General features: G+C 42.5%; 1 protein-coding gene across 8 annotated transcripts; it reads right to left on the bottom strand.

The window, feature by feature from the left end:
- Positions 1-8,589: 8,589 nt before the first annotated feature.
- mef2ca (myocyte enhancer factor 2ca) lies at positions 8,590-77,615 on the bottom strand. Of its 8 annotated transcripts, none has more exons than XM_036528326.1 (12): positions 77,408-77,615; positions 68,905-69,024; positions 45,588-45,776; positions 33,984-34,187; positions 23,259-23,402; positions 20,835-21,021; positions 19,686-19,733; positions 12,777-12,949; positions 12,381-12,404; positions 11,608-11,737; positions 11,166-11,301; positions 8,590-9,827 (listed from the first exon to the last, which is right to left on the bottom strand). In XM_036528326.1, the coding sequence occupies exons 3-12, from the start codon at positions 45,639-45,641 to the stop codon at positions 9,494-9,496; spliced, it is 1,434 nt and encodes a 477-aa protein (XP_036384219.1). In that variant the 5' UTR covers positions 45,642-45,776; positions 68,905-69,024; positions 77,408-77,615; the 3' UTR covers positions 8,590-9,493. The 8 variants fall into 8 exon arrangements, with proteins under 8 accessions (XP_036384219.1, XP_036384224.1, XP_036384221.1 ...); XM_036528331.1 differs by having other exon boundaries at positions 8,590-9,731; XM_036528328.1 differs by lacking the exons at positions 68,905-69,024; positions 77,408-77,615 and adding an exon at positions 67,092-67,479.
- Positions 77,616-105,905: the final 28,290 nt, after the last annotated feature.

Genomic DNA, 105,905 nt, shown 5'->3' with positions numbered 1-105,905 from the left:
AAGACCACAGAGACAAATGTCATTACTAAATTCCTAAAAGATTGCAGTTCAGTAGAACTTTAAATTATGGAACACATCCAATATTTAGAGTTTTTTTTTTTTTTTTTTTTTTTAGAAATCGTTTTGTGGATTCATAATGGAAAATGTTCAAGGGTAGCTACGGATCCTATTTTCTCTGTTCCCACGTTTCACTCTGTTGCTGCGAGTTATAGTTTTGTTCATTTCATGTCTGCAGCATATCTTGTTAATAGATTGGAATATGATTAAAAGCATCGTTTTCCCTTAATGTTGTTATTGAAACGCGACTAAGGTCTCCAACAGCAGCTGTTATCATACTGCACAACTTCCGGCCGACCTCCTCCGATTTTCCAGACCGAGGGGCCTCAGGTAACAATCAAGCGCGTCATTAGTAGCCCACATCCCAATACAAGAACGTCTCATTCTCATCTGTTATACTGCATGGCGAGGGTTCAACACACAACATGCTAAATATAACGAAATGAACATCAACAATGGATTTTTTGACTTGGTAGCGAGTTGTATTCTCAGTGTCATCGCGTGGTGGTATTCACAGATTTATGTAGTAAGATATACACCTAAATACGCATTTCCTACTTTTCCCACTTTTACATTTTCACCTTGGAGCGTTCTTAACGTTAAAATCAGATCAGCTGAAATATTTTGTCGATAAAATATTTTTGAAGCGAGGGTATACAATCACGAAAAAGTATGACAAAATAACGTGAATGGAGTTTATCTTCATGTATTTTTCATTCCAAATTGTGATGATCGTGTTGGACATGTTGGACAGGGAGTTCGAGTTAAAAGTTCGAATCTGTAGTGGTGTAGTGGTGCTGTTGCACCCTTAAGCAAAGCAACACACACACACACATCATCATCATCATCATCATCATCGACATATCGAAAATACAGTTAATCAACGTTTATTGAGAAATACACTAACATTTGGATTTGGGTTTTAACCAGTTTATTTGCTTCATTGATTTTGCAGTTTTAGAAATCAAGACAGCAATTTAATTCATAACTCATGTGAGTGATTACTCATGTAAATGTTGAATCTGCATTTAAGTAACACGTCGAGAAGATAGGAGGAGAATGTTTAATGAATTAATTGCGCAGATGCTGTGAAACGCCTTTAGTTTAGGGGAGTCCAAGAAACGACAGTTTTATGAAATGTAAAAATATTTAGACACTTCTTGTAGATGGCATAGTGAGCACCATTTGACAAGGATGCATGCTGGCATTGTAAGATTTCTCATTTTTGAAAATTCCGTCTCCCACCTGTATGAACAGGAACTAAAAACGCAGTCACACACCCTGCTTCAAACCAATCGCATCGCTCTGGCACTGCGTAGCCTACTTTGTGCAGACGCTTTTTAGGCAAAGTATACATTTTCTGTTCTTATACACTCTTCGTTCATTTCACAGACCTCAGAAATCGTACTAATAGGCAAGCACGTGAAAAGTGTGATATTTGCTTCAATTAGATTAGATTAGATTAACCTAGCAATTGAGGACAACAGCAGTGAATGGATTTGATTTCTAATGGAATCACTGTGAGTTTAAAAAAAAAAAGTCCAGAACCAACAGCAATATTAAAAATAAGAAACAGTCCATCTAGATTTAAATAATATGTAGGCCTAATACAAAATCGGATATATTTACACACAAACATTGAATTAAGCTGTAGAAAAAAGTGTTTGTTTACAATGTAGCTCTACTACATATACTATGAACGCGTTCCTTGCGGTTTGCTTTTTAATCGCAACCAGTCGCGGGTATTCAAAGTTCCAGGGAGCAATGAGGGTATGCAAAGGAGATTTCTGCATATTTAGGTAGGGGCGTGTTTATCCGCAGTCCCACCTCACTCTGAAATAAAGACCATCTTTACCAGAGCTAATTTCTCTCACATTCATCCAATTACAATTTTGCCCGTCTTAGAATTCCACAAAGAACAGTACTAATATGTGAGACGGTCCTCCAGCACAAAATGTGGAACTTTGTTGTAATAGAATGAATGAATGAATGAATGAATGAATGAATGAATGTATTATTATTATTATTATTATTGTAGTAGTTGTTGTTGTTGTTGTTTAAGCAATGACAAAAATGCAAAGTTGTTTTTTATTTTAAATTTTTATGAATAATGTTTGATGTGCACTGCTCACTAAATATGAATAAAAAGCAAAAATCATATGTTTTCCATTGGCTGGGAAGAGTGTTGTTGCATTGTGGCTCTGTATTTTCATTAACATTTCATTTCAGTTACAGGAGGAGTTCGAATTTAATTTGCAGGTCCAGTGCTATTTTGTTTAGATTTAATGATGAATGAATACAAATGTAAGTGATGTACTGTACGACCTCTAGTGGTACAATAATGAAATAGCGTCAAAATAACTTCTTTTCATCTTGCCCGTTACTTTGAGTTGTATATTTTAAGAAAACACAGTTTTCTTAAACACAAAACGAATATGTAGAACACATTTTAAAGTACATTTGATTTTAATTTTACTTAATTTTATTTATTTCAAAAATTACTATATATCGAAAATAATTCCTGTTCTTATCAATAAACAATTCCGAGAAAATCTATTTGTCTGCGAAAGCTGCCTTTATGAAAACCCAAAACAGTTCCCAATAGTTGTTCAATGTTTAGATTGTCCTAGAACATGTTTGTGTTAAAATGATCCGAGTTTTCTAGTTAACTTTCTTCATTCAGCAAATAAAATAAATGCAGTAAATACCATATAAATGCAAATCAATGCAATCTGTATAGTAAATAAATGTAACTTGAGATTCACATGTTCTGCTTTTTTTTTAATCTCAGCGCTATCATCGATTTAGGCAATATTTAACGCAAGAAAAACAAAGGATATCTGTACTTTATTGGTCATGAGAGATTTAGTAAAAAAAAAAAAAAATACATTCATTCGTAGTCTTCCGTTGCAAGACATCTGAAGTAGCACTTTCAATCATCATGTCGAAATCAGTTAGCTGTTATTTTCCCTACTTTTTGTCTTGTATATCTACATATTTTCATTAAATGGTAAAATGAACGAATGGATTTATTTGACCAAAACGGTCAAAATTTAATTCAGAGTCGATTCAAGTGCTACGTTTTCTTACAATATGCACAAATAATACTTCTTTGGAACGCCACAGAATTTTAAAGAGACTTAAGAAACATAAATAGACGGTATCGTGCTTATTTTGTCATTATTGTTAGTATTCATGCCTCAAGTTTAGCATTTAATATCGGTTGCCGCTGTAGTTGTTGGCAACAGTCAGAGTGCTTGAAAATGCACAGCCAGGTTTAGATCTGAAATTTGGCCCGCGCTAACACGCATTTACATTTATTTCACAATATTCTTATTTTCCAGTTATGTTCATCCATCCTCCATTCATGGACAACAAACAGTACACACACACACACACACACGCACACGCACACACACACACACACACACACACACACACACACACACACACGTTTTATGTGTTCGGAGAGGGAAACAGAAAACAAGAAAACCAGAGCAAAATCAACGCTTGTGTGCATGTACTATTCAAAGTTAATCATAGAAGCTGGCGTATTGAAACGCGTGATTTTATGAATTTATTTCTCTTTTTATTTGTCGTAATTATCAAATATTTGTTTTCATTTCATGGCATTTAGAACTAATGTTTATGGCATTTAAAATAATACTCAGGCTTCAACTCACCTGCCAAGTTGATGATGAAGGGAAAATATAAAAAATATCAACAACCTAAAAATCATGTGTTTTCATTAAAATAAGATCAAGAAAATGCAACACACTTCAAGTATCATTGTAGGCAAAACTATTTTTATAGACCACTGTCACTATTGGGTGCTGCCAGTCCGGAGCTCTTGTGAGCAATTACAGGAGACTGCTGACCAACGCCTCCTGCTGGTCTATTACATTGCTTTACCAAAGAAATATGGAAACCTGAAGTGCATCCCAGACGATTGGGCATGTGTGCAGGAATTGATGCTCGTCAAGTCACAGGACGTTGCAGATCCAGTCATAGTAGGCTCACGGTAAAACAATCGATGTAAGTAACTGAACTAGTCACACAGCAGAAATGTGATTTCATTACTTTGAGTAGGACAAAACCCGCTATTGTATATACCCTTTTCCACACAGGACGTAGCCACAGTCGTATGAACAGGTCTGCAAACATCAAACTAAGTGACAAATGACAATTCACACAAAGTGAGGTAACATCTTGAACGGACAGCACAAGCAAATACATGCAGGACAACGTGGTAATGGGCAGAGCTACAACAGAGGCAACCATACATGGCAACCTGAAAAACACTTATAGAAGACGTATAAGTGAAAGAAAAGAAATTATTCCTTACTGCTCACCTTCTCTTAGTAGTCAATGTATTCTGCCAAAACCAGGGTGCAGATTCTGGTCTTGGACAATGGGAGCCAGAAGAGTTCTCTCCTCTTTGCCTCTTGCCTGCCATGAAATACTCAGTTCATACTTACATCTCTTGCACTGTATTTCAGTTTTGTAAAACACTTTATGTTGTTGCTGTTAAATCTGATGTTCCCGCTTGTGGGAAAAAGTTATTTTGATTAGCTTTAATAGAATCATGCTGGGCATCGGAGGATCCATCATCATTCAGCTCAGCTGGTCGAGACATAAACACAGTCCAATGAAAAGGACTTTCATAACTTGTCTTTGGTCAAGTATCGTAATGTGTTTTTCAACAGATCCTACATAAAATAAAACTTCCGCTCCCACGACCTCTCAGTGTGAACTTCTGAAGACCTCAGTATCAAGCACAGAGTTGTATTTATGTGACATAAAGTAGTAGGTCTGTCAGTATATCACTAACTCAGAAGTGCAGGCCATAAAACCTTGCTGTCAGATGTAACTATTGCTGTTATCATCATTATCACTAAATCCATGCAAGCACACATTTTAATATAATGTGATCAATCCTCTCACTGCAGTGCCACACTAACAATGCCGAGACCTTAATTGCCATCTTTGAATATTACAGTAAATACTTTTAATCTAAAATTGCAATTATTTTTATTTTAGGTAGGTGCTAATGTATGGAGGTGTGCAGCATTTTTGAGTTTTGGGCAGAATATGAAACCTCAACAACAATGTGTTATCAGCATTAATACAAAGAAGAGAAAAAACCCAACTGCAAGACGTGAATGAGTGGGACATGACTGGCTTGGGGTTTGGGAATGGTGTCACAGCTCTATGTACTTACAAGGCTTTTGAGATATTATACATAATGAAAAGCAATGGAATGGAACTGCAGATGAGTGCAGTGAAGGAAGTAGAAGCAAGCCTACAACAGCTCACAGAGTTTGAAACTAATTGACCGTTGGAACACTGGTTTGGAGAGCTGCTTTCAGTACTTTCGCTGTAACAAGAGGGAGGCTGTCCAAACATTTTATTTCTTAGCCTTTGTAAAAGAACCAACACAGGGTAAACAATTACAGGTGTTAGTTTATTTGTAAATGATTCATAATGCCCAGAGTAATGCATTTTAATGGTCTGATGCTAAAGGAGATGATGTTACATCAGCCAATGGTGGAGTAATGATACATGGGTCTATTCAATCTAACTGCAACATGCTTTGTTCAAGACATGTAGTTTCAATTTTAAGCAGGTGTGTCTTTAATTTCCATCCAACATTACTGCTCTAACTCTCATTTCTTCAAATATTCTATTATAAATACTTTTTTTTCAGTTTGTACTGAAATGCAAAGACAGCAGTGGAACAAATGAGTTTAGGTGAAGAGTGCGGAGTAAATAAACCACACACAGACCTCAGTAACTAAGAAAGCCAGTAAATTTACTGAATTGTCTGCAAAATACAAATACCTTTTTTTCCAGCAGGAGAAACTTTATTTTATTTCTACGCTTTTATCCACTACAGACAGCTGAATGAAGTCCCTTGAGGTACAGAGATGTGGTATAATTTAATAACATCTTGTCTTCAAGTGGCGACAAAGTCCAGCTTATGTCGCTGTGAGCCTCTTTTTTTAGTTTAAAAGCATGTACGTTAGGCATTCCCCCTTTTTAGGTGTAATACAAGCTACATATGTTACTACTGTTTTCATGTGTATTTTTCTGTAACTTATTTATGAATGGTCACAACTATTTCCAGAATAAAACCCAAAATAAAAAGGGAAAAAACAGCTGGAGCAATACTAGAATTGAATGTGGAATATATGATCCACAGAACAACTAATACAACGTTGTTACAATATTCCTCATAAACACCTCGCCAGCATCCAGCGTTGCTCACAGAACTGAATTAATAATGAACATCTGAGGTACAATGCGGGTCAATTTGAGGTACGAGTAGATTGCAGATAGCAGAACGGGCAAATCCAATTGCAAAAAAAGTATAACAGAAACACTGCTAAACAAATCGGCAAAAAATGGATCGCTCCATGTCTTTGGTTAGAAATATATGAACAGAAGCCATTATCTGAACCTTCTGAAGAAGCCTACAGGTTAAAACAGTACTCTGATAAGTATTTCTCCTGATCTGAATTGCTCAGGGGAGCTGTCGCAGAAAAGCAGTTGAGACAATGCTCTCCTGCTTTGTTACAGAGAAACCAGCACTACCAATTACACGTTCAGGCAAACCAGTCTTCAGAATGGTTAGTTCAGTGGCTTGTCAATCAAAAATACTGACAGCTCTTTTGCCATCATTGGTATCAATGGTGTTCTTGGAAGTATTTAAGTGAATACCTCCAAAGATGACGCTAAGTCAAAACCGCTAAAATTCAGCACATAGTTTTATTTGGTAATAGAATGGTAAATGTTTCAAATGCAGCTAACATAAATACGTACATTGAAGAACTGCAGTGGGTACAAACTGAGTCAAACATGTCTGAGAACAATTTTCAAAATTTTCTTCAAAGTGATGCATTTTTAAATGCCATTATGCATCTATGTAACAAATGTTTAATATTGTTGAATTATTATACTTGAAATGGTAAGGGGAGGGAAAGCAACATACATGTGAAATTGTATACATTTTCAAAACTACTGCTTTTCTGGCGACCAGTAAAGACCACAGAACTGACGTTCAAAATCACATGGAAAAGCCACTGGCTTTGGTTTCTTGTTAAAGGCTGGTGTTGCCTAAACTCTGTGCATTCATGATTGTGTTTTCACTGAAATAAAAAAAAAGGAAAAGCAGAAAACATTTAGGGCTCCGCCCCTGATACTTGACCACATGTACATGTTAATTACATGGTAACCTCATAATAACTGCACACATTAATGACCATAACACTTGGGTAACAGCAGATCCAGAGTACAGACAGAGAGAGATGCCTAGCTTCATACAAAAAAGTGACTTGATAAAATCCAAAGTTGTGCTTCTCTTTAACCAGCTTTTGGGTTTTCTACAATTTCGTTTAGCTTTGCAGTTATTTCAAGTCACATTGAACTGGGGAAAGAGGAACCCTGTCTAGCTGGCATTTCAACAGCACAGATGCAACACTTCCCTTTTTAACACCTTTGACACAGTCCAAATTCTCACAGAAATAAACACTCAAGGTTACAAATGCTACAAAACAGCTCATGGCATTTTTTGAGGCCAAACCACATAACATATTCTTCTTAACTCCAATACTGGTTCCAAATTTTGGGAGTTGTATTTGACAGAACACATATTTGTCACCAAGAGTAGAGGTGTGGCTAAAGGTTTGGACACTAAATATACAATATCTTGCCAAAATATTTAAAATAGGACAAACCCCTGCCACTGCGTTTCACCCCAAGTATTTGGTAGAGGGTGCAGCACTTTGGTTTCAAAGAAGTGTAGCTTTATTTTTTTTTTCTCCACCAAACACGTGCACAAACATGTGTTCAAGCTTCACGTTTCTAGATGAAGTGTTGTCTTTCTGTGCATTTCGAGTTCACCAAAACTGAGAACAGCCAGCCAGTTCCCATGATATGTCATCATTTGTAAAAGAGGTCTTTTCATTATGCAGATAACCCGTGAATAAGTGTACAGGCGAATTGATGTAGCTGGTTATCAAGGTTAAACTAAACATACCCCTGAATAATTCTGTTAGCCATCAAACAGAACAGCACAGACAATATGTGCTACTGCACATACATAACCCCACTAGTAAGATAAAACAATGTTTGCTATGACCATAATTATTATCATATATATTTATATATTAGAAAGCTATACACAAGCATGTTAAATTTCACAGACTTTTTTAAAAGTTTCTTAATAATATTATATATAATAAGAAATACACTTTAAAAACAAAAACCTCTACAAAGAGAAAACAGTTATTTGTTCAGCAAAGCATGGGTTTCAGTCTCTGTTTTCATGGCTTAGGGTAGTGCTTTCTATACAAAAACCCATGTATTTTATATTTCTCTAGGCTTTTTATATAATAGCAAAGCTATCAAAAACACATTCTGGCTTATATAAACTACAAAAAGCCACAAATGCTTTGCATTTTTATTCCTTTTTACGAAAATATACGCAAAATGTATCACACATTATTTTTTTTTTTTATTCTGATTATGTAATGCAAGACCCAGATTCCTTGTAATTATATAACATGGCTCTTAAACAAAAGTATGGTCCACTTTTACTGAATTCCTTTTGATCATGACAATAATTAGCTCCATACTTCAATTGAGACATTGTATTTGTCATGGGTTCAGCTTATGGGTCTTCAGGTATACCTGTATAATCCTTCAAAAGTTGCATAACAGCGTTATTCTCTCTTTTTTGTAAATAAACCTGCAAAGTCTGGAAACTTTGAAAACGCTCCCTGCCCCTTTATTTACATAAATACGTTGAACCTGCAACATGACATTATCTAATGTAACATACATTTTGCAAGAGCACACTGCAGAGAAAAGATGGCAGCAAAAAAACAAAAAAACAAAACCCAAGCTGTACACGGGTATTAGTTGTACGTCTCAAAGGCTTGACTGCTAACACGGCAATTGTATGCTTCCATTCATTCATTGAATTATGCCATATCACTGAAATTGAGAGTAGTTTTACAAAACAGAGTACCTGACTTTTTTATTTCTTTATATAAATACACGCTGCCGTGTATAAGTTTTTCTCTTTTTTTCGCCACACAAGTAATAAGCATCACCTCTCACGCCACCCCTTGGGGCCCTCACATTTTCCTGGCCCCGCCCCTTCCAACCCCAGCAAGTCCCCCTAACAACTTTTATATAACACTTTAATATGAACAGCACACACACTCTGCAAAAAAAGTGAATAAAACAAAACGTAAATTTCGAAAAACGAGGACCCCTCCTGGATCGAGCGCGCAGGCGGGGAACGGGCGGGCAGGCGGGCGAGCGAGCGAGAGAGCAGCAGGGGAGGGGGAGGGGGCGGGGGACGGGGGACGGGGGACAGGACGGCGCGTGCGTTGAGCCCGCGCTCCCGATAGAAAGAGTGCCTGAGTTATCATGTGGCCCAGCCCTCGGTCAGGCGCACGCGCTTGACGGACGGGCTCCCCCGCTCCTCGGGGGAGGGCCTCATCAGTCCCAGGGGCGAGTGGAACTCGTTCCTGTGCTCCTCGCGGTCGCTGCCCTCGTACGAGCTGCTGCAGCTGCTGAGGCTGTCGACGGGCGAGCGGCCCGAGTCCTGGCGCGACGGGGCCTGCTGGTGTGGGTACCCCGCGGGCGTGACCCCGGGGTGATCTCTAGGAGGAGAAACAGGTTCTGACTTGATGTGCAGGCTTTGAGCAGAAGGCAGGGAGAGATTTGAACTCTGACATAAGTGAGTGCTAGTGCAATTTCTGTAGGAGGAAAGGAAACGTGGTTACAGAATGAGGAAGCGCGCACACGCGCACAGATACACAAATGCCCTTGGCCACCCACCCATCACTCAAAAGAGCCCATTCCCTCACACACGCTTATAAACAGAACAGTGACTTTCTGGATTTCTGCACTGACAAAGAGCGGCCAAAAACTATACATTCTTCAACGTGCAGGGAGCCAATCCCATATGATGCATGTTTCCAAAAGTTTCAGTAAGTGTGGTAGGTCTTTTGTGGTCTCCTCACTGCCCTAAAGACTGGTGCACATTTGTCTGAATCAGCGATTAAGGAGATGATTCCGATATTAAACACATAATAATCATTTAAAAACGTTACCCTTGCCATGGTGGTTTGCAGCACATATGGTATAGATGTGTGCCAGCAGATACCATTAAAAGAGGAACTTCCAATCCAGCAAGCATTTGATAAAATGAGCATTTACCACTGAATGCAGGCTGAGAAAGTTCTCCAAATCATGGTGGTAACCTTGGTTTTAGGTCCTTGACAGCAGTTTAATGCAAAAACTCTTTTTGACATGAACCATATGCACTGGCTTTAAGGAACGTAAGACTTCTGAGCAATGGCCGCAGCGTATGACTGGAGGCTTCATTAATATTTTGGTACACTTTCGGCCGCCTAATCCAACACAGATGATGGTGTGCGCTGCACCCGTGGTTCCAAATTACGACGGCTGCCTCCTTAATTATGACCCTCTCTCCATAAACCAGCCTGTCACTCTGTGCCTTTGTCTGTCTTTGGCAACAAGGAGGGCTTTGAGAGGCGGAGCCTTGATGTGGAGGACAAAATATGCTCTTAAGCCCTCAAGATGCATTTCCCCCTCGGCGTCCATACAATAACTCCATTTAGCTCGCCAGATGAGGAAAATAAAGGAGCAACGCACACCATCCACACAGCTAGGACTGAAAGTGACCACAGAATGTGTCTGAGAGATAATAACTTGCACACAGACTATGGTCATATGAGAGCATGGTGTTCCAGGGACATCCCTAACAATGCCCTCTTTCTCATTTCTCTGAATTAGTATACTATAAGATCAGCCACATGAGATTCTAGGGTTGTTACCACATAATCATCTCTATTATGCTTAAAATGCATTCCTAGCCTGACACATGGATTTGCACAGCTGTTAGCCACTCGTGGCTGTGTAGTACACAGGCTGCACCTCTGAACGAGTCACGTTTTTTTTGTTTAGCGTTACTGGCACTGAAGCTAATGGTGCTTCCTGGCACTTGCTTTGTAATGGGGCGGTAAAGCCCATGAAAGGCCTGTGAGGAGCGGGCGGGCCCGGGTACTCACCCTAAGTGCCCCAGGGCAGAGTGCTGCATGTTCTGCAGGTGTTGCTGCTGCCAGCCAGTCATGGAGCCCAGGTGGAGGCTGCTGGAGCTGTTGAAGTTCGACAGAGACGACAGGTCGGAGCTGCTGAGTGAATATTCTGCCAGGAGAAAGAGAGAGAGAGAGAGACAGAGAGAGAGAGAGAGAGAGAGAGAGGGAGAGAGGAAACAAGAGTTACAAGGAGGAAGAGAGAGGGGACGTCATTCATCTCACCGCATCCCACCTTCATAACTTCTCATCCACAGGTCAATGCATACTGCACTTTGTCTCCTTTTCAATTACACAGGAAAATACATTCAGGTAGATAGATAGATACATAGATAGATATAAAGACTTTGCACCTTACATCAATTGACAGTGTGGTTTAATGAAAGCTTGTGTCGTTAGTAAGAATTTCTGTACCTACCAGTACCATATGTGGTGGAAATGGCAGATGGGTACCCTCCCATTCCTTGCCCTGGTAGAGTTGGCGTTGCTACAGAAACCACTGGGGTGGCCAATGATTGGGCAGACTGTGAATTATTTATTCTCTGGTTCTGAAAATACATGAACACAGAAAGCAGGCTATTTTTTACCAAAGTGTAGAAGAAATGAACATGATGCAAATATCTTTAAATGAATCAGCTAACCCGCATCTCTTTTGAGCCCTGCCAACCCTATCGTTTACAACCTTCTGAACACTTGTTGTCGCTATAGTAACCCCATATATCCTCATCGCCTAGGCAACAGGACTAGCAACATGTAAAAGGCTTGCTTTACTGGGGCTGGAGACTGGAAATACGATGAAATATAAATGTCTTCCTTTCATTTTTCAGCCTTTATTTTGATTAAAATCCATTGTTGAATAGAGTCTGCTGCTACTATGAATCAAGACAGGATGATAAATTAGCGGTAATGGACAGATGAGAGCCAATGTGCTTACTCAGATATGCCACTAGGTGTCATCCTCACCCCTGGTAAAGTCCTCAGTCCTTGAAATATGAACCGTGTGAGGCATATCAAGGCACATGAGGCTACAATTGTTCCTTGTTATAAAGTACATCCCATACTGATTCAATCCCTCTCTCTCGAGTCCCTGATTTCTTCTACTTAAATAAAATACATTTTTTAACTGTTGGTATGTTGATGGGGCCTAACGATTGTTCTCATATCTCATTAGTCAGCAACAATCCCACTTACCAATAGCAGGTCAACATCCTCAGACTGGCAGCATTAGGGGCGGGGGTGTGGGGGGGTGCAATAAATTCAAATTAGTGTGGGTGCTGGGTGAGCAGGAACAGGTATGTCTCAAAATAATGGACAATTCAGTGAAGGATTCTCTGAATAAGAAGACTAACATTGCACTTCATTATTTGTTGTACATAAACCACCTCTGGGCGGTGGTCGATGTACTGTGACCTTACAACAGGCAAGCAAAAGGGGGGTGACTTCAATCAAAGTCCAGACAAAAAGGGAAACGCAAGAATACCAGACATGAAACGGGGGGGGGAGTAACGGAAAAAGGCCGAGCGTCCTTGGCCGGGGCGGTTGGCCTGGGAAGAACAAAGACAGGAAGCGGGCAGAGGCGTGACTCACGATGGAGGGCATGGCGTTCTTGGAGCCGGGCGGGATGAGCACGCGCAGGTCCGGCTTGCGGTTATTCATGCCCAGGTTCATGGGCGGGGGGGACTTGGCCTGCAGGTTCTTGTTCATGCTCCCCGGAGAGACCAGCATACCGGGGGAGTTGCGGTGGTTTCCGTAGCCGTTTCCTGAAGGAACAGGGGGGGGGGGGGGAAGACGCCGGAGTCACTGCGGCTGTTTTCGACACCGACACCAGGGCCCACCACCAAAACCCACCATTTCTGAGAGTGAGGTATTCTTTTTGACGTGGGCTGACTCAAATTTCTAAATCTGTGAATGTAATAAAAATCAATTTTTGAGGCTCCGCACACCTTACGCTTTATTCTATGAAGCGTGCCTAATATTTTCAGAGAGAAAACGAGGCCTTACATATGTTTCACAGTTGGACCTCTTATCAGATTGTTTGAACTGATTGTTCTTAAATGTCTTCATGTATACCAAAAAAAAAAACAGAATAAGTACAAACTATAGAAAGGGATATGAAAGGAGTTCATGCAAAGATTACAGACAATGTCTTGTCTTACTGTTAACATTAACAGCAAAAATACCTCAGCTGTAGGCAGGATAAGGGAACCTTCTAAGTGTTTTGGTGCCTCAAGGTTACTGAATTACTGTGTATGACTGTAACTATTAATGTGTTCATGAACAAAAGAGCAAACAATCAATAATAGAGGCCTCATGTTGTCATTTCAGCTTTTATTCCACATGCCTGTTTACTTGGCCAAAGAGGAAGCAGACCATGAGCTGTACATGTGCTCTGACAGAGGCCTGGCCTGGGCCTGTACCTTGCCTATCAGCTATGTTTAGAGAAGCCTAAGAAAAGAGTCCAAATTGTTCCTCCTGTGGTTTGTGATAAATGAATAGGAGTTTTTTGATTATGGGGACAGAGACACAATGCCGTTCGGACTGCGTGGTGTGCCAGCAAATCGAGTTCTGCTGCGCCTCGTGTATTTTGTATTATCATGTACTGTTTTGCTATGCTTGCAACTCACGGCTCACAACATGCTGTCAAACAAGTTATTCCTTTTATAGACCACAATAAACAAACGTCCATATTTATCACGGGCGTGTTTCACGAAGAGGGTAGAGGCCGAGTCAATTGCCGCCTGACGGCAGAATTACTGCTGAAATGTCTCAAAGTGATTTGAGAACAGTGTAGCATATCATACTCTTTTCAGGAAGATTGTCAGTGTCACTCCTCTGGCATCCGAGCGCTCTGTGGCGTCGACGTGAAATTACGGGATTCCAAACCGCAACGGGTCGAGCCCATCAATGGTAAATACATGTGTGTGGTTCGATGCAACAAAGAGCTCATGTTTAAGCAAAACACAAAATGCACATCCCTTAGGCTCTCCACCCATATTTACCTCAGTTAAAGACAGAGGTGCACCAGCCTTGAGAGAAGCTCACAACTCAATGCTCTCACCCAGCCAAAGTCTTCCTATTTTTTTTTTTTTTTGTTAAGGGTAGAACGCAAAGTGCCATAATGTCCTCACCACTTGAAAGAGGGGCAAGAATTATATGTTAGACATGAATGAATTTCCTAATCATACACTAGTGGAAAATGAGTCACAGATGTCTCCTCCGCCAGTTTCACTGGGGACCTTTGTTTCACTGGTCGGAGCGATCTGGCCTGCAACTCTTGATTTGTACAGCCAGAGGGAGCTGAAATGATCGTTAACAGCAAATAAATGAAGGTCTTGCGATCGTGGCGACATGTATATATGTACAGGATTGGTAGGATAAAGATCTTGGTGTTGCTTGCTTATTGGTCGCTTCAGCATTGTTTCTGCGGCAATGCCAGCAAAGAGAAAGAGAGAGAGAGAGAGAGAGCTCATGAGCTGTTCCAAATAGCTCCTCTGAAGAGCTATTCTAATCTAGCGAACAGAAGTTACAGTGAACATCAATAATCCCAATAAAAGGGATGACAATTTACTGCCTTTCAAGAACAAGAAACGCATCTCCTGAGTGTTAAACAAAGGCCGTTCTCTGGTAATTTCAAGGTGCATTTTAGAATGCGTTTTAGTATACATGAGCATCACGCAGAGAAGTGCCTCAAGTGTGGTCCGAGGCTTGTGGGCTCAAATTCATTCATAAGTACTCTTGTCATACCCTTGAGAAAAGTGCTTTACCTTAAGCTTGCATATATATAAAGACTTACATAAATGGGCAACATAACATTTACAGTATGCAATGTGATATGACACACGTGAAAAATTGTATAGAAGAGATAAATACACATATTTACAATCTACGTGTTTGTGGACTAAAGAATTACTTCAAAATAGATATTGTAGATACAGAGGACAATAGAGCTGCGTTCATGTGCTCCTGCTTGTCTCCAGCCCTATAACTTGCTATATATAACTAATGGCACTTGATGAAAGGTACACATGGTACAGCACATTGTGGGTAAACTGCAGGACTGGAGTCAAATTTAGCAGCATCAGTTACGGCCACACTCTGCATAGCAACACCATCAGCTTGACATTTTGAACGCCTTCTAACAGTCTGACAGCTTTAGAGTCACCCCCCTCCCCCCGGCCCTCCGGTTTGGTTTGGACCCACAGACGTCTAGACTCCCGCTCTGCCACTCAATCACCCAATCAATCTAAATATTCCATCTCCTTCTGTCAGCCCGGATCACCGGCTCTTTTGTCTTTCCAGAGTCAAACAGCACGTAACCATGGAAACCATTCAGCGGCCCACACTTCTTAATTAAAGAGAGCGGGCTCGATTGTTTCTCGCGGCTGCCCTCCATCGCAGGCCCAACACATGGCAGGTGTGCTTGCACACCGGCCGGATGAGCCGGGTTCGAAATGTTAACAACGAACCCTTGCCTTTTTCGGCTGACATCACCAACGTGAAAATCTCTTGTTTTTTTTTTTCTACCACTCTCTCTGCTGTGTCGCCTTCACTTTCATGAAGCTGAAATTATAGGTTGGAGACCCTGCGCTGGCTGCGCGGGGCGGGGGTAAGTCTCAGATGTTGGGCAGGCCAGCTGAATTAGCCGCGCTGACCACTCTCTGCCCATCGATCTCCCGTGTCACCTAGAGAATTCCACTCGAAATACATATTCCGTGTCCTCGCTTTTAAACGAGCGTTACCATGGTCACGCGAGGTCTCTGCGCACCTTCCACTTCTCTACACTCCAAAGCACTCTGTGCAGCAGCGCAGCAGACGCAAGTGACACATAGTGGCCGGGCCTCAAGCTGACAAGTGCCACCGGCAAGATTAAAGGGACAGACAATAAAGCAACTGGTCAGGCCGCTCTCCACCGAGCCACCATGGACCTGGGCAGCTCAAAGTACCCTCTGAAGCTTGCAACACAACCAGTATTGTCCCTCTGTCCCGACGCTAACTAGAAGAGAGTTGTTTGTGATGCATTTCTCATATATATCCATCGATCAACTCACAAGAACGATGAACTCTGGGGCTCAGAAAGAATACTGTCCGCAATTAGAGAAATAAAGAAAAATGGCCCCAAGATATTGGTCTTTGCTCTGCATAATGCTTTTGTGCATTTGGGAAACAAAGTGAAATACCCAATGTTTGTATCACTGACACATTTTCACAATCGTGAAATTTATTTCTCTCTAGCATTGCTTTCCTAAGATCCTTACACGCACACAGTGTCAGTGTGAAAAATTACCTTAGAAAAAAACCCTTTTTTTCTCAGGGTAAGAAATGTTGCATTTCTGGCTGCTATTGGACAAAGCAGCTTGAGAAATTATAGTGTCCGTCACTCACTGGCTCACCAGCTCAGTGACTGGCAGCCAATGAACAGTGCCCTTGCTGTTCATATGTCTTACATCTCTCTTCTGAAACACAGAGCATGTAAACAGCACATGATTTACCCAGGGCATGGCAGCAGCTCAGTATACCTAATGAAGCTCTGCAACAGACATGTTAGTAGTTAGAAAGCTACAGAAATATACAAGTGGTGGTGGGTTGCCAGCTGTGACTGGAGCTCTATTCCCACTCCTGTTGACTCTTTAATAGTTCTAGTCTCTGAGCCCTTGTAGGCACACAAGGCATTTAGCCCACAAGTCAACAAATGTCACAACAGGTGGTACAGCACTGCGTAGAGTGCTGACAGGGTTGCAGGGGGCCAACAGCTTGGATTCATCTGACAAGGCGGTATGGGCACAAAATGGCCACCACCCCTTGCTCTTTTCCACCACTGGGGGAGGGCAGGTCCTTGACCAGGGATCCCTGGGCTTTTGTAGTCTTGGACACAGCTGCCTAGCACTGGAGTGGGAGAGATGGAGGAGGTTCTCTTTGGTGCTCGCGAGAGGGTTCCTCCATGGCCCTGCCACAACCGCGGTCATAAATCAAAGACGCTGGCCGCTAAGCCTCCACCCAGTCAGCCATGTTCTTCGTGAGGGTGTGAGAGAGAATGATTTAGGGCAGATGGCTGCCGTCACAGGAAAGAACCTCCCGGTAAAATTAACTGGTACCACACATGACCTGTGATGCAGGACACACGTGGTACCTTTAGAAGGCTGAAGAATGTGCATTTTATACTGCAGGTCATGCCAGGAAAGTGTGAAAGTGTGCTTGTGTAACACACATGCCCACCCAAAGCCATCCCCATACCTCCCAGTTTGAGTGGATCCCCAAGAACTACGGCCAAAATGAACACACCAGATTTAACACTTGCTAAACCCAGTGGAGTGAAGAGTCTGCCCCACTGTCGCCATGCATTGGGCTAGCTGTAGACAGCTCTTCAAACTGTATGTCAAAATAAATTAAACCAAGAAAGGGGGTCGATCGCTGACACATTCTTGGCTGAGTGCCATTTGTCCTCAGGGAGTCAAAAATGAGTATGATCGCTGGCGCAATACAGGCCAACGTGTTGTGACAGTTTTTGTTTGACACACAGGGGGAGCAGGCACTGGTTCTACCCAGGGGTGGTCTGACCTGGGGTCTCAGGTACTATCTCTATGTGAGCCCAGTCTACGCTCAACCAGAACAGGTCCACTAGAAGCACAAATCTCAAGAAGTAGAACACATAACCAAATCTGTCTGAAAGCTGGCCTTCAGCTATACTGTATCTTATTTATGCAGATTCAATGTCAGTGTAGTTCAATACCAAATGTAGGTGCCTTCTTTTACTGCTCATTAAGAAAATACTCAGAAAACAGCAACTTTACAGGTGTCGCACTGTTTTAAAAAAAAGAGGTTGCTTGGAACTGGGTGACTTCCTTGAACTGACCTTCAGCACTTACTCACATGAGTCTGCCATTCCGGGGACTCACGATCCCATTCAGTGCTTAATGCAATGACATGTCGTGCAACAATTAGGCAACCGCTGCCTGACTGCTTGGCATGAGCTTCACTGCTGAATGAGAGCTTTGAATTGCTGCAACTAAAATAAACAGGCGCTGAATCATCGGGTCGTGCGCACTACCTGAGCCGTAAAAAATCTGTGGCATACCCATAAGGCTCATCAAATGTCTAACTTTAGAGAGTGGGTGAACACGAGTGATTCATGCAAAAATGAAAATCCATGCAGCCAAAATCAGGTTCTGTCTTCGTTGAGCTAAATCTATGCTGATCAGATATCTTTCAGAACATCACAAGTCAACCACACAGTCGATTCTTTAAAAGTTGAAAGTGAAAAAAATGCATTACCATTATCAGTATTATATATTAATATTGAAGATTAAATTTCATTTTAGCATACTATCATAGCCTTCTACTGTATGCAGTTTTGTTTTATATTGTACTTTTGTAAAATTGTATGTGAAAGGCAAACGTAACAAAAGGATTACAAAAATCGCACACACTCTTTTCCTCATTGTCAAAAGGTGGGAGGCAGAATAATTCTATTATTTATTTTTTTGTGTCCATACTTGTATGTACTTCTTTGCCCTCAAAGCTGATCAGAGAGGACCAAATGTAAGTGATATAGTGATCATGCAGAGGGAATCAAATGACTTGTTTAAACACCTAGACATTGTCTAATAAAGTGAATACTCTTTCAGCCTTATTTTGGGTGCTCATTAGTAGTGGGTTGAATGGGGTATAACAAGGCCTTTTCCACATCTTTTTTTTCTGTGGTGGAGAATAACACAGTGGGCTTCTGTTACTTGCTGGGGTGACAGCGGACACATCTGCTCTGAGCTCCGAAGCATGTCGCCGGCAGCACGCACAGCACAAAAACGCCGTTTCAGCCTGCGGGCAGCGACACTGGCCACCACCCGCAGTGCCACGCTCCACACCAGGCCTGCCCATTAACCCTTTCAGACATCTGGAGCGTCTCCGTCAGTTATGAACAGGCCAGAAAACAAACTGGAAAGTCCTTTCTGAGAGGCTGTTATAACATTTTAACACCTTTTAATTTGCAACAAATTGAATGTGCTCTCATCCCAACTTGACAGTTTACTTATGAGGATAATGTGTAGATAAACCTCTCCACTGAAGAGAGACAAACATCTACTGCCATTATATTACATGAAAGTAATGATTGTCGTTAATGAACAGTAGTCTACATTGTCCATTTTTCTGTCATTTTATAACAACAATAAAACAAAAGTGCAGTTTACAACTCAATGACGATCTAGTCTGCTTAATTCCAATTCCACTTCATATTAAAGGAAAAATACTGCAAGACTACCTTGAGCAGTCTCTGTCCAAAAAATTAGAAACATAACCTCTTTCAGACTTGTAATGTGATTTTGTTTTGACTGACCAAACGTGAAGCCGTTCACCGCGGGACCCTAAAGCCGCATTCTGAGCAAACATCCGGAGGGGAAGTCTGTCCGTTGAGTAAAGATATGTCTCTTAATCCATTTTAATGAAGCGGGAAAGCCAGTGTACTGAGACAACAAATGTATAGAAAGTGTATGTCATTCTTACCAGCACTGGTGCCTGCACTGTTGGTGAGGTCTGAACCCATAAGGCCACCTACGATTAAATGAGAAAAAAAAGTGGGAAACACTTAAGGGGAAGACTTATCGCTACTCATTTCAGCTTCCTCTTCCTCCCACAATTCCCTGCGTTATGACAGGTCAAACTAAGTTATTTCAGTTATTAACAACCCCCCCCCCCAGACTCCGATGACAGTCCTGTGGGAGACAGTGGAAAAAAAAAAGATCTTTCAGGTCAACCCATTTCCACCGGCTACGCGTTCTAGAAATGGCTTCACCGAGCCCGCGACGGTGTCCAAGAAAAATGGCATATTTTTAACGTCGGGAGTCTGTGTGGTTTGGGCATCTCTAGCACAGCCAAAAATCATATTTAGTTATGCTGCTGTAATATGAAGCAAATTGTATGAGGAAGCCAAGGATAATCACAGGGCTCAGCGTGTGGGCAGCCAGCAGCTGACCAGAGGACAAAATAGAGCTTTTTAGACAATAATAACAAACCGACTGAAGGATTAAACTGCCCACAGATATGTCACCATAAACGCTCTTCCTCTATATATATAGAGTGAAATGTCTGGGGGTAATGTGTTATGCTAAATCTCGAGCTGCCCCAACTTCCTTTCAGTAAAATATTAGGCCGCAAAACTGGAAGTTTGAAAGAGCAAAAAAAAAAAATCTTTCTCCTCTGTCGAATGATTGGAGACAGCTTCTAATAGAAGAGGCCAAACTCCCCAGGAGAGAGAGAGGGCTCTCTGGCTGGTTCTGGAATCGCTCTTTGGGAAGATGACTTCAGACACTGTATTGGGTAGATGACGTTTAACCGACTGGTTCCAAACTGGGAAACCTTGACCGGGCGCGGAAGAAGGAAGAAAAATGAAAAATGAAAACGTTGGGCAGACTCCTTTTGCGTTTTCATAAAAAGTACAGTTGCAAATACAGGAAAAAATAGTTCTGTACTGAGTACAGAAAAAAATGTGCTTGTTGAAATGCGTGGATGAAAATGTATGAAAAATATGTTTCAGATCTGAACAAACATTAAATGCTTTTCACCAATGAACATCATTACGTCTGCAATTCTAGATGGATTATAATAGTCTGAAGGTTTTTGGGTTGCTGTGATCGACCTGACCTGACCCCGTACCTGAGTTTCCTGCACTGGGTGGGCGATGCGTGACTCCGGGAGACATGCTGTTCCTTTGGAGGGAGGGGTGTGCCAATGGCAGGAGGTTGTGGTTGCCCAGGGAACCGCCTGGGTGGCTGTAGATCAGGCTGTTGGGGTTGCTTGCAGGGATGGAAACTGGCATGTCGTAGTTAGAGGGGGGGATAGCCTGAAGGGCAGAGAGGAAACAGAGACAGAAACAGCAGAGATCAGACACCAGGCTGGCCCAGGTAGCCCCACATGGGGAGCACGGATGATTATGACATCTCAGACAGTAAAAACATAACGGAGCTGTTTCTTGATAAATTAAAAACTATATATATATATATATGTATATATACCTTACATATACATATATATTTGTATAAATTTTGTATAAATTGTATTTATTATAAGCGATTTGATGATATCTACTTTTTCACTTCACCTGAGGTGAATTAGCACATAAAAAGTGTTTAAGGGGGTTGGGCCACAGTGGCTACTCTCTCAATGGAGCATAGCGTCCTTGTTCTCGGAACATTTCGGGCAGTGTCCAGACACAGTGGTCCGGGGCGCTTTGTGTTCCCCTCTCGTGTCTCAGGTGGCAGACGCACCACCGATAATCATTAAACAGGCCTGGACAAGCGCACCCCGACAAGGCCACCTTGCTGTGTATGAGATTAGGGCAGCCTCCGCCTTGCTCTCCCTCACACTCACAGCCTCACTCCTGTATCTGCAGCATCACGCATCGTGCTTGACCCAGTTCGATGCGAAGCACACTCTGAAATGGCGCGGCCCCTGCTGTGGTCATAGCTTTCTAATTCTGACAAAGACGTGCCCTCGATAAGCAGGCACGGCGTGCTACTTAATAATCAAGCACGGCGCATTCAGAAACTTTTCAGAATAGACTCTTGTTCTTCCAACCGACACAAAGCCCAGTTTTTTTTCCCCTTATGCGTAAAAGCTGTACATCCTTGTTTCTGGAGGGGGGGGGAGGGGCGGAGCAGCCGAAAATCAGTTACTGAAAGGCAGGTGAGGTCTCCAGAGAGAGCCGTCTCAGTCATGGCGTCCCAGGCCACGGGGCTCTCACGGCGTCGCTTTAATGTTTATTGCCCGCTCGTGTACTGACATAACCTAATAACACAGTGGAAATCATCCCCGCTTGATGTTATCTTTGGGAAGTGCATATAGCCTTCTAATTGCTGCCATGTGTCCTCTGGCCATATAAATACCCATCTATAGGAAGGTCCATTGGAAATTGGATCTGACCCCTGCCTTTTTTTTTTTCTTTACAAGGCCAGGCCCGGCTCTTTCCTTTAGCTGGGTAAATATTATTCTTAAGAGGATCAGCAGCAAAGGCCCCTGTGCTAGCAGCTTAGCGTTCCCTCCTCTCTTCTCATTCTTTCCCCCTCGTTTTTCGGTCACAACCCACAGCGCTCTTTAATTACCGCCTGGCGAGCGCTTCCCTTCTATAACCTCCCCCTCCCTGCCCCGCCACCAGCCGGCTCTGTGGCCGAGTGGGAGGAGAGGACGGGCAGGCGGGAGACAGCCACGCCCGTCCTCTCAGGCGCGCCCCACCCCCCCTCCGGGGGAGGCCGTCGATTTGTGCGCCGTCCCTCCCGGTTTGGGACGGATCGTCTCCATAGCCGGAAGCTACAGGCCACGACTCATTCCCTGTCGCCACACTGATCACTCTCTGAACTGCAAGCAGTGGCAACGGGAGTCTCCATGGCTACCTCCTGAACCTCTCCCTTTCAACACCACAACCCTCATCTACTTTTCATTTGTTATGATTTCTCACTTTGTAGTTTCGTAGCATTTTTGGTCTCAGTACTTAAATTTTAAATGTTACTCTCCACAGTAATCATACAGATGATGCCTTTGATTAGGTTCAAATCAAATTTAATGTGCATTAAATCAATTACCTTCACAGATGTGTGGTGAAATGTAAAAGAAGTGGTCATCATTTACACATTGTACTTACCTTTTAATTTAAACGAAAAACAGAAAAATGCTGAGCAGACTGCCCGTTATATCTGATCGACATGGATTTCAAATGCTAACGCGACGCCTCGTTCAGTGCTTCATGAAAAAGCACAACACTTGCACATCCAGGTGAACACAGAACCACATGGCACCTTCTCATTTGTATTCTGTATTGTCATTTGTATTGTGTTCTGCACTGAAATTTTCTGTGGGCTCTAATGGATGAGGCATAGACAATGACCACTGTAACATCAAGGTGCCTTAGGAGTCTTGACCACAGTGCCAAACACTGTTAATTTGTATGTATTTCTCCCACGGCCTTCGCTTCCTCCTCTTGCTCATCTCTTGGCAGGTTCCGCTGGAAGTACGGGAGGACAGAGACGAGACGGAAAGGAAGAGGAACAGGAAGAGGAAGAGGACCAAGGCCAAGGGAGTACTTACACATAGTCTCTGTCTGTTGATCATGAGGTCGATGTCCTCGTTGATCTTTCGGTACTTGTCCTCGGACTCGGGGCTGTGGCAGACGGAGTCATCGGCGTCGATGTCTGGACTGTCGCAGCCATTTAAGCCCTTCTTCCTCAAAGTCTGCGAAGAAAGAAGACGCAAGGCCACTGAATAAAACTGCATACGTCAGGGGAGTGAATGAAGGGACAGCTTCACTCATTACAGAGACGAGACACGGACAGCAATCAATGCACTGAAGTCTCAGTGGAATGGAATCCCTCAGTCAAAATGGAATCCCTCAGTGTATCTAAACAAAAAATATATATGCTGCACCAGAAAACAGCACACGCATTGTCTCAAAGTGGAGCAGTAAATAATGAACAATCCCCTCAGAACTAAATGAAAGGATGGTTAACGGGCTTAGAGCATGACAGAAAAGGTGCAGGAATAAACACGAATGTAAGGCAAAATGACTCATGCTTTTGAGCACGTACTGAAAGCGTGACCCATCAATCCCCCCCCCCCCAAGTCCCTGAATTGTGCACAGTGCCAAGCTTCACGGGGGCAATTTCCTCTTTGGCCACCTGATGGCCACATTCTAGCAGAAATCTCAGGCCCTCCTGACAGCACTATATCAGGATGCTCTTTTGAACGGAGACAGGCCTGCGGCGTCCTCCCTTTTCGATCAATTTAACATTATTATCATTTTTTTTTAAGAGCATGCTCGTGTTCGGTGCTCACGTTCAGAGTTCGAGACGAACAACTCATTTCCGCAGGACCGCAAAGAGCGGAGAGAAGGTACCCCGGGAGCCGTACTGATTTGTCTCATTCTGTAAGATGGATGAAAGGAAGCGCAGCGTATAGTTAGACGTGTCATCAAAGCCCTCTCCTCCAGACTGACTGGCTGCAGCAAAGAGAGGTTTAATGTAAGGGGGTAATATTATCGGGCCGCCGTTGCGCGGAGCAGCCAGCTCTTCACAGGGCCCGCGCGGCTTTCATGTGCGAGGCCGCGTCAGATGGCGGTAATTAAATCTACTTTGGAGCAGCCTTTATTTGATGTGAGGGGAACGAGGAGCTTCAGACAGGTTAGCGGCGCTTCGCCTTGAGCCCCTCGTTTGTGAGACGAGCGCGTCATAATTACAACATATGGGAGTGAGAAGTGCGTTCACCTGCTTTTCTTTTTTTCTTTTCTTTTGGCAACTTGACAGCTTGCAGTTCTGTCAGGCTGAACTAGTCAAGTGCCAAAGGGACCAATATTTTCCCAACTCCCTTTTTCCTTACCCCTTTTTTTCCTTCTACGTTTACTTCTTAATTAGTCATAAATTAGAAACAAAATGAATGAGCTGAATATTAGTGCATGTACCTTTGACCTCTACCTCTGACCTTTGATTTAGAAGGCACCTCCACATAAACCAACTACATAGCCTGTACCTACTGTAATATATAAACAGGCAGCGTCGTTTGCAATGTCTACAATGAAAACCACAAATGTAGCCATGATGTATGATTATTCTTTTCTGAAGTTTAAATTACTTCACTGACCCACAGTGGGGGGGGGGGGGGGGGGGGGGTGGCAAGTAGCCAGTCCTGTAATCGACAGATGATGTGCAGCAAAACACGGCGCTGCTTCTCTGAAACGGGTTTCAGCGCAGCGTGAGGTTCTGAAACAGAGACCGTCCCTGGCAGGGAGCTGAGAGCCGCCCTCCTGGGGGAGACGGATGGGGGGGGGTTGGGGGGTCTTTGTCGGGGCGCGGCCGAGTGGAAAGTGCGAGCGTCGAGTGACAGCGGAGTCACGCGGCTTGGCTCGGCGTTCCGGCGCGGCTCAGCAGTTCGCATGGCCAGTCTGCAGCAATGCCACTCATTCGAGACATCCGCACCTGTCACTGGAGGGGGGCCCGCACCTGTCGCCTGGCCCTGGTGGGAGCAGGCGGTGGGCTGTGGGGGTCAGGGCGCAGCCAATCTCTGTCCCCGGCGAAGGGGCATGGCCATAGAAGGCTCTCTCTCTCCCACTGGTGTCCCCCCATGGCCCTAAGATCCCGCCTCACGCCATCTGTGACAGCCCCCACCCCCAACACCCTCCCCCCCCCCCCCTCCCCCCCCCCCCCCCAGGCTCGAAATGGCATTCGGCCACCTCACCCCCCGAGGACGCTTCTGCCACCATCCAACATCGTCGGTCAGAGACGCGTGACATCAGTGTGGAACACCAAACATGCCATTGGGCGACACAGCTGAACTCCAAAACCGCTCTCCAGTTCCAAAACGGCGGTGGATATTAACTGAAGGAAGTACACTCGTTAAGCTGAAAACGTTAATATGCTTATCCGAAATGCAAATTCTGCCTTTCAAGAAAAAAGGTGCAAACATTTTACATTGCCCGAAGACCTCTGAAATATATCTTGTAATACAGAATAAGGACGCTAATGTCTGAGACTGCTGGCTTAAAGGGTTACTCTTCAAGGTGAACCCTCCCTGATTGTTGCCGAAGAGAAATCAGTCTGATATGATGGAAAACAGGGAGGTTCTTGGAAGTGGGAGAGAGCAAAGAGGGGAAAAAAAACTCAAAGAGCCAAGTGGCTCCTCCCTCCTCACAACCCCTCCCCCCACTCCAGCACCCTCCACACCCCCACCCCCACCCGTTCAGAGGCGCGCTCCTAATTAAACTACTTCTTCATCACTCTCCCTCTTGGTTTGCCCTGTCAGCGCACTTCTCCGTGCCAGGCCGAATGTAGACACAGTGTCCTACATACCCCCATCATCAGTAACCTTCAGCCGGAGATTTGCGGCAGGGCGCGTGTGACGTTGGTGGGCAGTACGGGTTAGTTCAGAAAGGGGCCTGCCTTCCGTGGTCAGCCGCTGACTTGGCTTTCCTGAACCACACCTCCCCACCCCGCCCTCCTTCTTCCTCCCTCCAAGGGCATGTCTTGGTCCAACCCTCAGCCCTGCTGTCTCTTAGACGAATGTCATTCTAACACGTCAGGGTGACCTGTTCTGTTGATCTTTATATTTTTTTACAGGCCTCCTGACATTCTGTACCACGAGGGTGGCTGGTGCCCATTTACCAGAGTCGTGCTTCTCATGATCGTGACCCCATTCTATGTGCTTCACAGCTCACACGAGGAATACCCCCCCCCCCCCCCCCCACTCTGTGCAGGATGAAATTCAGAAACCTTTGGGCCAGTAACACACGGTGACCATGACTGACCATGTAATCTCTGAACTCCCTGTCGGGTGTCCAACCGCAAGGACCCGACAGACAATCATGCCACCGCTCCGGTATTTCGGGCACATTTTGAGTGGGATCCAGCTGGACACAGAATGTCAAACGCCCCCATCTCACTGCCCTTAAGCCTGCCATATGTGGGCAGTCTTCATGCTTGCCCAGGTCAGGGCTGGACGTCCAGCCGATATGGTGTTTGCGAAGGCTGGACCAACGAGAGCGCAGGTGGTTCCCACCGGCTTTGTCTCTGGCCCAGTCGAAAACAGGCTTGACAGTGTCACAACATCGAAACCTACTGTCTGGCTCAGCTTTTGTGTGGATCAGAGCAGCAGAGACTGAACTGACACTGCACCATGGTTCAATAGTGCAGCCTTTGGAAAACAAAGCGCTCATTAACGCTGATTGCAGGGGCTTTGAGCTCTGTGGGAGAAAAGCCCAGAGCTTTGGTCGAGGCATCAGATTAGCATTTTAGCAGCGCTGCCTCTTATCATTAATCATGTTTACAGTTTGGAGGAACCAACTAATGCATTTGACATACACAGCGGGGGGGGGGTTTCATATTCTGTTGGTTTCCAAGAATTCCCATCGCATGTTACTTCCTGGAGCTACGTTCCCTCTCACAGAGCACTGTGTCAAGATGGGCCAGTCTGGAGAGCACGCCACGTGGTTCTGGGGACATGTGCCCCACCCCCTCCCCCCTCATTCCCCTCACGGCGCGAGCAAGCTCAGCCCATCTTTGCTGCTTTTCAGCGCATGGTCTCAGGGCACGGCCAGAATCGCTCTCCCCGACAAAAAGAGAAGTGATCAAATAAACAGTGGAAAGAAATTCAAAGTTCCCTCAGCCGCGCGACTGTGAGCAGAGGGAAGGAGGGAGGAGGGAGGAGGGAGGAGGGAAGGCCGCCTGGGAGCCTGCCACTTTGCTCGGCACGGTGGCGGACATCAGAGAGCTCGAGCGCGGCTCGGGAGCTTATTGGAAGCAGATGGGAGGGAAAGCGGGAGTGCCACCGCTTTTATTGGGCATGGCTGGAGCGTGCCAGGATCCTGCAAGAGGCATGCCCAGGGATGACTAGGAGGGGGACGGGGTGTGGGGGGGAGGGGACGTCTGTCTCCCAGCAGGTCACATTGCCACCGTGTGACAGCGGGCTGGCGCGGCTCCAGCGGCCTGATCCGCTCGGCCTGGAGGCTGCAGCAGCTGGGCACGGCCTGAAAAAGTGGCGCTGGTGACTTTACTGTAATTTGCCTTCTGTGCGCTATAATAAAAGATCAAAGGCCCAAACATGTTATTAACGGCCCGAGTCAAGCGCCTGTGTGTTTGGTAATAACGCACTTAAATGTGCAATTACAGCTGTCTGTGGATCACGCAGGATAAGCCAAACAGAAAAACAGAGGGCTTCAGATATTTAATACGTGTGGGTGTAGTGAATCTGTTTAATCCACTTCTCAAACACCAATAGGCAGGAAAGCCATAGCCGATGACTGTAGTTTTGCATGGTTTGAAAAGTAATATGATCACAAAGGAAAAAGAACATCAGTTTCAACGGCAACAAAAGAAAGCAATAAATAATAATAAAACAAAATGAGCTTGAATGGCAGAGACATGTTGTTGTCGCCCATCCCCACTAACTTGGAAGTGTGTAGATCCGTATGTCACACGGTTTCAAGGGCCCCCGCTCTTATGTAAGAGGGCATACAGTAAGTTTGCTTCTTTTTACAGCCCACGTGACAAGTCAGCACGCTTAAAGTTTTTCCTCTTCTTCTTCTCCTTCTCCTTCTTCTTCATTTTTTTTCCCACATCTCCAGTGGAAAATACAGAAAGGTTATTCATATAGAACTGTCAGTAATCCACTAGAGGGACACAATGCCACTCAGTGTGGCTGGCTAACGAGAGCACTTGTGACCCCAGTCTTTTGCAGTCACCGGGGAGGGGGGGTTCAGTTAGGGGGGTCTATGACGCATGGGGGGGGGGGTGGGCTTGGTGTGAGAGGGACAGCTCCCAGCTCTGGCCCGGGCTGTGGCGGGTCTTTTGGTCCTCCCCTTCTCCGTCAGTTAGCGGCCTTTGTCTTGGCTGCCCTTATCAAGGGCAACGGCAGGAAAGGGGCCGAGACCTGTGTAACAATGATATGCCGTTCGACCTCTCGGGACCGAGCGGCCCTGTCCACGCCCTGTCCACACTCACAGCGTGTTGGGGGTGGGGGACTGGGGGGGGGGGGTGTGCCCCACACCTACGGGCGTAAAAACAGATCTCCATTATTTCCAATTTTTCCACACGGTTTCATGAACAATAAAAAATAGAGCAAATGTACAGCAGCATGACAGCAGTGTGGCTGCAGTTTAGTGTCGCACCTGAGAAAACAAGCAGATGAACTCTGAACAGGGAAGTAACAGTGAAATAGCGCAAATCCCAGTAAAAAGGAGCGAGCAATACACTGGCATGTTTTAAAGCCTACCACACTGTGTGTATCTCAGGACACTATTTCACTCAGAATAAAACATGAGACACTTTTAAACTCATATGGAAATGATGTGTTACTTAAAAACATTTCTAATAATCAATGACTCAAGCCATTCTGAATGCCTTCTTGTTTTTAGTGCTTGAGAATTCAAAACGAATATATTATTCTTAAAAAACCTAAATATTTTCATGAGTGCTTTAATTCCTAAATGATCAAACAGACTCTACACACTGGTAATAACTCTGTAAAGGAAGTGGTTCCTTTTCATAGCTAATCTGGCTTTACACTGGAACATCTGCTTACAGTTCAGATGATACACTGTAGGAACTCCAATAGATCACAATGTTCTCAGGAAATACATGGCCTAGTTCTCAAAGACGCCACACAACACCATCTGCCCCCCTCTGGGCATTAACAATTTCATACCAAGCAGATCAATACAAACTGGCAGCGCTGGCAGTCTTAAAAGGGAAGACCTCAAACCCTCCCACAGAGAACGCCATACCAGAAGAGTTCCGCTGTAATCTACTGATTCGACCACAGTCCCACCCAAGACCATTTTCGCCTGCCGTGTAAAAGTGCACATACATATTCTAAGTATGCATGTGAGCATGCGTGAGCACCTATCTGTGTGTTTGTGTTGGTGTGTGTCTGTGTTTGGAGGTGTTTGTGTGTGTGTGTGTGCTCTCATACTGGTATGCGCATGGCTGCGTGTGTGTGTGTGTGTGTGCCAGGGGGTACAGAGTATGCTTGCACCCACATTTTCCTCCAACCATCAGAGACTTTAAGAAAGTGGTGCTCTAAGTGTCCACCACCAAAAAAGAATAGTTTGGATAAATAATGTAATACTTTTTACTCTAAATAATATAATACTAAAAGCGGTGGGCAGAGGTTTCCCAGCAGCCAGTGTGCTGAGTGCACTGTCTTGTGCCTGTGATGGCCGAGGGCACTTCATCATCTGTGGCTCTCTCAGGGGGGAGCCGAATGAATAGAACTCGGTTACTCAGACTGCTGCTCCACGCCCATTCTTCTCCATTTTCCTTGGCACGACTGCAAGCCAAGGTCTATTTTTAGCTGCGCTCCTTTCTATTTTTAGACGACTACCGGTTTTTGAGGCATTTATTAGGGAAAGAACACAAAAACACAAAGAGAGGAGGGGAGACGGAGTCAGCTTCCAGGCTGGGCGTCTGAAACGCATTCACTTAGGCACGCTGCTGCGAGCCACTCAGCTGGCTTCAATCTGAACGACGGTGAAGAGACAAAAAAAAAAAAAGAGGGGAAATGAGGGTAAGAATGCGAAAAGTTCTTGGGTTTATAAATAACCAAGCCCCCTGGCAAACAGGCCGAAATACAACAAGCTGTTACTATGTGGAAAAGAGGGCCTGTAAGATTATGGGCAAAAACAAAAGGCTCTCTCTCTGCCCGTGAAATTCCTGACCAGCAGAGCTTCGGAGGGTGTAGAGATTTTTCACGGGCATGTAACATCGGCCATGTTTTTTTTCCCCTGCATACTTTGGTGTTGGCCATGGTGCTGTGTTTAGAGGAAGCCCACACAGTCTGTGCATTAATACAATGTCTATTTCTATCATTTGTGTTCAGTCACACAACCTCAGACAACCCCAAACCAAAAAAACTGAGGCATAAAACTACCTCAAATACCTACAGTACAACAGAACCAGTTCATGTTTAATACGCACAATTATTTCAGTTATTATTTTCAGTTTAATTCTAGGAATCTTAATTTTTAACTTCACTTACAAACTGAAGTAAAACAAATCCATGTAATTCCTAAGTGTGAACGGCAAGTTCGTGTATTCATTTCAACACTGGAGTAGCAGCAAATACTTGTCCTTGCCAAACCCTGCTGTTATGTTACCAAAGTCAAAAGGTTAATACACTTAGCCCGACAAAGCTGATTCGGACTTTAATCCTAATTTTGAAAAGGAAAACCGTTCAACATGGCTGGATTCAACATGTAGTAAACATGCCACACATTTTAATAAATGAACAGAAACAAATAGCAGCATAGCAAAAGACACCACAGAACTTGTTGTCCCTGCACTGACATCACACATGGAACAAACATTTTTAGTTACACATCAACTGAAGATTCAAAGGAATACTTCGATGTGCAGTCCATCATTAAAGATGAAGGAAAATGTTTTTTTTGTTTTTTTAAGGCAAATTAGCCTGAAACAAAGGCAATTAATCAACTGCCTGTTACTCATGCTTCTGAAAGTATCTCCCTGCTGAGTTCACGCCACTGAGTTAAATTTTGCACAAGGAGTTTATCGAGTTCTCGTGAATTCTTGTGCATTAGTTTTTTTTTTTCTTTTCTCTTCTTCCAAGCCGCAGGCGGGGAGATGAAACCTTGCAGGGCTCCGCACACCTCCGAGCACAAGACAAAACACATGAGGTCAGCCACAGCAAAGAGGGAGCTTTTCAGAATCTCATTAGCCGGGCAGGTAGTCATTAACAGCGTGACCTTTGGAAATAATTAACAGCCTGCCTCTGTTCTCCTCCCCCTCTCTACTCATTCAGCGCTCTCCGTAGGTGAGAGGAGAGAGACGAGGGCCCAGGCTGCTGCTGCTCCTCAGGATTAAAGGGAGAATATTCAGATTATGCTAATCTGGGAAAACGGGATTGCCAATGCTGCCCCCCCCCCCCACCAGCAGGGTTGCCATAGCATCCATGTGGTTGGCCATGTGCAGCCTAGCTTTGTCGTCCGCACAGTATGCGGTAATCTGAGCTGCTGCCACCACCGCTTGGGCAGGCTGATGCCTCCGTGCCCCTGCCGCCATTTCAATACGATCACAAAAAAGGTAAACAATCATTAGTGCCCTTTCAAATACAGCTAGGTACTGTCACCGAAACCAGCGTGAGTTCCAAAGCCAGGTGCTTCACAACAAAGACGACAGCGCGTTAAGTGACAGACTTACAAGTGATGACTTAGACAAAGCATTTTAACAAATGCCACAATCAGCAATTTATAGAGGTGTGGCTATCAATAGATCTACTGTATGTAGATGTAGGTCGATGTACCGTATTACTCATCTGCAGCTTTGATTCACAATATGTATTTTTATATCAACCAATAAACCAATTAATCAACCAACCAGCTGACAGATTAATTAAATAGAAAAGTAATGTTTAAATCAATCAATCAGTGCCGCATTTTTTTTACTTGTACATTTTAAGTTTCCTACGATGTCTGAGTACCGAATTAGCGAATTGAATCGGCTGTATGATTACATCTTGAAAGAGAAGGCTTGGGTGGATTTGGAGTGACGAAGTCCTTCGGGAGTCGCGATCTTCGGCTGAGACGGTTTCTTGGGGTGAACGCTTGCCTGCTTCTCTGACACGCGCCGGCGCACGAGGCTGCCGCCGTTGCCGGGGTGAACGTGAGGGAAAGCTGTGACCCCCACCCCCCCCCCCAATCCCGCTGTGCGCTGCGGAGGATCAGGAAGAGTGCCCGGGGAGACGAGCTCCTCAGGAGCGCGTAAACACTCTCAGGCTCCCCTGCGCCGTTGCGCCAGCATCGCTAATTATCAGGCAAAGACATGCAAATGACTTTGAGCCTCCCTGCCAATGTAGCGGCCCCGCTCTTCCAGCCACCCACGCAGCCCCCCCCCCAATCGCTTTCCCCTGCTGACTCCAGGCCTACAACTGAATGTTAGGGATGGCGCTGTTGACTGAACCTTCTGCTCGCACACGTCCCGCTCACACAATCCCAACCCCCCCACCCCCCCCCCGTCCCTTTGCTTCTTGAGCACATCTTACTTACATTGACAACAGGAAGTTGACCACCACTTAGATTCAATCAGCGTTTGTCCTTACTTCCTAAATACAGGTAGTTTTCCATTTGTCAACACACAGTTATTTTCACTGATTTTGCAGATTGCTGAATTTTCCAAGCTGCACTCATGAAGCACAAAAGTAACACTAGTGTTTAATTGCGGATGAAATATGTGGGCAAATATCAAGTACATTCACCACCATTAACCACAGAGGGCTTTTTGCTGCCAAAAACAAAATGTTTCATTGCATGAAATACTTTTTGTTTTTAAATCTTTAGAGTTAGCAATATTAAAATTTGTATCCAAAATAGTACAAGAAAGAAAAACACCCCTACTTTTCAGTTAACAGGTAACAGACCTGCATTTTCACTGAAATCAGTACGATGCCAGTCACCCATGCTGACTAAAATAAATAAATAAATAAATAAACACATCTCAATACATGATGGCAGCTGGGAAAGATTTGCAATGGGTGCCAGTGTCTAGACAACACGATAAATGCCATCTTTTTTACACAGCCTGTCTATCACCAGAGCCATTAATAGAGTTCTGTCTTTTTGTTTTACCACCGTGGTGGGTTGGCACTTAAATTAGACACCAAAGTAGAGGGTTCACCAAAGGCCCGAGACCAAGGTGCATCTACTTGCCATCTGCTGTCACCAGGACAGACGGGGGCATTCTCTCCCCTCTGCGCCCAGAGGAATGGACCCTGCATCTCCCAACAGCAGGAATCATAAATTTCCTAACCCCCTGCCACCCGTGTCTCGCACACGGGCCCAGCACCTGCTCTGCGACCTTTCGGACGGTCACGTGTCACACGGGGCGGGCGATGAGCCAGTGAGAACTTAAGTCTCTCAGCAGAAACCCTCTCTGACACCTGGCCATCCTCTCAAACCCTGTTGCATAACAACAGTCTTGCTGGGCTGAGGAGATGTCAGAGATTTCCTCTTCATCCTCGACCTGACGCTGTTGTTTAGCATTCCATGACCCCCCCCCACCACCCCCGGCTTAGGGGCCAAGTTGCAATGTGCAGCTTTTTTTACTGCAGGTGACAGGTGGCAATGTGTTGCCGGAGTGACAAACACATACATCACAAGATAGAAATAAAACCACAGCAACTGGGGAACAAGACAATTGACAGGTGGGGGCAATACTGTGTCATAATGCCTCATCTATTTTCCTTGACAGCAGCTCAGAAATCAAGGAAATGCTATTACTTGCGAAACAGACTTTGACCATGCCGCCGCTGGCTTACCTCCACAATGTCCGAGTTCGTCCGGCTCTCGTGCGGCTCGTTGTACTCGGTGTACTTGAGCAGCACCTTGTCCATGTCGGTGCTGGCGTATTGAAACAGCTTGTTGGTGCTGTTGAAGATGATCAGGGCGATCTCGCAGTCGCACAGCACGCTCAGCTCGTAGGCCTTCTTCATCAGCCCGAACTTCCTTTTCGTAAACGTCACCTGGAGGGGGGAGGACGGGGACAGGAAACGCTGAGATTAATTGGCTTTTAGAGTTCTGTAACTAACGTTTAGCAGAAAGGCACAGAAATGCAAGGTTTCCATTTTCTTTCTGCAAAATTGTCAAGTCTTCTAAACGTGAACGTGATGAACTATGCAAAAAGCATTCAGTGCCTGTTTGAGATGTAAGGTGCTGAGCATACACTGCCTTGGTGAATAAGCACTAAGCAGATCTGTTTTCATTACTCTCAAAGAAAGATACAGCAGTCTGTCCATAAGTGTCGATTACAGACATGACTTCTTATCCCAACTGACACACTGTTCAAATGCATCCTTAAAGTAAACACACCAAACTATTCCTTATTTTGGTTAAGACTGGGGTAAGATATTGAAATAATGGTTGCCAGTGGTTGATTGGTCATTTTAAATGCTCTTGTTGTTTAAATAATTGCTACTTATACCAAATTAAACCATATTAAATGCTATAGGCCAAAATGCTGTAATGATTTTGATGGATATGCTTGGCTGGTAACCATGAACTAAAAAAGCAAGCTGAATTTTACTCCCAAAAATAATCCAAACCATTTCCACCAGGCATGCACGTCCAAACACACCCAGACGACATTAATGAGCTCCCACAGAAACCACGTTGGCAAACGATTTTGCTCCGAGACCTGTTTCGCTGTCTGTTTGCACAGCCCTGTGCTGTGCTTTTCCAGCAATGAGGTAACTCACATCAACCGACAGGTCGCATACACACAACCCAAGTCGTGCATGTACACATCAGGCCCTGACTGAATCTAACCGCAGTGCTGCACTGTTTCACTCTCTCTGCAACACCTGAATGCAACAGCCTTGTGCAAGAAACGAAATATGGCAACAGCCGTATGAATTCAGTCACATGCAAAGTGTACTGGCATTACGCTGAATCTGGCCATCATGCCCACTTGTAACATTCACAGTGTAATGAAACAGACTGGGATCCAAGCGCGGTCAAAAATCTTTTCTTTCTTTTAATATACGAAGACAGAAATCGTAGTCAGGGGTGAAAACAGGTCGGTAACAGGGAAGCAGCGGTACAAACAGATCTAACAAACACAAGGTCCAGAGAACAGACAAGGGTCAGAATAACAGCAGCCAAACACGGTATAGCAGAGTACAGGCTTACTAGAGTCTCAAGAACAATACCTCACAATGAGGCAACACAGACTGAGTCCTTAAGTAGCCAGGAACTGACTGACTCATGAGTTACAGGTGCACTTGATGAGCAGGTGAGGTTGAGCAGGGCTGAATTGGGCGTGGCTGAGCTGGCTGACTGGGAGCGGGTATGACACACAGAGGGTTGTGTATCACTGAGTGTATTCATGCATCTCATCCTGGGAGTCCATTGGCAATCTTATGTAATCTTACTAATGTAAATGGTAAATGAAAAAATAGGTACCTTTTCCTGCAGTGGTTTTGGAGGACAGGTGCATGAATGAGTAAGCTATTTTATGAATGGGTTCCGCGTTTGGATACAACTTAAGGCACATTACCTGAAATGAGCATGTTGTAAATTACTCTGCTGGTTACAGACACTGTGCTTTGAAAAAGCCACTGGACAAGTGCTTACTCGCACATTACATGCCCCAGTAAGCTTAAAAATAGCAAGTTCAAGGTGAAAGTCTGCTGGGCTGCTTTCATAAATTGGCTGTTCTCACTGTTTTTTTCTCTATTCGTGGGATTGCCTTAGCAAATGATAGCCACCAATTACCTGGTCAACCAGTCAGAAGAGATTTGGTTTTGAGTACGCTTCTGAACATCTTTAAGCAAATGAACTGCAGAATTAAGCTTGATTTTATTAAACTGTGATTTTTTCTAACCTGATTTTTTTACAGTGTGTTTTTATGTTCTCCCAATTGCATCAGGAGGCCTGGTAAATCAGTGCAGACAACAAACTGAAACCATCTGTCACACACCTCACTAGAAGTCAAATGTGAGAGTGGCAATCACATTACATCAATTTATGTTGCACTGTTAATCTTAAAATGAAGTATTAAAACAACATCTGCAAATCAAGTGTGGTATTACCACATCTTTGCACGTTTCCAGGTCTTCTAATAATGTCCAGTTGTTTTGCATTGGTTATTAATTTATGGCAAAATAAAGACATTACATTACATTCATTTAGCAGATCTTATCCAGGGTGACTTCCAGCACAAGAGAATAGAAGTGTATCCATTCAGCTTAAATGAGCTACAGAGGAATTCCTTTCTAACTCCCGTCACACCTTCCCTGTTTTCTGAAAAGCTTCATTTTAGGGTGGAATGCCATTCCCGGGCACGAAAATCAGTGCAGCATTTAAATAAATATAATGAACAAAATGAATCAGATTTAGAACAAAGGTCTGGGGAGTTAAATGACTGGCGGGCAAGTCAGAGTGACTAATTGTCACTGCAGAAATCATCTTCCTTTCTTCCTCTTTTGAGCACTAAGGCATCGTACCTGGGTGGAAACGCAAGTGAGAATGCTTCAGATACCCTCCAGCACCCCATCAAAAGCAATGTGGACGATAAGGGCTCTCTGGTTGTACAGTGACTGTGAGGCTTTGCAGCACCAACAGACTCAGGCTTTGCATTAATGGGGAACCTAAGGTCACGTAGCAGGACGCAGTCTGTCATAAAATGTTTATAACCACTGTCTACAAAAGAAAAGCAATATGAATGTCTGCCATTGGAATGAATTCAAACATCCCTTTTCAGTTAAAACCTGAAAAACATCGCATTTAATTAAGAAAATACCATTAATTTCACGTTCAGCCGTGTTCTTTTTTGGACGTAGGTTAAGACTGAGTGGTTATAGTTTACAGAGTAACATTGCTGGGAAACTTAAAGCAGTAACACTAAAAAGGGACGACTGTAAAGTGTGGATGACTGTGAACCTATGGCTGCTTGGACAGAGGGCTGACTCCCGTGTTTTGCTTTATTCTGCTTCGTTCTTTAAACTGTGCACACACTGCTGAGCCACTTGAAGCTCAGATGCTTGTTCTGGCAGAAAAGGGATGTCTTCAAGCCTCTAATCCCCGGAGCGGGCCAGAACCAGCTCAAACGATGAGCCTTCCGTGGCCAGCGCTTGACGCTCCCCCCACCTGACGCAGGTACATACGTCACTGGCACACACAAACGCTCTCTGCCAGGGTACAGATCACACTCACTGGACACCTCGCTCGCACGCCCACGCAGCTCAGATTACACTCAGAGAGGACACGCATACGCTCGTGCAGAGAGCGGTTCACACTCGCACACGCACATAGCGGGTTCCTATCACACTCTGGGAAGGTGACATGGACGCAGTGGGTGAAAGAGACGAAGTGAAAAACCTCTCTCTCTCATACACACACGCACGCAAGCACACACACACACACACACACACACACACACAGTTTGATAGGTTGGTCTGTGACTCACGCTTGGATAAGGAAGAAAACACAGAGGAATGCAGTTGTTATTACTTGGATTATATAACTGACCTTCCAGATAGCACCTCATAGCAAGTGTCACTAACACAATTAAAGTCTAGGCCCTTTCTTCTTAAGATCACATGTTGATATGAACAAACAGACAACTAACAGCCTGGCATAGTTTTCAGCAATGTGTTCCTCTCAAAAAGCCAAATAATGAGGTAACTTAAACCTAATCAACCACAACAATACAGCAGTTATAAGATGCCTTGAGATTCTATTTTGTTACTTAGGGATGAGAAAACAGGCTAACGCTGATTAACCGGAAATATTCAAAGAGAATTCCTCTGAGGCGTTCTGTGTTTCCTTTAAGCTTCAGTCCGTTGCTGGATACGGGTTAACGTTACACTGCAATTTGGGTAAAATTAGACCTCCATGACCTCACAGGCTGAAAGTGACCTATATAGCACTCAGTCACGGAACTTTGGGCGTCGACAGCATCCCAAGGTCCTGATACGGCTACGTGTCCTCTTCTGCAGGGTGAGTTACGAGCACCCAGCATCTTTACCGTCTCACAGGCAATACCCCAGTCTGCCAGTGCCCCTTCACGCCTTCTGTCGCACACTCACAATGAATCAGCTCTATCAGGTGCTGCTATCAATGACAGCACCAGTTTGAGAATTAGGAGCCGAGCTAATTACAGAAAATGTCAGTTGCTGCACCCTCACCACCACTTAAAAGTGTTTACAGGAAGTACGAGAACAGAACAAAGGTGCCAAACCAGAACTGTGAGTGTGACCCCTCGCTTTTCTACATCCACAGCCCTCTGTTAAAACCTCTGTCAAAAACCTGGTCACTGCTCCCATGTGTGCTATGTCACCATTCTCACAAGCTGAACTATACTTTTTTCTGAGCTGTAAAATAGTCACACATGTAGTTAAAATGACCCGAATGGCTGGGGTACCTTTAACGAACCAATAACTTTTGAAAAAATATCATCAAAACACATACAATTTCTGATTTAAAAAATCCCTTACTAATATTAACCTGCCAAGAATGTGAAAAAAAACCAAACATACACTTTTTATCTCATTAAAAAACAATATGTTTTTATTGTCCTCACGCCTTATTTCACTTTCTTAGTAGGGTTACTGTGACCAGATCCTACACTTGGTCACGATATTGAGGCGAGTGTCCTGGTGTTCCTACAAATATCTGAAAAATACTAAAATATCTTGATTTTTTGCCACATGTCCTGAAAACACCCTGGTTTTTCACAGCAGTCAAATCATCCATTATGTTTTCCATGCTTAACAAGGCATAAGAAATACAATAAAATCAATGAAACTTTGTTACACCAATGCAATTCTGTCTATTAGTACTGTATTATAGTACTCACTGTATTACATACAAATTGTTGCATAGCGGGGTGGCAAAATTGTATTGATTTGGCTATATATCAATAGTAGTATTTTAAGGGGTGAGAGGCTGAAAATGTCTGACTGCTTTTCTGTCCCAATTTTTTGTGTTAAAAGTCTAATCACCCTGGATATAGTTTAAATAGTCCATTTTCAGCCATTTCTCTGCTTTTCTTCCAAAGACATGTTTCTTTTGCCACATTTTCCTACCATTTTTCAAACACCACGAGACCTTGAGAACTCAAATGTGGGCAAAAAAAGAAAGAAAGAAAAAGAAAGAGGAGAACAGAAAAAAAGGTTAACAACAGCCTCATTCCCTGCCACGGGAGGGGCCAGGATGCACATTTGCGTGCATTTCCTGTCATAACAGGAAGAGCCTGAGTGCTTCCCCCTCCAAAATGGATTCGCTTCTGCTTCCCGCCTCCTGCCTGCTTGCCTCCCCCCTGGGGGCTTCCGGGAGAGACAAGGATGACAGGACACCATTTAATCCCTGCCTCCCCATGTGTCTCAGTGAACACTGCCCCATTGTTACTGTCAACAGGGAGACCAGGCAGACAATTTATCCCAAAGAGCCAAGAATTATGCTCAAACAAATGACAGCAGGGATTTGGTTTCATTTCTTAACTTTAATCTACTGCGTTCATATCTTTTGCCGTTTTTGTTTTGTTAAAGCCCTACCCTCACAACCCCCTGATACTGACCTCCATTTTGTTATGTTATATTCATTTACATGCGAGTTCATTCAAAGTGCTCTTGTGAGTCCAAAGGAAGGAAGAGCTGAAAAGGCAACTTCCGCCCAGCAGATCAACTCAAGGAAATCTAACAGGGAGATTATTTCGGGACAGATTCTGAAAAAAAGCCCATGATTATTAGAAAAGAGATCTCCTGTAAGGCAATATATGCCCAGTTTGCTTAAGTACAAGCAGGGGAATAAGTATGAAAAACAAGCAGTGAAATATCTCTGTCAAGGGTTACATATTGACTTCCTTGCCTCTTCCAGCTGTGAGTTGGAAATGACAAGTTAAAGGTGCAAAAGTTGACTAATTTAAATGCAGCTGTTGTGCTAATGCCAGCTTTGCCTAAAGCAAGAGTTTCTCTGCAAATGTATGTGTGTGTTTGTGTATTTTTTTTCCACAGTGAGAAAAGAAAAAAAAATATTGGTAATGGTAAGAAAAAAGAGGATATGATTTCTACTTGCTAAATATAGATAAACTTCCCACATTACCTAAACAGGGACAATAATCTTCATACACATTGTACATTGGAGAGAAAGGTACTTTTCCATGATCGAGATCTCATCAAGGAACTGAAGAAATAGAAGTTGTTAAAGAGGTGAGCATGCTTCATGCCAGCTTCCAATGCTGTGAAGACAGACGTGCAGCGGTGCACTGATCACACAGGCAGCAATCTCTGAAAAAGGTGGGAGACTGAGAAGGAGCGAAGGAGAGATAAGACACCCAGAGGGCCTCATTATTTCCCCGCTGTTAATTTAACATGAACACTTTCGCACTCTTGCGCTGTTGATTAAAGCCGCCGCATTTGCAGACTAGAGAGCCGGCCTCGTGCTCCGACGCAGGCATGCGTGTGAATGTGATACTTTTTTTCATAAATAAACGCAATTCCTCAACGTCCTGCCCTGGAGGCACGAAGGGGTCAACACCACTTTGCCCCCATCACTCCTTCCTGTTGGTGGTGATTTCACCTCTGGGCCTCTTAGCTTTTGCCCTTCTGTGGCCTGGCTACCCACGACCAAAATCGCTCCAGCAGATGTGTCACTACGATAACGGGACCTCCGTGATTAAACCCCAATTACTCTCTGACTCCGGGGTGGCTGCGTCCGAATGGCCTGCAGCTGAGGGAACCAATCGTGGGCAGTCGTTTGTGATTGGATTTTGTCATCTCTTTTTTTTTTTTTGCTTTGTGAACTTCCTTCCTATCTCTAATATGTTGATGGCATCCGAGGGCCGGTTGGATGTGTCAGTGCATCTGGAGGAACGTTTCGGTGTGTGCTTGTTTATGAACACTGACGTGCATGTGTGCGTATGTGTGTGTGCGTGTGTGTGTGTGCGTGTGTGTGTTTATGTGTGTGTGTGTGTGTGTGTGTGTGTGTGTGTGTGTGTGCTCTGGGCAGGGAGACAGCTTCAGGGTTGCCTGACGCCGATGCTTGTTGCAATGATTGTTGCGCTGGTGTAGCACTTTTTGAGGAGAACTTAAGCAGAGGAAGACACTGCAGTGAGGATCAGAGAGATGTGTAGGAGGTAAGACAACAGAAGAAAACATTCTCCCTTAAAGCAATGTGCCACTTTGTCTGCTCCTCATTCATTCTTCCCTTTTTTCACGACAGTCAACAGCTCTCCTGCAGATCTTAAACTGTAACAGATTCCGGGAGCAATTATTACTCAGACGTTTGGCACTGAACTAGAAACGATCCTGTTTAAGTGGCAGTGCCAATCTGTGCCTCACCACCCCATTAGGAATGCACTGAGCACATGCAGGCACGGAGTGGTGTATGTGTGAAGATGTGTGTGAGCGCGTGTGGGTGTGCGCCATCTCTGAGGGAGTGGAGAGGGTGCATGCAGAAGCCCCTCACACTGCAAACGCACTTCGCTTCCTGTTCAGACTTTTGGAGTGGCCCACAGATATACAGCCAGGTTCCCTGCTGGCCAGATCTTACACCGCGTCACGAGCACATGACAGAGCCTGTTTCAAAGCAGCATTTTCAAAGGATGTTGCAGCAGCTGACACCGTGGGGTGTATCCTGATAACACACAAAGGAACAGGCATAACGTGCTCTGGGACAACGTAAACGCAACACAACACAAACACCAAAAGGAACCAGACTGAAGCATTGGATGCCTGCTGCCTTTAACACTAAAGGACAGCACACTTAAAAAAAAAAAAATCTATAGCGTAGAGGTGACAGTCCAATTACAATGCTCAAGTTTGTAGGGAGAAAATTAACAGCATGTCAGTGGAGGTTTGCGCTGATTTTCTGAAGTAGCAGTTGAGGAGAATTTATAAATCATTTGTTTGACAGACAAAAATGCACCCCTATGCCATATATCTTAAATATCTAATCACAAATTATGACATTTTCTTCAGTCCTGATTAGGCTGACAGAAGTAGTTACTAGAAATTATTTCAAAGTATTTATCTAACATCTAAATAGTGAAAAAATCTGAATGACTTTGACAGGGAAGTAAAGATTAGGTTTATGATAGGTGTTAAATATCAAAGGTTTGCGTGGCTATGTTCAAGCCCTATAATGTGAGAGGATTCTGCTTGGTGTTACGAATCAAAGGTTCGTTTAATGGGGGAAGTGAAAACAGTCAAACTCAGACCGCCATGTCTGGAAAAAAAAACGGAAGATGAGGTCAGCGCTCTGCCTTAGCTTGTCAAATCCTGAGTTTTTATCGATGTCTTTATAGTGTTTCAGCATTGTTCGTGTGTGAGCCCAGCTACCCAGATCATGTTTGCATTTCCCTGAAGGCCTTTGATGCCCAGTGTGTAATTACACAAGCAGGTTGGCAGCACGGTGCGCATTAGTGCACACATAAGCTGCTTAGTACATGACTGCTGTTGATAGCTAGTCAGAACACAAAGACTTAGGCACTGCAGGACGCCAGCCCAGACCTCTGGCTCCAGCAGGAGAAGCGACTAAGTTGGCATCAGTTTCCATGGGACGTCCTTCCGGTTTCAATCTGTAGAGCGCAGGAGATGGAAAGGTCACAGTGGCATGGCCATTCCGAGCAAGCATTTTACAAGAAGGTCTCAGTGCAGTGGTAGCCTGTAGTTGTGATTTTGCTTTTAAACGCCAAAAAAAAACCCACTAGCTTCAACATTCAGACAAGCTAAGTGCTGTCCTATTAGACTTCCTTAAACTTCTGCTGTACTCTGCTGTCATTAAATTCTTCATTATTTTGAAGAGCAATGGACAAGCTGCTCAAAGAGTTTTACTGAACCACAGATGATGTAATTTTCTTATGGTGCTTATGTGAATGTGGGGGCAGAATTGCAAATTTCTGTAAATCTTTGCAAATTTAACAGCACTGCCAGAGTGAAAATATTACCACTCAAATACAGCAAAGCATTTTGAAAATGGCATCTCGTATGCTGCCTTGCTCTTCACTGGGCACAAGACCCAAAAAACACTATCTTCATGAGCGTAACCTATCTCTGTGCATTATACTCTTGGTCCACTGTCCAATATATAATTTTCCGCATTTAAATATATATATATATATATATATTGATGTCTGTGAATGTATGGGGGTGTTGAAAGAGGGTTTAATTTCTTAAAAGGCTAGTGAAAGACATGGTTGAAGTATTTTATGCTTCACCCAATGTCGCCCAGTCTCTGAGTCTCTGTTTGACACATTGTGTCCATGACTAATCCACTTGAACACCATGGTCTGTGGTGTCTGACACACCCAGCTGAGGCAGTATTTCCTAAGAGCTCCTTCCTGCTGCCCACAGCGACTTCAGTGATTCAGATGCAGCTTTCGGATGTCTTCCATTAACAAGGGGCTCATGAAATCGTCCTGAAAAATCGCTTTCTTTATTTTGAAGTCCTGCAAAACCAAGCCTGTCATACTGTTCTCATGATGATAGAATTAATTTTTAGATGGAGCTTTCATAACCAAAGTGAATTCTTCCCCAGATTTCACCTAATTTTTTGGTGTTTCAAAATTAACACGCAGCAAACTGCCACAACGCACAGAGCACTTCATTGTGGTCTTACAGTGCTGTCAAGTTATATTACTAATTTGAGAGGATTGTCTTCCATGGATGCCAATCACTAGCTTTTGACAGACTGTGTATACACTGCCAAATTAAGCAAAGATGAGAGCCGTCAGTGCAGTAAATCATCTGAAGAAACTGACAACAGAATACACTCAATGTTATATATTACTGCACTGATGTTTTCCACTCAGATTCAGCAATAGCCTGTCACAAACAGAATACAGTGAAATGTGCCTTCACATCCCAGCATTTGCGTTTGGACCCAATCTGGTACAACGTGTTCTCTGTACCCACCATTAGTAGGAGAACGCATGCACCTCTATCTAACTGGGTCACCTATGCTGCTTCTGTTTTTTTTTTTTTCTTTCTAACAGCAGACTCCTCCTCATGTCCTCTCAGGACAGTGCTTGGTCTAACAGCTTTACATGTTTCCAGTTTACCTGTTTGATATACACTGTTGTACCAGGACATGAAAACAAAGTGAGTTCACTCTGAAGTGATAATAATGTTTCATCTGAATGAATGGGAACATCCTTCCAAAAAGTATACTAACAAAACCAAGTTCAGAGTCTGCCTAGACTCTCCCCTCCCCAGCATTGTTCTTTTTGATCGTCCATTTTGATCGTGTTACACTTGCTTTACATATGCTGTGCCTTTTTATTTATTCATTTTATTTAGCCAGGCAGATTAATTGAGAACAAATTCTCATTTACATTAACGGCCTGACAAAGAGGCCCAACACAACACAGTCAGATTTAAAAAGAAAAGAAACAAAGGCAACAACAGATTGAAACACAGGACTGTAGAATGCAAGAAAGAGATACAACAAACATCAGTGCAATGAGGACTAAAAGAAGACTAACATGTGCTCGCGATTTTGTTTTTAAAAACAGAGACAGAAATGAAAGTGTGTGCTTTAAGTGATTTCTGCATCTGTACCAAAAATTGCATGCACATCTATTTATTCTCTGTTTGTTCACACTGACATAAGATCTTCAGAAAGAAAGGCGCTAGACTTTAATTGTATTTGTAATAGTTGCTACAAGGTGCTATCTGGAAGGTCACTTATATTCTCTGAGTAATAAGGACCACATTCCTTTGTGGTTTCTTCTTTATAAAAGCGTGATTCACAGGCTGACCAATGAAGCAGACTACGTGTCTGTGTGTGTGTGCGTGTGTGTGTGTGGGCGTATGTGAGTACACACATGTGCATGCGAGCGTGAGTGTCTGCATTTGTGATGGAAGGTGTGAAACGCTGTCTTCCATTTCCCAGCATTCAGCGCAGCATTACAACATAAACAAAGCCACAATGTGTTGACAGAGTGCAGGACCTAATATAGCCCGGGAACTTGTGAGGGTCTTGTGACCAGTGATGTCAGCTGCCCCTGACACTCGGTATCGCCTGGGAGTGCAACCTGAGAGCTTCCACAGCAGCCCCGCACGACTTCGCCACTGCTGGCAAACCTGTTTTTTTATTTCTTCTTTTTGGTTTTGTTTGTTGTTTGTTTGTTTGGCCTTTTCCACTTGCCCACTCATGCTGCGTGATATTCCCCTGGTGCGAGCTTGTGCGTGCGCGTGTGTGTGCGTGTGGTGTGCTCAACAGGAGAGCAAGGGCGATGCTTTCAGAGCAAATCGTGAATACGCCCACAAGGGCTACTACATTTGGTAACCACCCCCCCCCCCCCACCCCCCAAGATGCAGCCCCCCCACACCAAAACCTAAAGGCCCCATGACCAGGATGTGTGCAGGCAGAGGGCCCTTGAGACACCCCCAGCCACCACCCTCCTGGGAACCCCATCTTACCTGTCTGTTGCGTTCATCCATAATCCTCGCGATCTGAATCTTTTTCCTCCCCATCTTCCCTGGCGTCTCTTCGCTCCTCTCCTCAAGGTACTGGAAGTTCTCCTCCCTTCACTCTTCTCAAGAATCCTCTAGGTGCCCCTTCTTTTTCGACACTTGCTCCTCTCAATTCACAGACTCCCTCATCCGCTCCTATGAGAGAGGGGGAATGACAGCAGAATGTGGTCAGCTAAAAATTCAGAAAAACATGCCAAACGCATTGCAGTTATATGGAGACAGCCTGTACAGATTCTGGCAACATGTTGTGAGAACACAGTTTAAAATTTCCTTTTAGTAAATTACAATATTTTATTGTCATTTAATTATTCACTTTTTAGTATTATTTAAGGAGAGGGCTAATAAGGTAATTTGTCTCTCATATAGCCAGAATTTATATCAGTAACATTTCTTTATAATTTCCTGCATTTGAGTCTGGGTCTAAATCTTCACCATACATGTGAGCTTGCATCATACATGTCAGCAATGCTTCTGAGATAAGATTTGTGACTGAAAATGCATGCTAAAAAATGTTTCTTTTAAAACAGATTACTTTCATGAATTGATAACACCAAGGTAACATGCATCTGACCAGATTTTCACAACAATGTTAGTATGAGTCTTGTCGCCATTTAATTGTTTTTTTTTTTTTGATGTCACACAATCAGCCTTAAGTCTCACTGAACAAAAGCTTTATTTATATCTTTGCATTAATAACAGCCTTCCCAAACCCCTTTAAGTAAACCAAAAAAAAGGCATGAAATGTGAGGTTTCTGAGATTTAAACACGCTTTTGTGTGTGTGTGTGTGTGTGTGTGTGTGTGAGTGTGTGTGTGTTAAGTAGGTCAGATAATTCATTTCTGAGAGGAGAACAGCAATGCTTTTTTGACAGCAGAGGTGATACTGTTCCTCGTTATGCAAATGACCATCTCATTATTTAAGATCTCTGTAACCTGTGTGAGCAGTGAATATGTTAAAAAACAAACCTCTTTTCTTTTCTCTGTGGAAACAGGATCTCACTAACAACTCTGGTGTGCTGGACAGCTTACTGACACAAGATTTTTAAAAAGTCTGTATCAAAATACTACTTTTCGTTAGTGTGATATTCTATGCTCAGGATATAAAGACACATTCTATGTATATCAAGACTCATATACACATGATATAAAGTAGATATGTATAAAATAAAGTATAAATAAAATCACAATCATTGTGAGCATAAAAATGATCAAAATGTTTCACTGTTTTATTTTGTGGGGGTTTTGTAATTAAATAAGCTACTGTTAACTGTACGTATACCCTATAACTGATGAAAATTGATGTAGAGTCAAGTAAGGTGACACTTATCAGCTATACCTCTATCTCCAGCAGCACTGGAAACTTGGCTGAGAAGAATTTCAAAGTGCTGAGATGTGCATATCAGGTAAATCAGCAGCCCCCAGTCATCTCAATACATATAGTATAATTTCATTATTACACATAATCTGTGCAAATTAGACACATTATTTCTGCTCATGGTTGCCATAGATATGATTATGCTGCACGGCACCTCAAAGTCCTGCTCAAGTGCTTCAGATATTTGGAACATGCCGACTGATTGTACAAGTTTAACATTAAAATTAACATTAAATATTATATTATCCTGTTGTGCTGTATGTTGGAAAGTTGGAAAATCTCCAAACAACAAAGTCATAACTCTATTTTCTCGTTTTGCTCACTGAATCGTCGCACAAATAATGCTATCCTATATAACAATAATGTACATTAGCTACTGATAATAATTGATGCAGTCTCAGTGACAGCATCTGTGAGCAATTCATGACATATATACACGTTTAAAGAAGCAAAACGTACAACAAAATCAAACTGTATATCTTAAAACGACAGAACGAAAAAAGGACCACATGTCATGTCTAAATTCTGTAAATGCCTAACGTGCAAAGGTTTCGCAAATAATGCGATATATATATATATATATATATATATATATATTTCACCTGAGGTTAAACATTTCAAGGAACACATATTCAACGTCTACACATTATGTCAGAAGTTTGAGGTCTTGGTAAAAAGTGATCGTCACTTTCTCACTTACTGGTCGGGTTTGCATTTTTTGAAAGCATTGGTAAACATTACACAGCACAACGTGCTCCGCGACACAGACAATGGACGTCAAATGCACCGGCGCTCGAGTCCTGGACACACACAACGGCTACACGAGTACCTCAGTTCGGGCATGCCAGCTGCGCTTCTCTGCTCTCTTCTTCAGCGAAACATCCCATTAATGTGAATTCCGCGATCTCCACTCTCACTCGCAATGTCAAAAGAACTCCTTCGGTACAGCGCCTTACATAACAGTAAGCCGATGTCCTGAGCAGTTAATCCCGGTTTTGCCCCCTGCCACACGCTGCCGAAGTGCAGCGCTACTTAACACAGCGCGTATGATCCCCCCGCAACTCCCCCCTCCCATGACACGAGAGTCCGTCCACACACTCTCCGACAATCCACCCCCACTGGTCTCAGATCAGCCGGGCAGACACAGCAGGGCAATCACAGCAAGTACATCCAACACATGCTCCTGCCCTACTGAGCGTTAACACGGTCACAAATACTTCCGAACGTACAGACAACATTAATGCAAAGCCATAATAAAGTAACGGCTTCCCTGAGTGCATTATTAACACTTACCCCGATATGAGAGCAAACCTCTAAGCTACAGTCCCAGCACATGCAGAAGGTAGAGGAGTCTAACCAGCTCTCCCTGAAGCAGTAAGCTAATTCACTAATCCACTGCCAGTGCATAAGGAGAGAGCGCAGGCAGTGTAGAGAGAGAGAGCGAGAGAGAGAGAGAGAGAAAGAGAGAGAGAGAGAAAAAACGATTCCCTTTTCTCGCTCAAAGAGAGCCTGGTGGCACTATCGGCTTACAGCAGCACGCGCAGGCGAGGTACGGTTCACTCGGAGGGCTAAGAGGTCAGGCGAGAAGGGGGTGAGAGGGGGGCTTCCACACACAACTGTCACAAAGGAGAACATGTAAGGTTGTAGGTGGAATGCACTGACAGTGACAAACAGCAGACCAACCACCTCCTGGTAGGGGGAATAGCACGCATCATCTGTCCCACCTGCCCATTAAGCCTTTTATTTCTCACACCGAGCGGGCCAAGAGCATCTCTATCTAACCTCAATCTAAAAAGGAGCAGTCCAACAGCGTCCTGTTCAGAGCCAGTAGGGTGAGAAACACATTTACAGTTAGGGGGAACAACCAGAGCCGGCTTGGGGTCACTCTCTTAAAGAGGGGCCTGTGAATGTTCACAAATATGGATGTAATCTATCACTTTGCTGCAAATGATCTCTCAGTGAAATGAAAGCCCACATATGATGGACTGGAAGTGTGCCACCTATCCCTGGTGACGTGTAAGGAAACTGGTTCGTGCTAAAAATCAGCCTGTGGTTGTGTCTGTACTCATGTGCAATACAAGGCCAAAGCGCACACACATATATATGTAAGGCACCAACCCATGATTGCCTCTAGCTGTATGAATGGATTAAACTGTAAGCTATGTAAATAAGCTTACTCTGGATAAGAGTACCTAAACAACCATAATAATATAATCAGAACCCCTAATATTGTCCTCCAATTCTGCCTCTGACGCCCCCAATTCAACATACACAAAAAAATGAAAGAAAAAAAAAACATTTTCAGACAACCCCTCAAGTTTCACTTCTTCTTCTCGTTAAAAGCTGTGATCAAGATTTTATTTGCATCAAGTTGTTCCCCCACCCCCTCACCGAGCAGGAGGAAGAAGAATAAGAGAAAGTACCTCCGTTTCGATATCACAGAGCATTATAGCTTCTTGCGTGCACCAACTACAGCTAAACACGAGAGAGCAGTGTTCCATACACGCGCATGTGACAACGCCAACGTTTCGGCTGCTGTCCCGCGCTTTTTGTTGAGCTTTTCATGCTGCTGCTTTTCTGTGCGGCAACAAGAAACAAGATCCTACTATGACCTTCCCATATCCAAAAACGACCGATCTGAGCAAGACTGGCGAAGTCTTGCTTTAAATCATTTCTGGGCCATCACTGCTACTGCAAGCCCTCGTCCCGCACATCTGCAACAAATTTAGGCGTAACACCCGTTTGAAAAAAAAAAAAGGCAGTATCCTCTATCCTCATAGGAAATGCGGTTATAAGGATTTGAAATAACATATTACAGGGCAGTAAGTAAACCTTTTAGGAGGTGTACGATACGTTAAATAAACCCTCACTCTTTTTAAATAAACTTCCATTTCCTTTAAGAGAAACAACTTTAATACGGTTTTCCGAGCGCTTTGAATAGAACTGTAGATCTGAGGTGCAATTTCACGTCCGCGCTCCGAAAATGTCCTTTTTTTTGGATTCCATTAACATGTTTACAGTTTCACTTCGCAAATTTCCCTCATCCTTATTTCCACAGCGTGGACAATTATCACAGGGTATTTGCGGAGGGCAAGGGGAAAAAGGTGACACCAAACAGTGGAGGGCAGCTCTGTGAATGTCCAGTGTCATTACAGTCGATGGCTCCTTAGTGTGGCGTGCATACACTCCGCCAGCCTGACTGAGACACTGACAGTGACGGATCTCTCTCACTCATTTGTTCTGTGTCTGTCCATATGACACGGGAGAAGTGATCTAAAGCCTGTCGGCACGGTTGAATAGCCTTTGTCATCTTTGCAGGCTTTTCAGATGAATCACTCTACATATGGGCGGGGAGGGCACAATTTAATGCCCTTAAGTGACTAAAAGGAATGCATCAGTGTGCACATGAATGCTTAAGCAACCGGCGAATGCTCACACATAACACTGTTCCTTTCTTTTGAGTTCTCGCATTGGTGACATAATGGTATCTCAGCAATAACCATAAAAAAGTAACAGACAGTTTTATTGAACTTGCCAATTTATTTCTATTATAAGCGTTGAGAGGTGCTGCCGAACAAAACTTTCTGGGGGATCTGACTGGAGAGTACCCTTAGAGGTTACTACTTCTGGGCCAGACTCCTGAGGGTAACAGGATGGCTGACTGGACTCTAAAGTAGGAAGTGGCTCTTCACAGTGCCCCTTGTCCAGCCCCCCCCCCCCCCCCACACCACTTGCACGGGCAGACAGAATGGCAGGAAACATGCGAGGGGCGCTCGAGGAAGGACGTGACATCAGAGCTAACAGACAATAAAAGGTGTAAAGGTGCTTCCTTCCTGAGGCCGGCGCGAGTGAGCGCGAAATGGGAACCAAAACTCCGCCACTTCCCTCCCCCAGACGAGAGGCGGGCTCAGTTTCAAACTGTCTTTTCTCGGTAACAGCCAATCAGGAAAACCAGAAATCTTTCCAAAAAGAACCTTTTTTTAAGCAGAAATAGAGGTGTGAGGGGAAATTTATGTTATTTTCAAAGACCCACACCCTTATACATACACACACAGAAGTCTGGACAGATAATCTCAATGCCTCTGTTACACTTGTACCCATCCATCCATCTTAAAAATGCATATTTCTCTAAAAACTTCATTGTCATTGCTCTTCAACTGTCATTGCTCGAAAGAGTTTATATATGCATGTTACATTGGCCGATTGTGACGACTGTGGCCGATTGTGACGTTCCAAAGCCACTGATGATGCGAGTTCCCTTAAGACAGTGTGAAAATCCCAAACGATGCACAACGCTTTCTAATTTACAGTGCAAAACATTTATAGATTCCCGATTAGAAGGACTGAAGTTTTCTTTATCGAGAGGCGTGTTTACTGCTGCAAATTGCCCTTGGTAAAACTAAAGACTTTATGAGTGAATGTGTGAAATTATAGATGAACTGCATTTCTGTTTGAATAAATTCCGTGAATAGCTCTTTTGAGGTGCTATGCTGCATTAAAGCATTAGGGGGGAAAAGTACCGTTTTTATTTATGCATTACAGGGCGCTCTTTCAGTGGTAAAAATGCCGATGCTTTTCCCCTGCTCTTCTAGCAATCAACTGTGAACTGGTTAAATAGCCCTGAATGACAGCCCAGCCTTAAAATACCTCTAACGCCCCTTCAAAAGTGCTTTTTTTTTCCATCCACTGTAGGCTTAATAGCACACTAAAATAGAGAAAGGGCACTCCGCTATAAACATTTGTCGCTTTTTTTGATCTAGATGGCTTAGTCATCTTTTTTCTCCCATGTTCCAATTTAAATTCCCCCAAAAATTTTGATTTGTGAAGCACGGCCACAGGGCATATTTGCACTTTTCATTGTAACGGCAGTCGAAAAAGATATAACCCGCTTGAGAGCTATCTCCGTATTAACATATCTAAAGTGACACTTATACCCTTTTAAGCGGTTTTCTGTAAATGTTTAGCAACATGCTTTAGGTTTCCCATTTAAAATGAAAAAGTGTGACATCTTAGAGGGTTTATTATTTTGATGATAATCACATTTTTAATACAACGTTAAAATTCACCAGTGTGAATATATCCCATCGTCATATGTTATACGCGATAAGAACGGAATTAAAAAATCCTTCGAATCAGCCCTCTCCCCAACTGTTCCATTATCCTAATTTTTTTCACGCTGAAAAGCTCTGAGGTCTTTTTGTCTGGTGGGGAACAGCTGAAGCTGACGGAGCACTGGAGACCAAGAAACAGGACCAGTCAGAGCCGAAACGGGGACAGGTGGCAGCCGCATCCTTTTTATTGCCCTCCTCATGGTCTCCCAAGGACAACAGGACAGGAAACTGAATATTCCTCCCCTTCAGGGAACGCAGCCTAGAATCAAGAACCTCACGCGCCACAGTGCCAGTGTTCCAGCGCGACGGCCTTGGGTCGTGCCGTACGGTTCTTTTTTGTGTGAACCAGACTTGTTCGGCAGGCAGCAGAAGGGGAGGGTGGTTCTCTTCCAGGCTTCCTGCCTGCCACCCAGCAGAGCTGCACATTGTACGCATGTGAGGCATAAGCAACACTTAAGAGGGCTTAAGGAGGCAGAGCTCTGGGGCCATGGCTGGACACATGGCAGCGGCGTCATCACAGCTCAGCAGCGGAGAGGCGGCCAGACAGCAGACACAAGGTCTTGCTTGGGCTCGGGAAGCTCCTCCCTTCTAGTGAAAAAGGCCCCACCCTCCCCCCGCGACACCTGCCTGTGAGAGCATTGGAGGTCGCCACAGAGGTAAAGCCCTGCGCTGTTTGCCGGGGAGCATCTAACCCTTATATGACACCGTGAGCTGCTTAGCGAGCCCCAGGTGCTCGTGGCACACGGAGTTACGTTGCTGGGCCAGAAAGCCTCCGCACCCTGCCGCGTGACCTGCGAAGCTTTCCCCGTCACGAAACATTTCACAGAGGTCAACAATACCACGAAGACGATCTGTACGCCCTCCTTCTAGCAAACACACACGCGCGCGCGCACACACAGACAGGGTAAGAGTATATTCCTTGTGACTGCTATCATCTTTCAAGGATCTAGTCCTAAGCTCTGAAGGCACGGAGGCAGAGCACACAAAACACTGACACGTTCGCTTACTATCTGACAGCACTGACAATGCCCCATGATCCTTCATGATCCGCTGGTTGTTCGCTAGTCACTGATGCGGCTCTTATCTTCAAAAGCGAGGAGGAGGGGTTGGGGGGGAGGGGGGGGCGAGCGGCAGCGCCCCAACCCTTAAACACTAAATGGAGCGGTTAGATGATCGGCTGATTACTTCATCTCACTCTGCCAGCATCCTAATCAGCCTAATTAAAGCTTTGTTCGTTTTCGAAATCTCCGATGACAATTCGTTTCACCCTACCCTACAGTGGTTCTGTGAAAAAGAGAATTAAATCTGATCTTCTGACAGCAATTATTAAATGTTCCCTACTGGCCACAATTAAGCCTAGAGGCTCATGGGCCTCGCAAATTCATCTCTGAGCAAAGTCACTTGTTCTTCACCCACTCTTCTTTTTCCTGTAATCCCTTATATATATACACACACCGATGAGCCAAAACATTATGACCACCTGCCCAATATGCTGTTGGTCCTCCAGTGCCAACCCGCCGAGGCATGGACTCTACGAGACCCCTGATGGTGTCCTGCCGTATCTGGCACCAAAACATTAGCAGCAGATCCTTCAAGTCCTGTAAGTTGCGAGATGGGGCCACCATGGATCGGACTTGTCGGTCCTGCACATCCCACAGATGCTCAATCGGATTGAGATCTGGAGAATTTGGAGGCCAGGGCAACACCTTGACCACTTCATCATGTTCCTCAAACCATTCCCGAACAACATGTGCAGTGTGGCAGGGTGCATTATCCTGCTGAAAGAGGCCACTATCATCAGGGAATACCATTGCCATGAAGGTGTGTACCTGGTCTGCAACGATGTTTAGGTAGGTGGCACGTGCCAAATTGAAGTCCACATGAATGGATGGATTCTTGCCTAACGCAAACATTCTGGACATCTGCTCATTTAATGTACACCTCCTTGGGTAGTGTTCCTATTTTTCCTTATGGCTCATGGCCCTCAAACAATTCACATTTTTCAAGCATGTTCCACAGTATGCAGCCAACCCATACTGACTCAACCTTTTTAACCTTGATTTCTGGCCCACTTTTTCCCTGCAAGTTAACTGGTAAGCTATGAAAATAGGCTTCACTTGCAGCGGCCGCTATAAATCAGGCCGGCAGGCCCTGATCCTTGGCCTTCCTTCTGTGTGCTATGATACAGGGGAGAGAGGGTAGCTACTTCAGGACATGGCCTCAGCACTCTCTCACACCGTTCTTAGTCCTGGCTAAAGAGACCAACATTAGCCGTTCATTAACAAATGCACAGGCTAACAAGCTTCTGTGGACTGTTTATAGGGGACATTTGAGGGCGTGAATGAGCTCATGATGATGGTGGTTACTATAAATTTTTGTTGTTAACAGATTTGCCCATTTAATCACATTTCACATTAATGTTTGCATACAGACATGCAGCATGTCCCTTTTCTTACAGATTCATTTCAGCTGTTCATCTGTTTTTGTTTTTTTTCTGTTGCCAAGGGATTCACTTCATAGCTTTTTAGTCACATCCTTCACTTTGTCAAAAAAAAAATGACTCATGCACCCATTTATATCCCAGCTGAGATAAACTCAGTGAGAAAACTAGAGTAGTCCAGCTGCTCTAATAAGTCCCAAATCATTCACATTCACCAGTCATTTGCAGCATTTATTTTCATAATGCACAGTGTCAAAACAAGAACCAAGAAATGTTACTCAGCATTTGTCATTCAGTTCAATGGAAATCACCAATGGAAACAATTAGTACCACATGGCGTTGTCTTAGGGCAAATTGAGTTAGAATGAGAACAATTTGTACAGAACAAGAATTGGATTTCCACATTGATGTCCTTCATCGCTTTTATTACCGCCCTGGTTTATATGGAAAAGAAATACTTCAGACTGCGTGTTGGAAGGTAAGAGAAATTAAATCATCTTAATTCCTCACAGCGACTGACAAAGAAAGAAAACAGCATGACAGAATCAAAGCTTTGCAGAACACCAGTCTGACAACCAGCTTTAAGCAGTGATTTTTTAACATCTCCACAAAGGCATGCCGGCAGTTGCCGCTGACAACTGTTAGAGTAACTAATCCGATCTATCATTAAGATACAATTGTTTAAACCAGTCTGCAAAGGCGGTTCAAATGCTTCCCTGTGGAGAAGCTTGAGAGAGCCTATATCTGATCTGACAAGAAAGTTAAAAAAAAAACAGCCAAAAAGCATCACTGCGGGGGAAGTGTTCTGAGATTTCGGCAGCGCTCGAGCCACGTCCCGCTGGAGAGCATCCCCAGTATTCGATCCAGTCCCCCTTGAGGGGAGAGAATTATTTCAGAGTGCCATTGGATTTGGGGTATGACACAGACCCTGCTCTGTTACGGAGGTGGAGGAGCCAAACCCGGTCTCTCATTACTCGACAGCACAGGAACATGCAGATGTCTGCGGTGGTTTGAGGCCCAGGCCCGGCCCCGGCAGCTCCGCACGCCTGACTCCAGCGAGATCGCCCTGGAACCTCATCAAAGCGCACGCTCGTAATTTGTCACAGAAAGCAGCCAATTAACATATGTTAAAGGGGAGGGGGACGCTCCGAAAATGATAGCGTATGATTAAAGACCCGGCACAGCTGCGGAAAATCAAAACTGCAGGATTTTTCAAAGGATCCTCGAATGAGGCAGTGAGACGGATAATCTGATAATGCTCACTGCTACTTAACCCTTCTGAAAAGGGGGAAAAAAACACATGCAAAGCACTAAGTTGCTGTGTCGCATCTTGAGGTTTGAAACCACACTTTGGCAGAAGAGCTCCTGGCAGCCCAGATGGCCCAGCCATTTTGAGGAGAGTTTAGGGAAGTAGGTTTGTGTGACTTGGGGGTTGCAGGTTTGACTCTCTGCAGGTGGTGTGATGAAGTCTCAGCATCATGCAAGGTACTTAAATGTGAAACCTAACCTACAGAAACCACACAGGATAAAGGAGAACTGTTCACCAAATGAATAGTACTAATATCAGATGCGTTCAGTGAGGTTATGATCACACACAAAGCACACCCTCTTGACAAAACACCAATGGCTCATTGCTCAAGTGCCAAGTTTTGACTTTACCGGACACAGCTTTCAAGCACACAAAAGTCAATCTTTTGTGAACCTTTTGGTTCAAGTCACTTCAGTGCTTCACTAACAGTCACTGAGCCTACAGGACAGCACCTCACTACATCTTCAGCTCTGATAGGTTCAGTCTGCACAGACACTCGCTTTTTTCCGGCATGAAAAGTTCCAGCCTCCAACTTGCCTGCATTTCATTCCCGTACCTTTGACATCCCGAATGCTGAACGTTGCTGTGAAAGAAATGCGTGATGTGAGATGTTCTGTCATGCCTTTCCGCCTGATGCGGCGTTGCGCGCCACTCCATTTGCATAAGTTCCTTCGCCGTGCGTGTGTGTGTGTGTGTGCGTGCGCGAGCGTGTTCGTCGCACAGCTGCTGCGGTCTGTTTGGTGCGTGTGATCAGTGCTGGTGACAGGACAGTTTGGGTTTCTGCCATCATCACTGCATGCAAAATAAAACCCCTCACATTCTGCTTTCACTCCTCTGAAGTGGTTCAATAAAAGCAACTCTGATGTGTTAGACAGTCCCTGGGACTTGCCGCTGAAATACAAATTCTAAACATTCCACAGAGCTAATGGAGATAGTATTAAATACTGTTCATCAGCATCATCATTACTGTAGTCACTATTGTAATTCGTGTTATATAACACATGATTATGTTTATTATTTGAACTACATTTACATTTATTCATTTGGCAGACGCTTTTATCCAAAGCGTTGTTACAGTTGTTTTACAACGTCATCCATTTATACAGCTGGATATTTACTGAGGCAACTGTGGGTTAAGTACCTTGCCCAAGGGTACAGCAGCAGTGTCCCAGCAGGGATTGAACCGGCAACCTTTTGGTTACGAGTCCTGCTCCTTAACCACTATGCTACACTGTCGCCCTTAGTCTTTGTCATACTTTGTCATACTTTGTCCGTACTGTCGCTATACTTACTGTATGCACTTTTGTAAGTCGCCTTGGATAAAGGCGTCTGCTAAATAAATGTAAATGTAAATGTAAATAATGGCATGGCATGATGATGATGATGATGATGATGACTGATAAGCACTACTTGCTAATCCTTCTTTAGAATCGTTTTTTTAAGTTAAATATCAGTACACATAAATGAAAACGGTACCACACAATCTGAGACCGTTCCTCATCATTTCTGGTCTGAGATGGAAAGTTGTGGGATAGGAGAACAGCCTTGTTTCTCTGCAAGAGAGGTCTCTCTGCAATGGCCACATGCTACAGAGTAAAAATGTGCCTGACTTCCCCAAATCCCTGGGCTCTCCTTACTGCTTCACTGTTCACATGACCCCTGCTGCCCCTAGACTAGTGACAGTTAGTGCTGCACTCCTCACAAAATCTGTCCTTGCATTCTGAAATTGGTGGGCGCACACAACTGTATAATTCTCTTATTGTTCTTCATTTGCTCCAACTGTTCACAGCTTATTTATTTGCTGAGATACCCCCTTTCTAGAGCTCACACTTAAAGCAATGCCTTCATACACCCAAAAATTCTTACTCAAGCGGTTCATGTTTATTACTTTGCTCAGGGGAACAACAGCAGGATCACTGGTTTAAGCCCTGTCCATTATTCATTGCTCCACACTGCTTTACTACTTTCAAAATGTCTTGAGTGGCAGGTTGAAACTCCACCCACTGACCCTGTCCCTCTGCTGGTGACCCTCCCACTGGGTATTTCCCTAGTCCACAGCACAGCCAGTTACCCCTGCTGCCACATAAGTGCCTAATTACATGGGCAATTAACCGTGGGGGCGAGAGCAAATCTGAGGCTCATCCCCATTACTGTTCCCAGGGTTTATTTTGCCGTTGGTGTAGAAAAGAGAAGCAACGGAGAGCGAGAAAGGCAGACAAAAAAGGTAAAAAAAAAAAAAAAAAGATTTCAGGTACACTTCCCAGTGATAAAAAACTGCCTTTTTCCCTGAGATCTTCATGCTGATTATTCTTTTTCTCTACCTTCACAGAACTAGGTCATTGACAAAGCCACATGGCAGTGAACAACACACACACACACACACACACACACACACACACACACACACACACACGCACACACACAAAAGACATTCTGTGCGGTACTGAAAGGCATCGAAAGCTGGCACGCTCCCCAAATGAAGCTGCCGCAAGTACATTAATGATACGAGGCGTCACAAAAGGCATGGGGGGAAATTAGCGTGCAAAGCGTTCAAAGCACCTGCCATTATGGTACTAGAAACCTTTCTACCCTAGATCTCCATTCTCCTCGCAAGGTTGGCCCCCCTTAATAAGATTATTAGTCCCTCCATTAAGGGAACAAATCCACAGCTCACTTATAAAGTGAACATCCAACTCAAATATAGTGCACAAGCCTAAATATGATGCAGAATAGCCTGCTTCTTGTATGTACGAATTGTTTTTAGCATTTTTTTCAAGCAATATGTACAGTTTATCCACAAACTTGGCTGCCCATATATTTTACAGACAGATAAAAAGGAAGTGGGCCACAGCCTGATTGCACATCAAATGCCTTTGGCAGATGCCAATATCTGGTTCTTTCTGCACTCTGTGTGTTTGACAGCACAGCATGCAGTATTGTCTCACAGCGCTGCTGCTGCCATCTTCCATATCCTTAAGGTCTTTTTTCGGATTGCCCTAACCACAAAACTGATCCATCCTCTGCTCGGTTCTGACATGAACTACTTCATTATGAGGCCAGCTGGCATCCAGTCCCTCTCCTCTTGCTTAGGAGCCGCGAGAGGTGTGCAGAGAAACAGACCAGGCCAGACTCCCGGGTCCACAGGTATCTCAAAGAGGCAGGAAAAACAAGCAGGGAGACTGTTTGCAAACCCAGTTTGATCAAGCCACATCATTAATCCTAATTAAAAACTGGGGCCCAGCAGGAACACGCGGGGCAAGGCAAACATGGTTCATGGGGAATTCCAGGGCTCCGATTTGGACTGACACGGGACCAGTTCTGCCCCTATGCACGGTTCTGCACCAGGTTCTTGTTCGGCACACCGCGGGAAGAAGGCCCTTCTCGTGGCAGCAGGCTGCCAAGAAGCACTCAAGCACTGTGACAAAAGGTCACAAATGAACCTGAGTCACTTTACTGATTCAAAATGGCAGATAGGTGAGTCTGAAATAGTCTTTACTGGTTAGCAACAGCAGGAATCGTGGGAGGCAGCTCAAAAAGTCAAATCGCTACAGGTGCGAGCAAAAACCTGTGACAAAAGGCTACAAGGCATGTATTTTTAGTCATCCAATAATGCCTCCTGTTTGTGCGAAAACAACCGTCTTTGTTAACAAGAAAAAGCACAGCATAAAGTGATCATGCCTGCAGTGGAAGGAAGAAAGCAAACTGCACAAAAAGAATGGATGCCACAGCGGTAGTGGAGCCAAATGGACAGTGCCCAACGAACTCCTGTTTGAAACCCACGCTGGTATTAGCTTTCACACACTTTCTTCGCAATATCACACTTTTTTATCAGTGTTGCTGAGTGGAAAATTTCCTCAACAACTGAGTGTGAAATGTGGTTCTTCAAGGTTTAGGGTGGATCTCATTCATGTCCTCCTGTTTTTTGATTAAAACAGTTTTTTTTTTTTAAATAATTTTTTTATATTATTTCAATTGTGGAGAGAACAGCCAACATTGTAATCAACTGAAATTTTAACACTGGATGGTTTGCCTACCCCACGCCTGGTGATGTTGGTTTATTGTATCTAACAGCCACTGCGTGCGGGTGTGAGAATTGCTCAGGCTTTCCCAGGGTGAGAAAGCTGATTGGCAGAGGATGTGACGTCAGCACCGTGGGCTTTTGCTGTAAACCAAGCCAGGATGACGGCAGGTATCCACACCAGCCCTCACGCTTCCTCTTCTATTTATAAACCACGTGTAAACGGAGCGCGGCTACAAAAATAAAACAATGAACTTTTTACCCCCGAAGAATAACAGCGTGGATCGCAGAGGCACACAGACTCGCTCACTCGCTCGCTCGCACACAAAAGCCAAACTCATGGCCAAGCTACTGTGTTTCTGTGGGAGTGCTCTTGAGGAAGTACGGGACGGGAGCCAATTTGCTTCTTAACTACGGCCCGGCGTCACAGAAATGCACGAGCGGGGAGGCTCAGCGTCCCCCCGTGCTGATGGCTCGCCTCGAACGATCCGTCGCCAGGCCCAGCTTCAGACAAGGTTATTTGTCTTTCCATCCAGCGTCGTCCATCGTGCCAAGAGCGGCGGAGGGGTCCATCCCCACATCCTCCGAGCCAGGGCTGCACTCTGCCGAGCTAAACCTTGAAGCGTAATGTGGATATGAGGTTTCAAATATAGTGCAGTCATCATTAATTATACATGCAACGGTGCTGCAAACTTCCTCCATCGGTCCTGCTCCTTCCAGCCTGTGCCTCAGTAAGGCTGGAGCGAAATGGACGGCGTCAGGCTGCGCTGTGGAAGAGCCGACCGAGATGTCGCACATCAAAGCAAGCAACACACAGGGCAGACGGCGTTGCGGGGGAAAACCCTCAATAACCCATTTGCTCTTGAGTGCTGTCCATTTCATCCCTTTATCATATTGTAATAGTCAGTGCGGGGAAAGTGCTCCACGGGCACAAAGGACAAAGTAGCAGTATCGGATCACTGCGTTTTAGAGGAGAAAAGCAAATATGATAAAAGGTTTCCATCTTTTGTTGTTTTTCAAAATGAAATTACCAAATTTCATTTTCCATAACCCTTTTTTGTTGTTTTTTTTTTTTTTTTGTTTGTTTGTTTTTTGGCTGAAGTGTTTTATTTGATTAAAAAAAAGAGAACAGAGTGAACAAAACAAGATTATTCCTTTCCAATTTCTGCCAGATTGACACAGCATTCTGTGCCGTGTTTTACACATGCACACTTGAACGGTGGCTCCCAAGCCTGGGTTTACTCCAGGTCAGCGCAGATGAAACCAAATCTGCTCTGCTGACAATGGTCCGTGGACAAGCCGAGGAAAACGTGCCTCTGAATGGCAGATTAGCCATTTTCTTTCGGCCCTCTCTGCCACAGAGTCCATGTGTACTAAAGGAAAACAATGCATTACAGCAAACAGCTGTATGCATCTATTGTATTCTCCTTGACATGTTTTTTTTCATCTTAACAGACATTTCCACTAGGATTAATTATGCACACAGAAAAGATTGAACCACTTCACTGATATAGTGAGTCACCCAGTTACCATTTCATCTGCAGGCCCTGATTTATTTAAACAAGACTTTTCTATACATTAAAAGGCCCTTCATTTTCATTTAGATCATGTAACACTCCAGTCTAGCATGTAACTGCATCTGCGTGGGCGCCTAAAACTGCAGAATATACCAGAATACTGAATCTACTGTGCTGGGAGCAGCGAAAGGTGGATGTTTCTGTTTCCCTGCCAAGTGCCTCCAAAGGGTTAAGTGCTCCTGAACCTGCAGTGTGTAGATAAAGCTAGCCCCAGCGCACACGCTCTCAGTCACTCTTAAACAAGAGCAGGGAGAATGACACCAGCGGCATGTTCTGACACATTCTTTTCACAAGCTAAACCCTGTTAGTGACAGCAGAGCAGATTACCTGCATCTGCTGGGAATCGGACAAATAACAGTGGAAAGAAACGCACTTGTGTACCTTGGCAGGACGCTGTCTGCGCCTACATTTGAGGGGACAGAAACCTGCCCCAGCTTTGTTGCAAACCGCATTTTCAACAATGCCGACTGGATTTCACAGGACCTTCCATGCCTAGGCTGCAGGTGACAACAATAGCTGGACTTTTTGTGCGCAGAAAAAAAGACGAAAATCAAACAGAAGAGTTTGTCTTGGGTATCTCGTAACCTTTCCCTACATCACAAAGAAAGAAGTGATGTTAACAAAATGGAGAGCCTGCAATGCATAAGTGAGACTTTTTTTTTTTTTTTTTGCAAATCTTTCAATTCTCTGGACCAAATTAAAGGGTGGACACAAGTCCATGCTTCACCTCCCTCTGACTTGCGATCACAGGGTCTGCTAAAAATACCCTCTTTAATGCTCACTTTCCAAGAGAATTTTCAGATTAATGCTACGTGCGGCGGAGGAATAAAAGCCTCTCTGTGCACGGTCTCCTCACAGGAGGATGTTACAGGGTGAACCGACTATTTTGCCCCTGTGACAAAGATAAATTACATTTGCTGGAAAATATTTCAGTTTTTCTGGGCAACGTCCAGAGGAACCGCTGTGTGAACAGAATCAGTGATCCTGCTTGCTTGCCACAGCAGCAAGTTACAGGTCCTCCACTGTGCTTCTGAATGGGCCTCCTAGGCCAGGGTTTATGTAGGAGTTAAAGGTGAAACATGCAAATATCCACAATAAAAAAAAGAAGGAAAAACGTTCCATTAACTAAAACTTTTCAAGAGCTTTTTTTAAGAAACATGCTTTTAAGATTATATATAGTTTTAAAGAGATGCCTTCTAATGATGCTTCTGGATTTTGTCAGAATTAAAACTGAAATTCAAACCTCCACGCACAGCTGCTGAAAAATAAAGCAAATAAACGCATGCTGTCATAAAACCAAGCCTGTAATTACTAAACGCTGACCTTCACTGGCATACCGCATACATGGAGTGCAGGCCTGCGCATCCATTTCAAATTAATGACAACAGCCCAACATATTATTTTAATTAGTTCCTAAGAGTTGATGGCGAAGAACTGGCTCAATATTAAGTCAGATGCACATCTTCTAGACCGAGTCTGCATGCATCTCTCTTTTCCCTTCCAGTCTTCCTTTCCTTTATATTTCTTCTCCATCCCCATCCCTATTCATCCAAGGAAGAAATTCAGCCAAGATTCTCATCCAGATGTGAACTTTTTGATGTCTATTGGCTGGGCCATAGTGTGTAATATTAACCAACAGTGATGGGACCACCCAACTGCACAGTTTACCCCCCAAAGATCAGGCCAGACCAAGAGACTTGTTCACCCTTTCCAACCGTTTATAACACATCACATTTTAAGAGGAACTGACTAGCTGTAGCTCAGCAAAGGTACAGAGTACCATGCCAAAAACACTCTTCTCTACTAGACTGATTATCCAGGATGCTCGACACCAGACTTTCAACCTGACTTGCCAGACCACGTCATCTTTCATGACAACATTTCCTTTCCGCTTCTGAAAGAAAGAAAAAAAAAACCTCATATACGCACATACTCCTACAACATACCCCCACACAGCTAACATTACGTTATATGCAAAGATATTTTAAAATGTGTTTTACAATTACATTCAAACATCAAAGACAGTTATATTCCACTGTGATCTTAAATACCCAGGTGAATTTACCCAGAACATCCTTCAACACTTAATGGAGAGATAACAAGTCGCTGAACGTCAGTGTTAATTATCAGATAGAGTCAGCGGAGGTTCTGTTGTTGTGCTAACCCTGCATGCATTAATATACATGTACTTGCATAAATATATTCAAAAACAACAATGAGACTGCAAGTGAATTCATTTCCCTTTTGAAATGCTGCAAAGACACAGCAATTCACTTTAAAATCATGAATTTTTGTTGCTGTAAGACAGGACTTAATTGTCTGACCCTAATGAAGAAGGTGTCTACCAGTGCGTGCTTTCCCTTTTGCACTGAAATCATAAACAGTGGCCTACTAGATAAGGCTGTTCATAGCTATTGATTACTGTTACTGGTGTTATAATAAAAAAATCTCTAGAGTGTCTTTCCTTCCCATTCACAGCAGTGCACAGGTAACACCTGCGCAAAGAGCCATTTATATTTCATGAGAGGTCTTCCAAAGAGTCCTCAACATATAAAATATAATTGTTTACATCTGCTTGTGAGGGACACAAACCGCTTCTATCTATGGTGTAAAAATCCTGTTGTGCAATTAAAAATGGGACTAAACAAGAAAGAGACGGATAAAGCTACAACAGCACATGCAGGCTTAAAAGTCAAAAAAATATATAAAACAAATACTAGATGCACCAACTAAAAAACATATGAAGAACTGCTGTCTTCACATCAAACATACATCTTTATATGATTATCTGTATATCTAAATAAAATTTTAAAAGCTGCAGTGTTATTTTTTTATTTTCAAACTGTAACTTTCGCATTTCACTTTTCACTGACACAGTTCACTTTCAGTTATGGCTTAATGCTATCAAGAACTGCAGATGTCAATTACCCTTCGTTGCAGTGAAATCAAAAATACACAACCTAAAGCAAATTCTGGATTCCTTGAGTGATAATTTGACCCAGCCTTTATATAAGATATCACTAGCCTTCAATCGAGTCACAGAGAAGCATTTCCTTTTAAAAAAAATTGGTGTAGGGTTAAAGAAATTTAAAAAAATCACACACACCCATAATTAAATAAAGAGAACAGAATCTACCAATCCCCCAGCAGGGCTCAAAGTACTGGTGAGCCCGCATTTGAGTTGTGCTTGACACTGTCGGAGCAGCCAGGTGCTACTGTCCCCCTTTGTAAAAATCATCTGGACCCCATGTGTGCCACGCCATGCCCCGGCAATCGGCTCAGGGCTCTGGCCAATCAGAGCGACACGTGGACCGCCTAATCCTCCTTTTGTGAGGCAAGTAAGACTCTGTTGTCACTGTTGGTTTTGTGAATCAGACACAAAATCCGGAGTGATTTCCCAGGGACGACAGGTCCATCAGGAGGGGGAGGGGGGGTGATTGGGGGGGGGGGGTGTTGGACAATGAAAGTTGCGTTGTGCAGTTGGGGTGACTGAGGTTAGACAGTTTGGCTGGTTTGGTGGCTACTAGGTAAGAAGCAGTCCGCATGCAGTGGGTTTATCTGGCACTTAAAGAGATTACAGTACAGATAATCCCACAGGAACAACAACCAAGAAATACACTCAACAACTTAATTGATCATGCTCACCTTTCTACTGAGGCAGGCCCCTGTGCAATGCTAACTGTGACTCTATTACTGTAAAAAGCAACTACTCAGTTGACAGTAAAGATTTAAGGACATTGCCATATACTATTGTATATCATTTTAAATCCAGGGATATTATGATTTTTAGTCACTTTTTAAGGATTGTCATTATTTTTGATTCTCTTAATTGTTATATTAATGTATTTTCAAATTATTTCATCTTTCTTATACATGTAATTACTATGACAACTTTTTTCTCCTATTGCATATCATCTGTCATATACTGACAGCACAAATGCACGCTACTACCTATAAAGCAAATGGAGAATTCTTGGCTCGATGGGATCTGCTTCATCTAATGACACCCATACACCTTTAAGAATTTCACAAAAAAAGTAAGCAAAGTATGAACAAAATGGCTTGGGTGTCTGGGGAAACTGCTTTGGTGAAAAACAAATTTCATTCCTGTACTACCCTGCTAAAGAACCAACAGAGCATGCTTTCATTCCATACAGAGAACTTGAGGTAGACTTATTGTCATTAGAGTGTCACTTATTGTCATTGGATTTTATTTTTAATTGAGGCTTTAGTCCCACACGATGTAAGGTAGAAAGATAAATATTCATACAGTCACAACATTTCACAGGCATTGGTTTAACAGTAGAAGGGTGCCCTTGGTTCATAGGTGGCAATATTCCTACCGCCAAACCTCTGGGCATCGCAGTTATTGTGTCCTATATAACCATCTTTGCTCTGCGACCACAATGCCCGCCGCACGCTGCCAGCAACAACATCAGCAGCAAGAATTCTCCCCGGCACAGCTAGAAGTGCTGGCCACCTACGTCCGAGTTTAACGGCGCTAAGAAAACAGAGTAACTTCAGTTCCTAAAATTGCCATCATTAAGTCAATCATCGGGAACATGCTGCTGAAAAGCAAACTTTTGCCAAGGTAGATCATTCTGTAAAGAGAAACACTAAAACACTGGCCCTTCGCCAGTATCTGCTTAGCCCTCCCGGGTCCTGGTATTTATCCGTCAGAGCATTTTAATATGATGAGGCTACGAATCAGGATATTACCTGAAACACAAGATCCTCAGTATTCTCATGCAACACCTCCAATATGGAGGTGTATCGCTTTAAAATCAAGGAAAGAAAAGTAACGTCACCTTGATGGCTGATGGGGAACAAGGGCAAAGTGACATATGCTGAGAATATTATGATTACTATTATTATTAATAGTAGTGTAAAAAATAATTCATTATCTATGTAGCCTATATGTTGGGTAAATCATTATCATAAACGATTCCATTGTTCTGTGAATCCTGTCTTCTCTTACTTTATGTTAAAGTCAGTCAAGAAGCCTATTTTGTTTGCGAAACATGATCAGCAAAAAAAGTAAAACATAATCACATATCCACTATCAGGAAAAACCCATAACTAGCTACACTAAATAACCTTAAAGAAAAATTTAATTGGACATCTTATCCTGGTATTGTTCTTGTGGTTGTTGTTGTGTTTGTTGATGCTGTTGTTGCTGTGGACGCGCTAGTAAGTTTCTCAAACAGGACACAATTTGCATGTAAAAGTAATCGGTGATTGCTTGAACAATGCTACCATTGTTATGATGTTATTGGAACAAACTTGCTGCAAGGTCGAATCAGTTGTAAAATATAAAATAAAACCACGCGGCAAAACCTTAATCCCCGCTTCAGTTGCGCTACTAACTTGTGGCTCGTTCCGAATAAATTGTCATTTTCACCAAAGTGGACTGACGCAGTCTGTATGAGCGGTCAGCTAACACATTTTCGTGTTGGAAGACGTTTAGGAAAACGTTGAAATCCCCTGTCAAACTACGGCATACGTCTCAGAAGTGGCATGATTTGCAGCGCTTTTTAGTAGTTCACATTACGTTCAGATGTCACAACACACGGAAAACCTTCCCTTTAGTAGGCTATACAACGACGGGAGCCCGTTACTTACTTTATTAGGCATGTAGCGGATCAAGTCCGGTAAGTGTCAGCGACAAGAGACGTTTTCGCGTGGCTCGCCCAGTTTACTTGTGCAATGTGGAAACCTTCTATGCACGCGAGAATCTCGCAAAAACTCACTTAATCCAGCAAGACAGGAATGGACTTCAAGTAAACGGTGGAAAAGTAGCTCTGGAATGGTGATACGACTAGCGTTTCGACTGAAGCGCTGAGGAAATGATACTGTCTTAAAGGATGGTGGAAAGCGTGCTTCAGTCTCCAGCGGCGTCTCGGAGATAGGGGAGGAAGGCTTAGCCAAGGAATGCTTAGCGATGATGTTGAGGTCTTGTCCTGTTCTCTCCAACAATCCTAGCCCAGTTTCTGTCTCTTTCTCCCTGCCTCAGTGCGGGGAGAAATAATCAGTTTCGTTATTGTAAAGGGGCGGGCTCAGATACACCAACTACTTTAGTGAAATATGTATTTGCGACGCACTAATGCACCGTTATCTCAAACGTAGTGAACCAGGGCAAGCAACCAAGAAGCGAGCGCAGTATGGGTATAACTTTAATATTGTAGTATTGCAAGTACATAATGTTGTATTTGTTCAATTATTTATTTCGAACAGTGTGAAAACATGGTAAGATATGAAGGAGATGACACAGTTACCTACGAAAAAGATGATTTCTTCGATAGACTTTGAAACCGAGAATACGTGATTTTCATCTGGTTTTCTCACTTAAAATTTCATGAATATTATTTTGATGATAAGGTCATCATCTTGTAAATGATGTTTGACATACACATACACTACAGCTATATAATAAAGCGTCGCTTGTTGTAAATTGGAATTTTGTCCCATTGGGTCTTTAGATTTGACGGAGCATCTTTAAACAATAGCCCGAGAAAACAGTTGAACGGAGAAATTACTCCAGATTATTTCAAACTATAATCTCAAAACAAATGTCTTAAAGAACTGTCTGTGTAATCAATACAGATGATTCAATGACGACTGATGGCTGTATGATGTTGATATGTATGTTATTCGCTATTTATTCGCTATTACTGCAAAAATCACAAGAGTACTATACTTTTTATTTGAAAAATCTATGGATGTATTATTTCTCTGTAAACGAGTGCAGACGAATAGACTATTGTCGTGTTATTTCCCGGAATTATACCAATGATAACATTATTATTATTATTATTATTATTGCATAGTAAACACTAAGCTCTCCATAAACAGACAGTAATTGAAAGAATGCAAAGATGAAGAGATGACATCACAGACAACATGGCCAAGAGGGAACTGACAGAGAAGGCAATAAACAACTCCCGATGAGCACTGTCCACAGTAGGTGAATGATGATGGTGATGATGATAAAGATGCTGTTGATGTCAGTCTATGTATCATTATCACCGTTAATAATCCCCAGCACACAAAAAATTTAATTGCACATACATATTTCTCAAGATTCATTTTTTGTACCATATGTTCATTTGCAATTAAATGTAACACTGCAAATTAAATCAATCAATACTTATGCCCACCAATCGGCAGGAAGCAGACAAAACATCTTGTGTACTGTAACTAAATACTAAAGTATCTATTTACAGTACAGGCAGTACCACCTTTATGGTACACATCACTTTAATCTTTAATCACGCTTCCGTGTTCCTTGCCACCATGATTGATAGGCTGGAAACTCTGGAAGATCTGGATTTTTTTTAAGCATGCCAAAGGGTCTACCGTTGACCATGCATGAATTGCTGTCACTATGGCATGAGTCTGACTGAACTTTAGCACATCAGATGCAGCTGACACCTACCACATGCACGTCCCCCTCTGTCAAAACTTCAGCCTCAGATCCTGCCGTCTGTCTACCGCTTGGTGCTTCAGTGTTTCATGAGAAATGTCTTCCCAGGCTTCAGGGCTTTTTCTTTGGCACCTAGGAGTAAGAAGGGAAAAAAAAGACTTGTGACTGCCAACATATTGGATTCCAGACAGAGTTAACCACATGGGACCCGATACAGGCAAGGATTTGGTTCAAAGGAAAATGTACACACGATCAACCACCCTCCTCCACGATAACAAGTACTAATATAGTTTTTTCATCTCTTTACCTAGTGGACGATCTTATTCAGAGCAACTTGGGAGGCCATCATGGAAAGGTACATACAGTGCATATCATAAGCGCTGCAAGATAATGTACAGAATAGCACAAAATAGACATCACTGATATGTTATCAAGCTAAAAATATATTCAATATAAGCATATCAGATAAATAACTAAAATGTCCATAAAGAACAAAGTGCCTCTCAAAGAAGTGTAAATGCATCCATATAGCTATGACATGCAGTAAACATAATGATGTTCACGGTCGAGAAATCAACAATTGTAATAAATTGTAACAATGTTGTCATGTCTCTATTTTCATGAGAGCCTATTCTACTGTAGCCAGTCTGGGACACACCAAATCACAGATCTGCCACATAGTGTGACCAAAGGAACGCAGGTCAAAAAGAACCTACCACTGGGGAAAGGACAATCAATTCATGGGGGTTATAGTGACAGTGGCAGGTCCACACCCTGGCCCTACACATTGGCACAATGGCAATCATGAAACGGGAGCAGTGTTGGTCCAAGCATTAGGACCAATCAGCATGGCAGCTACACCCACCAAAGACTCAAATCCTGGGATAACATCTACAGAACCAAAACCAGTCTCTGGCGCATCCCTTTTTGGGGAGCATGATCCATACCTTCCTGGAACAGCAAAACCAACAAGTTGGACATGTTAGGGAAACCGAGCTGTCTCAGATTTGACTGATCAAGGAATGATGAACACCCACTTGATACTCTAACTCCAAGGTTGTTGCATGAGATTGCAGTATGCAGTCAGTCTGTATGGTGAGTGTGTGCGCAGTCACTGGGTCAGAGCAAGTCACTTGAATATGCTCCTTATGTGTCCTCGGTTTCCTCCGGCTTCCACATTAAACTTTTAACCCTGTAAGGCAGTTGTTGAGTTCATTTGTAAATATCTGCAAAATAGTTTTAAATAGATTGTAGTGTTTTCTGAAAATGTATTTACTTATTTCCGAGAACGTAAAACCCATTTGTGTTCACAGTGCCCATATTCAGGTACTAACCTTATTGTTTTAAAGGACATCTACATTGTTGATCTATATGAAATCCTTTCCTTTTGAAGCCTTGATCACATTTTGTCTTATCTTCCAAATGCTGACGCTGGCCCTCATTATCACAAATGAAACCTCTAATGTCTTTGCATCCAGTGAATATCGTGTGTAGAAACATGATTAGGTGAACCCTGAGGAATCTAAAATATTCTGACCATTAATGTTAACTTACTTAGAGTAGTTTGGAAAAATCAAATTATGTGTCAGACTAGGAAGCTACAATAAAGTCTGAATATGTCATACCATGTACTGCTTTCACTCTTTCACTCCAATCCCCCCTCCACACACATACACACACACTGAAATGCCATGAGTAGCCTTTATGTAATTTCAAACAACACTGCACCTTTTCAGTATGGGAGACACTCTTTAAAAACAAGTGCTTACAAAATGCCTGTCATGCATTCTAATTGACCATTTCCCATAACCCTCTCTTGCCCTCACACACACACACACACACACACGGGCATACAAGCCCCCTCAGGGGAGTACTTTACAGTTAACATTTTTCCCCTGAATCTGCCAAGTATGTAGGGTATGATCCTACGGTGAACTTTATTAGTGTCGATGGAGCTGCCAAGCTACTTTCCAGTAGCTGAAATATGAATGCAGAAATTGTTATGATCATGACTTTTTAAAGGCACAGTGTAAACATGAGCCTTTTAAGATTTATGAAATCGCTTGTTCTTAGAAAGCAGCCCTAATACGGAATGGCTGAATGAGTGCACAACCCAGTCTTGGCCTGCATTCCTTTTGTAATTCCTGACAGAGGCCACATGTCTTATCTGGTTTGGAGAAGAGAGAGATGTGTGACACATGATCAGATAAAATATGTATTAAATGACCTCACCCTTTACAGCACACGAAGAAAAACAGCTTTAATGAAAACATGGTAAACATGAAAATACTACATGATTGTGTGTGTGTGTGTGTGTGTGTGTGTGTGTGTGTGTGTGTGTGTGTGTGTGCATGTTTGTGTGGTATGTGTTGGTGTGTACATGTAAATGTGTGACTGTTTGTGGGTGTGCATCTACTGTATGTGTGCACCGTGTGTATGCTGGCACCTGTGTATGTGTGTGTGTGTGTTGGTGTTTGCATGTGTGTGTGGTATGTGTTAGTTTGTATGTGCATGTGTCTATGTGTGTGTGTGTGTGTGTGTGTGTGTGGTGGGGGGGTATGGATATGTGTGTATTTGTACTTGCATGTAAATGCCCTGCACTTTGTAGTCCCTCTGACTACCACTTTGGGACCTGGAGTAGCCATGCAGTAGCCATTTGGAGATATGCAGTTATAAACAGCAGCATGCATTCTTGGTGAAGCATTGTGCATTACCACTATTATTACCTCAAAAATCTGGGAACAGATTATTTAATCTCAATGCTGTTTTTATATCAAGTAGAAATTAATGCATAGCATTTAACAACCAGCTATTATTTGAATTCAGTGGAAATGACAGCTTCACAGTCCTAAACCTCCCAGGATGTGGTACATAAAATAAGTGAATAAAGTGTTACACTGAATGACATATATAATAAAACTTTAAAAAGGGTACTGGACATGGGGACATTTGGGGAACAGCTTCTTTTGCATTCTGTATAAATCTGCTAACCTCAATGACCTGAGTGCTGGGCAGAACTCAGCTCATACATGATGATGTTAAGATGGCCCTACTACACTAAAAATATTTGGGATATGCCCAGTGCCCAGTAATATCAAAAGATATTTTTAAAAAAACTACATATGTCTGTATGAAGTTACGATCAGTAAAGACAGGCTGTTAATATAACCCTGTTATACCTGCTTTGAAGGCAAACCACAGGAGAGATGCATTCAGTCATTTGCATGTTCTGTTGAGCAAACAGCCCCAGATGCCACTGTACACCATTGATCCATTATAGATGAAGCACAAGAAGGGAAACATGCTGTCCTTTGTTGCACACAATGCTCCTGTTTCACCATCAAGGCGATGCCTCGGAAAGGTCCCCTCCGGAGTGCCTGCTCCGGCAGAGCCACCAACACGTCTCGCTTGCGTCACACCTTCTACCTTTCAGGCTCCGGGTCCTTTACAGCTAGCTAATTTGTGTGGAACTGGACTGAATACAGCACCAAGATAAGCTGTTCAACCATGGCAAAGCTATTGGCTGTTCCACTGAATGTTCAACAGTTCCCAGTATGAAAACATGTTTGTATCCATTACTCCCTGACACCACTCTACAGGATTGCAGTACTGGATGTCACCAGAGGGAGTGCTCTGAAGCCTCTCAGTGAATAAATTTAGGATAATAAATTGAACTTGGATTGACCTTAATAAATTTTTTGTTTCAGACATTTCATTTTGCAATGAAGACCATTTGAGGTTCCTAACCTCAGAAGACGTCCTGGTTAAATAAAGGTCAATAATAATAATAATTTGGACAAATGAATTGTTTTAAATTTGTCATCCTTAATTCGACTACGTAACTCCCAGTGTAAACCCAGCATAGAATAGGTTGCAGGTCCTAGACTGTTGTCAACAGATTTTGAATAAAAATATTTATGTTTGTCCATGTTTTGCATATAATGTAATTTATAAGTAACTTTAGCATATAACATTCATAAAAAGACACCATCATTTCTGGCATTTTCAAGTTTCCATATTCTGAAGTGCCAAATCCTGTAAGTGACTGTCACTGTCAGCTATATGAATCCAAATTTTTGTGTCAGTGATATATATTGCAGTTCCATAGTTTTCATTTATCCTATACTGTCTTCAAAGTGAAAGAAACTATTATTTCTATGGGTCCCTGTGTGACTAATAGAAAAAAAGTATCTAGAATATTCCAACTGTTCAGTAATATCAAAAACTATATTAAAGGTGTATATGTTTAGATGAAATCATGAGCAGTAAAGATCATCCATTGATATAACCCTACTGGAAGACTGCTTTGAAATGGGCTGTGCATTTATTCAAAGTGCCCTGTACTTGGATATTGCTTCATGGTTCCCTTTTTGGACCAATAGACTAGCTTTTGGCAGCCCTCAAATAATTTTTTATGATTTTAAAGGTCAGCAGAGAATTCTCTGGTAACTTGATGAAATTTGTACAATGACCTTATTGCTTTAGTCCTGTTCTGAGGTAAAATAAAGATGCCAGTATTATGTTTCTCTGAGCCGTAAAGGAGGCCGCTGACCAGTTTCCTGAACTCACATTTAAGCACTGCACTTCCAGGTGGTGATGAAGAGATTATACAAGCGCTCAGTCATGACATTTCAGGATAAAACAACCATAAGTCAAAATTCAAGAATAAAGTATCCGCACAAATGTCAGAGCGCTGCGGAACAAGAAAGCATTTATTGCTTTCCTTACTTTTGCTCAATTTTGTGCTTTTGTCCTTCTCAAAGGACGTAGCATTTAAAGGTTGTGAAAGTAAGAGTTACTCTCTAAATCCAAGTCTGTATTCCTGTCTGGGGTAAGCAAACTCGCTTCAGCTCTCAGAGATACATTTTCATGCCCCTCCTCGCCCACATACACCCCCCCCCCCCCCCCCCCGAGTTGTTGCCAGTGTGGTTCGCGCACAATCACGCGAGCTTAGCTGTGCTCCGTTGGACGAGGGCGATGGAGAGGCTGTATCTGGGCAGAACAAGGGCAGTGACAGCGCAGAAATATAAGCGCAACAGCACGGTGACGTTCTGGGCCAGCCTGCCCTGGCGTGAATCGCGAGCTAAAGAGAGCAGCTTTGCCCTCATCCATAATTAAAGAGGGAGCTCAGAGCGTGGGCACGCTGGCAATCCGTGTGCATTCTGCGTCCCCCTAACTGTGGCCCGCCCCGCCCTGGTGGAGGGACTCGCCCTGCAACACCTCCGCACGCCCTGCATGGGCCGCCACCCTTAGGTTGGCCCCAAAGCACTACCCTCAAAGACCTTCGTGCCTCGGTGACATGAGGGCTTTGCAAAACACTGGAACTCTACCGTCAGACTTTCCCCATTAGCGGAGCACAGCTGCTGGGTGGTGGCAGCTCTGCTAGAAGATTGAACGGCAACACAAAAACAGTTGTGCAACATTGGGTGACATTCGGTTTCATAATAAGCACTGCAATGACATCAATAGCATGATAACCCTGTGCAGTAAAGACAGCAATATAAAGGGGATTAATGTTCCACCAACGTAGAAAAATAGATTAGTCACAACATGTTGTATGTAGGTAAGAGATTATTTGTTATTCCACACAAGCATATTTTATTATAATTTCACAATGAACACATAAACAACCTCATTGTCAAAAACAATATCTATACGTATCTATGTGTATCTATTTATAAAGATGATTGATATTCCTTGATCATGCCAATCAATCCATTAAGTGGACAAAAATGTAAGAAAAAATGTAAGATGTATTATATTATTTTCTGAGTGTAATGTGTGTAACTAGACAAAAAAAAAACAATCATCATGTTATTGTAGCTTAATTATTGCAGTACAGTGCAGCGTTGAGCACAAGAAGGATACGGAACAATACATTCGCAGTGAAAAAATGGAGGCATTTTTAAAGTGAATTCTTATATTTTCTCTTTCGCACGTTAAACATTTCTACAACAGGGCCATAGCGATGCGGAATGCTATACTGTGAGCTGTAAGCGTCCATGCAGAAAAGCGTCCAGTAGGAACAGCAGAGATGCAGCACAGCAGGGATATTTCAAAGTGAACGGAGGATCGTTGTGAAAGAACGCACTGGCTGCAGTGAAAGAAAACAATCTGTTTCCTGATGTGCCTTTTTTTTTAATCAAAGCTGTGGAATTTTCCGAAAGTTTCGAGTGAGGCAACTGCTTTGTTAACTTAGTCAAAGTTTCTCAGATTTGTCTATGTAGGCTGTACTTCACCAGGAAACTTTACAGCATATCAAACCAGGACAAACATAGGATTATGTGTCACTGAGATGTATTGCTTTCCCTAGCCTGAGTGTGCACTATAATGGGATAAGTAATAAGCCAGGATATTTCTGCTCACGGTGAAAAAAGAAGCATCAAAATATTATTTATGTATCATATGAAGTTTTTTTTTTTGCTGTCAGTATGGGGAATTAAATACAATTACTTTTGTTTTAATTATAATCAAACATTTTCGGACAAAATATTCATAAATAATCTCTGTTTTCAAATGTCCACTTCAAACACATCAGAAAAGATTCCCTGAGCAGCACTTTGTTCTACATTTCTACAGCTCTACAAATTTGAGCATCTACTGAGATAGAAGGAGGAAAAATAAAAATAAAATGTTGTTTAAAAAATATAGATAGTAAGCAGCTAATAAATACAAGTTTTATTTATTTATGTATTTATTTATTTTTATGTATACAGAACCACTTTGGCCAAGAGGCAGTCACACAGTATTGTCAATAATATGTATGTAGGCTAACAGTGATTCAAAATTAAAAATGAAAAGTGCAATCTTATTTGTCTTATTTCATTTCTTATTCTTATTTCATTATTCTTATTCTTAGTTTTTCAGATCAATACCTACTTACTAACCTGCTTACTAACATCTAAATGTTCAAACTGAATTATGATTAATACATAGAAATGTGTTTGTCTTTTAGCATTGACGGGATCTTACAAAATAAAATGTATCACAAAAGTATCACGCTAAGGAAACTGGGATGGAACATGAGCACATTTTTACAGGCTGATCACACACAATAGTCCACGGGTTTGAAGCTGGACCCGTAAAATCCAACACACTGCTGTAGTGAACGCCCAACATCAGTTGGACTGCATTTTGCCAAATGTGCCCTTGACGTGCCTCTCAAGGACTGTGTTTGACTGAGCCCTCCCTGATTTATCAGTTTCTGCTGCGGCTCCCAAACCCTGATCCAGTCCAAAGCAGACATTCCCAACGGCAGTCAACAATGAAGACAGGGACATGAGAAAGATGAAGGAACTCTTCTGGTGTGTTATGAGTCAGTAATTATCTTTCGAGTTGGAATGTTATTTTTTCTCTTTTTTTTCCGTTTTTTCTAGACACCATAGTCTGACCTTTCCTTTCAGTAGAGTTTACCATTCATATGTGTGCTGTCCTATTTTTGGTGATCAAACAAGAGAAGACCCTCTAACAGCAAGGCACTGAAAAGACTCCTCAAACCCAAGTCAGTTTTCACCTTCAACCACCTTTCCTTTGTTGTATTAATATATGTATTTTTTTTAAACAAAAAGCACCAGGTTAAATCTTTGGTATGAGCCAATCAATAATAATACATTTTCATTCATGTAACTACTAGATAGATATACATAGATAGACAGTATTGGATCCCTTCAAAGTCACATAGACCAAAGCATGGTTTTTCATCACAGTTGTACAAGTCTTACATAAATAGAAGCAAAGAAGATAGAAATCAATTTGTTGTTTTCTTTTGAAACTTTTTATTTATTATTTTAGGACATTTGCCTTCTGCAATGTATGATTTTATCTCTATGTTTGGAAACATATGCTCCAATTACAGTTCCCATCTGTTGGTTTAATATGACAAACAGTCTCTGTTTCAATATGTATCCAACAATGAAATGCCCAAGCTGTACAATCTTAGTTAAATGTAATATTTCATCCTTCTGTGGCCACTAACATTGATACTTTAGGGGGCACGCTGTTTTTACAGAAAATAACCATTTGAGGTCATGTCATATGTACATGCACATCGCTAGACATGGCATAGGCAGGTGTTTTTAATAATTAACCTCGCCCAATAAATGAGTCCTGAGAACAACAAAAACAGCACAAAATAAACTGTCTTTTCACTGAACTGAACCATAAAGCATGCCTAAATGACACCATGTAAAATGTAAACTTAAACATCTCTTGCCAACTTGGATGGGGGATTTCATAATATATAGAAATGAGTAGTGGCAGCTGGTTGGCTGCCTCTGCCCAGCTCCCAATATTTTTCGCGCATGGAGAGATTTCTGCCGCTCAAACTCTTCCCTTGAAGGGGAAGCACTGAAGTGGCCCAGGGCGCGAGTGCTCGCCGCTCACCAAGGTCCGTTTGTTTGACTTAGCTTCGCGCGCCACAAACGTTCCAATTTTCCACTACACACTCAGAAATCCAAGCACACCCTGAGGGAGGAAAGAGGCAGGGAGAGGGACCAGCGTGCTCGAAAAAACTTACCCAGCGCCGTTGCTTGCTTCCTCAGGAAGTTACACCCTCCAGCACCTGCTGTGGGCCAGGTCAATCAAATATTCACAGGTTGTTTTTTTAAAAAAAAGATTAGAAAGAAAGATGGAAAAGAAGAAAGGGGGAAGGAAAGAGAGAGAGAAAGAAAGCCAGACCAGCTGGCTTTCAACAGAAACCCCAAGTTTGGGTTGTGTTTTGCTCAGATTGCTGTCTACATTGAACACTGGGAGCCCCCACCCACCCCCACCCACTTCGCAGAGACCTGCGCGATGCATGATCCTTCAACACATGTGTGTGCCAGCGCTTGGTCCACCTGTCCCCATCACTCCAGGGTATATTTAGCCGTGGAAGGTATCAGTGACATCCAGACCTTTGTCAGCAGTGGCACAAGAGCCCAGGATTATTGCCCCCAAAGGCAAGTGGCCATCCAACATGGAAAGAAAAAAGAACAGTGAATCTCCACTAATATCCAAAAACTCAATGAAACTGGAAAAAGCATTGCTCTAATGAGGGACTTTCCTCTTAGAGGACAAATGTACTGTTGATCCAAGAAAAATGTCCCAGTTCCTGAAACCAGAATGAATAGTTTGCTAATTTTGTGGATGGAAACAAACCTTATTTTTTAAAGAGGACAGAAAGCACTGTAACACAATCTTCCTGTCTTGATTTGGATTTTAATAAGTTTTTCAAGTATTATGCACGATGGATTGATGTCGTGCCAAGGTAATCTCCATTGGATTAGTACATCTAATGCAATTATGTAAGGCAAGATACACAAATTCTTATGATTTTTTTCTTCTGTCGAAGTGGGTGTTTGTGTCCGCTAAACCTAAATAAAGCACACATACAAGCAGACATGCACGTATGGACACATAAACAAACCCCTTATGCCTGCATTCAACTTACCATGCAATGGTGTTATTTCTCCATTATTTGTATTAACAGTTTGGTACTGAACAAATATAATTGTATAAATGTTACATATGGATTTAAGGGACTTGTCATTACATTTTATTACATTTTACAAAACCTATTTAAAAAAACGTGGTGGTGCTTTTTCATAGTCTCCCTCCACGTATGTCCATTTACTCAGTCTTTACCCCATTCATTGGTAGATTGCAGACTACTTCATTTGTTTACTTAAATGCACTTAAACAGATTTATGACAATTTATGCTGTTTTATTAACCTTATGGCAGACCAAGCTCCCATGAATTGTCAATTAAGAACCACTGTGCAAATGATTACATCTAAGAAAAACACCCAGAATGCCTTGGGAAATTAGCGGTACATATTAAGTAATGTTATTAGCCGGCCAGATTTTTGGGAGCTGTCAGTTAAAATGAATCATTCGGTGAATGATTATGATCTTAGCAAAATGCAAGGACGGCTAAACTAAACAACATGATTTATGGATCTGAATTTTAGAAGCAGGCAATGGGCAAATGTGGCGTGAGATGTCGATGCAGAGGAAGCGCAGTTACGAGGTCGCGGTGTAACTAAAGCCCATTCCTGCATGATAGGGAGGACAGATTACAGTTCAAACATACAGCAGTGGGTCCTCTGAAAATCTGCACATGGATGCCATTCTATTGCCGTTGGAAGTGAATGTACCTCATCAGACCCAGTACCATTTTCACACCTCTGAACAACTTTCAAATTAAATTGTACAACAGAGTGTGATGCTTAACACAGCCATGGGGTTTAGCATGTGACTACATGAAACAACATTGTGAAAAACCTCTTTTCAGTTAAAAGGCTAGTGCAGTGTGCTGCTGCAAGAGTGTGGATGACTAGACAAGTGTTTCTTCTCCTGTGCAGAGACATAATCTCACATTACGTTACATTATTTCCTCAGCGGACACCCTTATCCAAAGCAACTCACATAGCTTACATATCATCCGTTTGCACAGCTTGATAATTACTGAGGCAATAGAACAGCTGTAACCAACCTGAGGATCGACAGCTGACAACCTTCAGATTATGAGCACTGCTCCTTCCCACTACAGCTGCCCCGTGCAAATATGTCACACTTTTTTACTGCCCCTACGTGAGGTCATATCCACTCAGGGCACTGACATCATGAACCGTACACCACTTACAGAAAAGGAGGTCTAAAACTGAATCTGTCAGGGTTTCATTTAAGTTTATTTTTTGTTTTGTCACCATAAAAGCACCATCACCGTGTCAGAGTCGTTAACTTAACGAGCCCGTTGACAGATATGTGTGAATGTTTTTTCCAAGTCTCTCTGGTCTCACTCGCAAGTGCGAGACAGCTTTAGGAAAGTGTCTCTGACTGGCTTTTTCAACAAAGTCTTGAGGTCTCTCACCAATTGGCTCCACAGCCGCTCACAGACGCGCCTCTGTGTGCGAGAACACTGCGCTGTTTCCCTGACACCAAGCTCGGCTGCCGACCCGGCCTTCCACTCCACACAAGGTCGCACTGTGTGTGTCCCAACCCCAAGTCAAGGAGAAACAGAATTACACAATGACCACAGAGAACATAATTCTCCACTTTAGTAGGTTCCAGCGCAGTCTTCCGATGAAAACTGTTTATTCTGAAGGAGGATCCTGTGATCTGATAAAACACAAGATGGAGAAAAAAACAGACGGAGAGAAAGCAGAGGAGAGGGAATTGACACACCTTCTTCCAAAAATAATATTTTTATGAAACCTTAGCACTTACATTTGGTTCCTTTGAAGGATGGATGTATTAGTGGTGCCAGTTTTGGCCCAATATCCTTCCAACCCATGCCCTTCTAGCTACAGTCCTGGTGGCGGGCACAAAGATGCTAAATTGCCTTCCACTTAGGATGGTTCTAGGGAAATCTTCTGAACACAGAATCTATTTCTCCCATTCCATTTTTCATATGAGACTTGTACTATATTGTACTACATAATATTACTTAAAATTTAGTCAAAGGTAACAATAATGAATTGATTCTGCTAATTCATTGATATGTCCTGTGTAATTGTAATGTGAGGAGTACAATGAAAATGTAATACAATATAACATACCATATACCCTATTTCTCCATTTATGGTTTGCATCATAGACCTAAATTCTATACGTCTGTAATTGAAGTAAAGCCCACTGTTAGAACAAAGCACTTTGTCCTGAGGTCTGAGTAATGAGCAGCATGATTGATATTTTTATTTTCATTGATTTTATGATTCTATGATTTTTGATGGATGCTAAAAATAATGAAAATGTCAAATGAGCAATTAGTAATATTTATGCACGTTTATTTTGAAATGAAGGCAAAGCACATTGAAGTTACACTGAATCTGAGCCTAAAGTTGGTTAATTTGGTAAGTTCACTTTGTTCTTTGTTATCCAAACTAATCAATGCTTTCCACTGAAAAGGGAGAGAAGTAAAACAGATCTCACTTTTACACACACCTCGTTCTCTGCTGATGTAAGTTTCAGTATATAAATATTTTGCCCTTCCATAACTTCAGATTTCTGGCACCATCAATAAGTGGACCTTAATCAGTATGGCAGCGGTGTTCTGGACAGAGGACATGAAAATATCCACAGATGTGTCCATCGAAACTAAGTAGCCCTTGTCCTGTAATGCCTCTCCCATAGTGTCCTGTAATCAGGGGCTTTTATGTAATTATTGTGAAGGATCCACTTTTTAGAAGATGCGAAATAGTAAGGAAATTTGCCATAAAAGCCCCTTACCACACACACGCACACACACACACAACCTGACATAATGATTCAGTCTGTGGTATATCCTGAAAGGTCATGTTGCCTTCTGCTTTCAAGTGCAGTACCTGCCCCTCTTTTTATCGTATTTGAAGCTGAAACACCATGCGGTACTTTAATAATTGCCAGAGTCACAGGCGACAAAATATTGTGTGCACCAGAACCAAAAACGGGAGGAAAACACTGCCCCTAACTCCTTTCTGAATGCGCTTGTGTCGCTGCAAGCAAATCTCCACACCGGTCAGCTAACTGCAGAGATGTGAACATTAGGATGAATCTTCTGATTTGAGACAGTATCCCAGGAGCACTGTTGCCTGCTTTGTGACGGATAGCTCTGTTAGGGAGGAAATTAAAATACCTTGCTCTCAAAGAAGGAAAGACGAGACAAGGAGCTGAGCTGGGAGCTGAATGAGGCTGCAATGGTTTATTCTTTGTAAAGGTTTATAATTTTCTCTTTTTTTATGCTTCAGATGATGTGGACATCAAAATGATTGTTTGGGAGCTCTTTATAACTTTCCATTTAAAGAGTAGATGCAGACCTCACAAGGCAATCCCATTTTGGGCGTATCTTAGTCCTAGCCTGGGGCGCCATCTTAAAAGCGACTGCCCTGCCAAAGGGGATAACACCACCCTATCTTTGATTTAAGGACGCTGACAAAGACTGAAGCCTGAGGAGAAAAAAATGGATGAGGGTTTGATAAAAATTAATTTTAAGTGGTTTTGAAAAAGATACAGAGGTGGGAAATTAAAACAAAGTCAATTAACATTTCCGCTGAAAGTTTTAATTATTGCCGTTTGGAACATGGCATCAAATTAAAATGGGATTCCTTTTCTCTTTATGGATTTGCTCTTGGAGCGTATCCACCCATGACTAAATAGTTGTGGCATATTCCTCATTTTGGCAGCCAACAAAGGCTGCTTTTGAAATGCTTATGCCGTATCGATTGAGCGAAACTTGTTCTTCGTGACGATGAATTAGATGACTATAAATTATTGCTAGCAATCCTGAAAATCTTTGAAACTTCAGAGAATTAATTCTATGTAATCCTTAAGCATGTGTTTATTCTAATATGAATATGTGTGTGTGTGTGTGTGTGTGTAAGACACTAGTTGTAGCCACAACACAGCATTTTGTATGTAAAATACATTAATTACTATAATTTAATGATCCTTTCATTATATGTTACAGACAGTATGCAAGATATAATAATAGATGGAGCAAATAGTATGTTTCTTTATTTTTTTCTTGAATGATTCAGGAGCATTCTCCATGCATTATCAGTATGCAATACAAAATGTGCCTTAATTGTCTGCAAGAGGTAGAATTGAAAGTGTTCTGACTGAAGACTGTTGATGAGTGAGTAATCAATAATCGAAATGGTGGTTATGGTTTTGAAATGAATAAGTAAATAGAAATGTATATTTCAGTGGGTTGTGTGTGTAGAACCTCAAAGTATTTAAGTCTTGCTTCTCAGTTAAATAAGCAGCAATGATGCTAAGGAGACAGTCTATAAATTAAAGTAATGAAGAATAAATGAAGAATATTAATATCTGAAAAAATACGGATGTGAACTAAATATGCAATATTTGAAAATTAGAAAATTAATGTACTATGGGTATACAAAATGGAATTGTTTGTTTTTTCATCGTGTCTTTTGTGTCTCTAATTGTGATACATTAACCAGTAATTGTCAAGGGTCATGTTTCAGACAGACAATATCAGAGAACCTATTTGTGTATCTGAGCATCAACACTAAGGCCATGAGATCAAACCCCACATCACAGTATGCAAACATTTGCCCTTAATCATAGTTTGGGTAACTCTATGGAAAGGTGTACCTAAGTAAAAAAGGGAGTTGTTTGTAATTTTTCAAAACAAGCTATTTTAGAAGACAAAACATAACAGAACTCCAACAGAATGGTGGGATCGGCCTTCATCCCACCTTTGTTTCAACAAGGTCCATTTATCACGTCTGTCTCCATATGCTATCAGAGACAGCCCACATGAAGTCATTCAGGGACAGATTTACTTCCAGCAAAGAGCTTATTCACATCAATAACTTAATAAAATACTTGAAATCTAAAAATAAAACGTTTAAGGGATTTAAATTCTTTCATTATAATTCACACAAACAAATACTTTGTGTTGTATTATAGATATCATTTTGAATGGATCTTTTCAGTTAAGGTATTCAGGTCAAATCAGGAATCAGGAAGTGTCTGGCTCTTTCAATTTTTGTTTTTCCTATTTTTTTTTGAGCAACACCTACCATGACCGTTTTATGAAATCTAACTTCCTACTCTGCTTATATCTCATCAGTAATTTTAGGACAGGGAGGTGATTCACTCAATACATTGCTCAGAACTCAAACTTGATTAATCTAATTTAGATTCACTTTGACCTGAACTTTAACAGCAAAAGCGAGTGTGAAGATATTATTAAACAATATTTTATTTCTTCCATTTCCAGTGACTGCAGAGGTGATACTGCTCTTCAGGATCATCCCAAAGTTTGTATTCTGTTTGTACTCGCAAAATGGCTGGAAACGTGAAGCCTTACCCGGCAGGCTTCCCACTCCCACTCAGGTGGGTACATGATGTTACTATAATTAGGAGTCATATTACGAAGTGCCTTTGTGGATCTTCTATTAGTTCTTGTCGTGGATGGTGTGGTAATCCTTGCAATTAAATCCAAGCTTGTTTGTCCGGGCCTAGCACACTGAGAACAGCATTGTCCTGGACCTCAGTCACAATCTGTAATTATTTCCAACATTCCCTCCATGTCACCCCTAAAGACCCCATGCGTACTGAATATGCTCAGAACCGTCATTTTAAATGGCTCCCATTCATTCGCTTTCCCATCTTCAATTATACCTTTCTACCCTACCATTTGGGTAAATTCCAAATATGTCTGTGGCCTTAGTTCGCCCCAACGCAGCATGACAAATGAACCCATCAGACTGTATCTGTGGCTACCAGGAGCAAGCATCCGCCCAGGGACACGGGGTCATCACATTGAATTTCCTTCCCATTCATTCTATGCTCAACTCAAGCTGTCGGTTTACTTCAGGCCAAACTCTCCCATGATCTATAAATATTAAAAACAAGAAAGAAGATGAAGAAGAAGAAGAATAATAAGAAGAAGGCAAAATAGGCAGAAATTGGAATAATTAGAGGGCCAAGTACTAACGATTTATTTATCAAGGGATCATACACACAAATTTGATTGTAAACTTCGTATACGCACATTGTCACAGGAAGTGTCAGATTTATCAGGACGAATGTGAAATAAATGAAGAACATATCTTTACAACTGAGTATAACTGCAGGCTATGCGCACACATATTCCAAGACACACAGTCCAAGACAACAGATGAGTGGGACCAAGCAATAATGTTTGCTCTTCATTGTTGATATTTCTTGGCTAAACAGAAGACAAAGTGTAGCTGAAACCATGAAAAGAAATTTATAATGCTTCCTGTGTTGTTATGGTGCAATACAAAATTTGTACTTCTACAAAGTTAGTTTTTGAATTATTCTCCTTCTACTCTGGGTGGAAATGAAATTTTAGCACAATAATATAAATATATATTTACTCTTTTCCAATCCGTACAATACAAGCTGAATGGATGAAAAAGTTCAGGGCATAAAAGTAATGTGGTTACATGTCAGCGCTCTGAATTTATCCAGAGTGACCTCATGTGGCATTGCTAGGTGACCTTTAAGAGGTAAATACAATATCTAAAAAATAAATCTCTATTTGGATCTTGAATACTTGGCTTATTACTATTTAATTTTTCTTTTCCTGGCCATTGTATTCACAGATGGATTTCACAGCAATGCGTGTGTGTGTGTGTGTGTGTGTGTGCGTGTGTGTGTGTGTGTGTTTGTTGGGGGTATTTTACTATTATTACAGATTTATTGCACTGAAGAAACCGTTACAGTGAACATGTGCACTTCATTTTGTCCCAGATACCTGCTCCAAACCATGGGCTCTCCAAATGATTCTCTGCCAATGTGAACAGACCAAGGAAATGAGACAAAGTTGTCTAAAAGCCATTTCAGGGACAGTGGTTGGTGTGACTTCATGCTAGTGGTAACACAACATACGTACTCTAGTCATGATGGATTGTTATTTATTCAACACACTTGTTCCTTTTCCTTTAATTCAGTGAGAAGGTTTGGCTCAGGAGAAGTTTGCATCATTGCACAGATGTGACATTTTAATAACGTAAACCGTGGTCGTCTCATTCGGCAACACCCTGCAGCTCATAAACCATGTGGTAGACAAAATGTAACCAACATACAGAGTTGTATGTGGTGCCATGTAAAAAGAGTGCTTTGATGTCATGAGTGCCAATAAACACAGATGTCTTTTTTCTGTAAGCCTTTAATTTGGTTGAAAATTGATGATAAACAGTTCCATTTTAGTTATTGAACAAAGATCAAATACAAAGCTTGCTCACCTCCGCTTACAATGGAGTTCAGAGAAGAGTTAAGAAATTACAACCGATTGACATGCACTGCAAAGTAATAATGACCTGCAATAATTTATATCAGAGGCAAATGGCAACAGCCATGGATCAGGTTTGATTACATTAAATTCTTTTGACACAAAGACTCATTCCTAATTGTCAGGAAAGGAGGAGCGTGCAGCTTCTTTTCTCCTTGAAAAGAAATGAAAGACACTGCCTTACAATTTTGACCTGTTTTCCATTTACACAGCTGGATATTTCATGTTTCAGTACTTTGCTCAAGGTTATGATATTAGCAGACTGCTTGAAAATCAAACTACTGAACTTCAGGTTACAAGTCCTGTCCCTTACCACACCGTGGCACAGAATAATAATCAAATTCAGTCATATGCTGTTTTAGAGGCATATAATGCATTTTATGGGTGATATTTTTGTATGCAGGGCTGTGTCAGTATGTCATTTATATTATCTCTGTTTGAAATGTGATCTATTTTTTTATGTTTTCAATGTGAGATATCTGTTATTTAAACACCTTTGTGGAATACTGTATTGTCATGCAATAACAGGTGGAGAGATTCATTTGTATATAACCCAGATATAACATTCTTCCCTTTAAACTCACCTTGTCACCTCCTTCGCAGCTCCAAGAACCCACATCCATCGTGAAGTTCAAATGATCCTAGGTGGCAAACAGAAACTAATCTGCATCGTATGAAGCCTACTCAGAATTAGGCAGTCAGTTAGAAATGGGGGATATTAATAATGGACTTTTTTCTCAATTTCCATGTCAAAGCAATTTACCACAGTGTATGAACTATGCTTTTGGTGCATTTTACAATTTATACTATACATAGACTAGTCTATTGTAAAGATACTGTAGTTTAATTTATCACCTCAACAAGAAGATTAGTGGATTGAGTTTGTATAAATTCTATGCAGACCTTAGTCAGCAGAGATGTCTGACTACTATTGCTCCCCTATCTAATGCGCAAGCCTGTTGAGTTTCGGTGCAGACCATATTAGGGCAACAGTAAAACCACAATGAGATGCTTTTCCTCTTCACCATCAATGCAAATGCGACATTTGGGGGAAATCTTCTGAGGTCACAAAGACGTGGGAGGGTGACACAGACAATGCATGAGGGAAAGCTTCACCCTACGGGATAGCCGATCTCTACCTAAGCAAATCTGAATATATCTTGTATTTTGTTAAAATTACACACATCGCTCAGTAGTCATTCTTACACAGACTGGCTTGTGTTGCTCATATTTGACATACCATCCATTTATACAGCTTGATATTTACTGAGTCAAATCAGGTTAGGTACCTTGCTCAAGGGTACAGCAGCTGTGTCCCATAAGGGCATGGAACCTACAACCTTCAGTGAACATAAAAATCCCTTTATACATATGTTAAAAATATGGATCAATCCACATCCAAATTGCATACAGCAGAGGGTATAAAGAATTTCTGCCTCATGAATGAAACTACAATGACAAACTAGAGGTTTCACAAGGGAATCAAGCCGTAGGAGTTCCTTGTGGTGAAAGCGTAACCCACAGCAACTAAATCACTCAGTGACTTGAAACACTGTTGACTATAAAAGGTGGTTGCTTGTAATTGTACTGCAAGGGTTAGGCATTTCAAAACAACAAAACCCATCCCCAGAACAAGCGTTCTCTCTGTCAATTGTTAAATTGTAATTGATTCAGCAACAACATAAATATCTCAAAGAGATGAGTAATTACCGCAACGGGAAATGGGCAGAGAATTGCCTGTCTTTAATTTCCCCGTTAGCACATTACTCTAGCAATAAAGCAGAGTTCAGTTCTTCACTGCAACAGATAAGCCAGCTCAGAGTTGTGTTATTTAGTCAAATGCAGGCCAACGGAGAGAATTGATTGATTCAGCTAATTAATCCCCTTTCCAGAGGGGATTCCACAACTCCAGAGTGACTTAAACAGTCCGCAGAAATTAAACTGCAAATGTGTTGCTTTTAATGATAGTCCCAAGTAATTAAATTCCAGGACTGTATCAAAACAGCCTGTATTAGCATGTAAAACTTTCTGCTTTAGAAGCGGTTAACCTAAATATAATTTGGCATTAATTAATTTCTGATATGGTACAAGCCAACACAAAATGATCCTCATTATGAGATGTGTGCCAGAAAAATAAACCTATTTGGAATGAAATGCACAGCACAGAGATAAAACACTTATGAAGATAGTGCTAAAATGAATTGCATTTGAACGGCAAATCATTTAACTGGGAACAATGGCTTTAATGTATGGTTGGGGGTAAAGCCCCTGGTAATTATGCCCTAACCAGAAAAAATATATATTGGATCATCTCCTTATTTATTTAGAATATTTGTACTTTGACAGTCAAACCTGCACTTTGTTCTGCCAAGTGAAATTCTGTTGTTTCACAACCTAATGATAACTTGTGTTTTGAAAGGAATCAAATACATGCATTCTCATATTGTCATTTAACGGATCAATTAAACATTCAAAAGATGGCTTGATGAAAAGTATAGGAAAGGTAAAATAGGTTTATACAATTTATACAAAACATATACTTTTTCAAATGAGATTGTATCGTCTATGCTGCTGGTCTATTTTTTAAGAAATATAAATTAACAAAACAGATGGCTATGTAATTTACTCAAAACAGAGGCCCAGAAAAGGCCATACATGATGACGTGTCAGAAAAGACATCAAACAACATTTTGATCAGTCAGGAGTATTTAAAGTGAAACTAAAGCCAGATAAATCCAGGCCATGAGTTCAAAAAATGCCGCTGGTGGCGATTGCATTTGGGACAGCCCTGCTCCAAGTTAAATCCCAGCAGACAAACACACAATGCAGAAATGTACAGAAATGTGGCAGAACCCTCCTCAGGGTCCACAGTATACTTGCTTACCTGTTATATACAGATGCTGGTGCATTCATCTTTTTAAATGTAGAGCCCCATTGTAAATACTGCCATAAGTTTTGCCTGAATAATTTATGTTGGGTAATCTCAGAGAGCCATCTGTTTGGCATGCGGTATATTGCAGTCCCTGGTTTTCTTGGATTCAGACAATAAAAAGTCAGTGAGCAGGGAGAATTGCTGAGTAAGACAATGGAGAGCACAGACACCGGGAGGCTGGAAAAACAGTAAATCTGGCTGCACGTAAAATGTGTGAACCTGAGATCAGGGGGAACATTTGTCATCATCAGAGAGGGGGAGAGAGAGAGAGAGAGAGAGAGAGAGGAATTGTACTGAGCTCCTTTGCCTCTGAGCTCAAGGTTTTGGCGGAGGGTGGAGGGGAGACAACAACCAAACAGTCAAAGAAAGAAAGATTTCAGAGAACTGCCGACTCGGCTTCGAGCGATAGAGAAAAATAGACGTGGAAACGGCTCTATTCTCGAGCTCTATTCCCCCGGCAAACGCCAGAGCACGACCGCTCACTCTCGGAAAATGGCACGCATGCTGTGCACCTTTGCGCCTTTGCCGAGCTGATGGTGAATGGAGGACCTCCTGCGTCCTCCTCCGTCTTTGTCCGTGTTGAATTTGCATCGTATAAACTTTTTTTTTAAATTGCACGTGTGGTCAGTCACCCTGACGTCAGACGTGACAAAAGACAATTGTGAGTCCTACCGCAGGAAAAACAAAGCCCAGCTGTATTGGCAGGGAGCTGCGGTTTTTTCAGACCACGTCCAGATGACCATTGCTTTATGGCTCCATGCTGCACTTGCACTGGTTTTCACCCGCCAGGGTTTCATACCTTCGTTAATGCGGCCATCCCAGCACAGCCTAACCTATGAGCTCTTTCACTCCATCCCATCCCGTCTCTCCTAGTCTTATCATTAGCATTCCCATATCACTTCAACTGAATAAATAATGAAAAGGACAGATTGCATTTGCTGAGTGCAGCTGGCACCTTCTGAGCTGTTGCAGTTTCACTGTATGCAATTTTTGCAATGCCTTACGTTGTAATGAAAGTCCTACAGTGCATTCAATGGAGAGCTCCACTACTTGGTCATTTCAAGGAGAATCTTCACTCCACCCAGTAGCAATGAGAGACATAGGGCTGTGGGTCTGCTGGCAGCGGGAGGGAGGGAACCCACTGCCTCCAGGCCCATATTTTGGTCAGGAAAACCACATAATCGTTCTGTGATGCTGTGTGAGCAAAACACAAAGTCACTGTTTGGGTGGAGGGCCCTGCATTTTCCCAGTGTGTTTGTAAATGTCTATATTTTGTGGCTTTGTCGGTATAATATCGGCCTGACATCTGTGTGCCTGAGAAACATAGCTGGTCACTCTGCTGACAAAGAAGCCACAAACACCCTTTTAACTGTACACAATACTGTATGGTGACAATGGCATTTATCGATGGCAATACACTAACAAACAAGTGGGATAAACCTCTGGCTTAACAATAATATTATACCATTACAATATGGTATATCAGAATTTATCTAAGAATTCACTTTGGTATGATGTTATTCTATGCTTTTGGAGAAAGGTAGAGTAACAAAACATCAGTTCATTATAAACCAGTGAAATAACACTTAGTGTTCAAAGACAGGATTTCATCTAGGATTGTTCTAATTTGCAAACATTTTGTTCCATCCAGATTGTTGCATTAATATGAGTAAAAATAAATAAAAACATTAATTGGTATGGGTCAATTCCCATATGAAACGTTGGTACCACTGTATATTTGCTTTTGTATTGATGCATTGGTAGGAATTGATGTATCGTTACACCCCTACCACAAAAACTAACAAACAACACAAGACAAAGCTTGTTGTCTGAGACCTCTCAGGCTGAGCAATGTCATCAAGCTTTCTGAACAAGTCTCTCTTTTTCAATGCAGTTCAGCAACGGAAAGAGGTCCTACAACGCATCTTCAGGTGATGGAAACCCTGCAGCATGACGTTCCAACACCCTCTCATCTACAGACTCCAGCAACAAGTAGCACCTCTGCAAGATGATATAATCAGGGCTCTTCTGTGGCTGTCAGACCTGTGCAGACAATACAACTGAAGTGTTCAGTGTTCAGTGAAAGGAACAAGGCCTTTCTGGAACAGGACAGGTGCACACAAGTGCATTTCAATCAATTAGCAACACAAGGTGACAGGATGTGACTGTGTGAATTCCATTGATTTCCACAGCCACAGGGTGACTTCAAAAATCCCATACAGGATGACAAATGGTTAGTGTTTTATAGCTGCATGCTCTTTTTCCATGAAGTAACCTGTTGCACCTTTCTTAACTGGAACCATTGTGGCCTGCATTCATTGTTTTTTTGGGACACTAGCTATTGTTTTGTGCTATGAAAAGTAGCAATTAAACAGACAGTGCCTTGTGTGTCAGTGATGGGAGATGAATTCTCCAGGACTATTATTAAGGCTTGGTGCTTTGTGAGTCTGCATATGCAGGCTTCGTGTGTGGTGTATCGCTGTGTGTCACTGCGGTTCTCCTGGGTCTCACAGCAGAATGGGGCCTAAATAAGGCTTGTGCTCTGAACAACAAATGCCCTTTAAGCAGGAACAGTCTGTTCTCCTACCACCCCACCTTAGATTTTGCTTATTTTCCCCCTATATTCTTTTGACTGAAAATGACAAGTGTGTGGGAGTAGAGTCTAGTATTTATGAAGGCACACATTTTTCAGTCTCTGTTTAAACTCATTCAACCAACATTTGTCTTTAACTTTAGCAGAAATGCAAGTGTTATTTTTTTCAGTGCAACCACATTTATTTAATTAATGTTGGCCATTGCTGAACTCCACAAACTATGTTTGTGATGAGAAAAATGACGCTTGCATTCTACCTGGAGTATTTAGAAATGCTTTTCGTGTTACCCTCTGTTCAGCACTTCTCTTGGCATTTCTGACATCATGCACCTGGTGACAACTGCCATGAAAAATGTGTCCAGTTTTGTGATTTACGAGCGAGCATCTGAACTTGAGGCCAAAGGCCATAGCCTTTGGAGGCCGAGCTCCTGACAGCTTTGCGTGCCAGGGCAGGATGGTAGTGCATTTATGGCTAATATGTCCAGGTGGAAGGTCATCAACAGCTTCTGCCTCCAGTGGTCACTCTGTGCATGTCCGTCCCCTTTCTCAGCTGCTTCCGTGACATTGTTTGTTTGTTCCGCAGACACACTTACAGGGAAACTTTCTGTGCTGCACAATATGTACAATTTCACACTGTCTCTATCCTATTTAAAGTGCAGAGTTTTTGCTGGAACAATTGCGGCAGCAGCCTTCAGCAGGCCAGTAGTGTGGCACATGGGACTCAACCTCATGAAGCTTAGGCCCAGAGTCCAGTTCTGTGTCAATGCTGCCCTCCTTGACACCAGGCAACCAAGCTCAGAACCTTCTTTTATTAATAGTCAACTGTTTTCCTGCTATTGGTGACTACTCCAGAATTGCAAATGTATCAATTCTGTGTCTTTCCACGTGTGTGCTTACTGGTCAATGATTACCACACACATACGCTATTATTGGTTATTCACAATGGCACTGGCAGCTTGTATTTGCAGTAGTCACTGGGATAGTATATTTTCAAAGCCCACCACAGCCTGTCTCAAAACTCATTTATTAAGCAATAAGGCATGAGAAGCAGCGCTATGTGTGAATATATTCACTGTTAAAAGGGTGTAGTTTTAAGCTCATTTGCAAGCAAAGTCAATGAGCAGATTTACTGGGATAAAAGTAGGAATCAAACTTTAAACTTGTTTTTCGAGAAGTATAAATAGCTAGTTCACTGTTTAAAAAATTTGTAGACCTGAATTTATCATTGCAAACAATTTTTGCATGGTAAATGACACTAAAAATTCATTCAGTAACAAAGGCTGCTGGGTATAGTGGGCAGATTATATCAAAATGGTTTAATATGTTGTAATCTTGAAGTCTCTTCATCAATAATTCCAAATCACTGTTTGCAAGAAGTTTCACAAATTAGGGGGAATAAAATGTAAAATGCCATGAACCCAAAACAAAATTTGAATTAGGTTAGTATTTACTTAAACATTAGTTTAGCTTTAGTTTATCTTAAGCATTTACTTTATGATAGCATTATTATTCACAAATAGTGTATGTATTTATTTATAGCAGTCCAACTGTCATGATTTGGTGGTCAGAGACTTGTATCCTCCAGCAAGCTGTCACTCACACGGGGCAGGCCGTAGCCTGCAGCGTTTGAGCAGACCACACACGGCTGCGGTCTCTGTCTGCTGGAGTCTGGCATGGAGACGCCGTGCTTCCAGGGCAAGGAGCAGGCACAGCAGGGGTGACAGAGAGATGAGACGTCTCACTTGCCCTGATGCGTGAGCTCAGCGGTCTCGGCCTGACTTCGCTCAGGGAACAAGCGAACCATGCCGCCGGAACAAGCCGCAACCTGCCACACAGCATGCGCCGTCACGGACCAAATGAACGGATGTGAAAAATAGGACCTCTGTTCTGATTTTGTCCAGATACTATTTTTTTTCTTGTTTGTAAAATTCATTATTCATTTTGAGTCTATATGCCAAGGTTTCTTGTTGCATTCGTGTACAGTATATTTGGGGCTGATGTGTAGGATAGTATGACAGTGTGGCATTCGTAATGCAAAGGCTGCCAGTTTGAGCCCTTTTTGGGGCTCTGCTGTATCCATGAGCACTGATCTTAATCTAAATTTCTTCAATAAATCTGATGCTGTATAAATGTTTACAATGCAAAATGCAGGCCATGTAAATTTCTCTTCATAAAGGGCATCTGCTAAGCAAATAATTGCAATGTTTTCGAAACGCAAAGCCATTGGAAACCTACACCCCAAAATGCGTGTTAACAACAGTCTTGAGTAAAAGTTAAAAAAGTGAGTTTTCCATCTGGGCAAGCTGCGAGGACCCCATTGTCATCCAATCAATTCCTGGCCTTATTCTCGACAGTCCCCGGAGGCTGGGATTGTTGAGCGGACGTATTTTTACAGGTCGGTTTGAGCTGAGAGGCCTTTTCACCACCGCTCTCCACATGGAGCACAGCCTTCAGATCCCGCTGCTGCTGGAGCTCGTGAACGGAGGGCTCCTTTTCTTCAGGAGCTGTGGGGGGAAAAAGAATTCCCTGCCAATTGTCGGTCTGCTCCGGGGTGCCGTAGGAGACGAAAAGCTTAAGCCAACGGGGCCAACACTGGCTTTGACCACTACCTTCATCTGCACACAAAGAGACAAGGGAACGAGCAACCCGACACTGTAGCGCACAGCGCACGAAGCTAAACACTTTGACAGCAATGTAATTCAACACGGACGTCTTTAAACCCTTGTGGAGTGGCCGACTTTTTTGTGGCTGACTGCGTCCAAGCTTCTTTCCTTTCTTTTTAATGTGCTTAAAAGTGTTTTAGGCTGTACAAAACACTGGCCACTGTTGATTTGGTAATTATGATTACATTGTCAAGTCAGTCCACTGAGTTTACCTTGAAGATTATTTATGCCGTTAGTTAAGCAGCCTGACCGCTAACCATTTAACTATTCATAAATACGATAATAAGCACATATTTAAATCAATGAGAGGCTCTTCTGTTCATCATTGAACATTTACAGAAAAGGAGTGTTAAACTGCCTTGAACTTTAGTTGAACTTTGAAGCAGACTCTCAGTTACAATTCATTGCTACCTTATTCTGATTTAGAAAAGGGTCTAGTTGGTTGGTATAATAAAAACCCTGTCTCCTCAAATTTTCTTTGTTGTCTGTCTATACCCCAGTAAATGCTGGATTATTTCCTTCATTTTGTTGCAGGGTAAGCAGCTGGACCACTGCTGTATATTTTTGGTACTAATCTGTAAAAACACATACAGCACACCTGCAGCAGCTCATTGAGTCTCTAGCATTTTGCTGTTCTGAAGAGTAAGGAGAACTCGCAGCTTCCAATAATTTGTGGCACACAATAAATTTTCGAGTTCTTATTAGAATAAATCAGATATATAGGATTAGGGACAAACTCATGTGGAAATCTTGTTCTCTTGTACCAGTCACCACACACACTCCTTCACTCAAACTCACACACTTTAAAAACCAGTACATATGGGATGTAATGAAATTCAAGATCAAATTGGCTTCACATAGCACCCTTCACAGTGGATTTCTATGCTGATATTTTAGCAGGGGGCAGAGTCATGGAAAATGCAAACCCCAGCATTATTTTGGTTTTTGGGGGCAGACCTCTCTCCAAGCAGCTGTCTGAGCTACAATCAGCAGCCACTGAGGCCACTGTGGAGTCGCTGTGTCCCTGTCTGGCCCTGCACCAAGCCTCTTCACAAGGGGGCCAGAGGCCTGGCCTTCCGTGAGCTCTGCTGTCTGGGAAAACCATGCCTATCAATCACAGGGATCAGATATCTTCAAGAGCAACAACTTCTACTGATACTCTGCTGCATGAGGATGCCAGACAGAACCTTATCCATCTCTCTGACAAATGTAAAATTAAGTTCACCCTTCTCCAACAATAGTTGTTGTTCTGTTGTCTGGAGATCACTGGCTTGATTTCTTTATTCATTCTGATTTCATTTATTCTATATTTTCCACCTACAATGAATGTATAATAATAAACATACCTCAAAATTTCATGTAAAATACTGGTAGGATTAATACTATGCTATATCATCATTACATCGACCAAAGAGAGTATCCAGGACAGCATACATATTTTACAGTTTTCACATCATCCATTTATACAGCTGGACATTTAACAGGGCAAATTAAGTTAAGTACCTTGCCCAAGGGTACAACAGCAGTGGCCCAGTTAGGAATTTAACCGATAGCCTTTGGATTACGAGCCTGATCCTTACCACTATGCAATTACTGCCCATTATACATTAACAGTACTGACACAAAGTAAAACAAAAGGATTGAAGACTGTAATCAGGAGAGTGAAATTACAAATGAAAAGACCTTCCATTTTCCATCCTACAGTAGTTTATGTGACTCAAGGGAGGCTAGGTGAAAGCCAGTATCACCTCTGATGCAGAATGCAGGATACAATTTCATTTCCATTTAGATCACATGCTAAAAAGTGTATGATCGGTGGCTGCAGGCAACCATTCGAGGCTTATAATGAAGAGACGAAAAAAGAGAGTGTGGTAATGAGCCAGCTAGCAGAGGAGGAAGCCACAGTGAAGGGGAGGAAGTACTGGGGGGTGGGGGGAGGGAGTTGCAGGGCATGAGGGCTGTTATCCAAACTAATTTTCAAAATCAGAACTTTACTTCTAAAGTCAGCATTTTGAATTACGGTGTATCCAATCACATTTAATGCACTGTCTCATGCGATGATAAATTTTACAAATTAGACATACATCGTATTTTTTCTGGAGATATCGTGCCTCATAAGTGAAGAAAAAGTGGAGGATTTGAGGGCGTTTTGTGGAGTCAAATGTTAAACCCCGGGACCGGGGGAGGGGGGTACTTTAGTACAATTAGACCGAGCAGAAACATTCTGAGTGTTTCTCTGTGCCGAGTGTGATATCTTTCAACGGTTATCCATTTAAATGGTGCGTTTAGAAGGATAAAAGCTTCGGAGTTGAAAGAAACTTCGTTATGCCTCCCAGTTTGCAAATCCTTGGTGCCCATGGTGATGATCCCAATTTGCTTCTAACTGATGCTGTTACATCTTACAATAATAAATTAAAAATGAGATTCACCAGTTTTATTAATGTAAAGGGTTTCGTTTAGCCCATGCATTTTTTCACCTAATGTATTAAATGTTTTACATTTAATTTTAGACATACAGACATTGCACTGTTCCACAGACTCAACATGTTTGTGACAAAAATTAATAATATACAGTAGCATTGTGTTGACATTGCAATTGCAGTGTGACCTAATTTAGATTAAATTAAACAATATGTGTCTGTAATAATTCACCCTCCGGAGAAGAAACTAGAAAATAGCTAATCTTTTAAAGATAATTTTTAAAAGATAAGCTAAAGCCTTAACACTTACACAACTGAACCAGTTATTCTTGGAATATTGCTCATACAATATCCTGTTGTCTTACACAATCACCTCTATTTTGATTGTGGAATTTATGTCGGAATTTTGAAAAGGGGATCTCCCAGATCATTCAAATGAGGCAGACCGAAAGTGGCAGGACTGCTTTTCGCTATCCTTTAGACCTTCATGGGACTGAAAAGGTTAAGTCAGAATGATTGCACAACTCCGTATTGAATGCGGTTATAAGTCTGGGACCAAGGTGATGACTTAATAAAGCATTGTGTGTGTCACATATGCTTTGCATATCAGTTGTGTGGTGAGAGACTGTACATATTCACCCCCCCCCCCCCCCCCTTTTTCCTGGCCTGCATATCGTTGCTGATTTCTCTTCTGGGAGGGGGCTCAGAGTGAGATATACTGATGAGTCTTTTTTGACGGTGAAAGGCAGTGGCAATGTGAGAAAAATGCCGGCAGGTTTCAAAGCGATCCTGCAAGCTGCCGGGGGACCCGCCTCGCTGCTGGCCTGCGCGTCAGAATGGCCCACTGATTCCGTGTGACAGTTCTGGGGGACACGGGAGGGGGGACGAGGGTTCTCTGGCGGCCGCACCCACTTGTGTCTGCCGCCGATCAACCCGCAATTTTGTCAGCACCTTGGCCAAGTTTTGGCAATAAAGCCTCTTCTAGGGACACCAGCTTATCCTGTCAGTTTGGAGATTCCACTCAAATAATCACACCCCCCAGACAACCCCCTCCCACACACACACACACACACACACACACACACACACACACACACACCAACACATCAACTCTGCTCAGAGACTTTGGCTACTACTCAAATGCATCATGCACATGAACAACCCTGGATTTCTCAACTTGGCATTTCATGGCTATCACCTTGAAAAAAGTGAACCTGTGACATTCTGATCTAATTCTTCTCACATACTTCCCAGATGAAATAATGCATGCTTCACAAATCTACATTAAATTCATAAATAGTCATGCTTGTCATACATCCAGTGCTTTCATGCAGTGAGTCCACCCAGTCATTTGTGTGTCGGGACTACTGTGTCCTTTGCAACTTGTGTGAGACAGGTGTGGTCCTAGGGCTTGTCCAGATTCCCAAATTAGACAAGAAAAGGACATTTCTGAAGGGAATATTTCTAACTTTTGCATGTCATTAAGTTCACAATTTAAAAAAATCTCATACTAAGTTACAGATTTAATGAGCACCTTAACTATGTCTTTGTTTTAAGACACATGAAATTTTATATATAGAATTTTATATATAGACAAAACATATGTTTGCTTAGTACATCAGAGATATGCATACTACTTGGACTTTTACATACTGCAAAAAGAGTTGTGCAGGAGTGCATTTCTCAGTAGCAGCAATAACAGTGAATGATTGCATTAATTACAGCCTTCTAAAGGACTCCAAAACTGGCATTACATCTTAACTAAACAGAAATATAAAGGGATGAGCTAACACCTTGGTAACTTGGACCATCTCATACACACACTTATGAGGGAGGATGGGGGAAAAAACAGAACTATTGACAAAGACCAAAACTAACCAAAACTGAAAAGGGAAAATATTCGGCAACCATCAAGCATGCTGGAAACTATGCATAAAGGCACTTGGTACCAATGTTACAGAATTATCAGTTTGTACAGCCAGACCTTTACAGAAGTACGTCAGTTACTCTTGGCTGCATCGAGAAGAATGCAGCCAAGAGTACAATGCCATTGCCTCACCTGGCAGCCCAACCTGCAGGTTTAGGTCAGAGGCCCAGCTCCTTAACCACCATGCCTCACTGCCACCCTGGAATTAAAATGTTGCGTGGCAGCATTACAAGTCCACAAACATTTTATGTTGAAGACATTAAAGGGCATGTTCCTTCAACCTCGATTTAAGCAATATAAACAATTAGGATAAAGCCAACCTGGTGCACCATGTGTTTATGAACTCCTCTAATTTGAGTACCCTGAGTCTTTGCTTTGTTCTAGACCACACGATTGTCTTTATTTTGGCCAGTGATTATCCTGAGATGATTGTATACCACCATAGCACTAACACAAATCTTCCACAGTGTTAGCCCAACAAATCCCACATGCAGTAGTGCAACTCTGTCTTCAGGAACTAGAATTATCAAATTACCAGAACATACAGAAGACTGGCTTTTAAGACTCCTAGATTTGTTATCACATTGACCACACTGAGCAGATTAACATGTGCATTAGAATCTCTACTGCAGCTACCATGCATTGGACATTGCTGTATATCTGGGTGAATTCACAAGGCATTTGCATGCATTGGGTATTGTATTAGGGGTGTTATGCTCACACTCACTGGTCTGGGAGGGTTGTTAGCCTGGTCTGATATTGTTGCTCATTTAATTTGAATAGATACACTTATCCTCTATTGTGCTGGGAGTCACTCTGGATAAAAATGTCTGCTAAACGCATTTAATGTAATGTAATGGGTAAAGCAAATCACTATAGGGTACAGGGTAAATGTGTGTATAGGGCTGTTTCTGTAGCCAAATCAAGTGGAATCAAGGAAAGTCTCTTGTATATGGAGGTATGTCTGATGAATTTGTTAGTAGTTTATGTTAATAAAATTTGGGATTCGAGTCCTCTCACAAGGTTACCTGTCCTCTGAAACGTTTCAAAACAATGTGATACAGGCTGCTATCAGCTGGAATCAGATGGAATGAATACGCAATTTGACTCACCTCTGTCACACAAGTGCCTCCTGAAAAGTTTCTATTTATTTACAGTGTATTTGAGAAAAGGACCTGCAAAGGAATGGTCTTACACCAAGCCAACGGAAACAGAAAACATTTCATAGTCGAAGCTCTGGTTTTGGCGTGGGCCATATTTACCTTGAGGAGCCATTATGTCTGTTCAAACCTAAATGCTACCAAACCCCCGGAGTTTTCAATTGAATACTTGCTGCACAGTCAATGAGTAGAAAGACATACTGTTCTAGACATAGAGCGATCCGCATATTCAGAATCCGGAAAATTTGAGTCTTGTGCTATTTTTGACAAAGTACCTTCTCATAAGATTTAGTCTCCCCACCTCTGTTTGCAAATCGTTTGCTGTTTATGTCCAAAACGTTTATGCACACACGGAGACTGGATCATACTTCATTCGCATATTAAAATGAAATAAAATATTTATTGTGCGTTACAGTTGTCCAGTTGTTCACTTCCCTGATCGATTTATCTATTTAACATTTATACATTAAAAATACATTAAAAATGGTGCTGAAAGATTACATATCCTAGTATGCTATTTGAATGAAGTGTTTTATTTAATGGTATGCTTTTCAGTGTGTAATGCAAACATGAACTCCATATCCGGCATTTATGAGCTAAGTGGATATGATAAAACAAAAAGAAAAAAAAGGTTGCTTGTTGTAGAGGATATGAGGCAAACAACTCTTCTGTCTTCCGCTGAAAGAAAACCTCTGGACTACAGCAACGTATTGCAGATTTAGTATTTTATCATGTGTCTGACATCTTCACAACAGGGACAAATATTTCCCTACTTGTTTTACATTACTTTCTGAAAACATATGCACTGCATTATCCAAGCATTTTATGAAACATGCAACAGTCAAGCTGTTGTCATCAGGTGAATGTGCAGGTATCGCATAAGTGTTTGATTTGCCACACCTCCTAATTAAAGACTATATGGTGTGAATGAGAAGGACTCCTTTAAATAAATTTGGTCCCTCTTACTTCTACCTTCAGCCTGTTCTAATTAGTATTTTCTCAGACCTCTTAATGTGAGAAGTGATTGGCCAACTTCCTCACGCTCAGCCATTATAAAAAATATTGGGGTATGCACCAGAAGTCTGCATTACGTGGAACACTCCGTGTCATCGCACAAGTGTTCATGTCGGTAAAAGGATAATGAAGAAAGACACTTTAAGAGATTTACCATGACCTCAGGTCAGGAGCAGCAGCAGGGTGCAAGGGTCATCTTGGTGTGTGGGAACCCTGCCGTGGAGCCACTATTTCCAGGCTCCAGGGATTACAGTCATAAGTCTCAGCCCAGGGCCTTTGTTGACCCCCTCTCTGAGAGAGCAGGAAGCAGGAGGAAATGGAAGCTTGTGAGGAACTGAGGAAGGCTTATGTTTTTTGTCAAATCCTGATGATATGAACGATGTGCTCACGATATGGCGTGAAGGGTAGTGTCCATGTAGGTGACAGCGGCATAACTTTACTTATATATTATATGATCTGGAAAACTTAACTGCTGTGAATGAAATGAAACTTGTGAAACGTGAACTAATGGAATTACAATCAGTGCAATGTGTAAACAGAGGAGTTTGCAGATAATTTCCATTGTGAGGTTATTCAGGAGATAATTTGCTTAAACAGCACGAAACATCACAAGGGATAAAGCTCACGCCATTTCGCCTGCCTTTCGCCCCAAACAAGATAACGAAACAGCAGGCAGACGAAGATAATTGGCTCTTCGACTCTTTGCGCTGCTGGAAAGCCTCTCCAACACCAGGGGTTGCGGATGGCCGACGGGGATCAGGGGGAGAAGCGCAAGCCGGGGAAACGAAACCTTCCCAGACTCCTCTCCGCATGAGATTTGTGTGTTTTTTTTTTTTCACGAAGGAATAAAGAAAAGAAAAGTGCCACCAGAACACGTTGTACCATGGGGAGGTTCTTTTTTAAGTTAACACACCATATAATTCCTCCACTCCTTTTTCCTAGCCCGCGGGGAAAGGGAAAATAAGCTTATTATCGAATTTTGCTCTCGAACCGCGTAATTTCTTGGATGCATGAAACGGCTGTCTCTTCTGGGAGCATGGGCCGTAATGCAGAGTGGCAGGCGCTCCTGCCTGGTGGCACAGTGCGGGACGGCGCCAGGAGTGACACACCAGTCACCTTCCCAGCGCTCTCCGGGCCCATTCCGCCGCTGACATTTCCACCCACACCAGACAGGCGCGTTCCCAGATCGCACGCCACCCTCTCCAAACAAACGAGGGCATCACAGACCATGATGTAGGTGGAAAAGGGAGAAGAGACCACTTGGTGACCAGCAGGGTAGCTACTGGCTTCACCGAGCCACTGAGTGAAAAATTCCAGGCGATCGCCTCACGAACCGCGGTTAGCTAGTTTGTTCCGAAAACATGAAATATCCTGTGTGACGGAATCAATGTGCCCCCATTTTCATCCTCCCAAACCTGAAAACCTCTCAACTGGGTACTCAAGCTCTCCAAGCTCTTGCAACAACCCTCCGCCCCCCAAACACTGTCTGTTTGAAGGAGCTGTGTGTCATTTCCTCTCTGATTTCAGGGGTTTCAGATTGGATTCCGTCAATGTCCTCAATACTCAGCTGAGCAGGCAGCCTTATCCCTCACAGGTATTGGCTTGTAAGAACGCACAACATAGAAATTAGAAGAACATAATTGTGTTGTAAATTGTAGTATTGTAAATTTGTACGAATTTGTAGCAAGGTTTCGATAAACATTGTAAAAACAAAGAATTAAAAATATGCCTGTTTTTAAAAATGGTAACACAGAAAGATTTCTTGAGGAAGGTTCAGATATTGAGAATATAATAAAGTACTTCTAAAATCAAGACTGCTGATTTTAAAAAAAGTTAAATCAAATAGAAGGCTTATGTCCATGATCTGTTCTAAAAACAATCTTTTAGGACTTTCAATCTTTCGGGGAAGTCCAAAAGTTTTCCATTTGGCTGTTTAAACAGAGAAAGAGTTCACTGCATGAAACCGCTTTACTTAGCTTTTAATTGTTTCCCTAATGTTCCTGTATAGAATCATTGACAGTTTTGTCAAACTGTTAAATGTTTGATGTTAAGTGAACAGAATATATTGTAAAGTGTGACAGTAACACCAATGCTTTGGAACTTTTTGTTAAAGGGGTATGTTTTAAAAGTAGCCTATTACATTGTGAAATGATGTTGGTTTGTCCTGAGCATGTTTGCTTTCCTATGTGTGACAGATATGGAGTGTACATTAACTGAATTGTAAATTTGAAAAGCAACATTCTAGAAACTGTATGCTCCACATGTACAGTAATTTATTTGTCTTACCACTGTATATTGCATTGTGTTAGGCTTTTAGTGATTGAGTTTCATGTTTTTAGAACTTTCATGTATAAAAAGTTTGGGTGATTCACCTCGCCAGTTGCTAATTTTGTTTTGCTATTTTATTTATTGTGTGAAACCACTGCTACAATTAAATAAACCAGAAGGAAAAAAAAAACCTGGCAAAGGATATGAAGGCACACAAGATCCATTCCAAAGGTCAAAGATGCAGATTTCATTATGTATAATGTGGAATGAAAGCTGGTAAGTTTGTTGTATTTTATTTTGGCCCATTGTCATTGAAATGATGTCCTGAACTTTGTGTAGCGAATTTTAACAACCATTCCTTTTTTTCTCGCTTGCACACTATGTGTTTGTCAGTGAAACTAGCCAAATGAAATGTCAAGAAAGAAGCATAACGAGAGACACATGCTCTGATTCATCACACAGTGGAAACTGAATAGTGGTGAGATCACATCCACATTTTGGTCCTTTTGCTTTTGATGGCTGGCTGGCATACAGGTAATGAGAGATCAAAGGAAACAGTGAGGTCGATTTTGCGTGACATCCTCAGTAGCTCTTGAAACTCTGCTTTCAGTCTGGCTGTTGAACAGTGTGTCCTCCGTAAATGTATGGCCATTAGTAATGTAACAACCGTGCACAAAAGAGCACCATATTGTTTGTGAATTAAGTGCTGTATAAAGGTCTGTAATTACATGTTGCAATAACTGGTTTCAGAATGGCTGAAAATAGCTTGTGGGGTTCCAGTCTGTGTTGATGTCTACAAACTTTAGAGGAATTTGCTGACTGACCCTAAAATGTCAGAAGAACTTAAATTAGAACAAAATTGTTTTGTTTTTCTTTTTTTGAGTGCATGTGTGCTTGGATATGAGTAGGAAGTTCCTGTTCCCTAAATTCTCTCCAGCTTCATTTGAGATCACCAGATAAACCCATTGTGCAATGAGGAATGTGAGAATATAGTGTGAGAAAGTCTGATGTGATCAAGCCCAGACCTTTTCCATTGAAGCATTTGACAGTTGCATCAGCAAATCTGCAATATTAAAAGAAAGTAATTCAATTTTAAAAATTACAGTGACTATTTTTAGCACCTGATATCACTTTATAAAAAGGTCTTTCCAAATAGTTGATTAGCTCCAACACACACCATTGCTGCCCCCGTCATCTTTCCTTGTTAGTGAATATGAAAGCTGGAGAACAGGCAGAATTACTACAGAGGTAAAAAAAAAAGATGCAAAGTTGAGTGATTGACCGCTGTGGTCCCAGGTGTGTTGTACACATGGCCCATGACTGACGGTGTGTTTATAATGGGATCCCCAGGTGGTGCTTTACCTGGGCCTTAATCCCTCGGAGTCCCCCACACTGCACAGACAGAGCTCCGGGGAGACCGTCTGCCAACGAGCGCCAGGCGGGACCCAGGGCGGCCCCACCCTCCCCCACCCCCCCAAGACTGCGGTTGACTGCGGCTTACAATATTCTAGAAGGTCCGCACGCAGCAGGCCCCTGTGTTGCACACCGACAGTTGAAAAGACCCGTTCTGCTTTGCTTAATTCATCCAATATTCATCAGCCTGGGATGAAGGAGGTTGTGCCAGTGTGGAGAGTAATTGAGCTGTCAGTCAGTAAGTCTTCCCACCCGCTACTGACTCTGAGCTGAGGGGGGCTTGAATATTTTCCTTTGTCCAAAGTGGCAAGCTTTACCGCCAATACGATGCAGCACATATAGTATTATTTATGACAAAGTATACAATACCTGGACAGTGATTTTTTTCTTAAAGCAATGTCACAAAATTCAGGCTTGAAAAATAATGCTGATATTCTGACAATACAGAGAACACTGATTTGAACTATGATTTGAGATGCATGATGTCATCTTTGCTTTTGTTCCTCACCTCTGTGAATATGTGAGTCTTAGTGAGAGGTGTTTAGATCTGTTCACCATATTATTACTACTACTACTAATTTTCCAATTATTTCTCCTCTAATGCACTAGTTTCATAATTACATTTTTTTTTCTTTAAGTTCCTCATGACTTTACATTTAAAATTATTTTATATTGCCAAAGTTAAAAAATATAATTAAAGGTAAAGTATTATTAGTTTTATTTCTGTATTAAAATTGAATAGCATTCTTCATTTTAATTGTATCTTTGGTTAGAGTTTTATTCTCTGTAAAGGATTTCACATGTACACGTTTAATGTTGATTGGCCTTCAAGTTATGTGTCTCATCAGATTGTGTTCAGTCTGAGTTGCGTAAAACATAAAAAAGTGAATACAATGTAATTTATCCAAGCAAACTGTCCAAGATTTTATCATGGGATTATTTGAACCCATTTTCAAAATGTGATTGCCAATGGCAACAAAATTAAAATTAATTGGAACATGGGACATCCTGTTTACAAGTTATTTCTTAGCCTGACCAAATGGAATATCCTGTACCAAAGCTAGAGCTTTATAGTTTTGTTTTTTTTTTTTTTATTTTGCATTGAAGTGCTAAAAGTATACCACAATGTTCATAAACGGATACATTTGCAAAATATTACTGTGTGGGACCTCTAAATACATTACCTTATGGGCAGTTGGGGCATATGGACCGTTGCCCTCAGAGGCTCTGAATAAATGGGCATACAGTTCAAGAAAGGTTCAAGAGAAACTGCTTCACCATCCGTATTATTCAAGTAAACTCCTAACCTCTACCTTGAGAACCACTTTAAGCAAAATTGCAAATCAAAAAAAGCAGTAACCATGACAAGCAAACAGTAAAACAAAATGAGGCAACAGACAGAATTCTGCACCAAGAGAGGCCGACCACTCGACCGGCGAGAGGAGAGTGAGGTGGATCACCTCCGGCTCTGCCCGGGCGAAAATGCCTGCGGCTGGCATTGAATCCTTTGCTCTCACGATTGCCACGGGTGATCGGCTGCGACCTGTGAAACAGGAAGACCACCTGCGGGCCTAACCGAGGGTGACCTTTATGGGAATAATGGCGGTTACATCATTCACAGCATGTACATATGTGTATAAACCCTTTTGCACACGACCTTCCATATTATCCTTTGCTCAGTGAGGGCGGGAAAAACAGCGATGCTGGTAATGTAAACAGGATGCAAATGCAACAGCAACGAAGGCCTGAAAAAGGACAACAAGAACAGCAGATGCTGTGCAGCAGCAATCAGAATTACAGTGATTTTTGCTGTAATGTGTATGTGTGGCAAAGTGGCATACTTTGTCACTTCAAATCACAACCAGAACACGTCAA

This window comes from Megalops cyprinoides, chromosome 5 (genome assembly GCF_013368585.1).
Source record: "Megalops cyprinoides isolate fMegCyp1 chromosome 5, fMegCyp1.pri, whole genome shotgun sequence".
Lineage (NCBI taxonomy): Eukaryota > Metazoa > Chordata > Actinopteri > Elopiformes > Megalopidae > Megalops > Megalops cyprinoides.
The sequence above is the reverse complement of the archived record's forward strand: the minus strand, read 5'-3'. Positions and strand labels throughout refer to the sequence as shown.

Excerpts from the sequence above, each read along its gene's own strand:
- mef2ca (XM_036528326.1), bottom strand. The coding sequence starts at position 45,641 with ATGGGGAGGAAAAAGATTCAGATCGCGAGGATTATGGATGAACGCAAC. Across the intron at positions 12,950-19,685 it reads CAGTGCAGGCACCAGTGCTG|GAAACGGCTACGGAAACCAC; the intron begins GTAAGAATGACA and ends CTGTTCCTTCAG. Across the intron at positions 12,405-12,776 it reads AGAACGCCATGCCCTCCATC|TCTGAGGATGTTGACCTGCT; the intron begins GTGAGTCACGCC and ends TAATGCTGCCAG.